The sequence below is a fragment of the Mya arenaria genome, chromosome 6 (assembly GCF_026914265.1).
Source record: "Mya arenaria isolate MELC-2E11 chromosome 6, ASM2691426v1".
NCBI lineage: Eukaryota > Metazoa > Mollusca > Bivalvia > Myida > Myidae > Mya > Mya arenaria.
The window spans coordinates 9,037,658-9,181,836 of record NC_069127.1 but is presented as its reverse complement, the minus strand read 5'-3'; the positions used below and the strand labels follow the sequence as shown (position 1 = coordinate 9,181,836).

Here is a 144,179-nt window from a genome sequence, read left to right as displayed (position 1 = left end):
CATTGGACATTCAAAAGTGAATGTTGTGATGACACGACATTGGACATTCAAAAATGAATGTTGTGCTGACACGACATTGGACATTCAAAAATGAATGCTGTGCTGATACGACATTGGACATTGGCTATTCAAAAATGAATGCTGTGCTGTCACGACATTGGACATTCAAAAATGAACGACTTGCCAACTTAACATTGGACATTGGACGTTCAAAAATAAATGTCGTGCTTGCACGACATTGGACATTCAAAAGTGAATGTTGTGCTGGCACGACATTGGACATTGGATATTCAAAAATGAACGACGTGCCTGCTCAACATTGGACATTGAAAAATGAATGTTGTGCTGGCACGACATTGCACATTGGACATTCAAAAATGACATTGGACATTGGACATTCAAAAATGAATGTTATGCTGGCATAAAATTGGACATTTAAATATGAATGTTATGCTGGCACGACATTGGACATTGGACATTCAAAAATGAATGTCACGCCAGCTCAGCATTGGACATTGGACAGAAATGAATGTACACGTACAACGTCGTGTCAGCGCGACTTTCATTTTTGAATTTCCAATGTCGTTTGATTAGCTAACTTCACACAGCTGTTATAGGTAGTTTAATAAGTTTGTCATTTCATACCAAATTACGTTTGAATTTCGTTGGCGCATGTTGAATAAGTGCATTTTAACTCTGGACAAAACGGAGATTACAAAACGGTCAAATAAGTTACGACCACATTTGTAAGTCTGTAGATGATGTATATTTGAAGAGCGATTTGTTTTTGTTGGTTTTTCTTAAAGAGGCATCCCTCCCACGAAAAGAGTCATTATTTGTCAAGCTTGTCCAATTGTTGGCAAATTCATTGTACATGTATGTATAGCAAGTAGGGGTGTAATTTTCAGAAGGCTTTTCTGTTTATCTATCTATAATATACTTTGTAACAGATGGAAACTTTGTCCGAAGTAGGATATCATATCGTTTTTAACCTTTCGCCTTCCACGAGACATCGATGCTAACCGTTTCCTCATTGTGTATTCATGTGTGTACATATGCATTTTGATACGCAATACCGCGTACCATCCTCGACCTCGACCTCCTACCTGCCCACACTGTGTCTGTGTGTTGTTGTCCACGACGTCAAACGTCCCAACTGGGTCGGTGCTGGTGTTATCAGTTTTTAAGACCTCCATCAGCAATCCCCGGAACTTCACCCCGCTCGGCGAGTAGATCGTCCCTGCATGGCGAGTGAATCAAAAGTTGCTGTTGTTGTTTTTTCGATTTTTTTTTAAATAATATATCTATATTTTGTCATCTTTATTTTCAATGCTGTGGCAAAACATTGCTAAATAGTAAATACCACCTTGTAATGTCGAGATTTGCCCTGTTCCACTTCTTTGTTTACTGCTGCGTTATCAAAGCCGACTGAATTGATTTTATATAATAATAATTGTTACAGTATATCACGGTATAGTTATGTATACACCTACGTTTATTATTGTTCATATCTTCACATAGTAACAGGCAATACATGTTTCTTTAAATACTATTTTCATTTCACTTTTTCACAGTTAAATACGGGGAATTTCTATTTTCAAACTTTTAAACATGATATGAATATATCGAATTTAAGAATTTTAGTGCATCTATTTAAACGCAAATAGAAACAAATCTCCCTTCTCTTACCCGTGATTTCAGCTCCGGGTGTGTAGACTAGGGTGCTGGTTTTGATGGCGAATGGCGCTTGACCGGAAGTGGTGGTGGGTGGATGTAAAGGTTTCATATCCGCGCACGCTTGAAGCGGCGCACCTGTGGGGTACGCCAGACCCCCGGGGCATACTCCAGCCAGTAAAAAGACCGTCTAGAAATATTTTAGAGGGTCAATTGTTAATGTGATATTACTATTTATAATCAATATAACGAACGTAACTTTTAATTGGTTAACATTTTACTGCTTAGGCCACACCAAATTGATATTTCGTTCCTCGGATTTACCGCTCCTATTTTTTTGAAAATGTAAAAAAAATATTTTTATTTTTTTGTGCGCCCGCACCTCCATTTTGATCGCCAAACATTTTTTTTTCAGGTAATAATTTATTAAAAGGCTAAAAATAATCAAGTATAATTTTTTACGCTAGTTTTCGTGTTTTTTTTAAAGGGAAGTTATCGATGCGTAGTGTTTTTATACTATATCTCGATCATTCGGAGCTCCTCGGCCATTATTTTCAAAAACAACCTCGGATGTATGCCGGTACATCTGTTGAAGTAGTCCGTATTTTTTTTAAATAAAAGCATTAATTAAATGAAGTGTTTAAGAGTTGTCTTCATTGCTCTCAGTTTAAATTGATTGCCAGTGAAGTGAATTATTGCAAACATAATTACGATTCCCAAGAGTTAAGTCATAAAATTTAACTACTAAATAAGATTACTACGCGATCTATTTGCAGCGGACTTAAACGTACCACTTTTTAAGTATGTAAACCGTCCATATACATCCGAGGTTGTTTTTGAAAAAATGGCCGAGGAGTTCCGAATGTCTCGATCGGTTTAGCATGGGTTTAAATTCAATCAAAATGGCGGCTTCCGGTATAAACAATGTGGCTCGAAGTTTGGAAATTAAATCTTATTTTTGACAATAAATATGTTTTGAGCATGCTTGAAGTCATTGTTGATCGTCTCATGCACTAAAGGATCATTATTAAGCAATCATTATGCAATAAAGCATGTGTATCTGAGACTGGTAGCGATTATATTGCGTAATTAGTGACTCGTTTTGAATGGAAATCGGAATGATCAACTTAGTACTATTTTATTCAAGTCATAATACAAGGGACCAACATTTTACCTCGTTACGACGATGCTGAACTGGAACATGAGTCATTGTTTGGTCCAAATTGATGTATCAATCTCATTTTTTATCAAATTCTGACGAAACAACAGTTTTGAACATATATCTTTTCACAAATAGCGATATAAACACTGGACCGGATATAACTCAACATAAGTAAGCTTAAGTTTATCACCTTATATTTTGTTTTTATTTGCAGCATAATCTGGGATTGTAATGCACTTGTCAATTGTAACCACTGCCCCGCCCACCCCTCGCCCTTGTTCCAGGGGTATACCGTGGACAGCAGAGGCAATGGGCTGTTTTTACCTTTCAGGTGGCCCAGCAGTGCCTAGTGAATGTGGTTTTGCCTTGATATGTTAAATAGTCGGGAATGGGCCTCACATAGTTATTCGGGGTTGCGGGGCCATTTGGCAGGGATTTTACCAGTAGTGTGTCCCTGCAGGTCGGGTATTTAACCCGGGTTTTGAGAGACCGGAAGTCAAAGTACCCACTATTTCAGACTGGGGGGGGGGGGCATAAACAATTGGCTGGTGCATAAAAACATCTAAATAACCAAAAAAATTACAAAAAGTACTCTGAAAAATACCCTTGTTCTTTTTGTTTTAATAAGCACATGTCATTGCATTTCCTGTGATAATAAAAACAAAATTTAGTCTATGTTATAAGGAGTCTGATGTTTGATGATGCCTGTGTAAGTAATCATTTTTTACAAATCCAAAATCAATCCTAAATTATGTCTAAATACAGTTGCATATGATGTTAAACTGATTCAGGTAGATTTATATAAGTTGTTTCAAACTTTTTACTCAAAGCAGGGTTATTTATTATTATGAATGATCGTCATATTAAAGTACGTTTTAATTATATAAGAAATAAGATTTATCCATATAATGTTTGTACTAAACTGATGAATAAATAGTATGTATTCTGACATTTTCCCAACGTCCATTAGAGGTTCAGTTCAAAATGGCATTAAAATGGTTTTAAGGGCAATTATTTTGAACAATCTTTCTTATTTATATTGAATAAAAGGAAAAATATATTGTTCGCTCTTCGCTCGCTTCGGTTTTTATGAAAACTGACAAATTTTTTTTTTTTTTTTTTTTTCGCTCGCTCGCTCCAATTTTTTTTGGCAAAAATCCGAGGAACTAAACATTAATTTGGTGTGGCCTTACTATATAATGCATGAATGGAAAATAATACTTACTGATAACAAATTGTAACCTTGTATTTGATAAGCTGTGTGAAGTAAGCTAAACATACGACATTGGACATTGGACATTCACAAATAATATTCGTGCTGGAACGACATTTTTAAAAACGAACAAATATTAAATTACTGGTGGGGTCTTAAAGATTTGCTGAGATAAAAGATCATCTCAGATGTTAGAAAAAAGCATGGAGTATGACCTTTAAAAAACAACAACATCTTATTCTTCATTAGAACCATTGTTTTTCGATATTTATTCATCCCTTTCGGTAAATTGAAAAACTAATTTATGGAAAAATAAAGATGAATTCCACGTGTGTTAATTTGTCCTTCATATAGGGATTTACGGGAACATTATATACCAAAGTTTTATTGGAAAAGACCAAGTTTGTTTAAATTTGTAAATCTCTTAAATACGACAAAAACATAAATTAGCTATTTATGTGATAAAAGCAAATAAAGTGAGAAAATCTTTAACCAACATTCCTGTGTGATACATATTGTATAACCACTGGCACCGGATTTTCAAACTCAAACATTTTTTTTAAAAAATCAAAAAAAATCTTATAATTGCTTACTAAAAATTATAATACCGAATATGTAAAAATATATTGAATTTTTTTTTTTCAAATATGCACTTTGTACTGTATAATATACTAACGTTAGTATATCATACAGTACAAAGTGCATATTTGAAAAAAAATATTTTTCAATATTTTTTTACATATTCGGTATTATAATTTTTAGTAAGCAATTATAAGATTTTTTTTTATTTTTTAAAAAAATGTTTGAGTTTGAAAATCCGGTGCCAGTGTGTATAACTATGTATTTACGCACTCCCGCGATAATTTCGGGTTACCCTTTTGTATGCTATGATCGTTATATTGTTATATATTCCATTTTTAAGCATGTTTACAATAATATTTTGTATGCGATAATAAGCTGTATATGCTTAAATCGAAAATAAACCTTATGTTATGTTATGTTACTATTTTTAATAATTGTGGAAATATTATATTTTGAAGTAAGAGTGCGTTAAAAGGGCGAATGCTTAATGTAACAGGTCGTCTTAAGGTAGCACATTTTAACACATAAATATTAGCTTTTGTGAATATCTTATAACTTGCAGTGCCTGCGGCTGAAATAGGTGGTTTGGAATTACAAACTTTATTTTTTTTTTCAAATAAGACGGTCAAACATTTTAATTTTTTACATAATGTTGCCAAAAGATTAAAGATAATTACTAATAAGGAACAGGTCATGAGTATTTCTAGAACTTGTTTTTTCGCTTTTAAACATCGATGTTCTAATTTTACGCGGTCAAAACAGTATGTTAAATTCGAAATACCATTTGGCGATTTCAGTACAGTATAATTATATTTTTGGTGATGTGATCAATAATGTATTATTCCTGAAAGCAAATATATGTCTTGTAACTCTGATACCAAATTATCACCAAAAGTGATGAAAACTAAATAAAATAAAGGAATCCAGGAAATGATACACATTAAGAAATTATCAAGCTGGTCATAGTTTAAAACGGTGCCCATTAGGGATGTACTATCTTAAATATGCTAGGGATATGATTAGATCAGGTTTGGTTAAATAAATTTGTCTGATACTACACTGTAATAAAAGTAATGGTAAGCAAATTATTTTAGTTTGTAAACAGCTAATAAAGAACAATTTCACATTTTCAACAAGAGCATGCTTTGTATACAGTAATGTGCGAACCCGCACGTTTTATTAAACCTATTATTACATCTACTTAGATATACAATACGTTAAAGAAATCACTATGGCAAATGACAATGTTCAATTGAACTATATGGCATACAAACTACTCGCATCATTGGAACGTCGGCAGGACGTTTATAGCTTGGCCAAACTTCCTCATTCCGAGATTTTTTTTCTACAAATTTGATCTTGTTTTTTTACTTTATAAGCACTATCCAGTTTCAACTATTTTATTAAAAAGAAATATTAAAGCAACTTTTAAATCCATGTATCGTTGGAAAAAATAATTGATTGTTGGATAGAAATAACCAGATAATATTATTTATAGGAATGATCTTAACACAACTTCGAGTACATACATACTTTCAAAGCATTCCTAAAGTGTCCTTTTCTTTAGAATTTAAATGCAACTTACAAATAAAACTTTATAGCCCATTTTACAACTGGTGCACGCCAGATCGTCTGAAGTGGTAGTGTTAAGAAATCGGTCATACCAAGTTCATACATTTATGTAATTTAAATTTATCAGATATATGATAAAACTACCCATAACAAAACTATTGTATAAAGATAACAGCGTACAAACTAGAGTAAACCAGACAGCAAATCAATCGGGTTCACAAGGCCACCGTTGGAAACAATGTATTTTTTTTAATACAAAGGAAATATATTTTATAAAGATTCCAAATAGGACACACTAAAAGTCGAAAGTCAAATAAGACCGCGTTTGACCATTTTTGTTTTGTTTCGAAACCTTTAATTGTTATTTCTCCGTTAATACATGGTCGTCTAGGGTTTCACCTGATTCTTAAAAAAGTTTTGAAGCACATATTTATTGTTAGTCATTAACATACATTATGTCAGTGTAGTCTCATTGATTTTTTAACGGCTAAACAGTTATGGAGCTGGTACGAAGAATGATTATCCCGAAGATTACTTTAACCTTGTATCGTGCTTGTGTTCAGCACAAGGTCTACCATCATCAGATACACCGAATACACTACTGTGCCTCGTTGTGAACCGTCGGCGAGTTTACAAGGAACATACCTTGAATAATAATTGCGGCTGTTTCATTGGTTCCGCAAGAAACCCTTTTCGGAAATCTTACTCTCACACATGCACAGAAACGCATACATATGTTTTACCGTAGAAAAAGTATTCTGGTTAAAGTTCAAATTGAACTCGGTCCGCCTCATCACTAATATTTTAAACCATGTACTTGGACCACTCGTTGAGACAATTGAAAGTACAGGTTTATTGAAAAGTATTTAATTGTAATATAACATTTTAATGGAAGATGAGTTGTCCCTCTGCCTCATGAATATTATTACGAGATTTTGTCAGTCAATTTCTCCACGGTATTGAAGTGTAAGGGAAATAGTACCGAGGCTGCAGACGGTAAACAGTCAAACACTTGGCAATGCAGCATGTTCACGGAACAACATTTCTAAACACACGAGGGTAAATATTGAGTACTACTTATAAATCTAGCGTTTCAAAGTTAATGTCAGTACATAAATAATTTCCTTTAAAAATTATTTCATAAAATGGGCGTTTTAGAAAATATTTTCAGTGTGCATGTGATGAACGCGTTATACAACGTGGTAAACTCGGTAATAAGGTCGTATCGCATTACAGTTGTGACACCCAACCGTTTGTTGAGATATAAATACATCCGTACACTAATGTATGCGTGTTGTATGTTCTAATTTTTGTTTCAATTAATTCAATTGATATGAGATATGAAACTAATTATAGCTGAAGCCACGCCACAATAGGTTAGACTAGACTTGTCATTAAGCCAATAACAGTTAAGCTACAGACGCATGAAAGACTAATGCTACAGCGGCTCCAAACCCCAAAATATATCACTGGTTTTCTACAGATACTTGATGAACTTATTTGACAAATGATAATGATATTGATTTTTGAAGACTATTGGAATTATGCATGTAGGCATTCCTCGTGAAATGGTGCTTGACGATGGGATCTTCTAGTCCAGATTGGTGCTACTCAGATACCACTGCGGAGCGGGTTCTGGATGTTGAGTGAAGTCGGCGGAGTTCTGAAGTGATAAAACATCCTCCCCAATGTCAGACTGCCTGCAGTCATATAACACCCTCTCCATTGCCAGTATGCCTGAGGTCATATAAGACCCTCCCTTGTGCATGCAGCCATCATAATCATCATCATCATCATCATCATCATCATCATCATCTTCATCATCATCAGCAGCAGCAGCAGCAGCAGCAGAAGCAGCAGAAGCAGCAGCAGCGTCGTCATCATCATCATTATCCTCATCATCATCATCACCACCACCACCACCACCATCATTATTATCATCATCACCACCACCAACATCACCACCGCCATCATCATCATCATCATCACCACCACCACCACCAAAGAATACTGCTCTGTTGTAGTTGTGTATGAAGCTAAATCTGTAGTGTTTATATGTTTGTCTGAATGAATTGTCAGATAGCAGTTATATAATGATAGCTGCAGGGGACGGTTGTCAAATGGTTAATGATGTATGCAAACGAAGTCATTTTCTTTTTATTGATTTTTTTCAGTTACAAGATATAACCAGTACCAGATATGTACGGCCTTGATAGTGTTGCACATACGATAGTATCTATTTTTGATTTTGTTTTATGTGCGTTTAAAAAATGTGCTGAAATTAAATTCCATATACTAAGAGGGACACAAGGTGTGTCCGTTGAATTGAAATTTATATGCAGAACGATATGCAGTCTAATTGTTGTAAAGTTAAGTAAGGTATTTAGATTTCAAAATATTGTTTTCTCCTTTAAAACATTAATAAAATGGTCAACACACCAGATATATTACTGATCACCAACTCATTTGGCTATGGTTCGTAATACACCATGAACTATTGGTTATTATCAAATTCGTAAAGTCTGAAAAAGACAAACTATATTGATTGATTAAGTAACATGCAACGCTAGTGCTTCGATCAATTCCAACTTTTCGGGAGCCGGACAAAACACTCTCGGACAAAATATCCCCTCTCATTTTGTTCAGGTGGACAACCCCCCCCCCCCCCCCCCCATCATCATGTTTACAAGGCGGACACAATACCAACGGACAATGAACGGAAGGTGTTTTGTCCGGGGGGGGGATGTTTTGTCCTACACTCGAAGTTTTCCAATTAAACGAAATCTGACCAATGCTGTGGTTTGTATCTATTAGACTTTGTATCTATCTCAACACATTTATCTGCCAAATAATGGCCTCCAACAATGACCAGAAATTCACATTACAATGAGAATTATCTCCGAAATACTTTTAGTTCTATTTTTGAATGGAAATGCTGGAAAGTGCACGAATGTATCGGGGAGATGGAAGAATTATTTTCAAGGGTTTTTCACAGGAGATTTGGAGAATGTGTGCCAGTCTGTTTCTCATATTAATGACGTTATGCATCACTAAGAATTGTCATGTTTTGTAGTAAGTTTTAAGTAAAAGGACGCATTTACAAATGTAACTGCTCCTTGAAGCCTTTTGTTACTATCTTTGTTACTATGGCACCAACGCTATTCGAAATCATGGACATCAAAGACACTATCGAGCATAAATCAACAATTGATGAACGTTTCCAACAGTCAGTATCCTTGTTTTATCACTCCTTTAGATTTGTCACACTGTATTTCGTCATACAATACAATAATACAATTCCGTCCTTACTTCAAGGGCAGTAATGTCAGGTGCGTCCATGTTTCTTGGTTTATTGTTTTGGCTGAAAAACGTCCTCGATTCGGTGAGTATTAACACTGGTTTATGTTTCACCGATATATTTTATAAAAAAACTTGTGCACCGAATGAAGTTCAATTGCTTGTTTAAGATGACGCTTGTTATAAATGAAAATTATGTCCGTATTAAAATATCTCGTTTAAACAATGCACGTTCTTACTTCCGACTCTCTCAGTGCACTTTATTCTTCAAAATTACGATTAAGAACCATTTTCTTTTGTGCAAACCTCATCCGATACCTTGTTTTGGACAATGATAGTATTGTTTTTGTTTTCCGAGTGCAGATAGCCAGATTTCGAGATAAATCGGCTCATTTAAGAAAATGCTTACTGGTTCATTCTGTTCATTTCTAGAAGCCAGGTTCATCTCAAATCTGGTTAATCTATGCCACGTTATCTATCATGTTATCGTTCTATATATGTTTAATCGAATGTATTTTATCTATCATGTAATGAGGAGCCCTTTGTGTTCAAGTTACTTAATAAATAAGTTGAATCTTGAATCTTGTTATAAATATCCTAATTACCAGTCTAACGTTCAGAAACAACGACCTCAGAACATATACAGTCGAACCCCGTTGGCTCGTATTCTCAGGGACCGGTGAAAATACCTCGATCACCGGCAAATTCCAGCCAAACATGAATGATTACTCTCAGTAGAAACAAAATCCAGTTCCAGCTAAAAAGGAAATCGAGCCAATCGAGTTCGAGAAAAAGGGGCTCGAACGTACATGTACGTTGCATACGATTTTGACGTACATTAGCGTAATACATGTATGTATTTATCAGTATTTAAAATTGTGCGTACGTGCGTGTTTGCGAGTGTGCGTGCGTGCGTGTGTGTTATGTATATACACATGCACGTTTTTGCGCTTATACGTTTATGCGTTTATACGTTTTTGCGTTTATACGTTTATGCTATTATATATGTATCAGTATTAATAATATCTGTCATGTGTTCCCGTTCTGGATAGAAAAATCCGACCCGAGGGCACCTGCGTTGCCAGGTAACGAGGCTTGCCGAGTTACTGGCAACGCAGCGTGCCCGAGGGTCGGATTTTTCTATCCGGAACGGACACACATGATAGATATTTTTTCTAGCACAAATTAAATTACATGTACATATTTTGTGAAGAAATTACATAAAAAAAGCGCATTTTTGTACATATCACCAAAAAGCGCGTGCGATGATGTTTACTGACGTCATGACGCGCAGTAATTTGTATTCACTGCATACGTCAATAAGTTCCTTTAATATCACGTCTTTTAAGGGTTATTTTGTTTTGTTTTTGAAAGTACATTTTTGTAAAGTTAATTTTAATGGAACTCATCTATTTAAATCTCATAAATATGATTACATAAAGTGTATTATAACAGGAATTGAAAATATTACGTCACAGCGCGTGACTCATCTGGACTGGGGGATGCCAGATGGAGTATTCCAGCACGGCTGAATTCACCGGAAATGCCTATCCGGTGTGCTAGAATTATGTATATGTATACTATCAAACCAACTAAGGATAACCCGTGCTGAACTCCACATGGTGGTTTGTTCCAATAGTCGTCTACACCGATACGTTAGTTAATGAGATGAGCTTTGAGTATCAAATGCTTACAAATTAGATATAATTTAGTGAATTATGAAACATATATTTACAAATTATATGCTCTTTTTCACAAGTTATTGTATTGATTGACAATTGTGTTTTTAATAATCATCATTTCCAAATTCCACAGCCCATTTATTGGTCACTTATTGGCTAGATAATTTCAATGGGGTCATTCGATAATCCGACTGTCGTTCAAGAGAACTAGGAAACATACATGACCTTACGTACAAAAAGGTGCTATGTTGAACAGCCATACGTATTACAATTAAAAATAACTCAGTCCTTGACTGTGAATTAATCACATTTTCAAAAGTAAATAGAATAGTTTCATTGTCAGTAATTGCTTAGATATTTCAAAAATATAAAACAAGTACGATTAGGTCTGTCAATATCCTCAATTTCTGACAGCAGCATTATCAAGAGGTTTTTTGTTATTGTTAAGATTGTATATTATTACGGAGAAGATTTAAAAGAAACTCATTTTTAAATGAGATGTTCGTTATAAAACCATTGGCATCAATGCGTTGTTGATTTTTTTCTGACAGTTCGTGATATTATTATATTTATTAAGCATTTAAAGAAGTGAAAGAGCGAACACTTTTTTAATAAAGCTGTAGCTGAAAATCAAAATATCCTTTATTTCTGAAAACACTTTAGACATCAGAAGGCCATGGTTCAAATATGAAGTGATTCTGATGATGCTTTTGTATCAGACAAAAAATAAATATCTAATGCGTTTAAAAACACTTTATCAATACATAAAATTTCTTATATAAAACTCAATTAGTTTTCATCACTATAATGTTCTATTGACAGTAAACTCAAATAAATGATTTTGATATTGAATCTAAAATAGCTCTAGCAGTTATATGTATGATGGATTGACTCCAAATAAATCAACTGGATTTAAAGGCATCGGTCGAAGGGTTCTCAAATTATGCCGTTGCAGTTGTCGTGGATTATATTATTATCATGAATAGAAGCATTGTGAGGGAGTTCTTCCGAATGTCCTTAAAAAGAATCTGTGGTTGCGTTACATAAACCTGGTTCAAAGACGGACGTTCATAATTATAGACATATTTCAATATCATCTACCCTACCTACATATTTGAAGTACATATTGCATCACAAATACTTGACCTTTCCTACACAATCCCAAACTTATGTCAGTCAAGGTTTAGTAATTCTCACTCACGCTGCACTTATAAGTCTCATTGATGGTTGGCTTACATAATTAATAATTATACTGATGATAGCAACTACAATGGTGCTGTATTTTAGACTTAAAGAAACCATGTCATCTTGTTGACCGCAATCTGCTATTGCATACACTCAAACTTGATCACTTCTATAGATATATACAATACAAATAGAATTTTACTTCCTAAATCGGCATCACCTGGTTAAAATTGGTGATATTAAATCTGATTTACATGAAATGAAGACTGGAGTTCCAAAAAGGATCCATACTCGGTCCTATCTCTTTTAAATAAAAAGTATCTTACTACATACTGATGACACAAACGTTCATAAATCATGATACAATTTTCAAACAATAGAAACACATCTGCAGCAAATCATAGAAAGAATACAACTGTGGTACTGAATGGTATGATATAATAGGGCAAAAAATCCAACCAAGAAGCACTTTGTATGCTTATTAGTACAAACAATCGACTTTTTTACCTCCTAACCTTCACATAAACGAAAGCCTTGCTCACGATGTGATACATCGGACAGTCATGGGAGTTCATATAAAAATGACGCAAACAACTTTATCTATTGAAAAGACTGAAGCCTGTCTTAACGATTGATATGAATATAAATACAACGCATTTGTCTTAACACATTTCGATTACCTCCGTTATGGGGGGGGGGGGAGTAGTAAACCTGGCTAAAATAAAGTGTTTAAAATCCAAGAGAAAGCTACAAAAACCTTATGCAACTCCGTTATGGCAACTTTTGCTTATCTGGGATGGTTAACATTTGAAAACCACTATAAGTATCAAATTGACGCAATGGTATGTAAGCTTTAAATAACCAATCGCCATCATACATTTAGAAACTCTTCATTTCTTCCTCAGTGTGTAAATAACCTCTACAATCATAAATACAAGGTGACAACAGTTACTCAACGATGATCCTAAATACAAGGTGACAACAATTACTCTACGATGATCCAAAATACAAAGTGACAACAGTTACTCTACGATGATCCAAAATACAAGGTGACAACAGTTACTCTACGATGATCCTAAATACAAGGTGACAACAGTTACTCTACGATGATCCAAAATACAAGGTGACAACAGTTACTCAACGATGATCCTAAATACAAGGTGACAACAGTTACTCTACGATGATCCTAAATACAAAAGGTTGACAACAGTTACTCTACGATGATCCAAAATACAAGGTGACAACAGTTACTCTACGATGATCCAAAATGCAAGGTGACAACAGTTACTCTACGATGATCTAAAATGCAAGGTGACAACAGTTACTCTACGATGATCCAAAATGCAAAGTGACAACAGTTACTCTACGATGATCCAAAATACAAGGTGACAACAGTTACTCTACGATGATCCAAAATACAAGGTGACAACAGTTACTCTACGATGATCCAAAATACAAGGTGACAACAGTTACTCAACGATGATCCAAAATACAAGGTGACAACAGTAACTCTACGATGATCCAAAATACAAGGTGACAACAGTTACTCTACGATGATCCTAAATACAAGGTGACAACAGTTACTCTACGAATATCCAAAATACAAGGTGACAACATTTACTCAACGATGATCCTAAAAACAAGGTGACAACAGTAACACTACGATGTTCCAAAATACAAGGTGACAACAGTTACTCTACGATGATCCAAAATACAAGGTGACAACAGTTACTCTACGATGATCCAAAATACAAGGTGACAACAGTTACTCTAAGATGATCCAAAATACAAGGTGACAACAGTTACTCTACGATGATCCAAAATACAAGGTGACAACAGTTACTCTACGATGATCCTAAATACAAGGTGACAACGGTTACTCTACGATGATCCTAAATACAAGGTGACAACAGTTACGCTACGATGATCCTAAATACAAGGTGACAACGGTTACTCTACCATGATCCTAAATACAAGGTGACAACGGTTACTCTACGATGATCCAAAAAACAAGGTGACAACAGTTACTCTACGATGATCCTAAATACAAGGTGACAACGGTTACTCTACGATGATCCTAAATACAAGGTGACAACGGTTACTCTACGATGATCCTAAAAACAAGGTGACAACGGTTACTCTACGATGATCCAAAATACAAGGTGACAACAGTTACTCAACGATGATCCAAAATGCAAGGTGACAACAGTTACTCCACGATGATCCTAAATAATACAAGGTGACAACAGTTACTCTACGATGATCCTAAATACAAGGTGACAACAGTTACTCTACGATGATCCTAAATACAAGGTGACAACAGTTACTCTACGATGATCCAAAATACAAATTGACAACAGTTACTCTACGATGATCCAAAATACAAGGTGACAACAGTTACTCTACGATGATCCTAAATACAAGGTGACAACAGTTACTCAACGATGATCCAAAATACAAGGTGACAACAGTTACTCAACGATGATCCTAAAAACAAGGTGACAACAGTTACTCTACGATGATCCATATACAAGGTGACAACAGTTACTCAACGATGATCCAAAATACAAGGTGACAACAGTTACTCTACGATGATCCTAAATACAAGGTGACAACAGTTACTCTACGATGATCCAAAATACAAGGTGACAATAGTTACTCTACGATGATCCAAAATACAAGGTGACAACAGTTACTTAACGATGATCCAAAATACAAAGTATATGCTAAACATTATTTCAAATACCAGTGAGGATACTTGGAAGTTTACACTACATATAGTTCACATATTTAAAGACATTCTATGTCTTTGAACATTTTAAACAATTGAAAAATCCTCATTGAGTTAAAAAAAAACTTTGGTAATTCAATTGTATTTGGTAATTTAAAACAAACTTATTGGGAAGTTTGTTGGGTTCCAAAACATATTCTTTGATATGTTCTTTTATATGCGTATGGAAATCAAGACAATAACGCAAATGTTATATGTATTTAATAGCCAGCTTCTATCGATGTGGATTTGGTCTACATTTAATACCCAGCTTCCATCGACGTGGATTTGATCTACATTAAATAGCCAGCTTCCATCGATGTGGATTTGGTGTACATTTAATAGCCAGCTGCTATCGATGTAGATTTGGTCTACATTTAATAGCCAGCTTCTATCGATGTAGATTTGGTCTACATTTAATAGCCAGCTTCTATCGATGTAGATTTGGTCTACATTTAATAGCCAGCTTCCATCGATGTGGATTTGGTCTACATTTAATAGCCAGCTTCCATCGATGTGGATTTGGTCTACATTTAAAAGCCAGCTTCCATCGATGTGTTTTTGGTCTGCATTTAATAGCCAGCTTCCACCGATGTGTTTTCGGTCTGCATTTAATAGCCAGCTTCTACCGATGTAGATTTGGTCTACATTTAATAGCCAGCTTCCATCGATGTGGATTTGGTCTACATTTAATGGCCAGCTTCCATCGATGTGGATTTGGTCTGTATTTAATAGCCAGCTTATACCGATGTGTTTTTGGTCTCCATTTAATAGCCAGCTTCCATCGATGTGTTTTCGGTCTGCATTTAATCGCCAGCTTCTACCGATGTAGATTTGGTCTACATTTAATAGCCAGCTTCCATCAATGTGGATTTGGTCTACATTTAATAGCCAGCTTCCATCGATGTGGATTTGGTCTACATTTAATAGCCAGCTTCCATCGATGTGGATTTGGTCTGCATTAAATAGCCAGCTTCCATCGATGTGTTTTTGGTCTGCATTTAATAGCCAGCTTCCACCGATGTGTTTTTGGTCTGCATTTAATAGCCAGCTTATACCGATGTGTTTTTGGTGTACATTTAATAGCCAGCTTCCATCGATGTGGATTTGGTCTACAATTAATAGCCAGCTTCCATCGATGTGGATTTGTTCTACATTTAATAGCCAGCTTCTATCGATGTAGATTTGGTCTACATTTAATAGCCAGCTTCCATCGATGTGGATTTGGTCTACATTTAATAGCCAGCTTCCATCGATGTGGATTTGGTCTACATTTAATAGCCAGCTTCCATCGATGTGTTTTTGGTCTGCATTTAATAGCCAGCTTCCACCGATGTGTTTTTGGTCTCCATTTAATAGCCAGCTTCTACCGATGTGGATTTGGTCTACATTTAATAGCCAGCTTCTACCAATGTGGATTTGGTCTACATTTAATAGCCAGCTTCCATCGATGTGGATTTGGTCTACATTTAATAGCCAGCTTCCATCGATGTGGAGTTGGTCTACATTTAATAGCCAGCTTCCATCGATGTGGATTTGGTGTACATTTAATAGCCAGCTTCCATCGATGTGGATTTGGTCTACATTTAATAGCCAACTTCCATCGATGTGTTTTTGGTCTGCATTTAATAGCCAGCTTCCACCGATGTGTTTTTGGTCTGCATTTAATAGCCAGCTTATACCAATGTGTTTTTGGTCTACATTTAGTAGCCAGCTTCCATCGATGTGAATTTGGTCTACAATTAATAGCCAGCTTCCATCGATGTGGATTTGTTCTACATTTAATAGCCAGCTTCTACCGATGTGGATTTGGTCTACATTTAATAGCCAGCTTCCATCGATGTGTTTTTGGTCTGCATTTAATAGCCAGCTTCTATCGATGTAGATTTGGTCTACATTTAATAGCCAGCTTCCATCGATGTGGATTTGGTCTACATTTAATAGCCAGCTTCCATCGATGTGGATTTGGTCTACATTTAAAAGCCAGCTTCCATCGATGTGTTTTTGGTCTGCATTTAATAGCCAGCTTCCACCGATGTGTTTTCGGTCTGCATTTAATAGCCAGCTTCTACCGATGTAGATTTGGTCTACATTTAATAGCCAGCTTCCATCGATGTGGATTTGGTCTACATTTAATAGCCAGCTTCCATCGATGTGGATTTGGTCTGTATTTAATAGCCAGCTTATACCGATGTGTTTTTGGTCTACATTTAATAGCCAGCTTCCATCGATGTGTTTTCGGTCTGCATTTAATCGCCAGCTTCTACCGATGTAGATTTGGTCTACATTTAATAGCCAGCTTCCATCAATGTGGATTTGGTCTACATTTAATAGCCAGCTTCCATCGATGTGGATTTGGTCTACATTTAATAGCCAGCTTCCATCGATGTGGATTTGGTCTGCATTAAATAGCCAGCTTCCATCGATGTGTTTTTGGTCTGCATTTAATAGCCAGCTTCCACCGATGTGTTTTTGGTCTGCATTTAATAGCCAGCTTATACCGATGTGTTTTTGGTGTACATTTAATAGCCAGCTTCCATCGATGTGGATTTGGTCTACAATTAATAGCCAGCTTCCATCGATGTGGATTTGTTCTACATTTAATAGCCAGCTTCTATCGATGTAGATTTGGTCTACATTTAATAGCCAGCTTCCATCGATGTGGATTTGGTCTACATTTAATAGCCAGCTTCCATCGATGTGGATTTGGTCTACATTTAATAGCCAGCTTCCATCGATGTGTTTTTGGTCTGCATTTAATAGCCAGCTTCCACCGATGTGTTTTTGGTCTCCATTTAATAGCCAGCTTCTACCGATGTGGATTTGGTCTACATTTAATAGCCAGCTTCTACCAATGTGGATTTGGTCTACATTTAATAGCCAGCTTCCATCGATGTGGATTTGGTCTACATTTAATAGCCAGCTTCCATCGATGTGGAGTTGGTCTACATTTAATAGCCAGCTTCCATCGATGTGGATTTGGTGTACATTTAATAGCCAGCTTCCATCGATGTGGATTTGGTCTACATTTAATAGCCAACTTCCATCGATGTGTTTTTGGTCTGCATTTAATAGCCAGCTTCCACCGATGTGTTTTTGGTCTGCATTTAATAGCCAGCTTATACCAATGTGTTTTTGGTCTACATTTAGTAGCCAGCTTCCATCGATGTGAATTTGGTCTACAATTAATAGCCAGCTTCCATCGATGTGGATTTGTTCTACATTTAATAGCCAGCTTCTACCGATGTGGATTTGGTCTACATTTAATAGCCAGCTTCCATCGATGTGTTTTTGGTCTGCATTTAATAGCCAGCTTCCACCGATGTGTTTTTGGTCTCCATTTAATAGCCAGCTTCTACCGATGTGGATTTGGTCTACATTTAATAGCCAGCTTCTACCAATGTGGATTTGGTCTACATTTAATAGCCAGCTTCCATCGATGTGGATTTGGTCTACATTTAATAGCCAGCTTCCATCGATGTGGAGTTGGTCTACATTTAATAGCCAGCTTCTATCGATGTGGAGTTGGTCTACATTTAATAGCCAGCTTCCATCGATGTGGATTTGGTGTACATTTAATAGCCAGCTTCCATCGATGTGGATTTGGTGTACATTTAATAGCCAGCTTCCATCGATGTGGATTTGGTGTACATTTAATAGCCAGCTTCTACCGATGTGGATTTGGCCTACGTTAAATAGCCAGCTTCCATCGATGTGGATTTGGTCTCCATTTAATAGCCAGCTTCTATCAATGCGGATTTGGCCAACATTTAATAGCCAGCTGGTCTACGAATGAACCAACTTTGCTAACAGTACACCTGACAATGACCCATCCATCATCCATCAATGAATTTGCTATGAGGTGCTAAAAGTACAAACAAATAAGTAAATTCATTGATATCATTATGACATTCATTTCAGTTTTGATTTGTAATTGATAAAATTATGTGTGTGGTGATACTTAAAAGGGAAGACTGAAAATGATTCACAAATTAATGAACATTTATATGAATGATTACGTTTATTTTACGTGGACTTTAGAACCAATATGGTGTTTTTGTGGTAGCCTTCGGGTTGATCGTGCAGTGAAAACTAACAACTTCTACAGCTGATTGCTTTGAGAAATAGTCAAAATGTACTCAAATAGGGTTTCACATACTAAGAGAGATATAGGAGGGATTTACAACTACGTCATTGCTTTCTGCTGTGTGTATCACGTGGTACATAGCGTACACAATTTCCAGGAAGGTTGTACAAGAAATGTAAACAATGACTACTTCTGATAAGGTTTTTGCAGTAACATTCACTGGAAATAATCTTCCTGGTGCAAAGTTTCTCTCAGAATTCAGTTGTTGAGATAAGTAATGGACACAGTGCTGCTGAGATTTAACTTCATCTGGGAAAAGACCAGAACAAATTAACAGGTAAGCAAATTATGCAATCTATGTATATATATGTTTACATTTAAGAAAACATATAATATTGTGATGATATGGTATGATGTAGGTTCAAAATATTAGATTTAGACTAACAGCTGCATTGGAATTCTTTAATATAAATTATTGTAATATTGTTTCTAGCCCAGAATTGAGGTAATATGCATATGAAATGGATATATTTCAGTTGGTCAGAAAATGGTACACTTTCTCTGTCTTATCATACAGCTGATATATCTTGTCTGTGTGTCCTAATGTGCATTTGTGAATAGATGACATCTAACCAGATACTAAATGTATAAAATAGGTTTCGATGTTTTATGATTAAGAAATTAATTATATATATTTTTCAGATGCAGTGCCTGTACTAACGCTAGGGAAGATAATGTCATTATAGTGCTAGTTGATGACGGATTATGCTAGTTGATCTTTAAATGAATCAATGAAAAACAGTTTACAATGTCATGATTTATACAGAAAAATGTGTAACATAGCTGGTACACACAGAGTACAAATATATATATATATATATATATATATATACATCGATGTGTTGTCAATACAGATATTAAAATATAATACTAAATACATTCTTGTGTTTTGTTGTAGTGTATGTATTTAATTTCAATATGTCTTTGCATGCCGCTTAAAAATGGTAAAATGTGCAATTGCAATTTGTTTTACTGAAGGATGTCTTAAATACCCCATAAACAATTACTAATTCGCCAGGATTTAAGATGTGCGCAAACTGTGAAGCTATGACCATGTCACTGTCACTCTTGCTCCCTTGATCCACATCCGACAAAAGTGTTATAGCACCAGAATTTGAATGCCCATAATACATTTCAAAGTTGCATTATTTGTGTACAAAGAATACAGATTCCTTTACCGAAAAATGTAAACTCTGTGTAAGGGATTGGTATAAATGACAAATTTGATGAATGGTGCTGTCAGTGTAAGATTTAAATAGATTAACATCATTTAGAAACCGCTCATACGGCATAAATTAGCTTTGTTTTACAGTATTTTCCCCTATCTCTTTTTTGGACTCACTTGAGTGGAATCAGGTTCACAGCTGGTCGCTGCATTTAAATTTAATTTAATTTGGATTAATGAAACACATGAGTAAGAATTTTCACTCGTAATTGTCTTCCTTAATTAATAATTATATAAGTCATCATGTATATGCATACACACATATGGCCCATTTCCTGCAAGACTTGAGCAATCTGAATATTGTGTGTATATGTAGTAAGGTGAGTTGAATGGCTGTTTGTCATACTGCAAGAGGGCCTTTGAAACTTCAATGTATTCTTTGATACATATACCTCTTAGTGTTTAAGGCCTATCTGTTTTGGGAATATTTATCAACCTATCGTAAAATCTTCAATATATTGTAATCACCTTCAATAGTTCTAGTAAAATTGTTTCTTATTTAATACCGCAATAGTATGTTATATCAATACTTCAGTTATAAGGTTTCTATAAATTTAAGCAAAAACAACAAGAAAATATTTTTATTTTGAAAAAAAAATCTATCTGGCTAAATTACATTTAGTTTTCAAATTTCTAATGTATGAGTATATGTTGCAAGTGTAGGGTCTGTATCTAGACCACGCGCACATATTAACCCTTTATACTTAAATTTCATTTGTTTTAGGTTAAGGGAAAGGTACGAACAAATATTTATTTTGTGTTATAACAGAGTTTTGTTTTTTAAGAGATAAAGGCTCCAAGTCCATACCCAATCCAGTGCAAATCTATGTTAAACAGAGGCCAGGTCGTACAAAGTTTGTACTACCTGTTACAGTTGCTATGGACTGTGCTTATCAGTAAATCTGTTTTTAGCATATTGGCTGATAAGAAATCCCTCCTTAATTTGACACACTTGTGCCATGACCATTTGAATTTTTCCGATCAAAAGAACATCTCAGCAATGTTGTGGTTTTTACAGCTTGGTTATTAAAATATGGCCAATTTATTGTCTCCAAGAATGAGTAGAATTTATATTACCCTGAGAATAATCTCTGAAAAAGGTTTAGATTAATTGTAGGTCAAACATGCTTAGAACGAAGTAACTATGGTCGACTGTATTGGGGAGATGGGATGTTTTCCCCAGTCTTTTTCAAGTCTTTTGGACCAATCAGGATAACTATTTGTTCAAAGTCAGTGCCTAAATTTGATGGCGTTATGCATCGCCAAGAATAAGATAAGCATTCTAGTTAAAACAGCCATTGGCCGAGCTAATTCACATAAGGCTACAGACGATTAGAAATTTTGGTTGTCCCGTTACCGAAGTGGTTAGCGCATTCGCTTCTCACCAAGGCCACCCGGGATCGTTTCCCGGCCTTGGCGCAAGTGAGTTTGGTCACAAAGCGAACAAGTGTGTTTTCTCTGGCTACTCCGGTTGCCCGCACTATACAGGACCACACTCTTGCGCATTGCGTAACATCGTGCCAATGAGAGTGACTTACTTTAGTTTCATCACAATCATTGTTAAACATCTTTTTTCAACGACTTGTACATTGAATAGTATGGTATAAATGCAAATAGACATAATATTTTTCTTTGCCTGGATCTAAGTAGCCATTTACATGTTGGTTATGTGTGTGAAATTACAAGTATTCATAAAAATACTATTATCTAGGTTTTTTTCTTATTGAATATTGAGATTTTAGTATATCTGCAAACGCTGACGCACATTGCTAGAAGAGCCCATGGTTTGCTTATTGATAGTTCGCTTCTGTTTTGGTATTGGCCAAAAATATACTCTATCTGTCGTATTGGCCCGTATATTTAGTTGACAATCACCTCTTATAAAAATAGAAATAAATGTTTTATGTGGAACAGCTATGGTAAATGAAACTAAATAGCGTCAATTTTCCAAATTTGCAGTGGACTGCTGGTATTGTGGGGGTCAATTGCAAAAACTACATTTATAATTTAGACACTTTTCTCCAGTAACTATTTTTCAGTATTTTAAGCAAATGTAATATAACTTTACTTTGTTTATGCATTATAATTTTGAAAGTTGTTCTATCGGAAATGTTTATATACTGTACATGTTTATATTATATGTAACTCATGGGCTGTAAGCTTATAATTATCATGAAACCTTATCTAAAGGTGGTGAGGTAAACAGTAATTAGTTTCGTGGATTAGTAAATTACTGGAACGATACCGTGTCAAGGTCGAATGTTACAGGAGTTAGTGGTAGAAACAAACTGAGAATCTAGTGTCGGTATTAAAATGAATACTATACAGAGGAGTATGGAAACATATTTTACCGCACCGATATCGAGCTGCTTTTTCAAATTATAGATGTGGAGTTGTAGTATAGATAGCAACTCGAATGAAACATAATTTATTTTCACGGATTCGTGTCTAAACATATCAAAAATTTATAATATGGTATCACAATCAATATTTGGGTGTAAACATGTAAACAATGAATAAAAATATATTTAATTTTCTGTTTATTTTCAATGTTGATGGTTGTAACTATAATCCAACGCCTGACTACAAGAGTGTATTTAAAAAAGATGATAAATTACATTTTAATGATGTTATATATCATCTTTTTTAAATACACACTTTTTATAAAATCTATGTACAATCAGGCAAAATCGTGCAAATTGCAAAAGTTCATACTTCTTTTCATGTTCCATTGGTGTTCGTCAAGGCGAAAATATATCGTCATTATTGTTTTCGTACTATTTCAATGATCGGCAACTTTTTTTTCCAAAATGGCACAAAATTGCGTGGCGTTAGTTTTAATAGTCACCCATACGATAACAATTTGGTCGCTTATCTATAATTATTTATACTTTTGTATGCTGGTGACACTGTCATTGTATCTGAAACAGCCGATGATCTACAAAACGATTTTAATCTTTATGAACAATAGTGTGACCAATAGAAACTCACTGTCAAAACTCTCATTCAAACTGACAGAAGACAATCATTTAGGACGACGTATTGCTTTCTAAGCAAATACAAGCATTTAGCTCTTCGAATTGATATGGAAATTGATCTTTTCAATAAAAAATATTAAACTTCTATGGTTATATGATTGCGAATGTCGGGGGTGCGAAAATAATAACAATTTGAAAAGAGTACAAACACATTTTATGTGTTAAATCAAGCGCAGTTTCTTGTATAGTTTACGGTGAAACAGTCATTCATTCATTCATTCATTCATTTATTTCAATATATCCTCCGCATTGGAGATTATAACACAATGTATTATATATAAGCATGTTTAAATATGTAAGAAGAAAAAGTTATTTCATGCATGAAGTAGCATGAGAGTAATACATACATGTATACAACTGGTTCAAGTCAAAGACAATATTTATGACAAACTAACAGCAATTGTATGATCATACAATATAGACATAATCATCTTACGCAATATATGCACAAATGCCACTGTTTCAGTATTATTTAAACACTATCGAAAGTATTGTATACATTCAACGCATCTTGTACATAACGAAAACTGAGCTTGCATAACAGCAATTGATTATAGTCTTCATTTTGTATGATTGTACTTGCTCCCTAAAACAAGATCTCTGAAAATTGTCGAATCTTTTTTAGCTTAGTCGGATCCGACATGTTGACCAAATACCATGTTTATATCACAATAAAAACTATCGCGTACAGCTGCTGTACACGGACAAGCAAACACGATATGCTCGGTTTTGTTAAAGAACACGCGTTTGCAAATTAAGCAGACGGAGTGCAGTAAAGAGGGCTTGTCTAGCCACAAGTTAGCAATAAAATGCGCAAGTTTTAAGTCCGAGCGATTATTTGCGGACTGCCACACAACACATGGCTCAATTTGTTTATGGAGATTTTTGAATAGTAAAAAATCCCTGTCGCTAATAAGTCTTTCGCGCCATAAAGTAAGTTCTGTCTGTTTCACGGTTTTATGAATAGAGCTTTTCCAGCTCGACTTCGAACGCGCTATATTATGCAATATGAAATCGTTAAGGCTATCTTGTAAGCGGTATTTGTTTACCAAAGCGCATATGTCAGGTATAAAGCCAAGCACTGGATTACTTGTTCGGCGATTAAGAAATGTTATATATTTCCTTATAAAAAGTTGTCGCGTTAAGCTATCGTCTGCTAACATTATTATCATTAATTTAAAACTGCATGCTCATGTGTATATTGATATTCTAACGTGTATAAAGTGATTTATATTTCATGACATCAATCCCATCATAATTAATTCCCAACTGAAATTTCCAGTTTCGTTTAATGTTTCCACATTTCATAATAATTCATTATTTGCTCCATGTCACCTAATGGGTGATAATGAGGATATGGCATGTCAATATGTTTCCATTCTAAAATTCATTTCGAATAAAATTTATTTTGATTTAAAAAACGTATTACAAAAAAGTTTCGATGATTTTGTCTTTAAATAGACAAAAAAATAAATACTAATTTTTGCTGGCATGACTTGAGATTTTAACTACTGGCGATGACATTTTTTTGTCAATACGTTTGGAAAAACTTTACTCCAAAATGCCCATGGCTTTTTGTACGACAAACGAATATTAGAAGTCGTGTATCAGTTTTACACCAACCTCCAGAATAAGCATCGTCTCTTGATATCCGTAATAAAACAGTGAGGATATGTTATGTTATATTTTTTCATTCAGATTATTTTGATAATTTTGCTTAAAATTAAGAATAAGAATTTCTACATTTTGTTGGCATAATTGGACATTTGGCAAGTAGCAAATGTGGCTCTAGGCAAGTTTTTGCTGATATTGCCAACACTGGATTATATAAATAGGGTTTAAAACCTTCATGTTCACATTTTTATACCTTTGCAGTTTTATGTTTATACTAGAAAAATGGAATAATTAGCTACTTGTTTTTTACCTGTTAATTATACATTATAAAAATAGCGATTTTTTTCTAGTCTTACCCGATTTTTTTATTATTTCCTTTTTACATGGATACTTATTTATATCAACGTCTTCATTATTCCACTTATTTACTATTGTTTTAGAGTTTTGCATATCTTAAAGGTTAGATACCAACTAATCTGATTGACAATCCAAAGTGGTTCTTAATGTTCTGGCAGAGCGTTTATTTAACTTAAGCATATATAGCTCATCGTTATAAACACACAAAAAAAATGTTACTGGAATCGACAATATACTAAATGAATATGTCATATACGGAAGGACAATGCTACAAAGCGCCCTATTGAAGCTGTTTAACTCAGCCCTACTTAAAAAAACAATACCTGAGACGTGGAATGCAAGTATTATAATACCTCTTTATAAGAAAAAAGGAAAAGCAAAGAATGACCCCAACAGCTTCCGGCCAGTGTCGCTATTGCCTTGTTTTTGTCGATTATTTGAACGAATATTTTTGAATAGAATAAATAACCACGTCAAAATGCATCGCCTACAATTCCCGTCGCCACAGAAACAGGGTTTTCAGACAGGACTCAGCTGTCTCACAACCGCCTTCGACTTCCCGGAAACAGTGTACACACTGATAGAAACCGGAAGTAACGTGTACACGGCGTGATTGGACCAGAAGGCCGCGTTTGATTCTGTATGGCACACCGGTTTGATTTACAAACTCGGTCAGTTAGGATTTACTGGAAAACTTCTACGTATCATTATGAGCACGTATGCCAATCTGAAATGTGTGGTACGCACACACGGACTAAACTCAGATATCATTAACGTTCGCAGATAAGTACGCCAAGGAGGAGTACTTTCGGCATTTCTCTATCTAGTTTACGTCGATCAGTTGTTATTGGGCTTAGAGAATAGCAATTGCGGTTGCACGATGATGTCCGTAAAGGCGAGAAACCCATCCTTCGCAGATGACATCGCGCTAGTCGCTGTAGCCCCCCTCTCTCTTCAGATTATGATTGACATTGTTTACAAGTATTGTAAAACTTGGAAGATGCACATTAGCGTTGCCATATCGGATATCATTGTATTTTCAAAGCGCAGGACAATACCTGTCGCTGGGATCATATATGGAGAAATATTATTACAACACGTGAACCACTTGGGTATAAGGCATGACTCGAATTTGAACTATACCATGCGAATACAAGATAGGATACAAAATGGCAGAAACGCCTTCTGGAATGACCATTACGTCATATGTACTTCCGTTGTGTGGAAAATTCTCAATAAAAAAAAATGTTCTTATGATTGATAGACATGTTTTCACATGCTCAATACACTGTAAATCAAAACTATCATTATTCCTGAAACTTTTATACCTTAAGTATCTATTCTTGCTTGATTTATCATTTAGAGTAGAGATTAAAGTATAAACCGCTGCCCTATAGTTGAAAGGTCATTTTGGAAGATCTGTCATGGCGGACGGTGCAATTTTTAGAGTTTGTTTTTCAAGTGGAGTGATTTTTCTTAGGAATAACTTGACACACCTTTTTTATTGGCTTAAAAGGTAATTTAGAGCTTGTACTTTAAGAATATATGTGGTTATCATAGCCTGCATTCGCTCAAACTGCCTTTAAATGTTGTCTAAAAATTATAATTTTACATTGAATTATATAGGGAATAACAATGGTGGTGTGTAACCTTCTTCTCTATGACAGCTCAAGGTGTCAACCCGTATGGTACAAACCCCTTAGTTTGTGTCAATTTGTTTTGTTTACAAATATAGTAAAACCAATAGTATTATATGGATCTGGGCTATGGTGTAATTTAACTAAACACAACGTGTACTTGATTGACAAATTCCAACATTTCATTGTTAAGAAAATACAGTTCGCACTAGGTCAGATATGTGCGAATCAAAAGTTGGGTTGCACAAACTTAGTTGTGATGTTACTTTAAGGAAGCTTATGTTTTTACACAAAATTCTTAGCCTAGATTGTAAATGCACCTGTCGTAACATCATTATTCGACGATACTTGTTATTGTATCATGTAATACAAACGTACGATACGGCTTCGGTCCCGATATCTGTAACATTCTTTGCCAACTTGGTATCCATACTTTTATTAATAATGTTCTCATCAATCCTTCTTCGTTACCTACCAAGCTGTTGTGGAAAAGGTTTGTCAAACAGCTTGTGTACTCGGTGGAAGCTCACAGTTGGAAACATAGGGTAATGACGGACTCCGACTTTGCCTACTGTAGGGAACTACAGCCAACCATCACTCCATCTGTTGTATTCCAAGTGTGCAACAGAACTGATCATAGGAACATGATGCATGCGGTTGCTAAAATATGGTGCCGTGGAAATCAATGGATGGACTTGCTCGTCTGTGAACGCTGCAACCTCCATATATCGGACACAATTGTGCATGTTTTAGCGAATGCGAATCGACAGCTTTACCGAGGTCTCAACTACTGAGCGACAGTTTGTTTTGTGGCAGTGACTTTGTATCAGGGTTATTGAACTTGAGCTAAACTATGTTTGCGTTAAGGCTCATGTGGGCTCCGATACAGCCATTACTTGAAGATGACGTGAACATGACATTCTTACTGATATCATTTCAGTACATCCAAATGTGTTCATTGTGTTTAAGTTGAATGTGACACATATGTGACTCAATGAAAAGTACAGATGGTAGACTAATTATCCTAATTGAACACATGTTGTATATATGTGTAATGCTCCATTAGAATTTTGAATATTGACTTTCCTATTTGTATATAAAATGCATATCTCCTACAATTAGGAAATAAACATATTGAATTGAATAGAATTGAAAGCGACATGCGTACTTTTGCTGTAGTCGTTTGTGACATTGAAGTATTTTAAAATGTTATAGTTATGCATAGGCTCCGGTAACTCAAATTTGAGGCAATGCACTCATTATGTATCTGTTTACAATTATCATGTAAATTGTATATTTTATGTACATTCATAAGATTGAAATAAACTATACACACTTTTATCTATAAAGAAATAAATTGAACTCGTAATTTGTATTTTTCACGTTTTTTTCTGACTTGTTTTATTCATGATCGTATGAGAACAGATAAATGTTACAACAAGGTTGAATAGGGCATATAGTGATATCGTATGTTCCTGAACTGCATTCAAACATATCACCTATCTTACATACAGACTAAAAAGTTAACGTAGTACAAAGAATTACCGATTCTTCATGTTGACACGGTATCCAGTTTTCATCTACAGCATACTTAGAACAATTTGTATGCGTCCACTACTACTACTACTACGTATAATAGTAACATCACGGTCCATCGAGAATTTCGAGAGCTGTTGTGAACATGTAAGTTAAGTGATGAAGCCTTTAATCACTTTAGCAAGTTAACAAATTTTGATTTCATATGATTCTGTATAACGTTGATAGAAAGTTTAAACCCTTTAATTTTCACAATCACCATGTCTACCATCATTTGGTTATGCAAAATGACCAGTGTCAATGACATTTGTTTTTTTTTAGAAAACTGGATAAAATAGCACTCCTTCCATCGGAACTTCTTATGTAGCATTGACAATATTAGAATGTTATGTCAGTGTTTGGGTGTGATGGCGCAGTCGCAGCTTGAATCCACCTGGATGTAGCCCCAGTCGTAAGAGGCCATTTCCGGTCGCCATATCAGCGCCATCACGTATGACTGCCGGGGGACGCACCTAGACAGGTACCTGAAATCAAATGTAAGCGCCGAATATTCGAACAAATATACAATGTATTATCCTTGTGGAAACGCGTCCGCCTAATCAGCACCATCAAGAACGATTAGCGTGAAAAGCATTCAGACAGGCAAGTGCAACCACAGAATATAACAACAAAAGCCTTGCGAAACAACTCCTACGCTCGGCTATTAAGGCAAGAGGTATTGGTCTTGCTGCATTGTCTTTGGCAACATGTTCTATTTGAAATGAATTTTAGTTACTGCCAATGTTAAAGTTTTTGCACGCTGACGACGCCGATGCTTACAACAACCAAAGCTATCTCATACTTCCTTTCGAAAAACATACCACCTTACTAGTTTACGGGTGATACTACGTTATTGATATAGCCTGCATAAGCTGAAGTGACGTACACGTAGGTAAGTACAGCTGAATGCGAAGTGAAGCCATGCTGTTGTTTATTAATATAGCTATATCATGGATGGCAGTTTGGATAATTAATGGTGAAACTATATATTATTACGTATGTAAGGTTATATACCATGTTACATAAAGATCACGATCACTGACCGATTCAGCCAATTACAAGTTGAATAGTCCCGACGGAGTGACTTAAACTTCCGTGTTCGGGAAATACTAACATTTGCGTGTTGATTGCGTAGCAGCATTGTGGGCAATTCTCTCGTTCCTGAAGACGGCGCTGGTCGCACGTGACCGTGTAGAACCACTGGAAGCGGTCGCTGGAGTCCAGGGGCTGGAACACCTCCACTTCCGTCCCGTTCATGTCCCGGGCTCGCGAGATCAACTCCCAGCTTATCTTAACTGGGCACACTGACTGTGCCATGCCCATGTCAAACCGCTTCTGCGTCAAAAAATGTATTTCAAACATATTAGTAACAATTGTCTTCCCTATTTTACTCTGTTCTTATCCAACTTGGTCGTATAAGTTAAGTGAGAGAGACAGACAGACAACACGCCCACCAGATTATACTTAATCTTACTATTTTTAAGGTTATTTGCAATAAGTATTCACATGAATTAAATGATTTTTTATTATAGAGAGTGACGTAAGAACATGTAGGAATTCCATTAAAATTCAGTCCAATTCGAAAGTTTGTGAACGTTTATTTACTACATCAGGGTGTGGAATCACGTGACTTCAACGGGGTTCTCACATGTGTTACCACGGTTCAAAACCGATGTAAACAAGCAAGAAAGTGACACTAATTTCTAAATAACTTTTTTGAGAGAAAAGATAAGAAAATATTTCTTAGCATATTAAAGACTTTGCTATTTTCTGCTTCTACAAGTGTGAAATATTTTGGATTTGCTTGTATTTTAACGATGGAATCCTTGGCCAAAATTTCAATTCGACGGAATTTTGTAGAACGATGCAACGCTGTGTGTGCCGTGATTCTTTGTTTTGTACATATTTCTTAGTTATTATTAATAGTTAAATAGAGATTCCACCTGCGATGTCTGGTTGGTAATATACTATTCTATGGCGTCAAAGCCATCACCCCCCCACCCAGATCAAAGATAAAAAACCGTAATGAACTACTCTGCTATTGTCATCAAAAATTGCCTCCCTTGTTGAAGACTGTCATCTCTAGCACAATAGAAACATTGTCATATGGTATTATTTGAAATTTTAAATCTTTTGTAAACCTTGTTTTCGCATAACAAACTAGGCTCGGGTTGGGATGAACCTTTCTCCCACATCAGATAAGTAGATCCAACAATATAACCATGCTAGAAATTCTTATCTTGCCCACGGGCGAAGATAAAATGCCCGTATGGAACACCTTTTGAATGGTCACCACATTATAATTACCTCCCTTGTTGAAGACTGTCGTCTGTAGCATCATGAAAATCTTGTCTTGTGGTAATATTTAGAACGCTAATTAATTATATCTCGCTTCAAATGTCACCATAAAACAGTTTACACGCACCTTTCAAGAAAAAATGCTTCACTCTCCTTAGAACTATTTAAAGACCGATTTGACTATTAACATAATCTATATCACTGCGTACATATCCATGACAATCATGATTTATCGCATATCCATACGCAATTATTTTCACTAAGTACAAAAGAGTTCCGGCAAAAAAACATTTTTACTTAAATTTGTTTAACTGAGATGGGAGAAAAAGCATCTACCATAGCCGCTCGTGTAAGATAGGTTCATCCCGACCCTCGCGCCGGTAAACCTCGTTTCCGCAAAACACCCTACGCTCGGGTCGGAAGGAACCTATCTTACACTCTCGGCCATGGTAGATACTTATATTCTTACACGAAAGTCCATGCAAGATACAAATGATCATCTTACGAGAGAAGTTCATTTTCATGGTAGTCAATTTCTTTGTCAGTGCTTCTTATTCTTTCCTGTTTTCTTCTGGATAAAGATATTTTGACCATTTTCGAAGCAGGTTTAACTGGAGTGTTAGCATTTTTATGATTAACCTTAGGAATGGCGATTTTGTTATTGAATGTAATCAGTTCTTGGCTGTTGATTTTCTTTCACTTTGGAACGTACTAAGGACGGGTTTGGCTGTTCAAAGTGTATTTTGCTGTCCATTTTATTGTATTTATTACTGTATCCATTTATCTTTGTAAACATTTGGTGAAACTACAGAGGCACAATGAGTATTTGGAAGTCTCCCTTTGATGGCCTTCAACATAAATTGAACATTTTCAAATCGATCAAATTGATATAAATTCATACCATTAATAAGAGTTTTGTGTTGTATACATTCTCGTCACAATTAAGAGAGCAAAACAAAGTATACAATAGAATAAAATAAGTATGTTATGATACGTTTGTTAAGCATACCGATTTAAACATAGTCGGCTTTATTTATATGAGAAGAAGATTTAAGTTCACGTTAACTGCAGCACATATAACATTCACATTTACAACAGCATTTCTTGAAAACTCGATATTAATTGAAAAAAAAAAACTATAAAAAAAACATTTAACGAACAATATGTTTATGAAACTATTGAGCAAAACTAACTTTTTAACGCATATCTGATTTATAAACTATTACTAATAACTAAGAAATATGTACAAAACAAAGAATCACGGCGCACACAGCGTTGCATCGTTCTACAAAATTCCTTCGAGTTGAAATTTTGGCCAAGGATTGAATCATTAAAATGCAAGCATATCTAAAATATTTTATACGTGTAAAAGCAGAAAATATCATAGATTTGTATAGGCTAAAACATATTTTCTTATCTTTTTTCTAAAAGAAAGTTATTTAGAAATTACTGTCACTTTCTTGCTTGTTTACATAGGTTTTGATCCGTGGTGACACATGTGAGAATCCCGTTGATGTCACGTGATTCCTCATCCTGATGTTGTAAATAAACGTTCACAAACTTTTGAATTGGGCTGAATTTTAATGGAATTCCTACATGTTCTTACGTCATCCACTATAATAAAAAATCATTTAATTCATGTGAAATACTTATTGTAAATAATTGTATATATTCTTTCAAAATCACTCCTATTCTAGATTGTTTTCCATACAGTACTTACTACAGGTGAAACCAATACAAACCAATCAGACTATTCACAATACATGTGGTATAGACTACGATATATTCACCACTTCACAGACATACCATTATAGAACAAACACACAATGTCTAAACAGCTAGCTAGCAAGGAGGCCCGGCCCGAGTTAAAAACTGCATTGTTTAACTGTTTGGTATCTATGTTAGATGTACATCTTTAAGAACTTAAATTTACATGTAATAATGTGTAACGAATGGTATTAGTATGTTATTCATAACATGTGATTAATTGGCATTTGCCTATTAAGTAATAGTTATTACTAATGTTTGATTTTCTAAAACTTCAGTTCGGCTGGCGGGCGCGGAAGGTCTCTTTAATGGTCAGCACAGAAGCGCTAACTTTATAATAACCCAATTCATAAAACCAATTAATGACTTAGTGGAATTTTGGAGGTTGTTTTCTTCAGGTGCTTTCTAAATTATTAAAAGGGGAACACACTTATACACTAAAATCGTTAAGGCATAGGTGGCATAGGTGGCACTATCACTCAGAAATAGTGGAACAACCTTTTTTGGATATAATTATATTGTACTTAGTTTACACGGCAAAAAGTCACGCGACAATATCGATATTCGAAAATAACTAATCATCAGTCACGATGTTTTTGACGAAATGTAAACCATTATCTCTTCTACCATGTTGGTGAAATACTTTTTATTATTCATTTACAGGGTCAAAAACATATTTGATATTGGTTGCATTTTGGCTTCAAAAGTTACAACATTTTTGTTATTTCCATATGAAAACAGCAAAGCCAATTTTCAAGACTTTCTTTTTTTCTTGTTCATACATGATTGTGATGTTATTTGTCGAATACAATTTACTTGACATAGATTGTGTCATATACATTCTTAACCAAAATGCCAAATCTGAAATACGACGTCATTCATTTTCGTGACGCACGTATGATGTATGCAATTTTGATTCTGTGGGTATGACTTGCAAGCAACATAATGAAACTACTCAATCTATCCCTAATTGACGTTGTAAAATAAAATACCGTGGACAGCGTTGTTAAAAATGGGCCTATATATTGTTCAAGGTCCAGTTCCAATTAAGAAGACCACTTCCTGTCAGTATCAGTGTCGCTAAGAACATACAATACCGCCCTTACATTATGTACATCCAGCCATTGTCAGACGGCTCTTTGTCGTTAAATCAAGGATGCTAACTGAAAGTCACGTGATCTAGCGTAGAAACCATTACTATTCACACTCATTCTGCATGAACATTGCTATTTACTAAGAGGCAGAGTATGTTTTGACCGTCGATAAAATACCTCTATTTTTGTGAATAACAATATTTTTTATAGGCTACGTGTCTCAACGTACGAACTATTTACTGACTTTACGCAAATTTACGTAATCTTACGTCGATGTAATGAGTGCAATGCATGGTACCATGTCATTCTTAACATTGTGTTATAATATTGTCAATTCATTAGACATTGTTCTTGACATTTATGAAATGTGTACTTTTAATGGACAGTTATATACCATGTTCAGGTCGAATGTACCTTACACTAATTGTTCAGTTGTATGCCACGTTGAGGGTCATTGTACCTTACATTGATTTTTCAGTTGTATGCCACGTTGAGGGTCATTGTACCTTATATTGATTGTTCAGTTGTATGCCACGTTGAGGGTCATTGTACCTTACATTGATTGTTCAGTTGTATGCCACGTTGAGGGTCATTGTACTTTACATCGATTATTCAGGTGTATGCCACGTTGAAGGACAAAGTACTTTACAGCGATTGTTCAGGTGTATGCCACGTTAAAGGACAGTGTACTTTTCAGCGATTGTTCAGGTGTATGCCACGTTAAAGGACAGTGTACTTTTCAGCGATTATTCAGGTATATGCCACGTTGAAGGTCAATGTACTTTACATCGATTGTTCAGGTGTATGCCACGTTGAAGGACAGTGTACTTTACGGCGATTGTTCAGGTGTATGCCACGTTAAAGGACGGTGTACTTTTCAGCGATTGTTCAGGTGTATGCCACGATGAAGGTCAATGTACTTTACAGCGATTGTTCAGGTGTATGCCACGTTAAAGGACTATGTACTTTACACCGATTGTTCAGGTATATGCCACGTTGAAGGTCAGTGTACTTTACATCGATTGTTCAGGTGTATGCCACGTTGAAGGACAGTGTACTTTACATCGATTGTTCAGGTGTATGCCACGTTGAAGGCTAATGTACTTTACATCGATTGTTCATGTGTATGCCAAGTTGAAGGACAGTGTACTTTACATCGATTGTTCAGGTGTATGCCAAGTTGAAGGTCAATGTACTTTACAGCGATTGTTAAGGTGTATGCCACGTTGAAGGTCAATATACTTTACACAGATTGTTCAGGTGTATGCGACGTTGAAGGACAGTGTGCTTTACACTGATTGTTCAGGTGTATGCCACGTTAAATGTCAATGTACTTTACAACGATTGTTCAGGTGTATGCCACGTTGAAGGTCAATGTACTTTACATCGATTATTCAGGTGTATGCCACGTTGAATGACAGTGTACTTTACAGCGATTGTTCAGGTGTATGCCACGTTAAAGGACAGTGTACTTTTCAGCGATTGTTCAGGTGTATGCCACGTTGAAGGTCAATGTACTTTACAGCGATTATTCAGGTGTATGCCAGGTTGAAGGTCAATGTACTTTACACCGATTGTTCAGGCGTATGCCACGTTGAAGGACAATGTACTTTACATCGATTGTTCAGGTGTATGCCACGTTGAAGGCTAATGTACTTTACATCGATTGTTCATGTGTTTGCCACGTTGAAGGACAGTGTACTTTACATCGATTGTTCAGGTGTATGCCAAGTTGAAGATCAATGTACTTTACAGCGATTGTTCAGGTGTATGCGACGTTGAAGGTCAATGTACTTTACACCGATTGTTCAGGTGTATGCCACGTTGAAGGACAGTGTGCTTTACACCGATTGTTCCGGTGTATGCCACGTTGAAGGTTAATGTACTTTACATCGATTGTTCAGGTGTATGCCACGTTGAAGGTCAGTGTACTTTACATCGATTGTTCAGGTGTATGCCACGTTGAAGGACAGTGTACTTTACAGCGATTGTTCAGGTGTATGCCACGTTAAATATCAATGTACTTTACAACGATTGTTCAGGTGTATGCCACGTTGAAGGTCAATGTACATCGATTATTCAGGTGTATGCCACGTTGAAGGACAAAGTACTTTACAGCGATTGTTCAGGTGTATGCCACGTTAAAGAACAGTGTACTTTTCAGCGATTGTTCAGGTGTATGCCACGTTAAAGGACAGTGTACTTTTCAGCGATTGTTCAGGTATATGCCACGTTGAAGGTCAATGTACTTTACATCGATTATTCAGGTGTATGCCACGTTGAAGGACAGTGTACTTTACAGCGATTGTTCAGGTGTATACCACGTTAAAGGACAGTGTACTTTTCAGCGATTGTTCAGGTGTATGCCACGTTGAAGGTCAATGTACTTTACAGCGATTGTTCAGGTGTATGCCACGTTAAAGGACTATGTACTTTACACCGATTGTTCAGGTATATGCCACGTTGAAGGTCAATGTACTTTACATCGATTGTTCAGGTGTATGCCACGTTGAAGGACAGTGTACTTTACACCGATTGTTCAGGTGTATGCCACGTTGAAGGACAATAAACTTTACATCGATTGTTCAGGTGTATGCCACGTTGAAGGCTAATGTACTTTACATCGATTGTTCATGTGTATGCCACGTTGAAGGACAGTGTACTTTACATCGATTGTTCAGGTGTATGCCAAGTTGAAGGTCAATGTACTTTACAGCGATTGTTCAGGTGTATGCCACGTTGAAGGTCAATATACTTTACACCGATTGTTCAGGTGTATGCGACGTTGAAGGACAGTGTGCTTTACACCGATTGTTCCGGTGTATGCCACGTTGAAGGTTAATGTACTTTACATCGATTGTTCAGGTGTATGCCACATTGAAGGTCAGTGTACTTTACACCGATTGTTCAGGTGTATGCCACGTTGAAGGACAGTGTACTTTTCAGCGATTGTTCAGGTGTATGCCACGTTAAATGTCAATGTACTTTACAACGATTGTTCAGGTGTATGCCACGTTGAAGGTCAATGTACTTTACATCGATTATTCAGGTGTATGCCACGTTGAAGGACAGTGTACTTTACAGTTATTGTTCAGGTGTATGCCACGTTAAAGGACAGTGTACTTTTCAGCGATTGTTCAGGTGTATGCCACGTTGAAGGTCAATGTACTTTACAGCGATTATTCAGGTGTATGCCACGTTGAAGGTCAATGTACTTTACACCGATTGTTCAGGTGTATGCCACGTTGAAGGACAATGTACTTTACATCGATTGTTCAGGTGTATGCCACGTTGAAGGACAATGTACTTTACATCGATTGTTCATGTGTATGCCACGTTGAAGGACAATGTACTTTACATCGATTGTTCAGGTGTATGCCAAGTTGAAGGTCAATGTACTTTACAGCGATTGTTCAGGTGTATGCCACGTTGAAGGTCAATATACTTTACACCGATTGTCCAGGTGTATGCGACGTTGAAGGACAGTGTGCTTTACAGCGATTGTTCAGGTGTATGCCACGTTGAAGGTTAATGTACTTTACATCGATTGTTCAGGTGTATGCCACGTTGAAGGTCAGTGTACTTTACACCGATTGTTCAGGTGTATGCCACGTTGAAGGACAGTGTACTTTACAGCGATTGTTCAGGTGTATGCGACGTTGAAGGACAGTGTGCTTTACAACGATTGTTCAGGTGTATGCCACGTTAAATGTCAATGTACTTTACACCGATTGTTCAGGTGTATGCCACGTTGAAGGTCAATGTACTTTACATCGATTATTCAGGTGTATGCCACGTTGAAGGTCAATGTACTTAACATCGATTGTTCAGGTGTATGCCACGTTGAAGGTGAGTGTACTTTACACCGATTGTTCAGGTGTATGCGACGTTGAAGGACAGTGTGCTTTACAACGATTGTTCAGGTGTATGCCACGTTAAATGGCAATGTACTTTACACCGATTGTTCAGGTGTATGCCACGTTGAAGGACTGTGTACTTTACAGCGATTGTTCAGGTGTATGCCACGTAAAAGGACAGTGTACTTTACACCGATTGTTCAGGTGTATGCCAAGTTGAAGGTCAATGTACTTTACAGCGATTATTCAGGTGTATGCCACGTTGAAGGTCAATGTACTTTACACCGATTGTTCAGGTATATGCCACGTTGAAGGTCAATGTACTTTACATCGATTGTTCAGGTGTATGCCACGTTGAAGGACAGTGTACTTTATACCGATTGTTCAGGTGTATGCCACGTTGAAGGACAATGTACTTTACATCGATTGTTCAGGTGTATGCCACGTTGAAGGCTAATGTACTTTACATCGATTGTTCATGTGTATGCCACGTTGAAGGACAGTGTACTTTACATCGATTGTTCAGGTGTATGCCAAGTTGAAGATCAATGTACTTTACAGCGATTGTTCAGGTGTATGCGACGTTGAAGGTCAATATACTTTACACCGATTGTTCAGGTGTATGCGACGTTGAAGGACAGTGTGCTTTACACCGATTGTTCCGGTGTATGCCACGTTGAAGGTTAATGTACTTTACATCGATTGTTCAGGTGTATGCCACGTTGAAGGTCAGTGTTCTTTACATCGATTGTTCAGGTGTATGCCACGTTGAAGGACAGTGTACTTTACAGCGATTGTTCAGGTGTATGCCACGTTAAATGTCAATGTACCTTACAACGATTGTTCAGGTGTATGCCACGTTGAAGGTCAATGTACTTTACATCGATTATTCAGGTGTATGCCACGTTGAAGGACAGTGTTATTTACATCGATTGTTCAGGTGTATGCCACGTTAAAGGACAGTGTACTTTTCAGCGATTGTTCAGGTGTATGCCACGTTAAAGGACAGTGTACTTTTCAGCGGTTGTTCAGGTATATGCCACGTTGAAGATCAATGTACTTTACATCGATTATTCAGGTGTATGCCACGTTGAAGGACAGTGTACTTTACAGCGATTGTTCAGGTGTATGCCACGTTAAAGGACAGTGTACTTTTCAGCGATTGTTCAGTTGTATGCCACGTTGAAGGTCAATGTACTTTACAGCGATTGTTCAGGTGTATGCCACGTTAAAGGACAATGTACTTTACACCGATTGTTCAGGTATATGCCACGTTGAAGGTCAATGTATTTTACATCGATTGTTCAGGTGTATGCCACGTTGAAGGACAGTGTACTTTACACCGATTGTTCAGGTGTATGCCACGTTGAAGGACAATGTACTTTACATCGATTGTTCAGGTGTATGCCACGTTGAAGGCTAATGTACTTTACATCGATTGTTCATGTGTATGCCACGTTGAAGGACAGTGTACTTTACATCGATTGTTCAGGTGTATGCCAAGTTCAAGGTCAATGTACTCTACAGCGATTGTTCAGGTGTATGCCACGTTGAAGGTCAATATTCTTTACACCGATTGCTCAGGTGTATGCGACGTTGAAGGACAGTGTGCTTTACACCGATTGTTCCGGTGTATGCCACGTTGAAGGTTAATGTACTTTACATCGATTGTTCTGGTGTATGCCACGTTGAAGGTCAATGTACTTTACACCGATTGTTCAGGTGTATGCCACGTTGAAGGACAGTGTTCTTTTCAGCGATTGTTCAGGTGTATGCCACGTTAAATGTCAATGTACTTTACAACGATTGTTCAGGTGTATGCCACGTTGAAGGTCAATGTACTTTACATCGATTATTCAGGTGTATGCCACGTTGAAGGACAGTGTACTTTACAACGATTGTTCAGGTGTATGCCACGTTGAAGGTCAATGTACTTTACATCGAATATTCAGGTGTATGCCACGTTGAAGGACAGTGTACTTTACATCGATTGTTCAGGTGTATGCCACGTTAAAGGACAGTGTACTTTTCAGCGATTGTTCAGGTGTATGCCACGTTGAAGGTCAATGTACTTTACAGCGATTATTCAGGTGTATGCCACGTTGAAGGTCAATGTACTTTACACCGATTGTTCAGGTGTATGCCACGTTGAAGGACAATGTACTTTACATCGATTGTTCAGGTGTATGGCACGTTGAAGGCTAATGTACTTTACATCGATTGTTCATGTGTATGCCACGTTGAAGGTCAATGTACTTTACATCGATTGTTCAGGTGTATGCCAAGTTGAAGGTCAATGTACTTTACAGCGATTGTTCATGTGCATGCCACGTTGAAGGTCAATATACTTTACACCGATTGTCCAGGTGTATGCGACGTTGAAGGACAGTGTGCTTTACATCGATTGTTCAGGTGTATGCCACGTTGAAGGTTAATGTACTTTACATCGATTGTTCAGGTGTATGCCACGTTGAAGGTCAGTGTACTTTACACCGATTGTTCAGGTGTATGCCACGTTGAAGGACAGTGTACTTTACAGCGATTGTTCAGGTGTATGCCACGTTAAATGTCAATGTACTTTACAACGATTGTTCAGGTGTATGCCACGTTGAAGGTCAATGTACTTTACATCGATTATTCAGGTGTATGCCACGTTGAAGGACAGTGTACTTTACAGCGATTGTTCAGGTGTATGCCACGTTAAAGGACAGTGTACTTTACAGCGATTGTTCAGGTGTATGCGACGTTGAAGGTCAATGTTCTTTACAGCGAGTATTCAGGTGTATGCCACGTTGAAGGTCAATGTACTTTACAGCGATTATTCAGGTGTATGCCACGTTGAAGGTCAATGTACTTTACAACGATTGTTCAGGTGTATGCCACGTTGAAGGTCAATGTACTTTACACCGATTGTTCAGGTGTATGCCACGTTGAAGGTCAATGTACTTTACACCGATTGTTCAGGTGTATGCCACGTTGAAGGTCAATGTGCTTTACACCGATTGTTCAGGTGTATGCCACGTTGAAGGTCAATGTACTTTACACCGATTGTTCAAGTGTATGCCACGTTGAAGGTCAATGTACTTTACACCGATTGTTCAGGTGTATGCCACGTTGAAGGTCAATGTACTTTACATCGAGTGTTCAGGTGTATGTCACGTTGAAGGTCAATGTACTTTACAGCGATTGTTCAGGTGTATGCCACGTTGAAGGACAGTGTACTTTACATCGATTGTTCAGGTGTATGCCACGTTGAAGGACCGTGTACTTTGCATCGAGTGTTTAGGTGTATGCCACGTTCAATGTCAATGTACTTTACATTGATTGTTCAGGTGTATGCCACGTTCAAGTTCAATGTACTTTACAGCGATTGTTCAGGAGTATGCCACGTTCAAGGTCAATGTACTTTACATCGAGTGTTCATGTGTATGTCACGTTGATGTCAATGTACTTTACATTGATTGAGTTACACTCAAAAGAAACCAATTGGTATTTGTGACATTGATACAATGCATGATATGCTGTGCAAGGACATGTCATTACACATAGTTCTTATGAAGATAAATACTTAGGCCTACCTCATTTGAGTATTTTCTGTCTATTGCTTGCTTATATTTGAACAAACCTTGCATAAATCATGGCAGACGTCATATTTCTCATTTGTATTTTCAGTTTAAGTTTTAAATTATCAAAGTTTTGGCAAACAAAATGCATCACCAAATTATCTCACGGCCACAGTAGTTTATCAAAGTGGACGTTCCTGTTCTTATATGGATGTATCGTAGATTTGGTGACATTGAACTTTTGAACTTGGTACTAACGATTTTTTATTTAAATATTCGAGTAGGAAAGATTTTATATGTTCAAGATATAATATATATATAATATATATTTTATAAACTAGCGCTATCGCAGGACTTTGTTGACAATTACAACAAAATAATTACCGGCGTAAATGGAGCAAATATTGAAGTGCGTTTCTGTAAGAATGAACATATGTTACTATAAAGCAAAAACTGCATGTGCAATTAAAAAAGATCAGAAACCACTCATTTGATCTGCGTTAATTTCTCAACAAATTGTGAAAATAAACAAGAGGACCATGTTGTCCTTATATCGCTTACCTGGGCATTTAATGTGAACAATAGACGATCAAGAAACATTACAATTTATTACGAAAACGACAAATATCGGACTGAATGTACATGACTTCGTTAAAGTTAAAAACGTTGTTAATAGTAACGTTATAGGTTTTAAAGTTAAAATAGTTTACGATATGTTCATATTTCTTTTATTTAAATGCATACAGCAGCAGCAGTTATCTCGAACCTTGTTAAAAATGTGCCCTAGCAACTAAGATTTGAAACTTAACAATGATGACGTTAACAAATTTCTGGCCCAAATTTTTCGAAACTTCTTAATAAGCTTAACAGGCTTAAGTAGCTTATTTCACTAAGGCAATGTGCATACTTAAATTGGATTTTGATGAAAGAAAAATAATTTACTGTGACTACCATAATGATTATTCCTATCAAAAGCATAAAAACTCTTAAATAAATAAATATTACGCAAGTTATTTGAATACAAAAAATGTCAGCTTAGCTTAATCCTGTTATAAGGGACTTAAGAAATTTCGAGAAATTGGTGCCTGGCGTGTATATGGCACAGACAGGTATCATACAGCTATAGTCACATATTTTGGCACGATATGATAAATATTACATTCAACATTTTAAGTGATAATTAACAGTAAACAACATTCATATTTTACCGAAACAGACAGCTCCCCTGCTGCTTCATCCCAATCTACCGGAAGAGGCGGCGGGTTGTGACCGTTTACCATCATGCGCCTGTTCATGAGTGCCGGATGTGCCTTAAATGTGGAGTAAAGACCGCGAAGATCCATTTGGTTCCGTTTGAAATCTTCGTAGTTGTTGTGGGTGCTTCCCGAGTGTCTACCTTGCATTTTTTCTAAGAAAAGAAGATACAATTAGAATGAAATCGAGTCAAAACGGCCGAATAAGACCAGCACTAATTGGCATTATTGTCGATATACCAGATATTATAATTGTTGTGTTTTTGTTTTATTCATTCATACTTGTGTTCATTATTTATGGTATTAAAATATACTGTTGCGTCTCACAGAGGGTTGAAAATGAATGGTGATGATGGGTTAACAATTCCTAGGACAGTAAATGATGTTTTATCTAAATTTATTGATTAATCAAAGTTAAAAATAATTAAAATATTTATATTATAAACTTCAAGTGTTTCTTTCATCTATTTGGTTGAGACACAATTTACGTATATTAGATTTAGAAATAGAAATAGGACAAATACAATTTAATTTGCATTTAGCGTTGAGCTAAGGCAATTTTGTGGTAAGGGTCTCCAAGTCTTAAAATGCAGGACGGGTAATCGACCTGCACCGTACCATTCAAATTGTAAACAAAAAAGCCACCATCTTGGATGTAGAAAGGAAATGTGTTGTGATTTCTCCGTTTAAAGAATTAACTTAAGCAGAATGTGTGCCACTGTATTATTACGTTCATTACGAATATTCCTAGTCTATGGTGGCATATAGCTGCTGTAATTAAGGATACCGACTGGTCAAAGTCTAGTGGACGTTTGATTGTGAGAATAAAGCCTGACTATTATTGTGTCTCATACCTTTGCAGAGCTGCATGTGGAAATGTTATCAGGTACTGAGAAAGGATATGTAAAAACTGGTAAGAACCCGTGAACGGCGTTAGGCTAATAGACCAGCTTATATAGTTTTACATATCCTTGAATGTATTGTTTCCCATTTAGTTCGATTGTGAAGACAGCTGATACAAAATACTCACAAACACACTTACTTTTACTAATGACACTCATTTATTTGAATGTTTATATGCTACTTAAATGAGTTACCAAGTTAAAACAATGGTGTCATTGGCTTACTCATTCCAGTATAAAAAATTCACCGACAAAAATGTCATTCGTCATTTACAAGGGGGGGGGGGGACTTTTACTGAAAACTAGTGCTTACCTTGTCATGGAACACTATAACTATGGTTAGCCAACAAAATTACTTTCTAGGACAAATACAGTGAGAAACAGCAAAACGCACTGCATTTTACCCTGTAAACTCATTTCGACATTACACGTTGATCCAAACCATACCAACGTAACTTTTGTCCTAAAATTGAGTTTGAACTCGATGTAGGTAGCAACCAATTTGATGTGAGGAGCAGGTTCACAACTACATTACTGCTTCGAGTCTATTCTTTAAACAGAAGAAATAACCAGAAACTTACATTTGTTCATCCATTGAGCTGGCGCCTTTTTTGTTTACAATTTGAATAGTATTAAACCCCCGCCCCCTACCCCCCAAAATGGTTAATGTTTGTTTAATGGTCCCCATTATTCACAAGCATCATGCATTACAGTGAATACATTGTTAGTTATAAAGGAAGAAACTGCCATGAAACGGTCAAAGCAGAAATTACATTACAACTGTCACACAATTGGTCAGGTAATTTTAATGTGAAGTTAAATTTACAACTTAAGCATTTATGCCATTCAATTCAGTGATGATTTGCAATTGAAAGTGTTTATTTAAAGTGTTGTCGAGATGTGTGTGGTGATAGTTAAAAGGGAACGGCTGACAATAGTTGACAAATTAGTGAACAATTATATGAATGATTATGTTTACTGAACGTCAATTATCTTCAATCTGCACGATACTGAATTATTTAAAAACAAGGATGCCATGATGGTCCTACAGGCATATTAGTCCCCGTAGTACAATAGCAAGAGTATTGAACAATTATGATAGAAGGAAATCAATGAAAGTTCAAATGATTGATTTGAAGGAACACGAATGCATGTGATGAAAAGAGTTAGATATTATGTCTCGATAAAAAAGATTCTATGTTCCAGACGTCCATACAATGAATCCGTGTTAGTATGGATGACCAGAAACAAGATGTGAAAACACTTTGTAGAGGATCACCAGTCAGCGATCCATGCACCTATGTACGGTTGGAGGCCTCTGGAATCAGACAGAGTTTAGACTGTATCAGTTTTTTGAATGAGGCCATATGTAATGCTCAAATGATAATGCCTGTTTCATGAATGATTTTAGCCGTAATCTCAAAAATCATAAATCTGTATAAACGTAGCAACATGTTGATTATTTTCTACAACTGTGAGTTCATTTTTGAACACTGACTGAAGTTTAGTGAACATATGTAGCAAATAACGATCATATGGCACTAAGATAAATTCTTTTTACTAGAATCTATATTGAAATACAAGTCCCCACACAAACTTTGTTATTGCGAGATAGTCAATGAACAACTATTTCCTGTTTTGTATGGCAAAGCTATTTAAAATGCTCAGAACTATTGTTAGCTATGGCAGCTGTGGACAGAGGGCAGGTGTTACCGACAAAGGTGCTCTGAATAAAAAAAACCCATATAATTTCTCACATGTTGTATATCATGCGCAGTTTTCTGAAGAATTAAATTTGTATTCATCATAGTTTATTTGTTATTTAATTCCTGGTTCTCACCTTTCTCATCAGTTAGAAATATGTGATAAGTGTGAATACCTTGAAAAAATGACAAATGAGCATTACTACAATGATATATATGGTTTCGTACTTAAATAAATTCATTTATATGACCTCCTTACGGTAACATGAACATGTTCACTTAAAGTGAATTGTCGGTTTTATTTACAAACGCGTACTTTTGAACCAATATTTTTTTCTAGTGTTGACGTTTTTGTACCCTTGATGATTAATTTCATCTTACGTGTGAGCTTTGTAACGTCGATGTTTGATTATGGTGCTTAAGATCGTAGCTGAAATGTTTTAAATGACGGGGCGACAAGGCAACAATTGGCGGGACATATATGGCGCATTGCCGCCGCGTCACATGGCGCATTGCCGCCCCGTCACATGGCGCATTTTCGCTTATCTACGTGAAAACATGAAAACACAAAATCTCAGATATCCGCCTTCCTAGAATGCCAGGGGCAAGCCCAGGATTTGACGTTTGAGGGGACGTAACTTAGGGCCGTAACCTTTTGACTTGCGCCCCTTCCTCAGAACAGAAATTTATTTGATTTAAAGCTGCACTCTAACAGATTTACCATTGTTACAACTTTTTAATTTTTGTCTTGGAAAGGGCAAATGTTTGCGTAAATATCTGCAAACCAATGATATAAAACTGCTGACAAAACCTCAGATCATAGATTTTCATATTTTTGTTTGAAAATTAATGTTTTATGGCTTAAACCGTTATATTGGTTAGTTACCGTTACTAACCGTTACTAACGGTTTAAGAAGAATGCATAAAACATCATTTTTTGAACTTAAATATAAAAATCTGCGATCTAATTTGTTTTCAGCAGTCTTATATAACTGGTTTCCATGGATTTTCGCACAAATTGGCTCTTTCCAAGACAAAAAAATAAAAAAGTTGTCCAAACGTTCAATCTGTGAGAGTGCAGCTTTAAAGTGTTGGCAGAGGGGTTCGGGGGTACTCCCACAATAAATTTCTAATATTTTCTAGTGCGAAATGGTTACATTTTGAGCGTATCTAATTGTTTTCTTCTTTATTGAGTTTGATGACATTATAAAACACATGTAAAGTGCGTCTGCGGTGGTTTAAGCATGGTTTTCGTGTCTGATTACGAAAATGTAGTAAAACACAGTATTTTAACATAGTATTATACACTATATATTTTACATAAATAATGAAAAGGGTACCGGAATCCCCCCCCCCCCCAAAAAAAAAAAATGTATTGTTTGCAATATTTTCTATTCTAATGTTGGTTATATGCGGCGGTTTTAATTTCCTAACTCTGTCTTGGCTGTAGACACTTTTTGGTAAAAGATATTTGTTTACCTGATGCTAGTTCATGCAACATTTTAGAAATGATTATTCGAACTCACAGGTTGTTATTGATTTACTCAGGCAAATGTTAAAATAAAAATCTTATTGGATTTTCAAAATAATAGAAACGTAATTAATTCTTATTTTCCACCAGATCAAATCGAGTACAATACATTTAAAAAAGAGTTGGCCGGAGTCATTAGCCATAGATCGAGAATAATAGGTTAAGTACTACTATCCACCATTATAATATGATGTAGGATTAATATAAAGTATTAGAGTCACATATCTAAAACTGTGGAAGTACTTCGTTCCGCAAACTCCAAAATCGCCCAAAGTGTAAAATCGTTTTTCAAGGGCAAATATTAAATGGGCGTAGGTCACAAAACATGTTTATTCCATGCATAACTTCACATCATGGTGGTAATATGTACCATCCATGAGAATCATACCTCTTTAACTGTGGGAGAAGTTTTCTCTAAAAACTGTAGCCAAAAGTGTAAAAGCCATATTCAAGGGCACATTACTCTAAGACGAAATGACCGTTGGTAACGGAAATACCACCAACACTTCAACCTGTCATGGTGGTAATGTGTACCAAGTATCAGAGTGATAACTCTTAAACTATCGCTGAAGTTCGCGCCACAAATGATTCCCATATTAATAAATCGGAACCTATTCATTAAACATGCGTTAAAAGCAACCACAAATCACAAGATCAATGACAAAAGTACACCCTTATCTTAGAGCGGTCTATCAATCAAGCCATCTATCAATCAATTCACTTCGAAAATAAAGTGAGCAATCCCTTTGTTTATATTTATTGAATGAAGCATTAAGTTGAATATGGTCAATGCCACTTTCTTCTAAATAGTACAAAACTATGACATATTTTTCATGAAGACAGTGCATAGAAATCAACAAGTATCAAGTCTCGAAAATGTGTATAAACTAGCTTGAGTAAACATTAAGGTGGTTAAGCCGACATGTTTATGCTATTATGAAGGCTCTGCTTCAACCACGGCAGCAAAAAGGATCTAAAAATCAACATTTAAAAAGATTAGATGAGACAATATATTGTAAAATAGTATGTTTTAGCGGAAATGCTAATCAGACTCAAAAGTCTCGCTTCTCAAATTTGTAAACATCATATTCTTCGAAGGTTTCCTTGTTTGCTTTGGAATCTACAAACTAAAATTTAACAAAAAATAACGCGAGAAGCCAAACGACAACAAAGCCGAAAAAGATGTGAATGTGACCTTAAACAAGGTGTTTTATACATTACCATCATTATCAAAAACCTCACTTAACCCGTTGCAGGCTCACTTTATGTATACCCCTGATACTAGTATATAAGTAAGATCTTAAAGTAATGTATAAGCTGATTTTTTTAATCGGAACAGTTAAATTAACTCAAATCTATATCATAAATATCCTGAGTAATTGTTCTTTTTTTCAGGTATGAAAAATTAATATAAACATATCAGTAAGAAACAATATCAGTATGTCATCTGTTAATTTGTTGAAGTATTGTTATGCACAGTCGCAACAAGGGAATGAACTCCTGCTGTTTCCTTTAGTTTCATTACGGAGTAGGATTATTATTTGTCCCAGGTTTCATATGACCTGTACAGTTTAGTGATTTGTAACCTAAAAATGTGCATTTTTACTTTAGATTTAGTCAGGTAATCACGCCCAGCAACGACCTACCATGAAGTAGCATATTCAGAAATTCACTCGAAAGAAAGACATTATTATGACTGGCCCAGTTCTTAACAAAATAAGTGCGGCCGTCGCTAAACGCTTCTTTGTGATTTTTTTCGTTTGATAAGCTACGTTCGCATTGGTATAGAATATTTGTATGTATGTATTAAGAAAAATGCATTGTCTTCGATAAGATTTGTTTCCGATAGTTGGATATATATTATTGATAAATTGCTTAAAATTTGCAAAATACAAGTTATATAATATATTCCATCCATCATTATCGTACATACAATCTGTAGTATTTAAATCATTTCACGTAAAGAGATATAGAATGTATAAAATGTTCTACTAACCGATATAACAAGTAACACCACCTTGCTCAGTTAATTTGCATACTATTTAAAAGAGCATAAATCTACTGAGGGAAAACATACTAATCATAATGGATTTTCACTTAATTGGGTCATTCAACCAAACTCATTTCAAACGGTATATTACTTGGTCACCATTTTACATGACAGTGAATTCGACTAAGAATAACATACTTTATCGCTTAAAGTCCGATTTATCAGTTTGGCCAGTTTGTTTACATTTTAGAACAAAGAAGTAAACAAAAGATTGAATTATACCTCTTGAACGTGTATTTCCTTATGATGTAATAATCAAAAGGTCGACAAAATTATATGAAGCATTTCTCTATTAAAAGAATGCTTAAATTACTTACAAAAAAATAATATGTTGACAACTTCGTCTGCAACGTCTACCAATTTGGTATGTGTGTACTTTATAATATTAAGCGGGTTGCGCACGTTTTCGTGTGTTCATGCAGACTGTATGAATTAATACAGGAATGATCCAGAGAAATATCCACGAAACGCGCAAGACTAAAAGTCCGTTTGCCGACTTATTAAAATAAATTGCTTATTGAAAATATGTTATTGAATTGAATTTATTTCTAACCTGCGTAAATTCATAAATGTTTTCTTTTTCATACTCCAAAAATGCAAATAATGGGGCTTTAAAGATATGTATCGATCATTTAAATACCTTGAATGTGTTTAACATAGATATGAAAAGGTAAAATTGTACCTACCTTTCGGTTTGAATTCTTCAAAATTGTCCGGAGATTCAAAAAAATCAGTGCCTTTGCTTTCAATAAAGAAAGAAAATACTAGCCGAACAGAGAGAAGACACACGTAAAGGGTCCTCCAAAAGACACAGCAGTTGATGTAATGCATACTTGTAGAGATCTCCCGGAGGAACTGGCCATCTTCAAAGCAACGTGCAGTTATATACTGGTTTGTGCCAACAATTATTATCAATAATCGTGACATGTGTCATGAATCAGGGGCGGCTCCAATAAGGAGCGCAACCTTTTGACAAGCGTCAGTCCTTCAGAACAAAAAAAGAATGGTTTTAAATGTTTGCAGAAAGGCTTTGGGGTACTCCTGCAATGAAATTCTGATCATTTCTAGCCCGAAATGGTGCTTTTTGGTTGTATTTTAGTATTGTTTTTTTTTTTATCCGATATCGACAACAAAAGTAAAGCTAGACGATTTGTTTGTGTTAATAGCGAAATGTTGACGTGTTCTTTATTAACTATAGATCAAATGTTCATTCGTCCGTCTGTCAGTCTGTACTTTGATTGGTTTGACTGTTCCTTGGCCAAATGTCAGATTGCCTGACTATTACACATTGGTATTATATTGCTGAATGTTGGCATGCAATCGTATACAAGGGAATTTAATTTCAATCTTAAACACTAATATAAAATATACCATTATTTGTTTGTAATCCAAAACCACTGTCGGTCCGAGTGTTTCTGTCTCCCTTCTTCCTGTTTGTTTCATATCCGTATGTCTCCCTCCTTTAGTCTATCAATAGTCTACATTTAGGGGAGCACCGAGAAAAGTGAGCCCCATTTCTCATGATCTGTAAACTGGTTGCTCCCTAAAGATGTAGTTATTTATTGAGGTTTTTAAGGGGAAGGTGCATAGTGGCATTAACAGCTCATTCGAAAAAGTCGTTGCGAAAGTGTTCTATCAAACTTGTGAAAAGTGTGCTTAGACACCAAAGGGACCAGATGATGCAATAGCAAGAAAACAGACAAATGTCAAAACAACTTGCATAACAATGACATAAGGACAAATGCATCTTTCGCAGTGTCTGCGCATTTTCCAATTCGAAATTTACTTGGTTGTAACCATGTAAATCGCAGTAAATTTAAAATAAAGCGTCGGTATATTTATGCACTCATAAACAGATATTATTTAAACTGGGAAACAATTATGCGCTATTTTAAACGGGGAAACTCAGATGAGACAGCAACATGATTCTTGCGTTTATTCTTTTTATCTTGTAAAATGATGTGTTATCGGCCTCCTACTAGCTCGCAATGACAATCTTAGGCTTGTTTTGAGGAAGTACTGTAAATGCCGATTATTGGACCATCTGGTGTCTAGTCCATTTAACAAAAAAAGACTTACAAAATTGTGAATAATTTGATAGTTGACAAGTTTGATATTTTCTACATGGGTAAATTGTCCAACAAGAACAAACATTTCACAATCGTATTTTTTGTTTGTTTATTCTATGGTCTAATAGAGCTAATAGCAACATATACATGGCGTAAACAGTACAAATATACAAGTTTACCGGTACATATAGTATAATCTCTCTTTCGCAGAGGAAGTGCTGTAAATCGGTAGTATTTAACTCGTGTGTAATGTTTAAGTAATCTAAATATGTTGGCTCAAATGGACTCGTTGACAATGTATAGGCTGTATGCTCTCTTGCTGTTATTTGTTTGTGATCAAGTTAATTTATCTGAGCGGTTGTGCATGCTATGATGATTGTTTCGATGACCATAAGCTGTATATGCTTGTATCTAAATAAATGTTCTATTCTGTTCTGTTAAGCTGTATAGGATCAGATAGCGAAGATTCGTTTGAAATGTGAACAAAATGTTTAGTACAATGATACAATATCATCAAAAGATCAATTAGAGCTTTACTGTTTACACTTTTCTGCCAATGTAACAGAACATTTTCGGTTTTGCCGGACAAGCTTAATAGAGTTATTCGATTTGTTTTACTTGAATATACAAAGTTCTACTGAAATGAGTATCTGCCAGAATTGTTTAGTGTTTTTCATAACAGGAAGTAATCTAACAAAATTCCAGCAAAGTTCAAAAAAGATAAATCTTTGCAAACATAAATTCCGTGAGTTAGACTACAAAAGAACTGTTATTAAATGTTTTATGGCAATACTTTATACGTCATATTTATGTTTTCCCACTAACATTCCGAGATGGCATTGCTTGCGTGATTATTGATATTAGAAATGTACAATACAATTTTTTATATGCAGAAATAATATTTATAAAAAGGTTAAGAATAAAAAATTGTTCGTATATCACTTCAATTGTATTGTGCACTCTTGACAATGGGGTAATAACCGCCGTTCTATCTTTCTGTCCTCATCGAGAAGTACACTGAACCTTTCATTTTACAGAGCGATCGCATGAAAGTTTTATTTTTCAGAAGGAGTTCGCTGAAAGTTTTATTTTTCATAATGGTCGACCTTTTTTCAGAGTTGTCGACTGAAAGTAGAGGGGTCGAGCATATAATTCGAGGATACAATCGGATCCTGTGTATATGACAGTTATTAGTCGTCATTAGTAACATACGTGCAGAAATGTGTGCCATCGGTGTTCTGCTCGTTGCAATAATGTAAAAAATAACCTCGGACACTATCTGCTTTAATTTACCAACAATGTAATGCAAACTGAACATAAATAAATCATATACTCTTCAGCTCGATATCCTAAAATGTCTGTATGTAATATCTTTTTTAAGTTATTAAAATTTTGGAATAATTTATTGATTTTTACATTTAAAATATAATCTCCACCACGTTAAACATGACGTTTCCCCACACTCCCACACAGCACACACTCTCCTACATCAAGATATTAGTTTATGAATTCACATGAACGTGAGTTGTATCAGTAATTCCGAATACATCACTGCACAATACTATTAATATAATGATTATGTAAATAACTTCTTAGTTGCATAAACCTATTTAAAATTACTACTAAATGTCAAGTGAAGCTTTACACTGTTTTGTACAGTGTACAATTGTAGATTCAATAGTTAAAGTAATATTTCTTTACATTTAAACGCTGGATGACACAAACGATTCTGACAATCAATTAATGTAGATTTGTGTTTATTTCATAAACCGATGTATATTTTTGAAAGTTTTAATGAATGAATGAATGATGAGGTCATATATAATAATTAATACCATAGTCCTTTACAAATGTATGGAATATGCAACAGTGAACTTTAAATGAATACAAATCAAATAAAGGTAAATGATTTCTTTATTTATATAGAAAGTGTCCGATGTCCATTGACTGTTGATTCTCATATTCATATATAGGACAAGTGGGGCATTGGGCAGCTACTGAAACCTAGACTGGTACCCTTTTTCTCTTTTCTACAATTTTTTATCAAAAAGTAACGAAGGGTACCAGTCTACTGAAACCCGTTTTTCAATCCCGTTTTAATTGTCGACGTTTTGTTTTACATATTTGCATTTTCCACAACTTTATAACATATCCCGGGAAATTCTAATCATCAAGTTGGCTATGTAATAATATTATAAGCTTATTTCCAGGCCTAAAGTCTAGGTAAGGTAAAGGTTTCGAAAGTAATTGTAAGTACATTTGTTTTCACTTTGTTAAATTTATTTAGACAAATCGAGATTTTCTGACTTTGTAAAAGTGGCGTAATTCATAGGTATTTATGCTAGATAGTTGGTATGAGTGACCCCTTTGATGAATCTGAAGAAAAAATATTTATTTTAGGTATAATGGCACTAAATTTTGTAGAGGTCAGCACATTCCCTCCAAATCACTGTGTAAACAACACATAGTTGGGCCGAATTATTTCTGTCACATAGCCCACAGAAGCAGGGCGTGTCGTTATACCACACCCATATGACCACGCCCCTCCCCCAAAAATACATTAACTAAAAATACTGTATGGCTAAGAACCAGCCACCTGGTTTGCTCAGTTGGTTAGATATGTTACAAACAACTACAACAAAGCTCTGAGAATTGTAACAGACATCATGCAGCAGTCAATTGTAACCACGGCTCCCCCAGGTCCGGGGAATACCGGGGACTTTGACTTTCGGTCCAGGCAACCCCGGCTAAAATCTCTGCCCTGAGGGGATGAACTAATGGTAAAATCCCCGCCAAATGCCACCACACCCACGGGACCTTAGGTTAGGCCCATTTCCCGCTCTTCAAAACCACCGCATTCAACCGGCACTGTGGGGCCACCTGAAAGGTAAAAACATTACCCATTTCCCCGGCTATCCCCCCGTTTACCCCCGGACCTGGGGGGGGGGGGGGCGTAGTTACAATTGACTGGTGCATTATGAACCAACTGAACTGGGAATCACTTGAAAGAAGAAGACAGACCAGCCATTTTAGACTCTTTTATAACATTCATTATGGATTAGTCGATATTACAGACTCTGAATACATGACGCCATATCAACGAAATTCTAAACTTTTTTATCATTTGACGTATCAGATACCACACTCATCAACAGACTCCATCAAATACTCAATTTTTTCCTCGCACTATTGTCGAGTGGAATTCACTCGGTACATGTAGTCAGTGTTGACACTGCTATTGTGTTTGGGCAGCACTGGCTACATTGCCACACATCCCTTACACAGTACAGATATTTTTTTTGATCTTTTTAACAGCACAAACATTCTTGTTCTTTTCACTATCTACATACTAGGTCTGCATATGTAGTTGTTGCATTTTAGACTAATTTAGGTTTTGCACTATTTTTTATCACATGTCAAGCCCACCTGGGTGGATTGAGAAGCTTGGGTGACCTGATATTCTTATGCAATTTCAAAACCAAGATGCAAAAACATACTACTCAACAAACCAATTACCAGCTAATTTTACCGAAGTTTTCCAGGTAAAAAGTGCATTATCCTGCTTTGGTATCATCAATTCAAACCGCATAACTTAAAGATATCATAAATCTATCACTATTACTGCAAAACGGAACTCAAATTTCGTCATGATTCATGCTCAAAACATTTCGTCCCAATGTTTTATACTTGAAGCATTTGATGCACTGTTTTAGTGTTTATGATTTTATGATTATTTTATTTCATGTCTTTAAAGACATCCTTTTAAAATATAAAGAACGTAAAAGCCCTTGATACCATACTGTTACAGTGTGTCAGTTTTTGGAAGAACAAGCAAATACTGCTCAGCTTTATATTAAGCCCTCACAAGCACCAAAAAGAAAGAAAAGACAAGTTGGAAAGAACAACTAATTTCAAGAAGGGACTTCCTTCATTTCAACGGTTGATGTTACTTCTAAAATGTCTGTAGTGTTAAATCCTGGGAGGTCTTTAATGTTTTGTTTTTATTCTGCAGGGATGACCATGTAATACTTAATAGAGATGTCCTGTCTATTGGATTTGTTTGATAATGGTCAGTTTGCTGCTGCTAGTGACCAGCTGACCAACATAACTGGGCACACAACAGATCTTACCACACAACTGGCCACTGAGAACAATGCTGCTGTCCTTGCTTACATACAACTGAAAGCACAGGTTAATACACAATTGGGGTAAAAGATGTATATGCTCATGATCCTCTCTAATGTTTCACACAAATGGAATCAAGTCCCATTTCGGGCATTCCTTATTGGTTTTTTTGTTGGGAAACTTTTATGTGTTGTCTGAAAATCTGGAATAAATGGCTCGGAAACCGTCAGCTGAAATTTAGACTTTATTTTGTTATCTGTCAAGGTTTTTTTGTTTTGTTTTAGAGAACATCTTCTGACGCTGATCTGTTCAAGTGGAAGTTTGAAAACTGTCTACAGAACTGTGCTGGTATATACTGGATCATTGAGTCACCTGGAATGATGATAGATACTGACATGTAGCCTTAAATGTCCTTGACAACACAGAAGTGTTTTTAGCTCACCTGAGCACAAAGTGCTCAAGGTGAGCTATTGTGATTGGTCTATATCCGGCGTCTGTCGTCCATCGTCTGTCGTCCGTCATTCGGCGTCAACAATTGGTTATAATCATCTTCTTCTCCTATTCCAATTTTGATGAAACTTCATAGGAATGATCCTTGGTTGGTGCTTTTTCAAAATTGTTCAAAGAAATGAATTCCATGCAGAACTCTGGTTGCCATGGCAACCTTAAGGAAAACGTCAACAATTGGTTATAATCATCATCTTCTCCTAAGCCCCTTGGACAATTTTAATGAAACTTCATAGGAGTGATCCTTAGTTGGTGCTTTTTCAAAATTGTTCAAAGAAATAAGTTCCATGCAGATCTCTTGTTGCCATGGCAGCCTAAACGAAAAATTCCAAAACTTTTTTTGGCAAATACTATGAGGCCTAGTGCTGAAATCTTTGATGTGTAACATTGTGTATTGGTTATCTACCATGTTTATTCAAATTATGCCCCTGGAGAAAAATTGGCCTCACCCCGTGGGTTACAAGTTCATTATAAATACATTTTGTTATAATCTTGATAGTTATGTAAAGTTGACTCTTGAAGCAAGGGCAGCAAGTCTTGCTATATGGTCTCCCTTTATTTAGGAAATTCCACTACTTTCTATTTTTAGTAACAAGGGAATAGATTTTAAATTTTATTAAGTCTTCAACATAGTCACTTCTAAGGTAATTATTGTTTTTTTTTAGGTTCATAGATTCAAATAATTATTATACACTTTATTCTTTAGAAGAAATTTCATTTTTACTTAATGATAAATTTAATAATCAGACTTTTCCATTGAACTTCATGTAGATTATTGTAAACTTCATGTAGATTATTCTAAGCTGCAGTCTTATCTTCTGTGTGGATAGCGAATAAGCCTTACATTGATTCTTAACATTTGAAGGAAGAAGATTTTGTCCTAGATGGAAGAAATGATAATATTAGTTGAAGGTGCTGAATGTGTTCTGATTGTTGATTTTTAGAGTTTAAGGCAGTTTATTAATTTTATTGGATGGTACACTGTTTGTTGTTTGTGTATTTGTACTAAAAGTTCTTTCAGTGTGCAAGCAATTTAACAAAGTTTTGTCAGTGTGCAGGCAATTGAACGAAGTCCTGTCAGTGTGCAAGCATTTGAACAAAGTCCTGTCAGTGTGCAGGCAATTGAAAAAGTCCTGTCAATATGCAGGTTTCTGTACCAAGTGCTGTCAGTGTGCAGTCAATGATCAAGTCCTGTCACTGTGCGGGCAACTGAACAAAGTCCTGTCAGTGTGCAGGTATGACACTCAAATTTTGTCAGTGTGCAGTCAATCATTAAGTCCTGTCAGTGTGCAGACAACTGAACAAAATCCTGTCAGTGTGCAGTCAATCACCGAGTCCTGTCAGTGTGCAGGAAACTGTGACAAGTCCTGTCAGTGTGCAAGCAACAGTTACAAGTCCTGTCAGTGAATATCCAGGCAACATGTTTGACCAGTATGTTTTTCAATATTCTTTGAGAATAAATATCAAGCTATATTGATAACAAAGGTTAAACTCTTTTACTCAGGTGAGCGATTTAGGGCCATCATGGCCCTCTTGTTTAAAGTGTTATAATTTCTAAGTAGAGAATGACTGGACCTTTTCAGCTCAGTTTACCTGTTAAGGCATGTCATCAAGCATTTAAGTTGAGAGACATTTGGAGTTATACTTACCTTTAATGTTTAACACTCAGGGGCCAGCTGTCTAATGATCTGTTTCCATCTTTTGCCTCATGAAACTTTGATATTTGTAATAATGATGCTTTTGTTTATATTTTGTAATATACAAAAGAAGCTTTGCTTTAAAAATGACTGTTGGAAACTGTTTTCAAAAATTGTTCAAATTGAGTTATTCTACTCATTTGAAAAATCATCCACCAGCAGACATCTATTTGATTTTTTTAAATCATAGCATTGCTGATCGTGCTGGTGGTGAAGTGGTGTCCGCCTCTCGATATGAACTGTTTCTCTCTTGCATTATGACGTCATTGGAATTTCCAAATTTTATTTTTAGACAGCATATCATTAACGTTTTTTTGAATGTTTTTAACATTGTTTAAATAAAGGTTTGTAAACCTTATAAATCAGTTGTTTACTATTTGTATAGAAAAGCACTGTTGTTCCTTGGTGTGGAGGTGACATCTAAATCTAAATCTTGCCCCGAGGCCGATAGGTCTACACCTTGGCACCTTGGGACAACAGTATTGACTGTTACCTAAATAACAATGAAATAAATGTAAAGTGATGGCTGACACTTAGAGAGAGGTAGGCAAGATACAATAACACATAAGCTGGTAAAGCTTTTTGAAATGACTATTGTTTGACTGCTTGTTTTAGGCGTCCCTGCCAGAGTGGGTGTGCTGACCGTGGAGCTGGCCTCCTTGTATAATCACACATACCTCTCCTTGGTACATGCCATCCCAGCCTGCCGTCACCTTAAACTGTGGCATAGGAGCCTAATCAGAGGTAGATACATGTAGATAAGGGGCACATTCACATGTAGTCTTCATTGGGTCTTATACCAATAATAAAGAAGTTATTTATGTTTATACAGCACAAGGATCATATACAGTCTGATGGCTTATCAGTTATTGGAAAATGCCCAGGTAATCAAGTTAAACCGTATCATATCTAACTGGGTCTCAGAATGAAATGGGTTAAAGCTGGGCTCTCACAAATTGACTGTTACGAGAAATTTGACAGCGCAGTTTTGATATTTATGTTCGAAAATTATGTTTTATGGCTAAAAGCATTAGTAATGCTTAAGATAAATGAGGTTTTCAGCTTAAAACATTTTTTATTGTAAATTTGAAAACTGTGGTCTGATCTTTTGTAAGCAGTCCTTTATCGCTGGTTTCCAGACATTTATTCATCTGTGAGAGGTTCAGCTTTAAGTAAAAAATATGCATAGAGCATTGTGACAATGAAAACTTTTTAGTGACATATTTGCAATTTTACATGAACTTAAGAACATTTTTGTTGTTTTAACCATGTGGGATATGTCTGAGTGAGCTTATTGATGGGTTTGTCAGTCATGTGGTTGCTGTTGTCTGGAGGTAACTCATAAAAGGGTTGACAGATTTAAATGATTTTTGTTAAACACAACAAGCCTCTTCTGTCTCATTTTTTTCAATATTTAATAACAAATAGATCTCTTGTTTGCACTTTTGATATTTTATCATTGTTTTAAGCAGTTTGGTCACTTAATATATGAAATAAAACTGACTGCTGAAATATGAAGGAGAGAAAGGCCATTTAATCTCTCAGCTCATGTTCAACTTTGGTAACAAACCAATTTTGAGTTATGGTCCCTTTTCAACTTAGAAATTGTCAAAATTACAGTGCCCTGACAATAACTCATGATAAGGCAACTGGATTTTAAGGATTTTTGGTACACCCTGAATACAGGTCAAGATCCACCAAACTAACAATTTTATACATTTTTGAAGCTGTTTTGGATAGAATTTGCCAAAATGTGTCTGGAGGATAATTTATGACAGGTACAATTGATTATAAAAAATGGTACACATGTTTATCAGTTTAAAAAAACAGTTTACTCAGCTTTTGAATTAAGCAAAAAAATTCAAAAAAAAATAATTCTGATAGATTAGGCTAACAAAGTGTTAAAACTTTTTGTTATCCCAAACAAAAGTTTTCAGCAGAGGTAATAGATTTGTCATTGTCTTTCCCCATCTTTTGGTTCTTCCATCTTTCCTGAGCCATTACTACATGTACGTAACTGATAGACAGAAGTTAATGAATCTTATTTGAAGTGTGTTTCATGCCATTCACATTCACTTGTTGGTCTGGTCTAGCTATTTTCGAGGCTAGCTGGCCGGATTGGTCATGTTCGTGTTCGGTCAAAGTTTGTTTTGTATTCTTGTTGCTGCACAGGGCATAAACTGCAAGCGGGGAAAAACATTTACTTAACGCATGGCAGACGAAAGCAAAATATTGAACAATTATTAATAAGCGATTTTTGTTTTCATTGTATTGTTTGAAATTATAGAATTGATTGTCCTTCAGGTTAAAATCTAGACATTTAGGTATCATAGCTACTTAATTGTATTGGCAAAATGCTTTTGAAATCCTTGTTAAATTTATGCTAAGCGCATGCAAATGCTTACAGGAATTTGTGAATTAGAAATAATGGTACTGTTAATCTAAGTATAAGTTTGAATGTTAATTTATTTTTTTAACACCTTTTTGTATAATATACAATTATTATGCCATTATTATAATGTGTTTTATATAATGTGTTTTATGCTTTGGTCTAGTTCAGTATAGTTCAGGTCTAGTTTGTTTTCAAAGTTAGTGGACCACAGGTCCATCTCTCAAAAAAGTTTAAGCAGGTGTTTAAAGGTTTTTTAGCTCACCTGAGCAAAAGTGTACAGCATTTGTGCTCAATGCGATCTATTGTCCATCATGGTCCATCATTAATGTTTTCATTCCAACACCTTCTTTTAAACCACTGGGACAGTTTTAACCAAACTTCACAGGAATATTCCTTGGGCTGGCCTCTTCCAGATTCCTTTAATAAAAATGGTTCCATGCAGAACTCCATGCTCCGTTTTTACAAATGTAGATGTAAAAAAACCCAGGACATATTATAGTTTCAGCTGAAGTAGGCCAGCCTTTTGGTGGGTGGCGCGGAGTATGTTGTCTGATCAATAACTTTGTCCAATCATCACTTTATTTGATCAGAATGTGTATCGGCATAATACCTTTGAAAAGTTTGATAACTAGTCATTGGCTTAAGTCAACCAAGAGTTATTGCCCTTTTATTATAGAGATGTCTGGAGTACCATGAAAATTATACTATAAGGCCAAGATGGCCCCTTTATTCGAAAAAAAGCGTTGGACTATATCTTGATAATTTATAAGCATATAAATGGTAATTTTTTGGAAAGATTCATTCATTTTTCTCTTTATTATTTAAAAAAATAAATATAATTGTTTGTTTCACTCTGAGATTGCAATGTATTTCACCTTGTTTACACCAACAAATTTAAATATTTCTCTTGAACATCTAGCAAAGCCACTTTTGAAAAGTAGCTTTTGGTGCACATTCTTACTGTGAAACTAACAAATATCCTCTAAGTATTACAGTATAACCATAGCCACTACTTTTGTGTGGTAATATGCAAGTCTCTTCTGGATCAAGTTACTGGCTTTTTATACCAGTAAATAAAAAAAGTTTGAAATTTGTTGGTCAGCAGTAAGTGATATGAAACTTAAAAACAGAAGTTATTGTAAGTTACATGATGTTGTTTTTGTGTGCTCAGCCATAACAACCCTGGTTTGGTGGTGCATGCCCATGCTCCATCTGGCTCTGATCAGTCATTATTTTCCTGTAATCAAACCATTCAAGATCTAGTGAATTTAACAAAATGTAAAAGAAATGATCAATTTGTTTGTAAACCATTTGTATATTTTGTTTCAGTGTGCAGAGTATTCCACCCCAGAAAAACAAAGCTCAATTACGACTGTGATGAGAAATCTGCTTGTGTGAGTCTGATCCGACAATGTCTAAAGGCAATAGGGGTAGCATCAGGTATGTTTGGGTCTGATTCTACAATGTCTTATGGCAATAGAGGTCGCGTCAGGTATGTTTGGGTCTGATTCTACAATGTCTTATGGCAATAGAGGTCGCGTCAGGTATGTTTGGGTCTGATTCTACAATGTATTATGGGAATGGAGGTTGCATCAGGTATGTTCGGGTCTCTTTCTACAATGTATTATGGCAATAGAGGTCGCATCAGGTATGTTCGGGTCTGATTCTACAATGTATTATGGCAATAGAGGTTGCATCAGGTATGTTTGGGTCTCTTTTTACAATGTCTTATGGCAATAGAGGTTGCATCAGGTATGTTCGGGTCTGATTCTACAATGTATTATGGCAATAGAGGTTGCATCAGGTATGTTTGGGTCTGATTCTACAATGTCTTATGGCAATAGAGGTTGCATCAGGTATGTTTGGGTCTGATTCTACAATGTCTTATGGCAATAGAGGTTGCATCAGCTATGTTTGGGTCTGATTCTACAATGTATTATGGCAATAGAGGTCGCATCAGGTATGTTTGGGTCTGATTCTACAATGTCTTATGGCAATAGAGGTTGCATCAGGTATGTTTGGGTCTGATTCTACAATGTATTATGGCAAAAGAGGTCGCATCAGGTATGTTTGGGTCTCTTTCTACAATGTCTTATGGCAATAGAGGTTGCATCAGGTATGTTTGGGTCTGATTCTACAGTGTATTATGGCAAAAGAGGTCGCATCAGGTATGTTTGGGTCTCTTTCTACAATGTATTATGGCAATAGGGGTCGCATCAGGTATGTTTGGGTCTGATTCTACAATGTATTATAGGAATAGAGGTTGCATCAGGTATGTTTGGGTCTCTTTCTACAATGTCTTATGGGAATAGGGGTCACGGTCTGATCATCCAATGTCTTCTGGCAATAGGGGTCACATCAGCCATCAGGTATGTTTGGGTCTCTTTCTACAATGTCTTATGGGAATAGGGGTCACGGTCTGTTCATCCAATGTCTTCTGGCAATAGGGGTCACATCAGCCATCAAGTATGTTTGGGTCTCTTTCTACAATGTCTTATGGGAATAGGGGTCGCGGTCTGATCCTACGATGTCTTATGGGAATAGGGGTCGCATAAGGTGTGTTTGGGTCTCTTTCTACAGGTGTGGTTTGGGCTGATCTGACAATATCTGATGGCAATAGGGGTTGCATCAGATATATTTGGGTGATTTTACTGCTTGAGGATTAGGAGGGAAGCATATGATGTGATCTATTTATATTCAGCTAGTCATAAGTTAAGATCGAGGTATTGTTATAGCCTTGGTGTTGTTGTCTTCCTTTTAAAGTCGAGGTTACACATCACAAAAATCATTGCCATTATACAAAAACCATTATAGATTCTCATATGAAACTTGGAAGTTGTGTTGCAAAAGCCAATACACATATGATAGTACTGGTAGTACAAAAAGGCCCATACTTCTAGCTTGAATAATTGGTTAGTTATGCTATCTTTTTTACTGAAAAACAGCAACAGAAAATATGTTGGCTCCGCCATGCTTTTGTTTCAACTGGCATGTTATCCCTTCTCAAATGGAGAATTTCAAAAAGGTGAGGTAGTCTCATAGTTGTAGTTTGATTTGTCAGATATGAATCCAATCATTTACCGGTTGGTACACCGACTTACCGGAGTTTCTTCCCCCAGTTATCAAGTCATATTAAATGGTCTTAATGCATGTATTATAAGGTTTTAGATGTACAATGATGATTATTTGGTATCATTTTGAAGGGTTTTGTGAGTAATGAAAACATTGGTAAAGATTATACCAACAATTAATTTACAGTCAATATTGTTTGGCTTTGAAAGATTTCGTTATATTTTTGCTCATGTCTGATTTTTGTTTGAATAAAAAAAAAACACTACAAACTGCAATTTCTTTATCTGTGATGTATTTTCAAGTATTCATTTAACATATTTGTAATCAGAAAGCAGTACCTTTTCAAATGATACAAACATTATAATTAAATGGTCACCAGGCATTAACATTAAACACTATTGTCATTGTCTACTGTACATTAATTTGAACAATAGATACTATTGTACCCGTATGCTTGTCTTTCTCTTATTGAACTTTTTTAACTAGGGCTTTACCTGTTGAAGTTAGAGCCTTTGCAGAACCATGGCCACAGGATGTTATTCTGTTAATGCTATTTCTTTCTTCAAATATTCAACCATGCGTATATGGTATTTTTATAGTTATTGCCTAAAAATGTCTTCATCATGAAAGCCACACATATTACAGCACTGGTTGTTGGATTTAACTATCATTGATGTATGCCCTATCTGTGTATTCCAGCATGTGGATACATGCCAGTGTGTTGTTTGTTGGCTCGGTGTGTATGGCTGTGGTGTATACAGGAGACACGGATCAACAATCATACAGAGGCTGAACAACTTCTACATACCCTAGCTGATGCCATAAACAAGACAGATTTTCTGGTATAGTAGTAATCTCATTGCGTAAATAGTTTTATAGATCATCCAGGAACATGCATGTGCTGATAATTATCCAAACAGTTATAATTTGTGTAATGATAATGTTCTTATTCATGCCCCAAACAAAAATCGGAGGGGGAGACATATTGATTTTCGCTTGTCTGTCCATGCGTTCATCTGTCAGTAAGTATTACAGTTTATTATACCTCACGTGACCTGCCCATGTTAATTTCTCACATACCCATCATGGGCAATTTCGTACTGTCACACACTGACAGTACCGTTTTGACCGGTTGACATGATGCTGTCACATAGCATGCTAAAAATAGCCACTTTTTGGTTTCCCAAGTCTGAGGTGGTAAGCGTTTATTAAAATGTGTTGTAAGTCTGGTAACTTCTGGTGTTTGCATTATTTCTTAATGACATTTGCAGCAAAATGACAACTAATGAAAACAAACAATAATTACAGAATAAATTGATTAAACTTGAGAGTTGTGTAATTGTGAAACATCTTTATATATGTATATAAATGTAACTGTGTTCAGTATAATAAAATAACTATTGCATGGCTTCCAGTGTGACAGTACATATTGTCAACATTCAGGTAAATACTGTAACCCTTGGCTTCGCCTCAGGTAAGTTAACAGTATATCCCTCATGTTGACAATATGTACTCTCACACTGGAAGCCATGCAATATTTAAATAATGTGAACTTGTGTCGCTTAAAACTCCAAAACCATTTCCCCTTCATGGTGGCACTATGTTGCAATGTATCGGACTATCAACATAATCAGCTTGCCCTAGAATTTGTATAAGATATTGATGATACTTATTTTCTGAGCCATGTTTTATTTCTTTTCTTTTTTATCTCTTTTTTTCTCATGTTTTATTAATTTCATTCATTTATTCCTGTTTGTACAGCCGATCAACATCCAGGGTATTTGCAAAACCAATCAATTGGATGTTTAGATCATTTTGAACTTTTTTATGTTCATTCATAGTTTCAGAATGTTCATAGGGCTGAGGTATAACAATCAAATGTACAATGCGTGTTAGACAAGATTTGTCCACAAAAAGTCAGAACTACATACCAATGCAACAAAACTAAATCATATCTGCAAGCCACAGACAGAGAATACATTCTGACATTATTTTCACCCATGCAGTACATCGATTATGTTACTGAGGAACAATGTTATGGAGAAATAATTTGAATCACCAAGTCCATGTTTATTGACATCTTGTGGCTAATGCCATATTTGTGATTGTTAAAATTGATACACCATGATTTAAACATGGCAATCTCAAAGTGACCTGAATGATTTACGACAAATACTTAATCCTCCCTGAATATACGGGTAAGCATCCTACAGTATTAAAATTACGATAAAACAATAAACTAACTACCTGGCCATTAACACACCTAGTATCGGTGACCCTAAGAAACTATCTACCAACTACTTGACATTTTAACCACATCCAGCTATTTGTGATCCTGTGATTAGAATCACTAACTACTTGACCATAACCACACCTAGTTGTCTGTGACTCTTGGGTTACACGTACCACTTACCACTTTGCCATCACCACCCTTAACCATGATATGACTGTTCTGTTTTCAGGTGACAGGTGACTATCCAGTGCTGACCTTCCCATTGTATGCAGACCATATCCAGCTGCCAGTGACCCCGGGCCTGGAGGGACCCCTTTCCAGTGTCCTGTGGGTGGTCAGTCTGTCAGGCAATACTAGGTATGACCAGGTGGTCAGTGTACTGGACACAGTCAAGGATCAACATCTCGCCCCATCTGTCAAGTTCTTATCAGGTTCTGATGTTTTTTGTTAATCTAGTTGTTGACTGTTTAAAACTCAATTTAATGCAGTTAAAACTTTCAAACGTATTTGCGGCAGAAAACATCTAAATATCTTTTATTATTAAAAACAAAATTTTCAGGCATTTAAAAAATAGAGCATCTTTGTGTATGTGATTGGAGTAAATAGTTTTAATACTAATTGATAAGCATTGTGTGTCAGGTGCATTTTCTTTACCTAGTTAGACAAATGTACCTAAAACACTTAAGTCATATATTAAATGTGAGGTGACAAGCTGACAACATCCATAGACATAAAGGCTCTATCATCCCTTTAAGAAGTAATTCAATGATGAATGGTGACTTTTTCAGTGTATTCATTTACCACAATGGTTTGTACAAGTTAGGACAATATACAGGGTATATTTCCACCCTGATGATCGAACATGTGTACGGTATACACTTTCTTAATGTACCATATGTTTATTTCAGAGTTTTTCATTTTAGTGCATAACACAGAGGATTTCTCAACTCTTATAAAGAGTGTTTGTTCCCAGCCCCCTGCCATCCCTTGGTGCAGGACTTCTGTACCTTTCCAGTGTACATATTACAGGGTTTGCTAGCAGTAAACAGAGGATATCTCTATGCTTGTGGTGATTGTCTCCTCCCAGCCCCTGCCAGCCCACAAACCTTTCCTAATTGTGCAGTGTAAATATTACAGGTTTTGCTAGCTACAAGTTTGGACAGTACACAGAGTATATTTTGATGGATTTATACATTGATAGAGATGGAGATTTCCGCTCCCAGCCCCTGCTTCTGTACACTTCCTGATTGTTCAGTGTGCATATTACAGGGTTTGCTAGCTACAAGCTGGGACAGTACACAGAGGGTATTTCGACGCTGATGGAGATTGTCCGCTCCCAGCCCCCTGCCACCCCCAGACTCAGGGCTCGTGTACATTTCCTTATTGGACTCTGCTTCACTAAACTTGTAAGAAATGGTAGCTTTTCTAACATAAAATACAATACATAACAATTTAATGTGGGGTTGGCATTTTGCTGCTCACAAAGATGTAGAGGTTCAATCCCCAACCTTGGGCACATTTGGTTGGTGGCTAGATAAGTGAGCTTTAAGCAGGTACTGTTTCTTGTACATCACAAGACCACTTTGGCACATTAAACTTTATGAACAAGTATGATAAGGATAATGCGTTATTTCATGATCATTGCATTGTAACCCAACATTGCTTCCGTATCTTGTAGGAATTTGTAAGCTTGCACTTGAATACACAATCAGATAAATTGAGTTTTATACATATATAAATAAAACCTAGCTATATAGATATATATTTGTGAGCCTGAATGCAGTGAACATGACAAAGCTGTCACAATGGCAGTTCCTTGTATGTGCATGTTTGCAGTAAGTGCATCCGTCCTTGTCCTGAATGTATCTTGACTATAATTTTAGGATTTATATTTTTTTAAACTTGCAATCAAGGTTCTCCATGATGAGGTGGTGTGTCATGCACAAGTCCCAGGTATGTACCTCAATGGTCAAGTTCACACTTAAGAGGTTAAATGTATGAGTACTGTTGATAGGACTAGTCTTGTCTAAACCTTGTCCAGGCTGTATCTTTTACAAATGATTAAAACAAAAACTTGCCATGATGAGGCGATGTGTTATGCACAAGACCTCAGATGTCAAGGTCATTCTTAAAGGACAAAAGATGAAATGAGTACTCTTGATACATTGGTGAATTGAGTAGATGATAAATTAAAAGGCGCACCTATACTAATTTACAGTTCCTAGAAGAACGTAACCAAATGCTATGTCATCAAAATACATAATAATTATCTCCTTTTCCTTCAACTCCATGTTATTCTGTGTTGCAATTGCATGGAAGAGCATTATGCCTGTGTCACAGCTCTTTTAACATATTTTTCAAAATGTTTCCATTGGCATTTAGTTATATGTAGTTGTTTAACAAGCCATGTTCTTGAAAAGCCTTCAGCCACTACTTGCTGACCCTAGAGGGACCCGTTTAGAGTGTTTTATTCTAGTGAATAACTGTTGTTTAGACTTGTCCTGTTGCTGTGTTCCAGGACAAGAGGCCACTAGGTCTAGCAATGTTCCGTGAGGCCCTGTGTGCTGATTTCAGCTTCCTACGGCCACTGTACACAACTGCCCTACAGTACCGCAGTTTTGGAGATAACGATATGGAACTAGAGTGCCTTAACCTTCTCACAATGGTCAGCATAGTTAGAAATTACATCTTTTAACTCACGTATAGAAGGAAGTACTTGCATATTTCCTTTGTATATATTTCAAGTAAATGTACTTCCATCCTTCTATTCAAATGCAAAATACCTTTTTGTCAAAAAAAAAGTTGTAGGAAAATATCTTTGGCCAAGCGTGGTATTCATATATAGGTCTTAATTGGATCTAAGAACAGTGAAGCTAATTGGATTATTTGGTATAGATAGCAAACCTATCTTGATTCTGTTATTGCCAAAGTTAAAGTTGTGGCTTTCTTGACTCTGTTATCACCTAAGTTAAAGTTGTGGCTTTCTTGACCCTGTATGCTATCGCCTAAGGTATTGTGGTATTCATGACTCAGTTATAGCTAATGTTAAGTTGTGGCTTTCATGACTATGTTATAGCCTGATTTTAAGATGTGGCATATGGAGCCCCGCCTTTGGTCTTTAGCAAGAGTTTGATTGAGAGTTTAGTTTCTTAAAACACTTCGACAAACCTTTAAAACATTATTTTGGAAATAGGTTTGTTGAAGGGCTTCATGAAACTAATCACCTTATCAAACTTCGGTAATAAAACAATGGCGTGGCTCTTAAAGCAGCATAGACTGCCCTTTGTTTTATTGAAAATGGTGTTGTAAAAGAAAAGTTATCTTTGATTCAAGTCTTTATTTTAAGCAAAAGGTTGCCTTCCAATGTAGCATACATGATGTAATTTATCACCTGGTATACACACACTGTTATAGCTTAAGTTAAAGTTATGGCTTTCATGACTCTGTTAAAGTGTGTCTGAAATTAAGAGGCTTTTGAATTTTGCTATGGACTTTTCTTAGACTCCCAACTGGGAGCATAATAAACCAAGGGGATTCTAAGAAGCATGGATTAGCAGTACATACTCTAAAACAATAATACTGGCACATGTTATAACTTTAACTGCTTTATCATGTTAGGCCTTGGAGATGCGGGACAGCCCAGGATTGCCAGTGACAAGTGGTGTGGACGTCCTGTCTCTGGTAGACTTTGAGGATGAAGATATCACCTACCCCACAGCCTTGTACACTCTGGCCAGCAGGGCACTCAAGCTGCACAAGTAGGCAGTGATCAAGCTAGACTTTAAAAAGAAGGAAAAGATTTCCAGAGACAATTTAGAAAATTGCGTCAAGTAGTGTTTTCCTCAATGATTTTGATTTGTAGACAAACTGCTCTTCTATACAGCTCAAAAAGTTTGACACATTTAGTGTCTCAGCTAGATCAAAATCAGTCAGTGCATACATATATTTGTATTTTATGTGGGTAGGGAGGTGGGGGTGTAGAGCTTGATCAAAGCATTCTTTATATTTAGACAACATTTTATATTTCACCTGTGCTTATAGTAATTAGAAAGTAAAGTGTACTGTATTTGCTTAGATGTGTAATGTAAATAGACAGGGATTATAATAAAAGACCCGAGGGAGGGTTTAATGTTTAATACTGAAATCAAAGAAGGAAGAGCCTTATCATGAATGAGATAGGTGGAGTAAAAAGGCTGGCTAGCATTTTACAAGATCAGCCAGTGATCATGTTATTTAATTTTAAACTGTTCCATGTCAGGTAAAGTTTTATTTTGTGTGTCTATGTAGGTTTGATGTAGCTGCAGAAAAATACACAATACTTCTACAACATCTGAGGACAGGAACTGTTCAAGTTAGTATGCTTGCATTGTACAGAAGAAATACATATTAGTATAAGTAATGTACAAAGTAAATGTAGGGAAAAGACACCTCCATTGCCACAGTATATACCTGAACATAGCATAAGAAATGACAGCATTGCAACAAGAGTAATTTTTGATACTTTGCCCTTTGTGAAACATATTTTTCACTGATTGCTTCCCTTGGAATGTGAGTTCAGTATATAACCAAAAAAGGTCATGCCAGGAGAGCATACGCTCTTATGGACCTCTTGTTATTTTCTTCACATAAAACCATTTCAAATAATGCCAAAATAATATATGGTCACCGGGCAACTAAAGTTCACTTACTTCTGCACAGGATATCTTAAACTGATGCATCATTTTCCAGAGCGAAGATTTGCCGCCAGTTTTACAACTGTATCATGAGACTATGGAAGCTACACTAGGATCTGGTAAATACAAAGACTGCCTGAAGCTATGTGACCACGTTCTTGCTTGTTACCATGGAAACGCAGTCTCCATGGATACCACCTATGATCCGAGTCAAGGGTCAAGCCATAGTGGAGAATTCACAGATGAGTTGCCTCGTGCTGGAGATGTGATAGATTTTGTTTATAATAAAAGAGTTGTGAACAAAAATTTTAGTCAAAATAGTAAAAATAATGAAGATTTGTCTAACAATGGTGAGGAGATGGAGACCAGTTGCTCTGGTCAGTCTTTGAAGAGGAAGTATTCAGAAGATCGTGCCTCTGAATGTCACCATGGCGATACTGATGTTGTGGCCTTGAAGTTTAAGGCTTTGGCCTTGCACAAGATTGGGAAAATAGAAGATGCATTGATCTGTTTGAAAAGGTAGGCTTCACAAGATAAGTGATAGAATAATAGAATAACGAAATGATGTTTTATCAATTAACCTTAGATAAAAAGCTCTTATTATTATGATATAGGATTATGTACCTGTACTGAAGATCCAAGCATTACCAGATAGAAGAGCTTTTTTACATAAATATGAACATGGTATATTCAAAAATGATGTATATATATATATATATATACACATCAAGGTCTAAATAGTTTGAAATTTTAGATAGTTGTTAGGAGACTTTATAGTAGTAAATTAGTTATTCTAATAATTTTGTAAATTTTAAAGCTTTTTATAAAGATGTCGGGTTTAAAATAAAATGTTTATAATTATCTAGTGACAACAATTAAGTGAGTCAGTTACACAGTTTTCTCCCTTTGACCTCAAGTGTGATTCAACTCTTATTCAATACATGTTCCCTGGTCTATGAATAAAGTAAAGTACTATTCCCATAAAACAGGAAGTTTCAAGTGTTTTACTCAAGGCCTAGTCACAGACTCCATACACTAAGTTTAAAAATTATAATCTACATTTGTGGCATGTGCTTGTAGGGTTTTTTTTTTTTTAATTTTAATAAACAAGAGTGTTCTTTCCTTTTTCTTTCTTGATGGCAAGAGGGTTTTAAGTCTTATTTTATGAGTAAGTTTTCATTGCTCTATACAGTTGATGTCAGGGATATGTTTTTAAGTATCACTTCCTCTATTACTTTTAATGTGATTTTTCACCAAATCTTTAAGTTACCTCCTGAAATTCATTTTTCACATGATTTCACTTGACAGTTTTCACCAAAATGACCTCCAAGTTTCACCTAAGCTCTATTTGAATTCAGGCCCTAATTTCTCAAAACTTCTTAAGTCCCTTATAACAGGACTACATGTAATCTTAGCTCACTGTTTTTATTTATCTATTATATGCCTATCATCTATATTTATTTAAATTGTTGACTTTAAATAGAAATTGTCTGTATGAAAATAGCTATCAACCATTTTTCATTTATCAAAATCAAATTTAAGTATTTATTTTGGCTAACAGAAATATAGGCTTAAGAAGTTGCAAGAAATTGTATCCAGGTTGATGCATAGTGTAACTGCTGAGAAATTTCGGTGGACTCTTATGGAGTTGGTGCTTTAACTTTCCCCTCTTTTTATTGGTTAACATTCTATTTTTGACCAATCACACTTTTTATGCCCCCGAAGGTGGGCATATTAAAATCGCACCGTCCATCCGTCCGTCCGACTCAAAAACTCAGAAAATTATGGACAGATTTTAAAATAACTTGCCACATGTGTTCGGCATACCAAGACGACATGTCGCGTGCAAGAACCGTGTCCCTACCTCTAAGGTCAAGGTCACACTTAGGTGTTTATTCCCAATGGCATGCTGCATATAAGGAAATAGAGTATAGGTTGTCGTGTCCGGGCTGTAACTTTCCCTTGTATGGACAGATTTTAAAATAACTTGCCACATGTGTTCGGCATATCAAGAAGACGTGTCGTGTGTAAAACTTGTGTCCCTACCTCTAAGGTCAAGGTCACACTTAGGTGTTTATTCACAATGGAATGCTGCATATAAGGACATAGAGTATAGGTTGTCGTGTCCGGGTTGTAACTTTCCCTTGTATGGACAGATTTTAAAATAACTTGCTACATGTGTTCGGCATACCAAGACGACGTGTCGCGTGCAAGAACCGTGTCCTTACCTCTAAGGTCAAGGCCACATTTGGGTGTTTATTCCCAATGGAATGCTGCATATAAGGACATAGAGTATAGGTTGTCGTGTCCGGGTTGTAACTTTCCCTTGTATGGACAGATTTTAAAATAACTTGCTACATGTGTTCGGCATACCAAGACGACGTGTCGCGTGCAAGAACCGTGTCCTTACCTCTAAGGTCAAGGCCACATTTGGGTGTTTATTCCCAATGGAATGCTGCATATAAGGACATAGAGTATAGATTGTCGTGTCCGGGTTGTAACTTTCCCTTGTATGGACAGATTTTAAAATAACTTGCCACATGTGTTCGGTATACCAAGATGACATGTCGGGTGCAAGAACCGTGTCCTACCTCTAAGTTCAAGGTCACACTTAGGTGTTTATTCACAATGGAATGCTGCATATAAGGACATAGAGTATAGGTTGTCGTGTCCGGGCTGTAACTTTCCCTTGTATGGACAGATTTTAAAATAACTTGCCACATGTGTTCTGCATACCAAGACGACGTGTCCCGTGCAAGACCCGTGTCCCTACCTCTTAGGTCAAGGTCACATTTGGTGTTTATTCACAATGGAATGCTGCATATAACGACATAGAGTATAGGTTGTCGTGTCCGGGTTGTAACTTTCCCTTGTATGGACAGATTTTAAAATAACTTGCCACATGTGTTCGGCATATCAAGAAGACGTGTCGTGTGTAAAACTTGTGTCCCTACCTCTAAGGTCAAGGTCACACTTAGGTGTTTATTCACAATGGAATGCTGCATATAAGGACATAGAGTATAGGTTGTCGTGTCCGGGTTGTAACTTTCCCTTGTATGGACAGACTTTAAAATAACTTGCCACATGTGTTCGGCATATCAAGAAGACGTGTTGTGTGTAAAACTTGTGTCCCTACCTCTAAGGTCAAGGTCACACTTAGGTGTTTTTTCACAATTGAATGCTGCATATAAGGACATAGAGTATAGGTTGTCGTGTCCGGGTTGTAACTTTCCCCTGTATGGACAGATTTTAAAATAACTTGCCACATGTGTTCGGCATATCAAGAAAACGTGTTGTGTGTAAAACTTGTGTCCCTACCTCTAAGGTCAAGGTCACACTTAGGTGTTTATTCTCAGTGGAATGCTGCATATAAGGACATAGAGTATAGATTGTCGTGTCCGGGCTGTGACTTTTCCTTGTATGGACAGATTTTAAAATAACTTGCCACATGTGTTCTGCATACCAAGACGACGTGTCGCGTGCAAGATCTGTGTCCCTATTTCTTATGTCAAGGTCACACTTAGTATTTATTCACAATGGAATGCTGCATATAATGACATAGAGCATACTGACCTTGTTCATAGGTCAATGTCACATTCGGGGGCATTCGTCACATACTGTGACAGCTCTTGTTTAATTCAGGTTGTTGCTTAGATAAAGAGGGCTTTCATGTGGTACTGACATAGCGCTGTGCCTACACATCTTGCCCTGATTGTGTGTCAGAATCATTAACAACCATTCACGTTCACTATAACAGGGCCATACAGAGTATATCGGACATGCGCAGACAGAAGATGCGGGCAGTGATGGGTTCATCCTCAGAGCCTCAGTCTAAACGAAGGAAAATCCAGGAGCCTGGAGCAAACGGAAAAAAGATGTCTGACAAGGATTCTACTCTTAGGGATGACAATAGTATTGAAAAACTGAATGTCACTAAAGGGAGTAGTGCTAAGTTGAATTCTGGTGAAAATAAATTTGCTGGCCTTCATGGAACATCACTCGAACTAGAGTGTGAACTGTATGAAATGACTTCTAATATTCTGGACTCTTTAAAGAAAAGTAAGGATGCTGCTCATTTTAGAAGACTTTCAACTGAGTTGAAATCATGCTTCAAAGTCTAATACTAAATTTAATTAATGCTTGAACAATGCTTTATTATGTCAAATTTGTTTAAATACTGCTTAATAGGACCAATTTTTCTCTCTTCCTAAAAAGTTGCTGAATTTTGTCTAAAAAGACTACATTTTTATTTTGAAGCAAAGTAGGAACAAAGTTCATAAATCTGAAAAACTATCCGATTTTGTATTCATTTCCCCCATTGTGATGTTATTTTCTTTCTTATGTTTAATGTTAGCAAAGAAGTTATAAAAAGATTTAAGTCCCATTGTTAGCACTTTTTTTAATAATCCTTTTTTGAAAACCTGACTCTTTAACAGTTCTGTGCGTCTATTTAAAGTATTTTCACTATTCAGAACCTTTTTGAATACTCACTTTATGAATGGATGAGAAAGACCAGGTTTTGGGTTTCCTTCCTGATGGTGAAACTTCAACCTGGCATGTCACAGGACGTTTATCGCCACTGATCAGTATAAATACCTGCATTGTCTGTAGGATCCAATCACTTTGAATGAGTCTTGCAAGCTCTATCAGTATTGAATGTTTTACATGTGTATTATTGTATACAGTTATGTGTTTTCCAAATGTTTCTTTGCGCAAACTATAGCTGTTATAATAGTGTCCACTAAGCTGTTTAAGTGGTAGATAAGATTACAATAAGCAGTAGGAAGCACTTGAATGTTCTTGAACTTTTTTAATGGTTTATTGTTAAGAATTGTTAAAGTGACACTCTTATCCAATATCAATATATACGAATGCATAACAAACATAAATTTTGAGTGATAACCTTTAACTACTAACTTCATAATACATTAATGGAAAATTTTAATTTTAATAATGATAACAAGATTGTAACTGAGTATTTAATAGCTAAAAACGCCAAAATATTAAATGATTGGTGAATGCTAAAAGATTTAATGCTATCTTCTATTGTCTCATAAGGTAGAAATATGGTGTTTGGAGAACCTTCCTTTCAAATTAAACAGGATATGCTTCATAAGAACTATTTTTTTCAACATGTATTCTTCCATTGTGGTGTATTAAAACAATTGTATTAATTGCGGTAAATCTTATTTGGAAGTGCAGCTTTAAAAACTTGTGTTTTGATTTATTTTTAATAGCACATACCATGCATTACGTTGTTAGTTTTGGTGCAAATTAATCAATGGCATTGCCTTGTACTGGTTTGAATTGGCATTGATACAAAATATAGAACATGCGTCATTTAGTGTTACTTCATATTTAAAATTCTTAAAATACATTTGAGAAACTCCCATGAAATTTTCACAAAGGAAAATACATGAGGTGAATAGACAACTAAACGGATTACATTTTTTTACTCAACGCAAGTGTAACGTTGACATTTTTTGAAGTTAATTATCTGTTTGATCATAAACTTTGTCTAAATGGGTGACAGTGAAACAATAAGCATTATTCGCACTCGAGCGCTGTACAAACTGAGCTATTACGTACATCTATAAATAGAGTTGGGTTTTGCGCTGCAAACACCATTGATGACCAAGTACATGATTATACTGTGACAGTGTTTGGATTTGCTTCAGAAGTTGTGCTTTTATTAATCGACGGATTCGACCATATTAAACAAACGGATAGTGATTCGCCTGATCTTATGTCATATCAATGATATATTTTATAAATGATTTAACTTTATACACGTGCAGTCTCTAAGTTAGGATCCCACGCTTTTGGCTATTTTGACATATTTGTATTCGTACTAATATGGGAATGATTAATTTTTCCATTTAATGGTGAATTTAATTCAATTCCTGGTTGCTCGAGTGCATATGCATGTAAACATCACCCAGGTATGTAAGGTGAGAATATCGTTATCATATTCTATGTTAAACTACCAGGAGTAACTAGGAGTTACATTTCAGTGATATTTTTCAAAGGATCAATGGATGTGAACATGTCCTGGCAAGCGATGTTAAATGACACCTTCATTCTGATTCAATAAGAAGCATTGATAAACCTTGTTTGGGGCAACCCTGCAAAAGAGTAGCTGAGCTATTTGTATGGATGATTCAGACTCGGGAATACAAGGAAGCACAAATCGGTCTTGTGACTTGGGCTTGGCCCTCTAGACAAAATCAGGATTTGCTCGACATGCCATGGGACAAATGGTAGCGCTGTATATGTTGTTTTATTGTGTAAATGATACTTAATATGAAGTGAGTTTAAAGTGTTTTAGGCAGTGAAATAGCCATGTGAGGGTGGCAAGTTATTTTTTAATCACATGATAATGTGACAAAGAAAGATGGCCTTGTATATAAAAGAGGAGGATCATGATTTACGAACGTTTTATTCGTTTACTGATTGCCATTCATATTCGAACAATACAGTTTATTAAAGTGCCGGGTAGAACGGAAATTTAATTTCAGTGAATGCAGAGGTCCGGAATTTGCTATGCGATAAAGTATTCGTTTTGCAATGCTTCTGAATTGCCATGGTAACTACTTCGTTTAACCTGTCGACAAGTTACAGTCGTGATAAGCTATAAAGATGGGGAATGTGACGCCTTCATCTTGTACGCTTGAAGGTCGTGAGGATGATTTAAAGAGTTTAGTAAGCTATACCAAGCTGAAGGCAGGGTATAGATTAATCCAGATATACGGACACGAAAAGGTTGGAAAGTCCAGGGTTCTTAAAGAACTGTTACGACAGATACCGACTGACGATGGGTGCAAGAGAAAGCTTTTGTATCAAGATTTTAAACTTGACGTTAACAGTAAAATTTTTCAAAGGTCATGGGTAAAACAAATGTGCAATTCATTTGAAATAGACTTTAAAGCCCTTGAAAACACTCTAAAACAACATGTGTGTGAGTTATTTAAAGAATGGTTCATAGATGTTGTGGACGAGCAAGATGAGAACGTGCTGTTATTTCTCGATAAGGTGGACCCCTTTATGAAATCACCTCTAAAAGACAACTTTCTCGACTTTTTGAATATGTCTCTCAGCAAGTGTTCTAGATTGCAAATCGTGCTGACAACATCCATTAAGTTAAAAATCACACAGCTGACTGTAAAAGATCATGAGGTACGCCCGCTAGGGGATGACGCCGTCATGTGCCTGCTCCACGAAGTGACAAACAACTACTACAAGGACTGCAAACTAGAGGATCGCGAGATGCACAACGACTATCTAGAGGGGGTTGCGAGACTGTGCGAAGGTCGGCCGCAAATCGCCATTACAGCTGGTACGTTCATATTTTTGTTCGTTATCTGTGCAAACTGTTCATTTAGTTTTTACAGCATCAATCTGATAAACGAGCTAAAAACAATTGCATTACATTGTATGCCCAATAAACTAAGTAACTTAATCGCTTTCGAACACTATAATACTTGGTCTCATCGATTCCATATCGGTGCAATAATATGACGAGGTTGGTCATTTTGTACAGGTCTATTGTTTTCCGGCCATTGTTGGTCTTTCATGACCAGGAATGCCAGGCAGGATCAGACAGAGATTCCAGTGAAACTCGATTTCGCAATGTTCACAACACTGAATTTCACGACGATGAAAGATCGGACTGAATAAAACAAATATTCTAGGGAAAAATAAAAACTTAAATGCATACATCTCAAACATTCCAATGCATGAAAAGCAAATGTGAGATTAAGACTTAACATTTGGTGTGACAAATATAGATGTATATTGATGCTTGGAATACAAGGGGTATTACCCTTGCTTTCCACATGACGCAAAATTGTGAAAAGATTTGTCGAAGTGATTTAAGAAACTAAACTCTTAATCAATCTCTGGTAAAAGGCTGGGCTTCGTAAGCGGCGTAGACAGTGTTATTTTTATTAAAAATGGTGAAGAAATAGTGTTATGTTTGTTTTTAGTTAAGTGTTTATTCGAAGCAAAATGTTGCCTTCCGACGTAGCATTTATGACGCAATTTATCACGTGGTATAGATACGCAACACTGATGAATGCGGACGGCTATAAGAAAGAACTGCTGGAGCTCATGATTTTCTGTCGGGGGCAGCATGACCCTAGAACTCGGTTGTAAGATATATTGCATTTGCTTTCGCTGTGTTCTATATAAATGTTACAGGTGTGCTACTCGTAGAAGACAACTATTTTTTTAAGCCGCGGGAACTGCTCGAACTCATGATTTCCTGTCGCCGGGATGTCCTCAGTCCCTTTAACTGTCCACCTGGCGAGCGAATGGGTAATCATATTCTTAACTGATTTTATGCGCATTCATTGTATTTGTTTCGTGTGATTAAACGAACAGGTTGAAAATACAAAAACGACATTCATTTACTGTGTATGAATGGCAATGTACACTATAGTTTATATCTTATTCTCGCCACAGAGGTTTTTCTCGAAAAATACAGATATATAGCCCCTGTGATTATGCTGTGCCAATAAAGATTTGTTTTGTCTCGTTATTGTACCTCGATCAACATGATATCTAAACCATTTAAAACAAATAGGCAGGTATTTCAAAATATCGTTTTCAACTGACAATAGCCATGCTTACAATTCAACAATCATCTACTAATAAAAATTCTTTATATGATAATAGACATTTTTAAAAACAACATTTAACTAAGCTATCCAAAAACATTTTCTAAATATATTTTATTTCAGTTTATTTTCTTCAGAACACTTCACTGAGAATTTTAAGCAGCTGGATGAAGAGAAACAGACGAGATTTAAGCGGTTGTCCCGTTTTGGGCCGGAAGCAACCACCGCCGAAGATTCAACCTTTGCCATTCTCAACAGAGAAAACGGTAACACTGTTCGCTTTTACCAACAGGAGTCCCTTGCACATCATCGAAATCACCCATCCGGAACTCCACGGCCATTTTTATCGAAAACAACATAGGATGTGGGTCAGTATGTATGAAGAAGTAGTTCGTATTTTTTTTTAATTATACCATTAAAATGTAGTGATTTAGCTTTTTTTTTTATCTTACTTTAAATTCATTGTGAGTGAAGTATATTATTGCAAACATAATTACGATTCCAAAGAGTTAAGTCATTAACTTGATGACTTTACTTTTGGGAATCTTAATTATGTTGGCAATAATACACTTCACTGGCAATCAATTTAAACTTAGATCAATAAATGCAACACTAAACACTACATTTAATTAATTATATAATTTAAAAAACGAACTTCTTCAACTGATGTACCGGCATAGTACATCCGAGGTTGTTTTCGATTTAAATGGTCGAGGAGTTCCGAATGCGTCACTACCTTTATATCTATGTCGTAAAAAGTAATGTTGTGTCGATTACACAGGGAGGGTTATTTGAATAGGTATTTGTTTTCATGGTTTTAATTCAAATCTTTCCAAGTCAAAAAATAAAAAAGTCAAAACGTTCAATCTGTGAGAGTGCAGCTTTAATATCGAAACTGGTAGACTGTTCGACTCAATGCCTTATAAAAAGGAGATCGTATTATATCCAAACGTATCTAATGACGGCTGGTATACGCTCACTGACAATTTACAGATAAACAGTCATGTATGTGTGTACTTCGTAATGCACATTGCAACTTAATATACCCTTGTGGTGTTGTAAATAAAGGTAACACAAAACATGCATTTCATTTCATGATACAGAATAAGTTCATAATACCAATACGTCTTCTAATCTCTTTATGAAACCTACTTTTCTTTTAGATTCGAATGCAAGGGTGAAACTTTTTGTAAAGAAACTTTTTGACTATAACTTGATGAAGAGACATCCCGAGGACCAGACGTTCGAGCTCCATGGTGTTGTGAGGGAAAATGTGCTCGCTCCAACAGGTGAAGCAATATGTTATAAGTTAAAATATGGCCACTGTTAGCTACAACTATTGACATTATTGTTTATACAGTCTCGGTCATCACCGACCCCGTGTGATCCCCACCACCACCATATCCGCCAGTTGCATCCTCCTTATCGATAAACATCTGCGTCATTTTCGTTAACTTTATGTAACTGATAATCGCAATCATCCTTTATCGCAATCGTCGTCGTCCCCCTTCCTCATCGTTAACCGTTCTTTTCACCGGCTTAATCAAATTTAAAAAAAATATATAGTAATAAATACTGTATGTTTTTCAAATGTCATCCTCTTCTACATTCATTATGTAATTGTAAGTTGTACATGATTCTCCTTTCAGAATCGGACTCAGATGAGGGCGTCCTGATAGCACGGACAAATGCCATGACGCTCGGAATGAAGTTAACCGATGCCCAGCTGAGAGACCCACGCCTCCTCGAGGCTGCATTGAAGCGTAAGAAATTGTATTGGCCGGGGCTACAGCTTTCTCAATCCCGTTGTGTTATATTATACCCTTTAGAACGGGGGTGTGGGTGATCATTTTCATCTTGTATATATATCTATATGGTAACTATATTACACATGTGACACTGCAGATTTGACGATGAGCGTTAATGAGGTAACATGTTATATAATACACATGATTGTCTCTACTGTAGCAGGACGCATAAAAGAAACACGTATAAATTGTTACATTTGTTTAATGTTCTGGTATCGAATGGGTGTTGCATTCTACGATTAAAATGTGATTTCATTTCTGTTTGTAGCTACAGGAAACTATAACGATTCTACACTCAAAAAAACAAAGGCCAGCCTCCCTGTAGACTTGAACAAAAAGGTATATAATATACATTTTCACGTAAGCTAGTTACGTATCAGGCGTTTTATATACATTTGTTGTACTAATTAATAATATACTGATACCTTTTAAACACACACATAGCTGTTCAATGGAAAGCTCAATCCCGACTATGATAACCCAAATATTCAAGGTCATATCTTTAACTTGAATATCTGTACTGACAGGACGTTGAGGTGGTTGGCGGAGAGAGGGACGACTGCTCGACTATTTATGCGCGCGAGGCCAAGGAGCATGAGGAAAAGGCGCAACAACGATACGCGGACAACGGCTGGGGGAAACTCGCTCTCGTGGAGACCACATGCAGAAGGGCAACTTCGGAGGGGCGAGAGGAAGTTGTTTCCCAAAGGCAGGAAAAATCCTCTGTTCTAGATGAGCATGATCAATCACTTGATACGAACACTCTTGAAGATTTAGAATACGATAGTAGACGAACAATTTCTGCTGACGACAAAGTTGCTCCTTTTTTTAATTCATCTAGTTCTAATCAGGCGGGAGCTGGGTCACTCGCCGACTGCTCTTTGCAGCCACCTTCCTACCAGACCATGGATCCCATGCGACCTGTGCATGCGCTTCACCTTGGAAAGCCGGCTGACGTAGCGACGGGGCTATATCCTCCCCCTCCTTACGAGTGTTATGCACGCGCTCCACCTCTGAGCCAAGTGTGTCCCTTACCCACAACATCATGTGTCGCCGTAGTGCGGCCGGAAATTACCTCTATTGACTCCCGAATCGGGCCGACCGCTCTTTCCCCGGACAAGGACGTTGATCGAATTCCCCGCCAAAAGTTATGGATCAAAGACCGTCATTGAGACACAATTGGATGGGATAACTGATTAATCATACCTGCAAGACGTTCATTTCCAGCACTGCCTGTGCTCGGGGTGTTTGCATCTAGCAGCGATGTTAACTACCACCTGAATATAATCTAAAACGTGTTTAAATTGTATTTCTTAATTACTATTCATTTGTGAAAAAAATTGTTAATCAAATATATTTCTGTGTTAATGATTTGTCATTATGTCATTTTATGAAGATTTTTTTGTAAATATATGTAATATGTATGGTGATCTCCAATCGGATTCAGGGCAGTCCATTCTTTCTTGCTGATTTTGGCGTTTATTTTTCAATCATAACTTGGCGGTGGGATGTTTTATGAAGAAACGGGAAACCACGTCGTTATCTATACGACTTGAAGCTAATTTTCATATCAATTTTAGTATGAGGTGGAACAATTCCATTGCATCCTTTCCCCTTATACTATATTTACTTGATGAGGTCTCAATGTTGAACGAACTTTTAAATGTCGAAATAATGTGTATTGTACATTTAATACTCAATTGGCCGATTGTCGTTTATAACGCTGTTAACTTAAAAAAGGTTCCTAATAATCGACCCATTGTCATTCATGTACGATTATACTCTTATCATTTATTATCAGTGAGTGTTGCTCAAATGCTGATTTCATGACGTGATGTTTTTTGACATGTTTTGTTTTTGTGTTCTATGTCCTTGGCGTTTACCCAGTGCCATTAAACCGGTTTATGTTTAAACTTTTTGCCTTTAAGCTTGTTTCTGTAGTTTTTCACATAAGTATGTATGTTATTTATGATATATTTGTAGTGTGATGAGTTCATATCATTAAAAAATAAAACAAAAAGGACAAACATTGTCATCCCTAGTTAAGAGAGTTCTATTGCAGTAGAACAGTGTTACATGCACGTATTGGATATGGCAGCTTCTCATCATTTTCATACTATACATATGTGTTTTTGCAATCATGTACATATGCCATTAAATGTTAATTATATAATAAATGACAGATAACAGATGAACGCTGGTTTTATCTAGATTTGTGTGATTTACACAGCAGTATTCGAACAGTAAACTGTTAAAATTGCCAATATCACAGTTGTATAAACATTTAATGCAATTCGTATGATTGTTGTGGCATTGCGAAGTTTGAAGGCAAATCGCTTGCGGGACATGCCGCTTCCACGTTAGTGTTTAACATATTTAAAATATCACAAAAATCACCTTTAAGACAAGTCCATAGCTAAACTCAACAGCCTTTAGTGTGTGAATTTCAGCCAATATTGTTTTTGGGAAGTGTTGGTATCACTTTTTCAAGTTCATTTAGCGTAAGACAAATACTTTAACTTCGGCAGAAGGATGCAGGCTGTGATGAGTGTGTCCATTAGAGTCTCATTCTGAACGAAGGTAAAAGCGGACGCAAAGAAAATATGTCCGACTGGAAGGTTTCCATGCTTAGGGATGACAATAGGATTGACTACCTTAATTTCACTTTCGGAAGTAGTGCTAAGAAATAGGCTTAGTGGCCTTCACTATATATCGCCTGAATTAGAGTGTGAACTACATAAAAAATATCATGGACATTTAAAAGAGAAATGAGGCTGCTGCTCATTTTAGAAGACTCAATTAAGCCGCGTGCAAGTCGAATACTAATAAAATCAATGCTTGGGAATTGTTTTAAATTTGTTTAAATATTGATCTATAGGTCCTGCATTTTCTTTTCTGTATCAAAAGAGGAGGTGAAAATCTGGCCAGTTCACACTTTAAGGAACAAATTCATAAATCAGATTTAATCCCCCATTGTTTTGTTCATGGACTGTTGAAAGTACCTTTCTTTATTTGTATTTTAGCACAGGCGTCACAAAAAGATTTAAGTCTCATTGCTAGAACTGTTGTGTTTTTTTAGAATCTGCCTTTTTGTGTTGCTTTTTTCACAAAATTAATATTTCAAAGGTTGTGTCTTTTCTTCCTAGTTAAACTACAACCTGACATGTTATCTGTATTGTCTGTAGAAGCCAATCACTTTAAATGAATCTTGCAAGCGCTATATGTAGTTGTAATACAATGTTCATGTATATTATTTAAAGAACTATTTGGACGGATACAGAGTGACGATGGCTGCAAAAGAAAGCTTCTGTATCATGACTTTAAATTTGACTTTCTCCAAATGTCATGGGTCAGAAATATATGCAAATCTTAATGATCAACGCGTCTGTGAGTTCTTTAAATATTGACGAACAACTACTACAAGGAATGCAAACTAGAGAATCGCGAGATGCATAACGACTTTCTAGAGGGGATTGCGAGACTGTGCAAGGGTCGGCCGCAAATCGCCATTACAGCTGGTACGTTGATATATGTGTTCGTTATTTGTGCAAACTATTCATTTAACTTTTACAGAATAAATCTGATAAACAAACTAAAAACAATGCCATAATGCCCAATTAACTAAGTAACTTAATCGCTTTCGAACCCTATGATACTTGCTCTCATCGATACCATGCCGGTGCAATTATATGGCGAGGTTGGTCATTTTGTACAGGTCTATTGCTTTCCGGCCATTGTTGGTCTTTCATGACCAGGAATGCCAGACAGGATCAGATGGAGTTTCCAGTGGAACTCGATTTTGCAATTTTCACAACACTGAATTTCACGACGATGAAAGATCGGACTGAATAAAACAAATATTCTGGGGGGAAATATAAACATTAAATGCATACAAACATTCCAATACATGAAAAGCAAATGTGAGATTAAGAGTCAACATTTGATGCGACAAAATATAGATGCTTAGAATAACATGGGTATTTCCTTGCTTTCCAACAGACGCAAAATCGAAGTTTTTAGATACATCTAGGGCTAATAAATAAAAAGCAAGGTTCATTATCCAATTTTAACGATGCACCGCATCTGTTGCATTTAGTGAATAAAGAGTTATGGTACTCTACATGTATTTTAGAACACAAGCGCAAGATAAATTGATTGATGGATATGCGGGGATTTATAGATTTATACAGTTTGAAACAGTGAAATAATATATTCATATATTCCTAAAAAGAGCTTAAAATGACCGTGTATTTGTAATAATAATCAGAAAAGCAAGCACAATCGTATGCAAACGTATCGTCATTTCGGAAATGACTTGAAATTGTGTCCCGACCATCTGGGCGCTAAAATTTCAACACAGTGGATAATATCAATTTGTTATTTTACTGTCCGAAGTTTTAATGTCCCTGCTGTAAAAAAAGTTTAATCGTTTCCGTATATCCAGAACGTTCTAAACGATCTTAATCGAATACGTGAAATGTCTCATTTTACTTTAAAACAAACAGCTTAACAAAAAATAAATTAGGATTTTAAATCCATCTTACAACTGCGCTACTCCTGGTTAGAATCCCGGGAACTGATCGAGATCAGTCGGCGGAGGTGCTTCAGTTTCGATAACTGACCGCCAGCCGAGTTATTGTAAATTCCTGTTTTGCCATTAATGCGGACGGCTGTAAGAAGGAACTGCTAGAGCTCATGAGTTTCTGTCGGGGCGGCATAATCCTACGACTCGGTTGTAAGATATGCAATTACATTTGCATTCGATGTGAATTATATGAATGTTACGGGTGTGTTTCTCTTAGAAGACGATTATTTATTGGAGCCGCGGGAAATGGTCGAACTCATGATTTTCTGTCGCCTGCAGTGCCTCAGTCCAGAGCGAATGGGTAACTTTACTCTTAACTGCTTTTATACGCATCCATTGTATTTGTATCGTGTGATTTAATAAACGAACAGGGTGAAATTACATAAATCGACATACATTTACTGTGACTGAATGGCAATATTCACAAATGTTCATATTGTTTCTCGTCAAAGACGTTTCTCTCAAAACATACACCTATAGCCCCAGTGATTTTGTAATGCCAATAAAGATTTTTTTTTCACGTTATTGTACCTCGATCAACACTGACATCCAGACTAATTATGATATCTTAACCATTTAAAAATGGGTAAGTTTTTCAAAATGTATTTTACAACCGACAACAGCCATGCATACAATTGAACAATAATCTATTAATAAGAGTTCTTTATGTGATGACAGACATTTTTAAATATAACATTTAACTTAAATATTCAAAAACATTTTCTAAATATATCATTATTTCAGTCTTTTATTTTCTTCAGAATAGTTCAGTGTAAAATTCAAGCAGCTGGTAAAAAGAGAAACAGACGAGTTTCATTTTTTTTAACTATACCATTAAGTAAATATAATGATTTAGCTTGATTTTTTTATCTAACTTTTAATTGATTGTCAGTGAAGTATATCATTGCAAACATAATTAAGATTCCAAAGACTTAAGTCATTAAGTTTAACTGCTAAATAAAATTACAACGCGATCTTTTAGTTTATCAATAACATTGTGCATAATATATATATATATATATATATATATATATATATATATATATATATATATATATATATATATATATATATATATATATATATATGTAATGTAATGGGAGATTATCAGTAGTGATATATTAATGATTGTAAATTGTTGAGTGAATTCCTTCTGTTTTCTCCTGATAAAAGTTTTATAAATACTTAATATTTTGTGGTTGATTATAAACATGATTCCCATTTGTAAGTTATAATCAGACTTAAACATCAACTCTGGATATTTAAGTAGTAGTTTAGTTTGTGCTTTTTTTATTATTGCCACCTATCACAACAATTGAACACACAATTTAGTAAGTCATAAAAAGGAAATGGGAAACATGTTCATTATATTTCCATATGAGCTTATGTTATTTGTGTTAAAAAATCAAAATGAAGCCTTATTTACATTTACTAAATACGTTACCTTATCGTTTCAATTTATGTTCTGCATTATGTAAACTGTATATATATTTACAGCATCAATACATGAATACAGCTCCTTGGGTAATAAAACTACCAAAAGGATGAATATAATCTATCATGTTTGACAGCCTACATTCCTTATTTAATATCGAAACTGGTGGATTGTTCGATTCAATGCCTCATAAAAGGAGATTATATTATATATCATAAAGCAGAAATGACGGCGGGTATACGCTCACTGACAATTTACAGATAAACAGTCATGTATGTGTGTACTTCGTAATGCACATTGCAACTTAATATACCCTTGTTGTTTTGTAAATAAAGGTCACGCAATACATGCATATTAATTTCATGATACAGGCTTCATAATACCAATACGTCTTCTGATCTCTTTATGAAACCTATTTTTTTTTAGATTCGAATGCAAGCCGGGTGAAACTTTTTGTGAAGAAACTTCTTGGCCTTAACTTGATGATGAGAAATCACGAGGACCGGACGTTCGAGCTCCATGGTGTCGTGAGGGAAAGTGTGCTCGCTCCAACAGGTAAAGCTGTTGTTATAAGTTTAAATTATGGCCAGTATTGACTACATGTATTGGCTACGACTATGGATACTATTGTTTGTACAGCCTCGGTCGTCCTCACCACCGTCTGATGAACTGCACTATCACATCCGCAAATTCCCTCATCCTCATCGATTAGCATCTTCGTCATCTTCGTTATCTTTATGTAACTGATCATTGCAATCATCCTTTATCGCAATCGTCGTCGCCCCCCTCTCCCTCATCGTTAACAATCCTTTTCACCAGCATAATCAAATTCAAAAAAGCTTCTGGTAATAAATACTGTATGGTTTTCAAATGTCATCCTCTTCTACATTAATTATGTAATTGGAAGTTGTACATTATACGTACAGATTCTCTTTTCAGACTCGGACTCAGAGGAAGGCGTCCTGATAGCACGGACAAATGCCCTGAAGCACGGAATGACGTTAACCGAGGCCCAACTGAGAGAGCCACGCCTCCTCGAGGCTGCATTGAATGGTAAGCTACTGAATAAGCCGGGTTAACAGCTTTCTTTAACTCGTTCTGTTATATTATACCCTTTAGAACGGGGGTTTGGGTGCTCATTTTCATCTTGTATATCTATATCGTAACTATATTACACATGTGACATTGCAGATTGACGATGAGCGTTAATTAGGTAACATGTCATATAATACACATGATTGTCTCTACTGTAGCAGGACGCATAAAAGAAACACGTATAAATTGTTACATTTGAATAATGTACTGGTATCGAATGGGTGTTGCATTCTACGATTAAAATGCGATTTCATTTCTGTTTGTAGCAGGAAACCTTAAAATACGATAGTAGACGAACAATTTCTGCTGACGACAAAGTTGTTCCTTTTTTTAATTGATCTAGTTCCAATCAGCCGGGAGCTGGGTCACTCGCCGACTGCTCTTTGCAGCCACCTTCCTACCAGACCATGGATCCCATGCGACCTGTGCATGCGCTTCACCATGTACAGCCGACTGGCGTACCGACGGTACTATGTCCTTCCCCTCCTAACGAGTGTCATGCACGCGATCCACCTCTGAGCCAAGTGTCTCCCTTACCCACACCATCATGTGTCGCCGTAGTGCGGCCGGAAATTATCTCTATTGACTCCCAAATCGGGCCGACCGCTCTTTCCCCGGACTAGGACGTTGATCGAAATCCCCACCAAAACGTTTATCCTGGATCAAAGACCGTCCTTGAGACACAATTGGATGGGTTTACTGCTGAATCATACCTGCTGTTAACTTAAAAAAAGGTTCCTAACAATCGACCCATTGTCATTACATGTACGTTTTTACTTTAATCATTTATTATCAGTAAGTGTTGCTCAAATGCTGATTTGATGGTGTGATGTTTTTTTACATGTATATCACTTATGATTTTGCATGCGCTATATTTGTAGTGTGATGAGTTCATATTATTAAAATTAAACAAAAAGGACAAACAATGTCATCCCTAGTTTAGAGAGTTCTATCGTAGGAGAACATTATTACATGCACGTTTTGGATATAGCAGCCTGTCATCATTTTCATACTTTACAAATGTTTTTTTTTTAATGCAATCATGTTCATATGACATTAAATGTTAATTATATAATAAATGACTGATAACAGATGAACGTTGGTTATGTCTAGATTTGTGTTATTTACACAGCAGTATTCGAACAGTAAACTGTTGAAATTGCCAATATCACAGTTGTATAAACATTTAATGCAAATCGTAAGATTGTTGGGCGGTGCTGCCGTTCAGTTGGTCAGACTTTCAGTTGTGGCATTGCGAAGTCTGAAAGCAAATCACTTGTGGGACATGCCGCTGCCACGTAAGTGAAGTAACAGATTTAAAAAATATCGCATTGATCACCCTTAAAACAAGTCCATAGCTAAACTCAACAGCCTGTAGTGTATGAATTTCAGACAATCTTGCTTTTGGGAAGTGTTGGTATCAAGTTCATTTAGCGTAAGACAAATACTTTGACTTAGACAAAAAGATGCATGCAGTGATGATGTCCATTAGAGACCCAATCTAAACGAAGAACAAAAGTGGACACAAAGAAAATCTGTCCGACTTGAAGGATCCCACGCTAAGGTAAAATAGGATTGACTACCTTAATGTCACTATCGGAAGTAGTGCTAAGAAATAGGCTTACTGGCCTTCATTGAGCATCGCTTATACTAGAATGTGAACTATTTTAAAGTATCAAGGACATTTAAAAGAGAAATGAGGATGGTGCTCATTTTAGAAGTCTTTCAAGTAAGCTGAGATCATACTTTTAAGTTGAATACTAATAAAATCAATGCTTGGAAATTGTTTTATTATATTAAATTTGTTAAATACTGATCTATAGGACGGATTTCTGTTCCGAAAAGGGAGCTGAAATTTTGGACAGTTAACACTTTCAAAAAGACTACATTTTAAAGCAGAGTAGGAACAAAATTCACAAGTCTGAAAAAAATCTTATTTTACATTCATTTTCTCCATTGTTCTGTTCATGGACTGTTGTAAGTTTGTTTCTTCATTTGTATTTTAGCACAGTCGTCACTTAGAGATTCAAGTCCCATTTGCTAGAACTTTTTTTAAAAAATCTGCCTTTTTGTGTTGCTATTTTCACAAATATTTTAAAGGTTTTGGGGTTTCGTCCTGATGGTGAAACTACAACCTGGCATGTTACAGGACGTTTATCCTCACTGATCAGTATAAATATCTGCATTGTCTGTAGGAACCAATCACTTTGAATGAATACTGCAATCGCTATTTGTAGTTAAGTGTAATACATGTATATTTACATGTATATTATTTATACATTAATGTGTTTGCAAATGTATTCTTTGTGCATACTTCTATTATTGTTATAAAACTGTACCCAGGCCAAGGCTGTTTAAGTTTTGTAAATTTGATAACAGTTAGCAATAGGAAGTACTTGAATGTTAAGTTTTAAAAGGTTTATTGCTAGAAATATGTGTTTTTATTATTTCTGAGCACAAACCATCTATTACATTACCTATTACATTTTTTTTGGTGCAATTTAGTTGACATTGCCTTGTACAGGTTGGTATGAATACGCGACTACATAGAACAATGCCATTTAGTTTTTAAAATATTTAATATGCTTTTGGGAAACTCCATGGACTTCGACCAAGGCCTAAAACATATGTATGTTTCGGGTAACCCGACCCTACCTATTAAAATGCGCTGACCCTAACTATTTTTTTCCGTTTCTGAGCAAAAAAAAAATATTCGTTAGCGAATAGAGAGTTACGAAGGGCGGATAAATGCAGATTTTAATCAGAATTATTGTTTATATGATAAAAAAAGTCAGGCAATGACAGTAATGTAGGAAAGACTGCTATGTACAAGAAAACATTCTGAACTTACGACATATTTTGAAAAAAAAAATCCCTACCTAACCTACCTAGAAATTTTGGGAAGGTTACCCTGAACAAACAAATTCTTTTTTTGGCCCAATGGAAAATACATAAGGTAAAAAGATAACCAAATGCATTACATTGAATTAGAAACATTTGCGACAGGTTTGACCTGGGTTTTCTTGACAACCTAAATTTTTACTCAACAAAGTTGAACATTAAGATTGTTTTCAGTAGTATCTGTTGATGATTACCTTGATCAAAATGAGTGACAATATAGCATCTATCATTATCTGTACTCCATGAACAATACCAATGAACAGGAAGGAAATACGTGACATCGTTCTTCTATAAATAGAGTGGCTTTTTACCACTAAGGATGCATGCACAATTGATGTTCATGCACTTGTAGGGTGTATACTATTAAACGTCTACTGTGATTGTGGTTGGATTTATTTAAGAACTTGTGCTATATTTTCAACTATTTAAAACAGATAGATTGTGAATCAAGTGGTTTTATGTCACATGGAATGATAGTTTGAAAACGTTATACAAAAGGAGTCCCATGCTTTGGACTATATTCACGGATTTTTATTGAAGGATTATGTCGTAACTTTTCTTTCGATGGTGAATTTAATACAGTTCGTCGTTGCTTGATACAACTTAACTTTAATAAATGTGGACATTAATACTTCCTTGTATGTGTCAGAATATAGTACACATTTAAAATTCACTCCGGTCGGTATTAATCGAGAGAATGTACGCTACCATATATTCTGTTAAACTACGCACTAGGAGCTGCGTTTAAAACATTTATGATTTTTGAAGATACAATGGAAGTGAAAATGTAATAATACGCAATGTTAAACGAGGATTAGAAGCGTTTTGAGAATATCGTTACGGATGACCTCTGCCATGAAAATGGTAATAGAGTGGGTGAGTTTTTTGTATGGATGATTCTGACGGGGAAATACGTTTGCTCGCCATCCCGGAGTACTTACTATTTATGGTAGCGCTGTACAAGTGTTTTAACTATTTATGGTAGCGCTGTACAAGTGTTTTAAAGTTGATACGGTAACTTATTTGAATTGAGTTTGAAGTGTTTTAGGCAGTGAAAGGGCCATACCTGGGTGTCATATTAAGTTTTAACCAATTGATAATGCCAAATAAAACATTGTTGCCATGTATCTAAAGGAGGAGGATCATGATTTTCGTACGTTTAAATAATTTCCTTGCCATTCATATTCGAACAATACAGTTCATTTTAAGTGTCAGGTAGAACGGGAATTTAATTTAATGCAAAGGTCAGGAATTTGCTACGTTTTTAAGTATTCATTTTGCAATGATTCTGTATCGCCATGGTAGATACCTCGTTTAAGTCATCGACAAGTTAATGTCGTGATAAGTTATAAAGATGGGGAATGTGCACCATTGTTCGCCGTGTTCGCTTGTAGGTCGCGACACTGATTTAAAGGCTCTTTTACGTTACACCAAGTTGAAGGCAGGGTATAGATTAATCCAGATAAACGGATCCGAAAAGGTTGGAAAGTCCAGGGTTATTAAAGAACTTATTAGAAGGATACAGAGTGACGATGACGGCGAGAGAAAGCTTTTGTATCAAGACGTTAAACTTGACGTTCAATGCAACTTTTCCCAAAAGTCGTGGGTCAAAAATATGTGCAAGTCATTTGGAAAAGACTTTCAAGCCGTTGAACAAAAACTCAGCGACCAACGCGTGTGTGAGTTCTTTAAAGAATGGTTCATAGATGTTGTGGCCGAGCAAGACGAGAACGTGCTGTTATTTCTCGATAACGTGGACTCCTTTATGAAATCACCTCTAAAAGACAACTTCCTTGACTTTCTGAACATGTCTCTCAGCGATTGTTCTAGATTGCAAATCGTGCTTACAACGTCCATTAAATTAAAACTCACACAAAAGACTGTAATAGATCACGAGGTACGCCCGCTAGGGGACGACGCCGTCATGTGCCTGCTCCACGAAGTGACAAACAACTACTACAAGGACTGCGAACTAGAGGATCGCGAGATGCACAACGTCCATCTACAGAGAGTTGCGAAACTGTGCGAAGGTCGGCCGCAAATCGCCATTACAGCTGGTGCGTTGATATATGTGTTCGTTATTTGTTCAAGCTGATTCAAATTTGATAAACTTAATCAAATGACATTCTGCCATAATTAACAAACTGCATTTTGAAATGCCGCTTTCGATCCATGTTAAAGTAGCTATACGGACTCCTGTATTTCGACCATTGGTGGTCCTGGTGGCTATAAATGCCAGGAGATGTAATAGTGTAACCCGATTTTTTCAACTTTTACAAACAATTTCAGGACAAACAAAAATAGATCTGACCGAAACATAAATATCTCATTCGAAAAGCAATGTGAGCTTACGACTGAATAGTTTCTTGATTGGAATACCATGGGTATTTCCCCACAAGCAATGCTATAGATGGGAAATCGAAATTTCACTTTGCATATGGTACTCTACATGTTTTATAGAAGACAAGTGTGTGAGATAGATCAATTCATTGATGTACATGCCTGGATTAGTTAACGTGTATCCTGTCAAAAACAAAATTTTATTGACAAATAAATGTCATCAAATCTTGACCAGTTTTATTTATCCAGAAAGTTTTAACATAATTGGTCAGATCGTTCTCTAATTTTAAGACAACAAACGTGCTTACAGCAAGCAATGTTACATTGTAAGACCATGTTAAAGGTGCGGTAATATGGTCAGAATTCAGAGCTATTTAATCTCCTGCCTCAGTCCCGATAACTATCAGCCCGATAATTCGTGAAGATGATATAAGATTTTGGAAGGAACTGCCATAGTCCATGATTTCCTGTCAGCGGCATGTAAGTGAAGTTGGCGGCCTAGCGGCGTGAAGTTAGCGGCCTAGCGGCGTGAAGTTTGCGGTCTAACGGCCTGGCGGCCTAGCAGCGTGAAGTTGGCGGCCTAGCGGCCAAATTTTTCCCTATTTCTATTGTTCATGCATTTTTTGGAAAACAATGATTAATCATTGTTTTTATCATATTAACATAGCGGCCATAGATTGCTTTCTATTCAGGGCATTTTTATATCCGTTTTCTTCTCAAACAATGATAAATTAACTGTTTGAATGCACAAATTATCAATCTGAAATAGGAAAAAATAAGGCCGCTAGGCCGCACACTTCACGCCGCTAGGCCGCCAGGCCGCTAGGCCGCCAGGCCGCTAGGCCGCATACTTCATGTACATGTCAGCGGCAGTGCTTTGGACACTACAACCGCCCGTTTGACGAGAGGATGGGTTGTAGGGTCTTGCATTTGCTTTCATTATAATAATACGACTGTTACAGGTGCGCTACTCTTAGAAGACGATTATTTATTGGAGCCGCGGGAACTGCTCGAACTCATGATTTCCTGTCGCCGGCGTTGCCTTAGTCCCTTTAACTGTCCATCTGACGAGCGAATGGGTAAAATTTTATAGTAGCTTTATTTGTATTTTTATCGTATGGGCAAACACGTTCAAGTCATTAAAAACTGACACCGTGTTATCGCAAGTGAATGTCAATGTGCAAGTCAGTTTAGTCTTATTATCCCTACACAATTTCGTTTTATACTGACAGTAGTGTTACATAAAAATCAACAACAATTTCCATCATTCAGTTTATTCCGTTGTTTACATAACAATATACTTTTTTTTTGTAAAAACAAACAAACAAAAAACAACATATTATTAAACGTACACCGAAAACCTTTTCTACATATCTCTAAATGTCAATTTGCTTTTGTTCACATCAGAAAAGCTGGGTGAAAATTTTAAGCAGCTGGATGAAGAGATACAGACGTGTTTCAAGCAGTTGTTCCGTTCTGGACCGGACGCGACCATAGCTGAAGATTCAACCTTTGCCATTCTCAACAGAGGAAACGGTAACACTTCGCTTTTACTCATAAGAGTCCCCTGCACATCAAAAAAGTATTTTCTCTGTGAATATGTTGCCAAAATAAGGAATATTTTTTATATCATTGGTTGTTCAACGTTAACGTTTTTCAGATTATACCTAACCTTAATTATTTAAAGATCAAAGTGAAATAATAATTGTATGATCAACTCTAGAAATATACTGAAGCAATGTTTATGATCCTTCAAAATGTTTTCACGATAGAATTTATTAAATTGAACGGAGAATTATCTACTATACAATTATTTACCGAAAAACTTGGGTATTGCTCTTTTAAAAATTTAGATGCTTCAGTTTATGGTATTGGAAGACAAATAGATTGTGTACACTATGTAATAGACAAGACATAGGCACCGAGTCTCATTCTCTTTTCAAAGCTGCACTCTCACAGATTGACCGTTCTGACAACTCTTTCATTTTTTGCCAGTTTTTGACTCAATGTCTGAAAACCGGTAATATATAAGAGTGCGGGTAAAAGATCAGATCTCAGTTTTAAATATTTACGCTCGAAATTTGATGTTCTATGGCTAAAAGCGTCACTAACGCTTGAAGAAGAATGAAAGTTTCGGCATTTTTCCAACCAATTATGAATTATCCGACTGTGAATAATCTTATATGTGTAAATTGAAAGCATGGAAGCCAATATGAGGTGATTCTGAGACAACAATGAAAAAAGTTGTCAAATTGGTCAATCTTTGAGAGTGCAGCTTTAATTGTAAGCATTTTAAAAAATTAAAGACGTAATATATTCATCATAATCTTTATCGCTATCCAAACATTTTGAACTTCATAAATTATAATTGTAATTGTAGTACTAATAAACATACAATGATTTGAGTGCACAAATAATAACGTTGCATGTTAATTGGGTCATCTTCCTTTATATACATTCTAAATACGATTGCGTGTGTCGTATATATTTATATCTATGTGTTTGTTTTGCTGTTAAACGGCTGACTTAATATAATTGTTTGATGTTTCATGCGGTGTAGTTATATTTATGTTTGTTATCTCTCATGCGCGTGTGGCCTTCAAGTAAAGATAAAACTTAAAAAAATGACATACCGCAAGAGATTTATATCTTATAAAGTAATTTTGTTGACAAAAACATGGTCGAAAAATAGGGTAGTTGAGGTATTTGAACAGAAATCTTTATTTTTTATTATATGGTTTCAATTGTTTATTCAAAATTGTATATAATATTATTTTATACAGTACTTGTGAAATAAAACTGCCAAAGGGATGAAAGAGGTCCATTATTTTGGTCAGCATTCTCTTCGTCTTCAATTGAATAGAAACTGTGGGATTTTGCAAGGCCTCACAAAAAAAAAAATATCTAAAAATAAAAATGACGAAGAGTATACACCCACATTTTGCAGACATAGAGTCATACATGTGTGCACTTCAAGATCTGTGCAAAACATGTACATTGAATATTAATGTTCTTGTAGTTTATTTTAACGGATTGTCATAATGTATACGCATCTTTTATGATCATTTCATGACATCGACTTGAAATACCTTCACTATACCAATACGTCTACTGATCTATTTATGAAAACGATTATTTCAGATTCGATTTCGAGAGTGAAGCAATTTGTTGTAAAGAAACTTCTTGACCATAACTTGATGAAGAGACAGCACGAGGACCGGACGTTCGAGCTCCATGGTGTTGTGAGGGAAAATGTGCTCGCTCCAACAGGTGAAGCAATAATTATGTTGTTATTATTTAAAATTTAGCCACTATTGATTATTGGCTACAACTATGGATACCATTGTTTGTACAGCCTTGTCCGTCCTCGCCCCCCGTGTGATCTTCCCTCTACCTCATCGATTTATATCGTCGTTATTATCGTCAACTTTATCTTACTGATCATTGTCATTATCACCGCAGCTAGTACCACCACTGCCACCACCTTTATCACAGTCGTCGTAGCCCCCCTCTCATCCTAATAGTCGTCTTCATGTGCAGAATCATCTTGAAATCATACTGTATGATTTTCAAAAATAACTATCTTAAGACGTATATGATTCCCCTTTCAGACTCGGATTCAGAAGATGGCGTCCTGGTCGCACGGACGAATGCCCTGAAGCTCGGACTGACGTTAACCGAGGACGAACTGAGAGAGCCACGCCTCCTCGAGGCTGCATTGAAGGGTAAGTTTTTGTATTGACCGGGGTTACAGCTTTGTTTAAGTTGTTATATTATAGCGCTTTTAAGATTGGTTTGTATGATCAATCATAAAAGTTGTTTTCATTTTTGATACCAAAATAGTAACTATAAGGGATGTGGCATTGCAATAGGAAGATGAGCGTTGATGGTATTGACATGTAGGACAGTACATACGACTGTCTCTGCTAAGGTAAGACGCAAAAACACGTATAAATTGATCATATAAAAGTACCGCTTAGTTTTCGCATTTTGTGATCCTTTCTGTTTGCAGATGTAGGCAGACTCAACGAAACTGCACTCAAGGAAATGAATGTGAGTTTTACTTCAGACGTGTACAACTCATTCTCGTCGAAAAACGTCTAGCGACATGCTATATAACTGAAAAATATGTGTATTTATTTTCAAGTCCGATTTTGTTGTCGTACTGCATCATAAACAAGGTGATGCTGATAGCCATTTGCTGTGCTAACAAATTTGAAATAATTTATTTTAATAAACATAATTGTATTACATCAAATACTTAAAAACATGAGTTTCATGCATGCAATATTGTTACATAACAACCATAATGCTCAACTTGTAATATTTGCACTGACAGATGGCTGGCGGTAAGAGGTACAGCCGGTCGCCTCTTTCTCCGCGCGTGGCTGAGGAACATGAGGAGAAGGCGGCGTGGCAGTACGCAGCCGACGGCCGAGGGAATCTCACGCTCGTGGAGACAACGTGTACGAGAGACATTCCTGGTAAACAGGAGGAAGTGGGTTCCTCCACGACGCTGGAGGATTCCTTGCTACCAGAAGAGCATGAAAAATCTCATGTTATGAACACTCTTGAGGATTTAAGATACGATAGTAGACGAACTATTTCTGTTGACGACAAAGCTGCTCCTTTCTCAAATACATCTAGTTCGATCCAGCCGGTAGCTGTGTCGATCGCCGTCTGCGCTAAGCAGCCTCCCTCCTACCACACTATAGATCCCACACTGCCTGCGTATGAGTCCCGTCGTTTATGCCTCGATGTACATCCGGCCGGTGAACTGATGGGCCGCGGCACATCCCCACCCCCTTATGTTCGACCTTTTCCGCAGGGACAAGCGCCTCCAATTCAAACGCAGTCAAGTATTGCACTTGTGCGGCCGGAAATTAACTCTCTTGCACTCCAAACCGGGCCACTCGCCCTCACCTCGGACAGGTGCTTTGGGTGTGTGCGTCTAGCATCGACGTAAAAGACAAATATGCAAAACCTAAATTTACGCTAAAACGTGTTTACATTGTATTTCTTAAATGCTATTTAATGTAAATAATTTGTTCTTTTGTCATCATATGAGGTGTTTTGTAAATATATGTCATACTTATGTCGATATTTGATCTCTAGTCGTGTTTAGAGCAGCCCATTAGTTGTTGCTATTTTTAGCGGTTTATGATACATGTACTGCCATAACTTGTTGTAAACCACGTCGTTGGCTTGAATATTTACATACACGCATTGAAGCTCGTACAGGCATGTCAATTTAAGTATAACGTGAAATTGATTCTTTAATTATAAAGATAGACCTATCCCTTTACTTGCGTTTTTATGTTTCAACATCACATGCGACTTAAAGGGGCTGTACTCCGTATGATAAAATAGCGATTTTTTTGTTTGTCTAAAACTGACATAAACTTGGCATCGATGTGTAAAATGCATCGAAACTTACTAACTGAAGTATTTGACCATTAAAAAAGATTACCGGGTATGTCTACCAGGTAGAATTTATTCTTTATGCATGGTTGGCTAGTCGGTGTTATCACGTGATATTACCGAGGTAGGTGTTTAGCTTAATTATATCACCCAATTAGAGTAAGCCGTCGTAGTTCAATGGATACGACGCTGGACTGCAATTTTGGCGACACGGGTTCGAACCCGGTCTCCGACACAATTTTTTTTTTACATTTTGGTACTTTTTTTTACAATTATGATAACAAAGCGTAACACATTCTATTAGATATTTGTCCTGAGATTCGTTACAGAAAAAAACTTTTTTGGGTGCAAATCTGGTTTACAGTCCCTTTAAGTTACAATATTTCCCTTATTTTACCATACATTTCTATCGGTGTTTGGTGAATTGTTGTTTTAAATAACATTAACTTTAAAAAGCCACGACTGTTTTATCAACATTTACTATAAGAAGCCACTACTGTTTATCAACATTTACTATAAGAAGCCACTACTGATTATCAACATTTACTATAAGAAGCCACTACTGTTTATCAACATTTACTATAAGAAGCCACTACTGTTTTTATCAACATTTACTATAAGAAGCCACTACTGTTTATCAACATTTACTATAAGAAGCCACTAATGTTTATCAACATTAACTATAAGAAGCCACTACTGTTTTTATCAACATTTACTATAAGAAGCCACTACTGTTTATCAACATTTACTATAAGAAGCCACTACTGTTTATCAACATTTACTATAAGAAGCCACTACTGTTTATCAACATTTACTATAAGAAGCCACTACTGTTTATCAACATTTACTATAAGAAGCCACTACTGTTTTTATCAACATTTACTTTTAGAAGCCACTACTGTTTTTATCAACATTTACTTTACGAAGCCACGACTGTTTTATCAACATTTACTATAAGAAGCCACTACTATTTATCAACATTTACTATGAGAAGCCACTACTGTTTATCAACATTTACTATAAGAAGCCACTAATGTTTATCAACATTTACTATAAGAAGCCACTACTGTTTATCAACATTTACTATAAGAAGCCACTACTGTTTATCAACATTTACTATAAGAAGCCACTAATGTTTATCAACATTTACTATAAGAAGCCACAACTGTTTTAATCAACATTTACTTTAAGAAGCCACGACTGCTTTTATCAACATTTACTTTAAGAAGCCACGACTGCTTTTATCAACATTTACTTTAAGAAGCCACGACTGCTTTTATCAACATTTACTTTAAGAAGCCACGACTGTTTTAATCAACATCTACTTTAAGAAGCCATTACTTCTTTTATCAACATTTACTTTAAGAAGCCACGACTGCTTTTATCAACATTTACTTTAAGAAGCCACGACTATTTTTATTAACATTTACTTTAAGAAGCCACGACTGTTTTTATTAACATTTACTTTAAGAAGCCACGACTGTTTTAATCAACATCTACTTTAAGAAGCCATTACTTCTTTTATCAACATTTACTTTAAGAAGCCACGACTGCTTTTATCAACATTTACTTTAAGAACCCACGACTGCTTTTATCAACATTTACTTTAAGAAGCCACGACTGCTTTTATCAACATTTACTTTAAGAAGCCACGACTATTTTTATTAACATTTACTTTAAGAAGCCACGACTGTTTTTATGAACATCTACTTTAAGAAGTCACGACTATTTTTATCAACATTTACTTTAAGAAGCCACTACTGCTTTTATCAACATTTACTTTAAGAAGCCACGACTGTTTTTATCAACATTTACTCCATGAAGCCACGACTTTTTCATTAAACATTTTTGTTTATAAAAAGAAGTATTAAGATATAGGATGATCAAATGTCATTTTGATTTGTGAACATCTACATACACCCTCAGTATGGCCAATAAATTACACCAGCAGTAGCGTTCACATTGACGACGATTGCAATGGCCGATTGCTTGAAAACAGATGGTTAAACGATAAGAACTGTCTATCATTCGATTTCGAACCCAAAGGCAAGTATTACCCTTAAACAAAGTGTTCAATTGCACGGCCTATACATACACGCTAAATAAAACGAATTATACAAGAAAGGCCATTGGTGCAAAGCATCAAAGGGCGTCTTGAAGTAGTTTGTTTTAACAAATTTCGTCTGGAAATGAATGACAAACGATAATTAATAAAAATAAATAAATTACGACTTGAATCGTGTTTTACAATACCATAAGAGAAGTGAGATAGAATTGAATGCAATACCAAGTCAAATCCCGATATAAGCTGACTTGGAGAAACAGAATGAGGTACAAGATTCCTGGGTGCGAACCCTAGCTCTTTGCAAAGAGACCTCTTATTCATTAAAGTCCTCGGTGTAAAGCACCTATATACAAGGTACATAACTTCCCTGGGTTTAACTAGCAGTGAGTACTGAGTACACCCAAAGGTGCTCGTCACATTGCCTGGATACAGTAATACATTTTTTTTCGTATTTTTTATTTTTATTATTATTATTATTTATTTTGTTCAAAATAGTGAATACTGATGTCATTTAAAAAATTATTCCACTATTTTTCTTGAAAAAAAATTAGTATTAAATATAAATAAATATAATTATATTTATTTATATATAATACTAATTTTCTTTATGAAAAATTCTAAAATATTTTTTAAATGACATGTATTCACTATCTTGACCGAAAAAAAAAATAATAAAAAAAATAAAGATAAGAAATATTAAAAATAAAAAAATGAAAAAAAAATGTATTACTGTATTCAAGCAATGTGACGAACACCTGTGTGTACACCATTTTCAGAATACAATCATTTTAATGCTGAGCGCTAGGCAAAGGAGGTACTGTTACCATATTACGGTTTTACGCGGCCAGGGTTTGACCCCACGACCGTTCGCACCCGAAGCACCACTGAGCTATCGGGGCGGTCATATTGAAAAGCACTTGGTCCCATTTGTATCCTATAATAAATACGTTTAATTAACATGCTATTCTAATTTACTTATTTATCTGTAATCATATTTGAGAAAATTGTAGTACAGTGTTAGCTTAATTTAACAGTCGTATATCATTTATTAGATGGCAGCGGTGAGACAATTCTGATACTTGAAGTGTTTATATGCTAATTTATTGTTGACTATGGCATTTGGTTGATAATTGCAAACTTTGTTTTATAAAAAGGACAGCGAAAGGCAAAATTTTGATGTAAGAAAAATTCACAATTTAAAACTTAGACCCAGATATGATGAACTCCGCCTTAGTCAACATTATTCGCGAGGGTGAGAAATATCTCCCTTTGACCAACATCAACAAAGGAGTAAAATCATACTGGTCCCCGGAAATTTAGGCCGCACATGCGCAATCGCGTCGGTATAGATACATATGGTTTCTACATGGTGAACCAAGGGGACAGGCACACGTGCCGTACGTTAATTATAAACATGCAAAAGCTACCTGTAGAACGTTGTAGCGACAGTGCTGTGAAAATAAAGCTTTTTGGGAGCTTTTAAAAAAAAGAATAGCTGTCAAATTTTGATATTTGCAACGAAACAATACAATTATGATACATATTATGATTACATTGATGAAAATGTAGTCAATGGTTTAGAAATAAATTTCAATAATGTCCCCGGAGACCCGTCAAAACAGAACGATATTGATGACACAACCCACATGACAATTTTTTACCACTTGCAAAATAATTCTATAAATCAGAAATAGAAAAGGTTATACGCTCATTAAAATCAGGTGAGAGCCCGGGTTTCGATGTTTTACTCAATAAACACGTCACTTCCGGTGGTGTTGTAATGGTATCAATGTTAAACCCTATAACTCCATACTAAGAACTGAAATATGAGTTTGTAACAAACTGCGTAGTCACTATTTTTTGACGAGAGAATTGCTCTATAGAATTGAGTTGAGACAGAGGTTGTACATTCAACAAATCACTATAGAGTTTTACATGTCTGCTGAAATACTTGTATTTCAAATCATGTTAAACCAATATATATGGTAATGTTTACATATTGGTGCCATTTAACTTGTCTGGTCGTGTGTCTGTCGATGTGTGTAGTCCCTATCAAATTATACTAGCTCACAAGCGAGTTTTAAGTCCGCTACTCGTAATCGTGCACTTACGTCGATGCTGTAGTCTATAATTACTTTGTATGAGTAGTGCACGAGCGCGTGGCTATCCGGAAAACAAGCAGCACGGCGGCAAGGAGGGCGAAGGCGGCGTTCACCATTCGAAAGATGGCGGGGGCGCCCTGCTGGTCATACACGCGGCCGGCGGACCACAGGAACATCATATCACCAAGGCCGCCCATCAGCGCAATCAACATCAGACAAAAGCCTGATAAGTTGATCAAACTGTTCGAATAGGCGACACCAAGCGGATACATCGGCGCTATAAGGAAGCCCTCCAGGACAGTGAAAACCCACAACACTTGAGCGTCCGTAAGTCCGTACATGTTGCACAGCGTGGAAGATATTGCGTTCAGTAACACCATGACGGTAATCATGGCCCGAGTACTCACAAAATGCGAAACGAACGATCCGACAAACCTACCGCCGGTCAGACTCATCCAGAATACGGAGTTCAAGTAAGAGGCCTCGTTCTTTCCCAGCTTGAACACGTCCACTGATATTGTTCTCACAAAACTTACGTACGTCTTTTCACCGCCTACGAGAACGAAGAAGTAAAACGAAATAAACAAAAAAACACATGCACCGAACGTGAAATTGCCGTCTGCATAGGATGCGGGATTTATATGATCTTTCCAAGTTTTACTAGTAGATGTCACTCTTATCATTGGTTCTGTTTTTGAATCATTCTTATTTTTACTATGATTGTGATTTGTGAACTGGAATGAATAAAACGGCACAGCGACCAGTAAAGTAATTATTCCAATGAGGAGGAATGCCACGTGCACACGTGACTTTGTGACGACCCTAACGGGTTGCGTTCCGTTCTGTTCCATCACGGCGAGGAACGGGGTACACATGAGCGGACCGAGCAGGGCACCAACCCCGAACCCCATATGTAGCAACTGCAGAATGATGGAACTTTTTTCTTTCCACATGCTAAGAGCAAGCTTCGTTCCCGCTGAAATACAACGACATGAAGTTGAAACACTAGCACCACAAGCGGCTGTCAATGCACGCCCGCTTTTCTCAGCTGACAATTATCGGTTCAAGAGTTACTGGCATCGCAATACGTACGCACAGTGTCATTTATCAGATGTTTCTTAGTTTCGTGTGAATTTGGCCAAGGTTTGTGACAAGGCCGGAGCCGGCGGAACCGATGGTATAACACAAATCAAGCCTCCGAAAAAAAAGTGAATATACAATCTTATAATGCAATAAGATTTAATAAAAAATTGACTTTAAAAATATTTAAGACTATGATAGTAAGTAAGGATATGCACCAATGTTGACGATGCTGCTGGCGGCACCGAGAAGAAGATAGAGGAGCCACACGTGATCGATTGACGGCAGGTAAGTTACCATAGAGACGCCAAGGCCCGCCACCGTGGTGAAGACGGCGCACCAGAGCTCTAGGAGGCTCGGCCACCTATCAATCAATACGCCCCCTACCGCCGCACCAATAAAGCAGCCCGCACCACGGCCAGCTACAGCGCGCGTCACGGACGCATAGTTTGTGGCGTATATGAGACGGAGATCTATCATAGCAGGTCCTAGCGCTTCCAGGTACAAACCCTTTGAAACATAAATAACTTTGATCTAAAGTTGAAAGGACTTGTTTTGATTATTCATGTAACATGCTTCGAGTAATGATTAAAAAGGTTATGACCATGTACTGAAATAATTTATATCAAGTTAATCTGTATTTGACAAATTTGTAACAAATACACATGTACCAAAACTTTACGACCAAATAAACGCATGATCGTCGTTGGAAACTGAACATGTGCTATTTTTTTTATGTCATGCATGTCTGTTATTAATGTCGGAAAATAGCTCATTGAGCTAATTTTTCTTGTTAACACATACCCGACTTTAAATAAAGATTCTTGTATCTTGTAAAATATATTTTGAATTACATTTTTTAAGTTTTTTTTGAAGCTCTTGGAGCATTGCCATCGTCACTGAGCATCAAAACTTAACACTACCATCTCTAAATATACAATTGTGATAACGGTACGATTTGTTCAGATAATGATTGTAGACAAGACTGTATGTGTTACCTTCGTTATCCATAGTAGGAAGACAGCAAAGGTTTTGGCCTTGTTTCGTCGTGACACCATCGTTTATGGTTCATTTAAGCAATAGCTAGTCTCTTCTACATAGCGTTCCTAAAACATGTAAATATTATGGTTACGTCAGGGTGTAGAATGTACATGGATAATTGTACAACGGCATATTTTTTATAGTGGAAATTGATGAGGCCGTTCATTTGTCAGGTTCAGTTTAAGTAATAATCTTATACCGTGACGCAGGTACATTTGCATATAAATGCAGTATACGCCATGTACAATTAAAACATGTGCTTTTCAATAGAAATATGTAACTATCACTCCAAAAGGAACACCGGCGTCGCGCTCATTTGTATCTCCAACTCGGACGCACCGACACTACCAAAGATCAAATATAGCCCGGATTTACTTTAAGTGAGAACGCACAAACCTTTAACACACCTTATTTGAACAATAATTTGTGTGGTTCTTGCACCCTAATTTTCATTACATGTAGACTATAACAATGCATATGTAATTATTAGTGAATATATTTAAGTTGTTCACGGAGCCAGCGGCAAGAAGTAAGCTGAGTAATGAATATTCATGAGAAGATAAAATAATTTGTCCCAATGCACGTGCGTTTGGACTCGGTTTCGAAGAGGCGGCCGTGTTCAAAGATCTAGTGATAATATAATGAGTTATTGATACTTGTCATGTAACACACGTGAAAGCACCTTTTTTTATATAAAATCATTCCAATGTATACGGTTTTGTACATGTTTACCTTTAATGCTTTTAATCCTACTACTGATACAACATTCACAGGTAGTCCGAGCCGTTGGGACAGGGGCGGGTTGGCGGTGCGATAGGGGTGTGGCATGGTAGCAGAGCAATCGTCCCCATGTCAACCCGTACTACTGGTACCAATTTTGGTAATCATAGCTAGGTTACTCTACTAAGTATTGATCTATCTTACGATAACTCGGCCTAATATTAAATATTGTTAAAAGTCGGTAAGCTTCTTTCTGAGTGAAATTGGTTGATACTATATTAAATCATCGAGCACGCCCGTACATGTTACACTTGTAAGAGCATATTACTTTAAAAACAAACGATACTGGTACTGTAGTCTGTACTGTATCGACTTTTTTATGGAAGTATGGTCATGAATACGTACACTACCAATAATGAAGTACATATACACGAGTAATTATCATTATACATACGGTCATATCTATTTAACACGATCGAATACTGTCCAGACAAATATGTGTTATGTATTTATTGAAAACAAACAATGAATTCCAAAACTTACCGAACTCATCAGTACTTACGGCCACGACACAGATACGTAATCACACGATGCAATGTTTACGTTGACACCGCCGGCAACAATAGGTCAAGGACAAGTTTGTTGTGATTTACTTGAAGGTGATGTTGTATTATGTAAATTTGTTCATTTGAGTTTTCAGCTACATGCCAGCATCATTAAACTAGTTTTTTTTTTCAAGTAATGCATCAAATGTAGTTATATGTAGTCTTCTATATCAGATAATAATTCAGTTTATCGTTTGAATGAACTCCTGCTTTCAATGAAAACGTCAGGCCTAAATTAATTATTAAATCTGGACATGTGACCTGTAAAATTCGACATCAATTCTAAAGTTATTGATAATTTTATCCAGATTTATCTATTAATTTACGCCTGACATTTTTAAACTGCAGTAATTCATTGTTATTTTATGCTATACATAATGATAGATGTAACTCTGAGTGACCCCTCTGATAAATATGAAGAAAACCTATATACCTTTACTGGCTTTAGCGTAAACACTGTTATGCACCAGTCATTTTTAGCCACAGCCCCCCTCCCTCCCAGGTCCAGGGGTATACCGAGATAGCAGGGGAAATAGGCTTTGTTTTTACCTTCCAGGTGGCCCTGCAGTGCCGAGTGAAGGTTGTGGTTTTGAAAAAAGAGGGGAATGGGCCTTACGAGATGCCCCCGGGAAGTAGGGGCATTTAGCGGGGATTTTACTAGCAGTTTGTCCCTGCAGTGCGGGGATTTTACCGGAGATTAGCTGGTTCGAAAGTCAAAGTCCCTGCTATTCCCCGGACCTGGGGGTGCTGTGGTTACAATTGACTGGTGCATTAAATGCCACTAAATTTTGTTTAGAACATATGACACCAATTTAGGATTTAATTCCCATTAAACGACAGTGGTTCATCTCTGAAATAGTGATATCAACTGAATTACAGATCAATAATCAGAATGTCTCAATTTGTCAGTACTACAGTACATTAGGTGTTTTAGGTGTTAGTATAAATTTATATGTCACATGTTTGACTTTTGAACCAATCCTATTGTGACATCTGGCGCCCAATGTGGTATCATGTTACAACTTACACGGTCAGCTGAAATGTGCTGGCAGTGTTAAATAAGTAAATCCACACCTGTGATATGTGTCCTGTTTTCAGGTGCTAATTCAGCTCTACCAGTAATCATTTTCAGGCGTCAACTAGTCTTTATTATGTATGTGTCATGGTTGTAACTTGCAAAGCCGAGAGTATGGGGAATTGCTCGGCATGTTAGCTCATTTAATTCATTAATAGGTACTCTAGCATTTGACTTGATAGTAGGAGGTTCTAGATGAAATCCTTGTATTGGCTGCCTACAAGTGACATATTTAATAAATATTTATATAAGAAGATGCGTGCAATGTTTCCTTGTTTCTAATAATAAGCAACTTTAATTACAGATTGAAAAATTAAAAGCATGATTCTCAGTCCTCTGCAATGTGTGAGGTGTGTTTTTATGAGAAGGCTGCCACAGGGCCTTGAAGAAAACATCCACCATGTCCATGAAAGGCTATACTCAACAGGGACTATCAATGTACAGAGAAAGTCCAGACGACGAATGAAAGCCTGGCAAATACACCAATATGGAGGTAAATCTAAATTGTAATATAGAGGATGACTCACTTAACTGCACATCTACATGTATAATACTCATTTATAACCCTAACCATGTTGTACTTCAAGTATGCCTTAGTGTTAATCACCATTGTGATTTTGGTATAAGTTGTATATGTTTTCCAACTAGTCATTCCAGGGAAATATTTAGAGGATTTTTCAACTAAAGAAAGTTTTTAGATAATTAAAAATAAATGAACCAAGGGATTATTTTCAACAGTAAAGAAAGCATTAATGTGTTGTTTTTTTAATCTATCAAAATATCTCATTGAAGGCAATGAAGAGCTTGTCCTTTCCACTGAAGCCAGGGTTCCTGAAATAAAGAAACCCAAGGAAATTCTCATAGAGATTCATGCTGCTAGTGTCAACCCCATTGATGTGGTTATGAGAGGTTAGTAAAAAGTGAAAAAATATGTGTTGATATCCTTCTTATCCTTAATGAAACAGTGAATAAAGATACTCTGACCCTAGGATTAAGATCAGAAGTTGAAAATTTACCATATCTTTAATTATTGCACAACTTTTTTTATTGACTTTGTTCAACTCGCCCACATGATTTTCTTTTTATACAAAGAACATTCTTACCATAATTTTGCTCTAACATTTAATGTAACCATTTATCTGCAGGAGGTTATGGTCGTACTATTATAAATCAGATGCGTACTTGGCTTGGCGGGGGACCTGGGTCAGAATTTCCCCTCACCCTGGGGCGAGATTTTTCCGGGGTTGTCACCCAGACTGGACATGGGGTCACTAGGTTCAAGCCTGGTGATGAGGTAAATGATGTTTGTAATACAAATTCTCCTTTAAGGTTTTTGATAAATTTTATATTTTGTCATAAATGGCTGACCATGACTAAACTTAATTACAAAGCATTTACCCCTGACCTGTTGAATATTATTCGTCATTATTGCAATTGCATTTTTACTCAATACTAATGCAAATTATATTGACCATTGCAGTGGAGTATGATGAAGATGAGAAAATGAATTGTAATTAATAATTCTTATTATATGCAGGTATGGGGAGCCCTGGCAGCCCAGAGACAGGGAACACACTCACAGTTTTGTGTCACTTCCGAGGATGAGGTAGGAATGAAGTAATTACTGAAATTGGGTATCTGCATTTAGGTTTGCTTCTTTAAAAGTTACATTTTGAGTGAATGTTTGTGTAATTTGCTTGATACTGACAGAATCCTGATACACTTAACATCAATGTTCTTATTTGCAATAGAAAGGATCAGCTTTACACATAAAAACTGCACATTGCAAACATAACTGAGAAATTACAGTATGATTTTGATTATTGTGAAGATCTCAAAGAAGCCGACAAGTTTATCACACATTGAGGCGGCTTCAATCCCATATGTAGCAACAACAAGTTGGGCTGCCCTCGTAACCTGTGGCGAAATGAGCGAACAGAAGGCCAGAGATAAAAGGTGTGATATTATTTTGGCATATTGCATGAGAGGAAGTACTGTTTGTATTAGGGAATATAATTATATTTAATAATATGGATAAAGTTTGGGATTAATAAGTGTTTTTTTATGGTATGATAGACATCGTTTGGCTAGTATCATAAGTTGTTTCATTATTAAAAATCTGATTTGTGTATACTTTTAGATTTTATTTTTTGGCATTGAATAAATTTGGCCAATAAAGTAGTGCGAATATAATTGAAAAAATGTATGTGTTATTTTCAAGTCTGATTTGTATTATATCACATAAAAGGAGCTTCTTAGCCAGTTACATAATAGCTCTCTGTGTTAATGTTTAACCAAAGACTGAACTGATATACACATTAAGCAAACTAATAACATGAATAAAGTCAAGGCTTAATGATTTCACAACAATAAAACAAATGTAAAGAATGATGATGGGGCACAATATTTTGCTTGTATGACGTCATCGTTACCTGAAAGTCAGTTAGTATTCTGTTGGTTCTTCAGTTGACTTTTAATGTGAATCATGAATGAAACAACAAAGTGCCAACCATTTGTCGCATCCTATAAGGGTTGATTGTTGTACATAGTGTAAGGGCGGTATTGCATGATCTTAGTGACACTGATGCTGACAGGAAGTTGTCTCCTTGAAGTGCTTGGTTGGAAGTGGATCTTGAACAATTCATAAGCCCATTTTCAACAAAGCTTTTCACTTTGTTTTATTTTTACAGCACTTATAGGGGCTTGAATGAATACTTGTTTCACTATGTTTGCATCCAATTCATTACATTTTTACCACTGAACTAACATATCAAACATCATACATATATCACAGAAAAGACAGAACTCTTTCAGATTTGGTGGGAAAATTTGATATTTACATTATCCAAATAACAACCATGGTGAAGTTATGAATTTTTACTTTTATTATGTGGAAATGATGTAAATTAGTCACTTTTGAGCCCAGACTCCTACTCATATCAATTATGATTGTTGAATAGTAAGATTAAAAATAATGTACAACATTCATCTTTTAAATGTGTTTTGCATGATTTTTTTTGCAGAGTATATTTAACTATTATAAACTCAGGAAAGGCATTGTTTATCCTTCAGATGTGAAAAGTAAGGAGATAAGGTGATTTCACATTCCAGGGTGCTGATCCATGGAGGGGCTGGGGGCATTGGGACCTTTGCAATACAGGTAACTCCCATTGAAAGATCTTGCTTCACTCTTGAGCAATGCTTTTTGTTTTTTTGTGAATTGTATAAGAAAGTTCTTGTATAAACAAACTTAATTCTAAACTTGAACTTTGAAATATTGCTTGAAACATTGTGACACTTTTTATAATCTTGTGTAAATATACTTAACCATAGATGTAATATGTATTCTTAACCATAAGTGTAACCTATGTGGTTGTCATCTTTTACTTCTACCCACTAATACACTGTCTATTTCACAGTTGATGAAGGCATGGGGTGCAGAGGTGGTGACAACAGTGGCTTCAGATGCCATGCCCCTTGTGAAGCACCTTGGAGCCGACCATGTGATAGATTATCGCACACAGGACATCATGGAGGAGCTGAAAGGCATTGGCAAGTATGGCTGAGTATATTCATTTACAAGTAGTTGTTCTCTACTGAGAACCATTTGTCTTTAAAGTTGTTTGAATAAGAAAACCAAATAAAACCGATAAGAGAAAATGGGCATCGACATGGACAAAAAAAACAACCCTTCCCCCTTCTTGTCTTACGACTACAAGCTGGACCTGGTGCTTGATCCAGGAGGAGGAGAAAATGAGGACCCTGGCATGTCTACCACCACTATATGACCCAGTTATGGTATGACCAAGGTCATGGCCTACTTGTATTGTTTTTCATCCATGATCTGCAGGTTGGACCTGGTGCTTGACCCGGTTGGAGGGGAGGAGACAGAGCGAACCCTTGCACGTCTGAGGCCCTACCATCACTATGTGACACTTGTCATGCCCCTTCTACCTGATGCTGACAAACATGGTCTCATACCGGGCCTCGCCAGATCAGCACTCAATCTGAACTACAACCTGGCCAAGGTGAGGGCCTGAATTTATATAGCATTGTATTTGCTAATCTGTATGTTTAGAAAACATAATGTTGAGAAATCTTAATGGGCTTGGTCTGTTGGGTGGTGGATAGAAAAATCCGACCCTAGGGCATGTGCGGAAGCCAGTAATGAGGCTTGATGAGATACCAGCCTGGTGGTCCGATTTCTTCATCCGCCCCCCATACATGTTATACTTTTTCTTGCATACCAAAAATTTAGATTGAAGTTCAATTTTGACAGTGTAATTGTTGTTATTACCACGCCAGGTAAAAACTTAGAAGTGCATGTCTGTTATACAGGAATTTCGTTTCTTTATTTCCACCACTGACAGTTGGGACAAATGTTGTATACTGGACAACAAGACTTAGTTCTGTAAACTGATTTTGTATGAAATTTATGTTGTTTTTCAAACTGAACATAAAACTATATTAAATGTGTGTTTTGTTTGTTTGTAGGGAATAACAAAAGGACTGGCAAGCTATCGATGGGCTTTTTTCATGCCAAATGGAAATGCTCTTAAAAAAATTGCAATACTTGTGGATGCTGGAAAGGTAACATGATGTCATGATTTTGGGGTACATGCAATAAGTATGCAGGAATTGTGTAGATTTCTAGAAAGTTTATGAACTTCATTTTTGAAATTTGTTTGAATGTGCAGACATACAGTTGTTCTGATTAAAACTGAGATGTTGGATGTTTATTGGCTTGAGCAGGATATAAATCATTTCTTGGCAAGCTGATCAAGATGAAGGGCGTTTCTCTTGGCAAGTTGATCAAATGTAAGGCGTCTCTTGGCAAGCTGGATAGGTTTGGTGCAATCTAATAACCTGATACACTTATTCCTTTTTGGCCCTGAGTAACTTGTTTAAAAACTCCTTAGACTTCTTGTGTATATTTTCAAAATGGAAATTGAAAGTGACAAATGTCATATTTTTTTACTAGATTATAAGGGGTGAAAATTGAAAGTGGAAATGCCAACTTGCTTCTAGCAACTAGTTTCAGTTATGCTAGAAGTGGCTGTAGGAATCTTCATGATGAAATGCCAGCTCCACTGATAATAGTTTCTGAAGTCACAACTGGATTTATTGAAATTGCAGAACAATTATAAGAGTAGAATAGTGGGTGAATAACTATTTTGTACAAATTTGTCAATGTTGAATAATAATGTTCATATTGTTGTAATTTATCACGAGCTCTGCCTTGTTGCATAGTATTTCAAGATTATAATATTAGTTCAGGCAAGATCGCTACACCATGAGCATCCCACAAATGTAGGTGGGTCACTCAGGGGCAACCTGTGCCTTCTCAGAAATACTTCAGAGATGAAACTCTGAGGCCTGTACTCCTACAAGCCCATTATTTTCCTTACTCATTAGTTTAAGGCATAAACTTACCTGTTAAAAAGTGGAATAAGTAGTTAAAATGTTGAAAGTAAAAATGGAGTGATATATTACCATATAAATAAGACATTTTGGAATCATTGATTTATAATATGTCTTTATTTATCTCTTAATTCCCTTTCATACAATGGCTAAATGTACATTTATCTTTTGATTGGAAAAATGTTGATTTTTTCTGGCATGAATAAATAGCTGAAATGATTATTTATTTCTATATTATAGAAATTTCAAGGGAGTGAATATATGAAATGATGCAAGGGGAAAAACTGCCAAAATTCATGACTAGACATCATTAAAGTTGTCTCCCTTGAGGACATTTGTAGTCTGTTAACATGTGATATTTTTAGCTTGTCTGTTTCATGAAGAAAAAAAAGATCAAACTATTGTGTCGTCAATGTCAGCAACATCATACAAAAATTTTAACCTCGGCCATATATGAAAATAAACACTCAGGAAATGTACATGAAATTTAGAACACATGTTGCTGGAGACAATGCATACATGCATCTAAGCCGATAACCCTGGCTTAAATAAATTCATTTATGCTGCATTTGTAAAAAAAAAGAAGAAGAGCATTAGCATCTTCTTGTAGTCTTCTTGTTTTAATATCTGAATATAACTAGATGGCATTGTTATTGTATGTGTTTCCAGATCCAGCCAGTTCTCGACAAGGTGTTCAAGCTGGAGGACTTGCCAGAAGCGTATGAGAAAGTCGGCCAGAAACACGGCAGAGGAAAAACAGTGATTGACATAACTCCCTAGGTGTACCCTACTGGACTCTTGACAATGAAAACATACAAGATCAATTGATGGCTTGACACACTTGTGTCACATTATACTTTATCCCACAGTGATTATTGAAGATAATGGATACTGATGTATTTTTCCAGCTCAATTCATTTTGAGTGCAAGTATGTTTGTTTTTTCTCTCCAAATTGAGACTTCTGACAACTTTGGGCAAAAAAAAAGAAATGTAACAATGCTGTTTTTGTTTTGTTTCTACAGGAAAAGGTGGTTAGAATTACATTGGTACACATTTACAAGTCTGTCATGTCTATCAGTTCTTTTTCTTTTTTTGTAATCAGTAAATCACTGAATATCTTTGTTGTTGAAAATAGCATTCATAATGTTGGATGTCCTTTGTTGTTAAATAAAATTTAAAGTTTATTTCGAAGGTTGTTTATTTTTCAAAGAAAGAAATCATGGCCTGGTCATAATTTAGGCATTTTGTCATCCCTATGCATTTATGTGTAATTTCGTTCATCCAAGAACTCTTCATGATATAAACATTCAACTTGTGTCACATGTTAAGCAAGGTCCGGGGCATAGCAGGGACTTTGACTTGGTCAAGCCAATCCTAGGTGAAATCCCCACCCTGCAGTGACTAACTGCTGGTAAAATCTGCATCAAATGTCCCACCACCCCGAGGAGATCCTAGGTAAGGCCTATTCCTCGCAATTTTCAGCATAGAAACAAAACCACCGCTTTCACTTGGCACTGTGGGGCCACCTGGATGGTAAATCATGGCCCATTTATCCCGCTATACCCCTGGACTGGGGGGGGGGGACAATTGACTGGTGCATTACTAGTAATGATGCATAAATGTGAAGCACGACCCATAACTCTGGCTTTAATGATAGACGAGCTAGGCCCCTTCATTTACCAAAACAATGTTTTCTGAGAACAACCTCAGTCTTCTGAAATGCATTCTGTCTTTGTAAGGGACTATTATATTGCTCATACATTTCCAGAATGGATATAAATCTGCATTGAACCACAATATCACTGTGTGAAGTCCTTAGTAAATATAAGCCTGTCAGAAAATTACACCCAGTAATCTCATTCTCTTTCATCAGATTTTTTATAATTATAATGATAAATCTATTACAGTGGAACCTCACTAAACCGGATCTCCACAAAACCGGAATCCTCGGGATACCGGACTTTTTTCAGAGTCCCGATTTCCCCTTCTATTTTCAATGTAAAATAATCCCCACAATACCGGAACCTCGGAATTCCGGATACCGGACAAAAAATCTAGAAAATTTGTTAGTTGTCGAAGTAATTTTACCTCGCAAAACCAGACATATATTTGTTCAAACATATCAAAATGATTTTGTGTATTAGGAATTCGCGAATTGCGTGTCACTTTGTTATGACAGCCGGTGCGTCGTTAAATATTGCACCTTTGATGTTGTGATAACTCGATAATCGATAATGATGATTGCGCGGTGGATTGACTGCCACGCGATAATCAAACGGTAATCAAACTTGTGAAAAGAAAATTGATTGAAACATTAATTTGTTTGTTGCAGAAAATAAAGAACTAGAAACGGTTATTAAGTGATCATTTTGGAGCGTTGTTTTATCTAAAGACATCTATGAGTGAATCAAATTAGAGCGGTACGTTAATTAAACTATCACACATACTTAACAAGCATTAAATTACGCAAGTTGTTTTATTTTTTTAGACTCGGAAAAAAGATACTCGGAAAAAAGATAATAAAAACGCAGAATTATGTTTATCACTTTTGCATGTGCTTTAATCATGTCTCAACCTCCGTCTAAAACTGTATCTGTAATGTACATTGATATATAAATGAATATACATGTATACCCTATGCATTATTTCAAGTTACTTGAACCATCGTTGATGTAAAATAAATGTTATCTTTGTGTTTTTATTTTATTCCAATTTCCAACTTCCCTTTAAAGGTTAACTCAGTTAATATTTTGAGTAAACTTACTCCGTACATCAAATCCTCACTAAACCGGAATCCTCACTAAACCGGAAATTTTGCCCAGTCTGGACCTTGTCCGGTTTAGTGAGTTTTCACTGTATATGCATAGCATCATCACTCTGGTGTACGAAAATGAAAAATCTATTCTGGGAAATGACTGAAAAGAAAAACCAAAAATTGAAAATATTTTTTTATTCACAAATTGAAAAATAACATGTGGAAGAGTCAAACACAATAAAATACCAATGATATAAATTGTTCTTTAAAATATTTCACAGACAAAGCATTCAACCTAGTTATAATCATAAAAATTTGAGATGAATAAAACTTTAAAGGAACGTAAAACAATGAAATGTTTGCACCTATAATTAAGTATACTCTTGTCTACCTGATGAAAAGCAGAGTATAGTAGAAATTTAAATGTTTTGAGCACCATATGAATGCTATTACATGTATTCACTAATAGAAGGTGTAAACTACCTTTAAAGTATGATGGACTTTAAAATCATATTACACCATCCTTGTTTTTGTCCCTATTACATCATATTCCCAGCTTTCTTCATACCTACAGTAAGACCTAGCCCTGCTGGTCGTGACTCAAATGAAATATGACTCAAAAAAGAGAAGTAAATTGCAATTGAATAATTTGGTGATTCTACTGCCATAAAGATTATGTTCACATAACAGTATTGATACAGTTTTGGCACAATAATTTGATATTTCTTTATGAAACTGATGACCGTGTAAGATGTTGAAATGCTTCTTGTACAATGTGTTCAATATTTCATACATATGGTCCACAGGTGTGAATAATATTTCGATTGTTTTGTGCTTGATCCTATTTTTGGTCAGTAATAACATGCAGTTTTGGCCACTGTCAGAAAGTTCAAAGATTGAAATGGTACTTGCCATATGACCTCTTCTATATGTGTACATGTGCAATTTGTATATTATGCTATAAAAGATGGAGCAGCATATATGTATGTGTGTTAGTACAATAAATGCTTTAATTCAATCTTGTTGGATTAAATTATTAACACAGTCATAAAAACTGCTGCTACTCAAGCAAAACTGTTTAATATACGAGATTAAATCGAGTCATTTTAAACAAGAGCACCTACTTATAGGACAACAATTTTGATTTTTGAAGTAGCTCAAATGCAAAAGTTAACTAAGCTGATGAAAATCAATAAATGGTTAAAACTTAAACATTAAAGACAATTTAACAACCATCAAAACATTAAACATTGAATTTGTATTATAAAGCATAATGCCAAAATTGTAATTTCAAACATGTTCTCTCTCTCTTAATTGCAAAGCACTTACACTTATCTATGTTGTATAAATAACTACATTCTTACATCAGGTTAACGCAATATGTTGCAGGATGTACATTACAAAACAATGAATGGAAATAAAGCCCAAGTGATTCAACTTGTTCTGCGTCCCAGTTCTCAGTGTTTTCCTGAACATACATTATCTTAACATACAAGGGAATTTGCATTTGCAAGCATTGTTTATAAAGGGGCTTCTTGGCTTTTTAGAGTTCAATTTGTAAAGACTATGTTCTATAGAATGTATATTCGATTTAACATAAAACAATAATGAAATGTTGGCAAACAAGCAGCAATTATAAAAAGAATTTGTCTTGATATATTGACGGACCAAGTTTTATTTGCACCTGACTTACCTTTAAATGTTCCTTAAATAGTTCAGAATATATATTACATTTGATCACAGCAAAAATGTAGCCCAAGTTATATGTACACTAAACTATACATGGGACTCTCCTTCCATTAGTATTGAGTTCTGTGAGTTCAATGAACACATTCAAATCTGCTTTCAAAATGACTCACTTAATTGTTTTACAACCTACAATGCTTCAACCAAAGGTGCCAGAACAAGTCAATGTAAAAGTGGTGTATATTTGTTCAACCATAACACCAGTACATATTTAACTCAAAAACCTCTTATAATTGTCAATAAAAGTGATTTTTTTCAGTTAAATATGCTCTGGTGTCATTATTTCACCAAAATATACCATCTACACCTTGGCCGGACACCTTTCGTTTTAACTGAGTCAAATAAATAAATTTTCTTCTTCAAAACAATCCATTCCAATCCAAAAACTTCTAAATATTTTAACAAATTGCAATGCTTGAGATAAATATTTTAACAAATTGCAATGCTTGAGATTTACAATAACTGTAGTTGGAACTTTATTCAACCTTTCTTTCCTATTAGGTATAACCCTAAATAATTGAATGTATTGAACAAGACATAAATCAAAATAAAATCACATAAATAAGTATCTACATTATAAATTCACTTTTTAAAAAAACCCATAAAACCCTCTCCTAGCTTGGTGAGAGCTTACATGATGAAAAAATAAAAATACATTTTTGGACATAAAACATGTCTGCGATGCTTTACAGGCGTCACATTTTTTCCCCCTAAAAATAAAGAATGTTTTTACATACATTTCAAATAGGAGACACCACTTTACAAAGTTTAACAAGAATTGTTGCTAAAAATGTAAAACATACTTCATACTTTTAAACATTTACAAAAAAAGCTTTCTTAAAATGTATATTTAAAATATAGAATACATCTTACTGAATATATATTAAAAACAAATGTTTTTTTTAAATTCACCCGCATAAAAATATATTTTAAAAAATTGGCTCAGCCTGGTGTCCATTACATGTATTTTATAACAAAGACATGACACAAAAAAGACTAACCCTAAAATCCTATAATATATGTTCGGAACAAGATTATCATACATCAGATGCGTCGCCTGCTATGAGCAGTCATCATTTTTCGAGTCAAGGTCACTATAATCCCAAAATCAATAGGGGTCAACTACTGACCAATGACCATTGTGAGTATATCATTTGAAAACTTTGCACCAAAAAGTTCAAAACGTGTCAACAAGATATCAAAGTGTGAACATGAGGATGACAATAACACATGACAAAGTAATCCCTACATGTCTTACATGCTTGGCAGGCGACTCAAAATTTAACAAATTTATACAATTTTGAACACATCACTTAAACACTATCCTAATCAATAAAATATGATTATATATGCAGTCTACTGGACAGATTTTTTATGAAATGAGATAAATTATAATTACATGTATTATAACATGGTTAAGTGCAATTTCTTCAACAAATCAAATGCCATTGTTAAAAGATATAAAGCTAGCATATTAACTTAAATTGTCTTTCCAATATTTGCATGCCAAACTTTGCCATGCATGAACAATAAAATATCAATTACATATATTCTTCGATCTAGTAGAATAATTTCCATGTAAACCCACGGACGAAAATCAAAGTGTTATAATTATGACCATACAGCGAAATGAAGATGGCAATGACATACAATATCTGAACGTACAAGAGCTTTATAACAATAGAAGCACAAAAAGAGACGCACACTTTCTACTGCCTGACTTTTATACTTATAATGGACACATATAAACAGTCCTTTATTGCCACAAAACTCCACTAACACTGTGTCAGCGACCAATTTTCTACACAATTTTAGTTGTGACTTGGAATTGTTAGGGTTGTATTCTCGTTAGTTTGCTTCATGAAATTCTCAAAATAAGTACTGTCTAGTTATCTTTTATGTAAGTTCACAACAATTGAAATGGTGAACAAATTGAGGAAAGGTTCCAAGACAAATTGAATAAATCTTACCATCTAAAAGAAAATATTTAACCTTTTGTTTTAGTTTTTTTTTTTAAAGTTTGAGATGTTTCAAGAGAAGCAACTGAAATTGTTCCACGTGGCTCATATGTATAAGGGTTTACCAATGCATGGCAATTACAACAGTTACTGCTACTTTTGCCTTGTGGGCTGAAATATACCACCTACTGAACAGGCCCTATCATCATGGGCTGTGAGCTTTTATGGCAGCTATTGTTCCTATTGTCAAAGTATTTCAAACGGTCATAATTAATAGGATTAAACCAAATAGGTCCCATAGGGACTTTTCATTAAGATGTAAGATTTCCAAGTTGCAACTAAAATCGTTAAATGAAACTGGCTTAACAGAAGGTCTAAATAACTATGAGCTTATATTTGGGCTGTTGTTCTGTGAGTTATTTGCAGAGGAGAGAAGCGCAGCTTTCTTCCCCTTGGACAGTTGCTGAACCTGCTTGCTCAAGTCTCGATTCTTCTTCTCGAGTTCACGATTTTTTCCCTGTAACAAACAAATACGGTCCATTTTCTTCTCTAGATCATCAATCTTTCATGTAATACATGAGAGGGAATCGTACGAAGAATTACACTTATCATACTTGAAAGTTTATTCAAGATTATTCCTTTATAATTCTAACTTAACCTATCACAGGTATCACACCTGCACCCTGCACACCCTTCAATAAACACAATGATTTTATAGTTTGTGACAGAATACATAGTTTTACACTAAATTAAACAGATAAAACCATGGATGGACGAACAGTGAGTTCTATGTGCCTCCCTTTGATGACTTAAAAACATGAATGAAAGGTTTCACTCAATTAACTCATGATCAGGGTACTTTAATAAATCTGGAAATAATTGTGAATTCATGTCAATAAGATGTAAACACTAAATTCCAGCTTGGTTTCACACACACCTGTAATATCTCCAAAGACTCCAAATTCTTCCTCGTCACATCTGTCAGCTTGGTGCGTAAACTTTTTTCATTCTCCCACTGAGAGGCCTTGATCTCTGTCATCTAAAACATTGACAATCACAGTTCATGAAACCCGTCTAATTCAACAGCTTAATCTGGACAATGTCCAGTGGTACTAGTAAAAAAAATTGATTGTTTTTATAGACAAAGAACACATATCATTTCGAATAAAAGTATTTTGCGATGTCGGGCATTGAAACACTGATGCTTAAATAAATACTAGAAATGTGCTTACTCAGAAACAAGCACAGTACAACCTTCTTTGTCTGACTAAAACCAGTTGGTGGATGCAAGATGATTTTCTTCATTAGTAAAACAATAAATTAGCTTTTCAGTGTAAGGATTGAAAAGTTTTGGCGAAACATCACTGTTAGATTAGATTTCAATGCAATTCATGATGTGCTGAGCTAGTAACATAAATGTGGTTACATGGAAAATTTCAACCAGATTTTTTAAGTCTAATAATAAAGGGCAATTATTTGCAAAATACAGTTATATATCTTAGTTATTCAATTACGTTGAGTGGTTGAATACCATTCTATAAAGTCTCAATGCAATACAACGAGTAGTTGCTGAGAAATTAACATATGTGTGCTCACACGCAAAACCTTAACCAGAATTTCTATTTCAAATAATAAAGGGCAATTATTTGCATTAAATGAAACTAGAGTTTTCTTACATGGTTAATTAAGTAGGTTGGATGGTTGAGTACCATTGTATCGAGTCTCAATGCAATACATCAAGTAGTTGCTTTGATATTAAAATAATGTGTGCTTGCACACAAAACCTTAACCAGAATTTCTAAGTCGAATAATAAAGGGCAATTATTTGCATTGAATGCAAGCTAGAGTTATCTAACTTGGTTAATTAAGTAGGTTGGATGGTTGAGTACCATTGTATCAAGTCTGAATGAAATACTTCAAGTAGTTACTAAGATATTAACCTATGTGTGCTTGCACGCAAAACCTTAACCAAAATATCTAAGTCGAATAATAAAGGCCTATTATTTGCATTAAAGCAGATTAGCTAGAATTTTAAATCAGGAAGAAGTTTTTTTTACAAATTAGGGAGCCATCAAGTTATGTTTTCTCCAGTTTGAAAGAAAACTCTCTCAGATCAAAACAGAGATAATGTTTGACAGTTCAGAGAGAAACCTTGTGCATCCAATCAATTATGTACAAATATTACTCAATTATGGGTAGATATTCATGAGTTGCTCACTTTTTTCTCCTTCTCTAAGAGCTGCTGGTCCTTCATTGAGAGCTGTTTCTTCAAGTTGTTGAGTTGTTCTTGCAGCCGGTTGATTGCGATGATATGCTCCGAGCTGTTTGGGTCCACTGGAGACTTCTCAGTTGCCAGCATTGACGTCTTGTTCGGGGTCAGAGAGCCTGGCAAGCCATTTGAATCAGTGTTCTCTAACCTTGGTCGCTTGCTAGGGGACCTTGGACTATGAGATCTGAAAAAGTGCAAGATATTACTAAATATGTATTTATTTCATTTTTTTCATCCATCTGTAAAACGATATATGTTTAAATAAGTATTATAAACTACAACAAAGGTACCAGACTTAGGGGACGTGCTCATGTTTTTAGAGCAAAAAAGTTATGCATCTGAAAACACTATAATAATATAATCATTCTTTTGTACCGCAATTGCAGAAAAAATACATATAAAGTACAAAAAAGCAACAACCTGGTTTTAGTGGGGAGCGAACCAAGTCAGTTGAGTACAGCCAAGAAAAAAACAGAATACATTAAAACCGCTTGCCCACAAAAACTCTTACATAAATGGAGGAATAATTTAACCTTTAAGCCTTTTGTTGAAAAGTGTACCTTCAAAACTGTGGACTTCAAAGACAATATTTGTGCATATATCAACATTTGTTGAAGGATTCCAGGTGTCCGTATCTTAGTTTTAACATCCTAATGGTTTTAAAAAAGTGCATTAACAAAACATCAGCGAGCCTTTAAGGTTTTTCCCATTGGATACCTTGAAGAGGTATTTTAAACAAATCAAAACCTTTGAAAGGTATGGGTCATCTTCCCAAAATGGCCACAAATACTAGCCCTGAGATGCATGATGATCACTTCAGTTAAAATGATCATATGTCAGTTCACCAAGGACTTCTAACATATTTGCTGGTCTTAATCTAATCTGAATTTTACTTGGTAAGGCTAACTAAAAAGTTAAGTCAAGAAATATGTAGGAAGAATTCTGACATACTACCTTAATGTCTATCAACATTGAACATTTTATTTATAAAATATGTATTTAGATATAAGTAAATACCTGAATCCAACAAACCTTTTATGATGTTTCTTATGGTGATGGTGATGATGATGATGATGCCTATGTTTGTGAGACTCTTCTTTATTTTCCTGCTTCATCTTCACATCAGAAGAGTCATTGCTCTTCTCTTCCTTGTGTTCACGGAGAAAGTCAAATGATGACGCAAATGACGGAGGAGTTGACTTCTCTCCAACAGAGAGATTTAACATTGTCAAGGAGTCTTTCTGAGGTTGTGCGTTTATAGATGACTGAGAATTGCTCTCAAACGGTGATATTTTATCTCGGCTGGCAGGTGTTCCATTACTGTCCTCTTTTGATATTTTTTCTAACTTATCGTAGCTGCTTGGATTGGGGCGCAGACCTTGTTTCTTCTCCTCTTGTCGCTGCCGGGCCTTGGTAATCACACGCTTGTATGCAAGAGTGCATAACCAGCACAGGAGTCGCCCATCAACCTGCAATAATATTGCTATGTTTACACAAGGTGTTATTTGTCTTGCATGGTGGCACAATAAACAAGAGCTGTCACAGAGACAGCGCGCTCGACTATTCCCCCCTTTTCGGTGTATGGATTGAAAAGTTTTGGTAAAACATGCATGGATCACTGTTAGATTAGATTTCAATGCAATACATGATTTGTTGAGATATTAGCATAAATTGAATTGGAAAATATTTGACGTGGTACGCAAACTTTAATGTAAATTCTAAGTCGAAAAAGGGGCATAATTCTGTCAAAATGCTTGATACAGTGACCTCCTCCTGAGTTCAGGTTGGGGGCATGATGGTGAACAAGCGTGCAAAGTTTCAAAACAAGATGTCAATGGACTTTGAAAATATTTGAGGTGGTACACAAACTTTAATGTAAATTCTAAGTCGAAAAAGGGGCATAATTTTGTCAAAATGCTTGATACAGTGACCTCCTCCTGTGTACAGGTTGGGGGCATGATGGTGAACAAGTGTGCAAAGTTTCAAAGCCAGATGTCAATGGACTTTGAAAATATTTGAGGTGGTACGCAAACTTAAACGTAAATTCAAAGTAGAAAAAGGGGCATAATTTTGTCAAAATGCTTGATAGAGTTACCTCCTCAAGTGTATAGGTTGGGGGCATGATGGTGAACAAGTGTGCGAAGTTTCAAAGCTATATGTCAATGGACTTTGAAAATATTTGAGGTGGTACGCAAACTTTTACATAAGTGGTTACGCCACCCTAACCTTTAATGCAAGAACTGAATAAATGGCTAGGATTTCTATATGTTCCTTATTATGTGAAACCACTAGTGGGACTTTACATGCCTTCCATATCAGCAAAGGTCCTTTCACTTAAATTAGAAAAGGGTAAGCACCAAAGGCAAGTTTAAGAAAAAAGGTCTCTGTTCATCCCTCCTTGTTTATACAACAGCATTGCAATAAGATGCCATTGATAATTTATTTTCCAGATAATAAAAGGGGACATCTAGACTATAAAGCCATAGTTATGGCCCTTCATAAACATGCATACCAAATTTCATGTGAATACATTTAAGTTAACAGTTTTCTGAGTTAAGGCTAACGTTTAAGTTCTTGCACAAGGATGCCACCAAGACTATGGCAATACCTGGACAATTCTTCTTCATAAAACCAGAAACCTACAATTCGGAAAAGCAAAAGAATGAGTCGACTGAAAGACAAGTAAGTGAGAACCTTGATCCAGGTCAGATCAGTCTAAATATTTCCTGACATATTGACTTGCCTTTGCTCTGTTCTTGTCTGTCCTGTCAAATGCACACTTCATCTTGCACTGTTCGCACGGTGCAGGTGTCCCATACTTCTTCTCATATGCTGTGCACCTCTGGCACTTATGGTCAACAAAAGCTGCTGTCAAATTGCAGAATCTACACACTGCTGGCTGAAATATTTAAATGTATATATTTTTATCATATTTTATCAAAATCATTCTTAGTTGAGCAAAGTTATTAATTATGTTCACATTCTAAAAGTAATTTTCTTTAATAATTTTAGTTTGTAGTTAATTAAGTAAACATCAAAGTTCTGTTATTGTATGCTGTGAACAAAAAGGAGTACGGTACTATACCTGCACATTTAGTATACCTCAACATCTTTCTTCAAAACAAGGAACAAGCAAACACAAACATTCATTGTAAGCCTCTACAATTGCAAGTATATGTTTGAACAATCAGTCTAGAAACTGCCTACAATTCTTGTATATGAAATGCTAGATTCTTACCTCACCATAAACTTTGAGGTTTTTGGTACAGTAGCGACAGTTGTTGTTGGTGGATCCTTTCCTGTAATACAATATGGTCACATCAATAGTTAAATAGGCTTTACAGAATTCTAAAATAAATTGAAAATAAACTCATGTAGGACAGGTTCTGTACAGGTTATGTATCTTATGATATATCTGATTTTACCACGGAAAAATTCTGTTTATTGTGCTAGAAATTAGAACGAAAAGTTACTTAACTTCATGATATGACTTCTTTCTTATTTTTTTTAATAATTAACCACGGTATCTTTTTTAATTAACCACGGTATCTTTTTATGTTTTTAAATGTACAAGCAAAAACCTCGATTAGTATTTTAACTAATTTTAATCCTGCCTGCTTATGTATAAACTCCATGTGGAGTGAGGCAATCAAGTGATGATGATGAAGTTTCTTACTCTCCTGGTGTGAATTCATCTCTGCACAATGAACACTTTACAACTGGCTGGTAGTTTCGGCATTTCTGAAAAGAAAAACATTCCCCAAAATTAGCCAAGGTCCACCATGAGTAAAACATGATCAGCCTAGCTTGAAATTTGACACATACAGTAACTGTTTTTCTCTTGAAAACTGCTTGAATGCGTCCTTTGATCTAACATATTTCAAAACCCTGGTTCACAAGCATAAATTGAGAGTCCCAAGCATATAGATATTATTTAAAAATATGCACGCGGTGGAAGAGTGTTTTAGAATAATGATTCCTTCAAAAAACATTGAAAATAGGGTTCTTGATGTATATGGAAATGCAACACTGCATATATAACCTGACTGCACATGAAAATGATAAGGAAAAATTATACTGACAGTCAAACTCTCCACTAAAAGTTGAGCCATATACAATGAATTTGTCCCACATATAGATTATATAGTTATTACCATAAAACTTTAGTGTAAGAACACATCATATATACGATAAAAGCATTGTCTTTCTATATTTTATTGATTAAGAATTACCAAAATAAATGAATATATAAGGTCTTTATGACAAGCTACTTTTATGAATCTAAAACACTCAGTGAATGTTGCTCTTGTTGCTCTTGACCATTGGAAATAAATGTACATTGAACTGTTTAATATTTACCAGCAAGCAACCTACAAGACTGCCCAAGTTGTGAAGATGGCGACCCAGAAATGACAACCAGCAAGCTTCTAAGAGAAGTCAGTTTTATTTCTGGGTTTGCATCTACCCCGGAACAACTAAGTGTCCATTGGATACTTTATTAATACTTTACCGTACTTTACATGTCTTATTCTTATTTGGCGATCTAATAAGGTGTCAATGTGTATTGTATTTTAGTGCTCCATGCAGTATACTTAATATATTTTAGACATGTATAAATTGGAATGTTTACATTTACACATCTCTTCACCAGTGCTATTCCATGATAATACTTATATTTGCTTCTAAACAAAAGATGCCTGTTTTACTTTATTAAATCAATTAGTTTTAACAAATTTACAAGTTTTTTAAAGTTTAATATTCTTTGAAATTATTTTGTAAAACTTTGAACAGCAGTGCTGTTTTTACTTGTACAATTGCATGCCTATTTTACATCATTTTACCACTCTTTATCCACCGTTTCAATTACGAAACAATGCCAAAACCTTTCTATTCTGTTTCCTTCGATAACCATCTCACACCTTACCTTGACTATTGACTAAATAATTGATATATGGGACAACTTCTCTGTATTTGGCGTTACTTTGAAGTGGAACGAGTTTGTGTTGGTACAACTCCTTCTGTTACCAAATGAATCACTTGTCTACCCATACACTACCAACCACATGTTTTATGCAAAACAAAGCATGGCCTTCACAGGAGAAATTGCATTCAAACTTTACAAGCGTATGGTTGAAGGCCTTCTTGCCTCGTTATCATGTGGAAAATTCCCCTAAATTAAACAAATAATTAATATTGTGTAATTATATGCTACATTGTATTCAATACACTATCTATTCACACAAGTTTAAAGAGGGCATACGAAAATTGGGAATAAAGTGACCATAGCTTTTGAAATCTTTTACAGTTCATGTCAGTAACACTCGGAAGAGGAGTTGACATTAAACAGATAGATAGTTGTAAAGCATAATTTTCATGACCCAACTTAGATGTGATTACGGATCAAGTGATTTGTAGATAATTGGCCAAGTTTATACTGAATATTAATAGGATGGGAACAAATGAACAGCCTTCTGAAAAATAACTGCTACCTTTATTACTTTTAATTAAAACTTTGCAATGCTGCGCATAGCCATGGAGTAACGCAGGGGAAAATATTAATATAAACGCGAGTTGAAGTGAAAATTAGATTAAAATGATAACATCAGTGGTAAGAAAAAAAATTGTGACAATAAACAAATTCTGCAAAACTGTGTGGTTGGTAGTGTTTACAGTTGTGACACTTATTCATTCATAGCTAAGAAAGGACAAACAAATTGGACTACTAATTTTGTCCAAAACGACGAAAATGTGGCAAATGAAACACCTTACACAATGCTCTTACAATCATGCTCAACAGCACCTAGTCGTTTCACTTATAGTTTTGCTCACTGACATGCATAATTAAAAAACAACATGTAATAAATTCAAGAAAATTATTTAACGTTTTTGATACTTTGATACTATCATTTTTGCGGACTTACTCTACACAGTTGTTCACTGGATGATAGCTGATCAAAGGGATGCCTGCTGTGGCATTTTGTGCAGGCAAAAAGAGCTGCCATTTTTATAAAGCAAATGTCTAAAATAATGTCAAACAACAAAGTCTCTCTTAAACTTCAACAAAAATCTGTGACTTTCACACCGGAAGTTTTCTATCCAAATGAACAATGCGCAAGTGCTAAAATAGAGACAACGAAAGACCAAAGAAATGCGAACGAATATTTAGCGTTTTGACGTTCATTCAGTAATATTTTTTTGTGTTGTAAAAATCAGAAACATAAATACACATGTTAGTTTATTTGTGACTTTTCAAACACGTTTTCAAACGATGTCATCTCAAATAGATCAGGACAATACAACGATTTCAGAGTCAAGCTTTGAAGAATTCCTTTTAATTCATCAGTTACAATTAAAAAATTCATGTGTCCCTCAAATCTACTGGCAAACACTGTTCAACAAGTTGAAAGATGAAGTAAGCTTCACAAATTGACTGTGAATACAACTGTATATAAACAGCGTAGTCTAAAGTAATAGACGTTTTATAGGGGATTCTTCCAATCCCTAACGTCTAAACGGGTTTGTGCAAAAAACGGGGGTTTGGAAAAAATACTGAAATTGTATATAGTATATTTTATGGGTCGGGTATAAAAGACTGGCCGGACCGGACCAGACCAAATCTGACCAACGGAAATCTCCAAACTGTACAGAATTCATTCGGAATTTTCCTAATTTTGTGTTGGTGTAAAAGACTGGCCGGACAGGACAAAATTAAAATATGCATTGCTATGTTGTATAGATATTTTATTTATTAAAATTATATTTTATTATGTCTTTCTGTGCGCCTGTACGTGCATCTGTATGTGCGGCTGTATGTATGTCTGCCTGTGCGGCTGTATGAATGTCTGTATGTATGTATGTACGTCTGTCTGTTTGTGCGTCTGTATGTATGTCTGTCTGTGTGTTTGTATGTACGGCTGTATGTGTGTTTGTATGTATGTATGTGAGTATATTGTTCACACAGAATCATTTTCTATGTATTTCTTTAGACCTTGCGGTCAAGGATAACCTGTGAAAGTGCAAGCACTTATTTCCAACGGGGTCCTTTGTTTTTGCTGAAGGGGCAGCACGCTGAAGAGACAGTGGTGGGATACAAGGAAGTCCGGGTGCGATACCCTAGCTCTTTTTGGAAGAGACCCCTTGGTTCTTTTACTTGCTCGGTGTAAAGCACCGATACACGGGGTACAACTTTCCTGGGTTAAATAAGTACTGAGTACACCACTTTTCCAAGCACTACCCTTTAAATGCCGAGCGCCAGGCAAGGAAGCTACTTGTACCAATTTTTAACGTCTTTTGATATGACGTGGCCAGGGATTGAACCCACGACCTCCCGCTCCGTAGGCAGACGCCTAACCACTAGGCCACGGAGACGATTATGATTAAATTAACTTATGTATGCATTTAAAAATACTATGTAATAAGCTGTTAATTTTTGTTTTTATTATAATTATTAATAATGTAATTATTATTATTATTGTAACCTGACATAATAAAATATATTAATTAATAAATAAAATATCTATGAAACACAGGGTGTCCACCAGGAAATTCATAAGGCATGTCGAGAGCAGAGGGATCTGGAGGGGTGTCCCCTCCCGACGTCGATTTTTTTATATTTTCATAATCAAAATGGTGCAATTTCCTGCATTTTAAACAAGTTTACAGTTATGTTCCTATGATTTAGAATAACCAACTAAAGTCCGGTTTACATTAAAAATATTTGCGAAAAGGTTTAATTGTTTCTCTTCATTTATTATTGGTATTTCTCAAGTATTCCGACAATACAATGTCGACGATATATCGACTCATGTTTCGTTTAGTGCGGGTATTATTTATATTGACACCGTTGAGGTCATAGCAAAATGTGTAAAACACGTCTGCATGATGGAACACAAAAGAGCCCGGAGCAAAGCGACTACTCGTGAGTGTATTTAAAGCTGCAACAGCTAATAAATTTAAGCCAGGTCGGCTAAATAATAACTAAAAGGGAATGTAATGTGTATTTTCAGATTTATTTATCTTTTTTTCTAAATAAATTAAAAAAGGTAAACAAAAGGACAATTAACAAGCGGACGCGGGATCAATATACAAAATAAAACGACACATAATTTATGTTACCGAAATCAATTAACACTTATTGTTTACTTTGCAATCATAAGGATTATAGGGATGAAGGTCGCGATTACAACAGTGGTGTTTTTCACACATTCCCATTTTGATAAAGAATAGGAGAAGTTTGGTTAATTGCACCGTCGATCCTCACCAACACGCCTTCATGCTGTGGTTGATCCTGAATGGCTGATACAAATGCCGTAATGGTCCCGACACGCCTTCTGGCTGTCGGTCAACCGTTGCGATCGCAGCTAAACGGTGTATTGTCAAAACTGATGATTGTTTTGATAAGGCTTGTCGCTGCGCGGATTAAAGCATGTCAGCATAATTAATGCGTGTCAGTAATTAGCCTTGCCAGCGGAAGGCACGTTGGGCCCGAAAAGCCATAAAGGCCTGGCGGAAACCCTGAAACATAGCAATGCGTATTTTAATTTGGTCCAGAAATTAGGTAAACTTCCGAACGATTTCAGTAACAGTTCTGAGATTTCAGTTGGTCCGGATTTGGTCCGGTCCGGCCAGTCACTTATACCCAACCTATTTTATGTTTTGAATGGCTAATAAAGGTTTATATATTTACCATGTATGTGCAAAGCTATTTTGCACAAAACAAGCATTAAATCCATTAAAACACATTTCCAATCAAACAAAACTTGACTGACATAGACAACCATTATGCAAAGCAGAACAACTTGACCCAATCATAATAAAATTGGCCACCTCCGACAAGCTATGAGATATACCTCGTAAATACAATCGTAACAACTCGGCCACGGCCCAAGGGTTCTGATTGTTGTAAAATTGAGAACTGCAGCCTTGCAGGTGCGTTCATGTAAATATTGTTATGTCGTGATATCGTTATGTTGTGACAGAACAAAATAAAGAAAAACCCATCAAACCCAATAATTATTCATTGGATATTTATTTTTTTGTACGGAACTATTAAATATAAAATAACATTCTCTGGTAACATTTCTTAATTGTATCATATTTTATAAACGAAATGGGCTTAAACCCGGAATCCCGATCGGAATAACTACCCACTTTTGTTACAAAACAATTTGTATGTGAAGGATTTGCCATATCAAATATCGTAAAAAAAATCCGTCAACATACAGTTATTTGGACTATATAACAGGGTAGCGTTGCTTAAGCTGTTAACTCTCCAGGGCTCTATAGACATGTCATATGAAATGATACATTACAAAAGAGCTCTTTGTGGTGCTCTTTTGCTTAGCAAATTTTCAGACTAAGATTCCAATATTGGAATGTGCGACGTCAAACAAGCCCAACAGATCCCTTCAGAGAAAAGCATGCTTATATACAGTAAATTCTCAATCCACACAGAGCCCAGGGGCTTTGCTAATTTGCATATACCAACCAAGTAAACATACATACTATGAACATACTTCCATCTATAACGGAATGTTATACTATGAATGCACATCCGCCGCCTATAGTGGACTGTAATATATTTTTTAATTCCAGCAGGTATAAATGTTTTGATTGCATACCTCATGATTATATTTGGATGTGAATGAGATGTGAAATCCAAATCTTTAGTCCTGTTTGGCACCATATAACCTGAATTGGTATGCAGTAAAGCCCATATAACCAATTCACCATCTTACTTTAACTTATATGATCTAAAGTAGCTGAAATGAAGATGATCCTTTAAAATTGTGGTCTAAGGCTGATAGAGAAGAGTTTTGTCACAATTGCCCTTGCCCTGAAATCACTTATTTCACACTTGAATTGGATAAAGTGAGCAATACAGGGCCTTGAGGGCCCTCTTGATTTTAATTAATGTCTCCTTGGTTCAAATCTGAAATACATTTACTTATTCAATTTTTGTTATTACAGGTGTTTGATGCAGGTGGAGTGTTTCAAGTCCAGATAGTGGAACATGTTGAAGAAACATATGGAAATGAAGGGGATGAAGACAGGGAAGACGGGGACGAAACAAGCGGTTCTCACACATACAGGGTGGTTGTCAGCAGACAGGAGGGAATCAGTTGCATTGATGAGGAGCAGTGAGTAAAAACGACTGAACACAATTTCAATTTCGTATTGTTGAACACAAAGTGCTCAGTAACAGGATCTAAACTTAAAAAAAAAATCACTTAAGATTATTGTTTGAAAATTGGAATCCATTTGCTATTGATAATCGAATCAAATCGGACCATGCATTTTGAAAGTTCATAATATCATTTTGAAATACATGCTTTATACACAGTATCATCATGATCATTTAAATGATTTAACTGTAACACTCAAGTCATGCTTTTTGAAACAGTTAGTAAATATTTACTGTCTTTGTTAACTTTCCAAAACTGATACAAAATTATTGCACATCAGTTGCAAAATGATGCACACCGCATCAGGGAGTAGGATGTTATTAGCCCAATACCGGATCAAGTTAGTTATGCACCAGTCAATTGTAACCTCGCCTATAAAAAAGGGTTTCTCAAACACGTTACAGAATGCATCGAGCCGGGATTTACTGGTGAAACCGGACTCACTACACCATGGTGATAGATTATTGCAAAAGGTTTACAATCAAACACACTTTGTAGTTGATGGATAATTTGAAATGATTTGAGAAAAAGGGTTTACATTCATCGCATTTGTGTATGAGAGTGAGAGTGTTAAAAATGAACTCAACGATAATTTACCAGAAAGAAAATTTAATATTTACTAGGCTTTAATCGTATAACAAAATAATATGCAATTACCGGAAGTAACATTAGCAACATCGATTTTGGATAAGCACTATCGATTGTTGCCGTCATGACACTGTCAGCGACGATTTATCGATTGAACTCGATAATCATTTCATATCACTATTTCAGATCAACCAAACCTTCTTTTGACTGACATATATATTGATATTGATTTTATTCTGTGATTAGAATTCTTACAAATGTATCAATCATTAGGGTCGCGAACCTATATATGGTTAGTTTGTCTGTGTTAGTGTCAAACTTAAAATAACGAAATTATGTTTTATAGAAACTTTTCCCCTTAATTGAAAAGGTATTGTTGCATAACTTCTGAATAGTGATAATTACTAAAACCATGTCATGTTTTTTTTTGGACAAAATTTATCTATTAAGTGAAACATTTAAGTTTTTTAGGTCTTTTAAGGATTCTTTGCTAGGATAAGGCCTGTTGAAAAATAATCCTGATTAGTTTAATTAAGTGTTCTTTTCACAGTGACATCATGTTCACGTATGTGACCTCATAATTAGCAGTCATAATTTGCATCATATGGTCAAGATTGAAGACACTTAATCTTTCACAAGTTTTACGTCATCAAATGAATATTTTTTGGTCAACTATGCAAGGTAAGGATATTCAATCATTTCCTTCCTGAATTTTTTGTTTTAAATAGTCTCATCTTTTCCTACAGTATATACCTGGTTGACCATGCATGGACATATCGCCAGCATGAGGCACGTGCTTACTTGGAGCAGGTTGCGGGACTAAAGGAACGAATGGCTGACCTCATGGACATTAAAAAAGATGAAAGGCCAGACAAGGACATCATTGATGAGGTGCTAAGAGAAATGTGGAGGTGAGTATTTAAATGCCTATAAATAGATTTTCTAGAGTTAAATGTTAACATTAATTAATGATTTGAAGGCATAAATAGTAAGTTGTGAAAAAGCTCTTCCTTGTAAATGGGCATCAATTAAACAAAGGCAGTTACATGCACATTATCATTATTATCTCCCGCTGAATCGAATATTTCGGGAGAGGGATATTGTTTTGGCGTTGTCCGTCCTTCCGTCCGTCCATCCGTCCGTCCGTCCATCCAGTACCATATCTTGTTAGGCATTGATCAGAAAATGTTTAAACTTGGTCAGAATGTTCACCTTGATCACATCTTGACCGCTTGTTAAAGTGGGTCACATGGGGTCAAAAACTAGGTCACTCGGTCAAATCTTAGAAAAAATCTTTGGAACATACTAGAGGCATTATACATGGTTAAATATTCATGAAACTTAATCAGAATGTTTTCCTTGATGAACTCTTGGTTGTAAATAAAACTGGGTCACATATGATCAAAAATTAGGTCACTAGGTCAAATCTTAGAAAAATCTCGTCTGGAACCATAACATGGTAATGATTGGTCAACTTATGTTCAAAATTGGTCATGATGTACCCCTTGACAAAATATGGACCACTGAAAAAAGTGGGTCACATGGGGTCAGAAACTAGATCACTTGGTCAAATCTTAGAAAAATCTTTGGAACATACTAGAGGCCATAATACATGGTTAAATATTCATAAAACTTATTTAGAATGTTTTCCTTGATGAAATCTTGGATTTATTTAAAACTGGGTCACACATGATCAAAAATTAGGTAACTAGGTCAAATCTTAGAATTTTTTGTCCGGAATGGAAATGATTGGCCGGATTATGTTTCAACTTGGTCTTGATGTACCCCTTGATGAAATATGGACCGCTTGTAAAAGTGGGGCACATGGGGTCAAAAACTAGGTCACTAGGTCAAACCTTAGAAAAAAAATTGAGACACATTAGGCATTATGTATGGTCTAATATTTATGAAACTTAATCAGAATGTTTTCCTTAATGAACTCTTGGACATGTTTTAAACTGGGTCACATGTGATAAAAATTAGTTCACTAGGTCAAATCTTTCAAAAATCTTGTCCAAAACTATTTTATGGTGGTGATTGGTCAGATTATGTTCAAACATGGTCAGAATGTTCTCTTGGGTTAAATTTTGGCTGCGTTTTTAAAGTGGGTCATATTGGTTAAAAACAAGGTCAATAGGTCAAATCCAAGAAAAAAGATTGGGAACACACAAGAGGCAATCTAATATTCATGAAACTTAATAAAACTTTTTTCCTTGATTGTTGTTGAATAGTTCGAAACTGGGTCACATGGGGTCAGAAACCAGGTCAGTAGGTGAAATCTTTGAAAAATTGTGAGCCAACCAAACATTGGTTTTAAATAGTCAGTTATGCACAAATTTGGTCAGAATGTTTGCCTTAATGAAATCTTACAAGAATTTTAAAATTGGTCACATGGGGTCAAGAACACTCTAGAGACAGTACATCGGCTCTAATTTCCATGAAACTTAATAAGAATGTGTGCTTCGATGAAATTTTGGAATAGTTTGAAACTAGTAGGTCATGTGGGGTCAAAAATAAGGTCACTGGGTCAAATCTTAAAAAAAGAATGTTTGCCTTGATGAAATCTTAGATTAGTTTGGAACTGAGTATCATGGAGTCATAAACTAGGTTTCTTGGTCAATACTATGTTATATACAATATTTTTTTATTTCAAACAGTTGCAATCAAACTCAAACCCATATATAATTATTTCACCAACAATTGATTTCCATTCCTTGACTTAGCCCAATCAGGCGGGGGATATCAATTCAACGAATTTGCTTTTAGAACATGTATTGCCTTTGTCAATTAGGATAATTCATTATTTGCTTTCCAGTGGTTAATCAAGAAATAAAAGTGAAATAAAATTAAACAAGTATTTGTTTTACAGGTTTAATGGAACCTACAGTATAGGAAATTATGATCTGGTAAGTTTATGCCTTTTTTTTTAAGAAGTTATTAAGTAAGTTTATTTTATGTGTAGCACTACATGATTTTTTCTTTGAAATAAATATTTAACCCAAAATATGAGTGGATTTTGAATTTGTTATAGGCTTCCATCATTATCAGAAGATAATTTTCATTTTAAGTCAGAAAATTTGGAGCATAATAAGCTTTTGAACTAACTAGTTGCTATGACACAATTTACTGACGCGACTTACAGGGCACCAATGAGCGACTGCCTGTGTGGTATGTAATGGATGAGTTTGGTTCCCGTATCCAGCACTCGGACATGCCCACGTTCAAGATGGCACCATTCATGTACGGACCCAGGCAGATTGCATACTCAATCATCTGGCCCATTAAAGATCTTAACAAAGGAGGTATTTTTGGCCAAACACTTAGTACACTTGTTTCCTGATTTTTCTCTTTCTGATTTTATGTCATGTACAGTTGTACACTAAAAAAAATGAATTGATTAAAAAATAATGGATTTACCATATTTACAAGCCTCAGTCATGAATCTTCTCTTTTCCTCGTAAGGAGTGGTTGGTTGAAATGTAAGATGTCATGTTGAAAATGACATATTAGATCTTTATAAATTATTATTTAACCAAATGTGTAGTAAAAAGAAAAGATTATGGAGATTGCAGACATGTTTATTTCTCTCTGTTGTCTTCAGAGGAGGTGACACGAGATTATGTCCCCAACATCCATCATCCTGAGAGAAGGGCAGCCACAATGTTGCCATGGATACCACATGATTTCCGAGAAACCTCCTTCCAGCAGCAAGAGCCCAGTTCAGACTTCTTCTCTGTACGTTTTTGCCATGAGTTAGGGGAAGTATTATCACATTTAAAAGTGCAAATATTTATTTAAATGCAATGTTCATGTTCAAAGATGATATTCAAAAGTAATACATGTATAAAGTCTATGATGATTATTTTATGGAGATCTGTCATCATGTTACCATTGCAAGTTTCATTACGTCTGATTTTTTTTTCTGGCCTATGGCTATCGGTCTGCGAATTTACTAAATGATTCATTAAATCAATCCATTTCTGCAATAGGTTTTAGCTTTTAAAACATGGCATTAATTTATCCTAAGCTTAAGGAATCAACTTCATAACTCACTGTTTTCCAGGCATTTTCAATAAAATCATTTACCTGGCATGATCAAGTAATAGCTTTTGGTCTTAAATTTTCATGATGAGAGGTCTTTTTGTAGTTTGCTCTCAACAAGTTACTAAATGGTTCAAACTCAAATAAATTCTTTATTGTGAAATCAAAATTTTATAGGAATTGTTTTCATTATCACATCAACAAAATAGCATAAACCATGATGCTATAAACTGTTAACATAAATGACCATATTTGGAGAGCTAAGCGCAAGAAGATTGTAACATCATGTAGAAATAGAAGCATTGTAAATATTTGAATTTAGCTTTCCAAAGTGTGACTGCAAAGTTCGGACTTCGACATTCCTTTTTAAAACCTAGCTAAAACCCTAGATCTATGTTGATACAAATACAGCCTGTAAATTTACCATTACTTTGTCTATATAGAACTTTGAAACATTCAGTAAATTGTGATAATAGTATATTTATATGAAGGTACATGTATAAGATAAATATACATTAAATAGTTAAGACTGATCAATTTATCATATGTTAATTTTAAGGCCCACAGAATTGCTGAGAAAATGCCGGAGGAAGTTGGCCCTGTTTCCCCACTCCCTAGCGACCGGCGTATCCGTGTATGTCTTGACTACCCTGAAGCTCCGGAAATCACGCACCCAAGGTTTGAAATGGTGGACACCGGGGAAGAGGCAGACATCATCTGGACACTGCAGAACTTTAAAGATTTCACGTAAAACATGTTTACATCAGATAACAATCCATTAAAATATTTATCACTCATTATGAATTGAAGAAAACTTCTTGAAATATGCCTCTTTATTGTGTTGCCTGGAAAGACTTCATTGTTGTCTGTGTAATTATCACCATTTCGTTTCATTTCTGATCATGAACAACTTGATGTAGAGTCTTTAAACTTAGTATACACATCAGTCATGGTATGTAGATGACCTCTACATGACCTTTTGTCAGTAGATTAACTAGATTAAAGGTCATGGTGACCTTTACTGGACAATTATTGGCGCTCCAGACAGGTGACAGATCTGATGATCTGCTCTTGTTGGATGAGAAAATACCAGTTAATGTGGTTCTGGTTTGTTTTTTGGGTCAGGTGCATTACTATGTAACCTGATAGATCATTGAGTTGATTTTGTTTTCAGATCTTTGTGTTCTGAAGGAAAATACCGCTACATCAACCAGTTTCCCAACGAGCAGTGTATCACAGTGAAGGACCTACTTCCCATTGTGTGTCGCAGAGCAGGAACTGGTGGTATTGACCCAGACACACTTGAGGGGTCACCAAAATGGCTGCCCCTAACCTTTAATCTGAACACAGAGCTAGACAAGTTTGTCTCATACTTTCAACACCGACAAGACAAGTAAGTGTTCATTTAGATTTCTTTATAAATAAGTTTCAACGGGATCATGTTAATTTTGCTACATATGCAACACAGAAATTAGGTACATTAAATATTCAGTATCTACTTATGAGTATACATGCAGTAATTATCAGATTGCAAATTTACGTATTTTTCAGTTTTGGGTCTGACATGCTCCAATATCTGTTACTTTATGCCCTTTGATCAATCGAGAGGGTTGTGCACCTTCTTTCAATGCTCTGGTTTTATACTTATATTTTACTATTTTTGCATTGTTAACATACAGGTATTCATTTACAGAGGTCTGGACAATGTATGGATCTTGAAGCCGTGGAACCTGTCCAACTCTGCTGACATCACGGTCTCAGACAATCTCAACCAGATTGTGCGCCTTACAGAGACTGGCCCTAAGGTATGGTCAAACATTTATACATATTACTACTTTTTACACTAAGGGCTAGTAAGTAACACATATAACCCCTGGGAAGGCAATTATTTTCTTAGTTTATAGGTGGGTGTCTTTTTTCGCTAATTTTAACCCCAGACTGGTCAAAGACATAGTTAGGTAATGTCTGGCATTTTAATCCTAAGCTCAGATATTAAATGACAATAAAGTATAGACGTTTTTTGTAAACATTTATTCTGGTATAACCAAGCATGTTCATGTTTACAGATAGCGTGTAAGTACATATCGGACTGTGTGACTATTCACCGTGCAGACTTAAAGGCTGATGTGAAGGTAGATTTCCGTTTCCTCATCTTCCTGGCGAGCGTGAAGCCTCTCCAAGTCTTTTTATACAGACCTTTCAGTGTACGCAGAGGACACAAGTATGTACAGTGCTTTTACACTAAGTCCATATGGCAGATGTATAGCTATGGGAAACTCCAACCAAGTGATTTTTGTTTTGATATTTGAGGTTTTATGTGTAAGAGTTATAATTAATGTACTTTCCATCAACATTTACTGATAGGAAACTAGTGTGACACACAAGATACAATAAACAAGGATCTTTATTTAAAGTCGGGGATATGATAACAAGAAACATTAGCTCAATGAAGCCAATCAGCTATTTTCGGACATGAATAACAAACATACATATCATATCATTATTTTAAATGGGTACAATATTGGAATAAGTATTTACAAAAGCCGTTTCGTATTACATGCATGCATATGTTTATATACATACATGTTTAAGTACCGGTATACAGTATATTCTTGTGATTAACTAACTTTAATCATGTTGTGTATTTTGTTCACAGAGAGTACTCCCTGACTGACTTTGATGACTTGTTGCGACACCTGACCTACGTCGGTCTATATAAGTACAATGTTTACCGTCCTGGAGTAAGTAAATACCGTACAAATACATCTGTGTCTCAATCTAGATGCTTAGCTTTTAACTGGCCAAAGGTCAAGGTCACATTGACCTTGAATGATAAAAGGTTGTCCGAGTGATAACTCGACAATGCCTGCACCCATGGCCTTCAAACTTGACTTGTAGGTAGGGCCTGATCTGTTGATGACCCTTATTTATTTTGGGGATCATCAGGTCAAAGGTCAAGGTCACAATGACCTTGAAGGCAAACTTGAAAATTCCTGAAACTTGACCAGTTGGCCTGACCAGTAGAAGACTCCTCTTGATTTTGGGTTTCATCGGGTGAAAGGTCAAGGTCACAGGGACCTTTAACATGAAAAAGGTAACAAAGCTTCTCCATGTGATATCTCAACAAAGCCTGGACCTATGATCATCAAACTTGACTAGGAGGTTGAGCTTGACCTGTAGATGACCCCTTTTAATATAAGGGATCATCGGGTCAAAGGTCAAGGTCACAGTGACCTTGAACGCAAAAAGCTTGTCTGTGTGAGAACTTGACACTACCTGCACCCATGGCCCTAAAACTTGACTTGGAGGTCCATGCACATTTTATTTAATTGTCCAAATCCTGACAACATGGCACTCAGGGTGGGCATGATAATAATAAATAACAAACATCTCTTGTTTATTTTTGCTATAGTAATCCTAGCTTTTAATGTACACATGTATCTATTCTGTAAATAGTCATCTCCATAGAAGTATTACATGCATCTTCTGAAACCCATGGCCATTACATTTTAATATGCTTCATTGTTTGCACATGCATGTACTTAATATTTTAGAGAGCAATAAATATTTAATGTTGATTGTGAACATGTCTATTTTCCTACTTTTTTGGCATTTTTTAGTACAACTTCTAACATTGTATGTATTTTCTTATTGCGAGAATCACCATTGTGTTCACAGATGTACACAGAAGAGTTCATTGAGCCATTTGAAGCTGAAAATCCTGGAGTCAAATGGAACACAATAGAGGCAAGTTTATAAACATGATTGTATTTATTTCATATCCAACTTTCAACGCAAGCTTTCATACTTAATAAATGTCACAATACTCTTGCTGAAATGTGTGTTCAGTAAAGCCCATTGTATGAATAAAGAAAACTTTTGACTGTTGGCATCCTGTTGTGCTACTATTGTTATATTTGGAGGAAATGTAACTTGAGGTAAAAAAAGTCCTAACACCATAGATAAAACCAGTTTGTACATGTACTGTACATAACTCCATTTGTTACATGTATGTTTCCACTCTATCTATATGTAACTCGAGCTGTGTTTTGAGATGAACAGATATTTTTTTTTAAACATGCAAGCTACCTGCACATACATGTATACATTTCAGGTGTCATTCCACTCCGCCCAATTCAAACTTTTCAAGGCAGTGACCAGTCCAGATCTGTGACAAGGCAGAGACCAGTCTAGATTCACAGCTGGCCTTATCAGTTTTTCTGCAAGCACTAGCTAACCATATTCAATGTTTTTCAGGTGTCTTTTTACACCGCCGTTCTGGAGCTTTTCAAGGTGGAAACCAGTCCAGATCTGCCACTGGCTTCATCTTTGTTCAGTAAGACCAAGCTAACCATATTCTATGTATTTCAGAAGTCATTCCACTTTGCTTAACTCAACCTTTTCAAGGTAGCAACCAGTCCAGATCTGCCGCTGGCTTCATCTTTGTTTTGTAAGCCCAAGCTAATGACATTCAATGTATTTCAGGATTCAATCCACACCGCCCTACTGGAGCTTTTCCAGGCAGCAACCAGTCGTGATCCACCAGCTGGCCTTGTTAACTTTCCACTCTCCCGGGCGATATATGGCATCGACTTGCTCTTGCAGTGGCAGACAAATGAAAAGGGTACATGACTGTACTATACAAACAATAATCCTTAAAAAAAAAAAAATTCTTTAAATGGATACTGTCACATGTGAAGTTTTTTTGTAGTAAAAACAAATGCTTTAAGTCCTTAGATTTAAAATTAGACATCAAGATTTTACAGTCTTTGGTTATTTTACCTTGAAAATATGTAATTTACTACATGTATTCAATAAAGTATGCTGTTAATTTTCACTGTACTTTTGTATGTGCAGTAATCTTTGCAGTTTATGAAACTGTATTTGCAGGTGAGCGTTATGTCCAGCCGATGGTATCGGAGGTGAACTTTGGTTGTGACTATAAGAGCTGGATGGAAGAATACCCGGAGATGCTCAATGATGCGTTTAGCGCTCTCTTCTTTAATGACATCGAGGGTCGTGAAGACAGAGTGAAGGTCCTTGCTTCTTGATTTCTTCCCAAGAAATCTGTCATATACACTGTTATTAATGACTGTGCTGAGTTGGATGCTTAAAACTGCATAATGGACAAGTGTTACTTTTGGAAATGACATGTATCACACACTAATGTTTATTGGTATCATATATCAAACAATAAATTATGCTTATTGGATCTTATTTTTGTTTATTCAACTACTGCTTTATATGAATATGCATAAGTTTTGAGAGAGCATCAGATACACAGTGCTGTTAAATGTATTTGCAATTGATTGTGCTTGTAAGAATAGGTATACATTTGTAGGTGCTGGAAAAGTTCACACAATACTCCTGCAGCACTAGATATGCAGTGTTTGCATCTGATGGATGTGAGTTAATGTGTAAAGTCTATGCATTATTGTTTAAGACTTATAGACCATTTATGTTCTATTATATTACATTTTAGCTGCTTACATATATATTCTTATTCCCGTGACAAAATAAAAAATATATAAAAAGGTTAATGTTTTATTTGTTTGTCTGATTCTAAGTGTTTCAGAGTATTAAGCTGTAGTTAACTTTATGAATTTGATATTGGAAAGAAAGAACTTCCTAGTCAAAGATTTTTTTCTCTGAAATATTGAAGTCTGTCAAACACTAGGAATTTCTCAATAATCCCTTTTTCTCGAACAATCTTCCAAGTCCCTTATAATGGATATAAGCTAAGTCCACTATTTTGTTTGGGCATAATTATTGAAATATTCTTTCAAAAGTTCATATTAGACAAATTGATTTTGAGTGTAGATTGCCTATTGTCTTAGATCAGTAGGTCAAGTCAACAGTCATATGTTTTTTTCTGCACACTCAGTAATGATTTGACCACCATGAAACATCAGTGGTAGGTGGCCCTGCACCTGAAGATGATGCCCACCAAACCAGCTTTTGAGGTCAAAGGTCAAGATTCTGTCAGTTTGGTCAAAAAATAATTATGTAAATAATTGATGGGACATGATAGCAAAGGCTAAGTATTGGCATTATTGATGAATCTGCCTTGGGAGTGAGTTTCACAATATTTAGTCATTTAATTGTGACGCCTTAATTGGAGACATGAGCAGTTTTGCACAACAATGTAGCTAATATATGTCAAAGGCTCACCTTTTTCTTCGAAAAACAGACCAGCTGAAAATGGATTCCACTTGCTATACCAGAACATTTTATCCTACGATGCCGAAACTTGGTAACAATATAGGTCATGACAAATAGATAACCCATATTAAAGTCCTCAAACTAAATAGTACTGGTGATTATGACCAGTAAATGAAACCTATTGATTATGAGGTTCAATATCAACAATTGCAAAAACCTCCAGTGCTCAAACTTAGTACTAGGATCATTTACCAGTACTGGTTGTGAAGTCAGTAGGTGTACACATTTCTGCACATGTGGGCACATGGGAGGGAAACAAGCATTGCCTTTTTATTTCACAGTCCAAGTTTCTAGTGCACCAAACATTAGTTTGACATCAAATCAGTTTAGAATACAATTTTGTTGTTTACAGACGCACTGACACCCAGACATCATACAACGTGCCAACTGCATAAGCCTTTGGCCAGTAGAGCTTTAACAAAAGGGGTGGGACCATTTGTTTTCAGAACTGTATAAATGGTCCAAATATCATTGATTAGCTTCAAAAATAAGAAAAAAGGTCAAAGGTTATAGTGAAGGTTATCCAAGCACAAAATTGATATTTGTTTTCAAGACTGTACACATGGTCCAAATTTTAATGCTGTAGCTTTAAAACTGAAAGGAGGTCAAAAGGTCACAGTGAAGGTCATCTAAGCCTAACATTGATATTTACCATCACATGGTCCAAATACCATTGCTGTAACTAACTAAGAAAAGTAGCCAAAATGTCTGTCAAGGTCATCCAAGCACAACATTCATATTTGATTTCAAAACTATGTGATAAATATCAATGGTTTGAGTCAAGATTTTTTTCTTATACATGTATACCGGTAATTCTTTAGAAAACTTGTCACCCCTGGAGCAGGGCCAGTTTTGACCCCAGGGACATAATTTGAACAATCTTGGGAGAGGACCTCTAAATAATACAAAATGTCAAGGGTCTGGGCTTAATAGCAGTTTTAAACAAGAAGGTAATCAAAAGATTTCCTTTTCCCTATGTACAATGCAAGTCTATAGGAAACTTGTAAACCCCAAGACAGGACAAGTTTTGACCCCACAGCACAATTTGAACAAAATTAATGTTCACAAACAATTGTGTACAGACAGACGCACAAACGATGGATACTGCTTCTTTTGCCAGTACAGCTAAAATCAACAAACCCTATGTAATTGTAATCAATGGCAAGGGAATGTAAAACAAAAACTGCAAACTCTAAAAACAAGTTGTCTCTATTTTTTGACTTGGCTATGCATGGGTGGATCTGGCCGATTTTGGAAACGTACCCAGCTGTCATGAAATATTTAACTAGTATAATAATACTACTGTATAAATTTGATTAAGATACAACAAAAACTGAAGACTGCATCATGTTCACAAGCAAGTGTTTATGCACGGACATACACCGCGCCATCACATTTATTTAGTTTGCTAAAAGAGCTAAAAATAGAATAACAAGCACTCACAGACTGCCATATCTCCCACTGAATTAAGAACAGTATCGTCTTCGCATTACAACAATGGATATTGGCCAAAAAAATAATGCACTCAGACTTCTCCTACAGGGTAAATGAGATCTATCTGTATATTAAGGTTTCAGTAAATACCTGAAAATAATAAAACTTTTCAAGTTGTGCTCTGGACAAGAAATAAATATGAAAGTAAACAAAGGCAATAACTAAAACATACTTCAATCAGAGTTATGGTTCACATGAACTGCACTTCTTTAAATAAGATCTATCGGTATATGAAGTTATGCCTTGGACAAACTAGAACTCCGTGAGTCAGATGTGTCACCCGACGAATTATTTACTGTCGACATTATAGCTGTTAGATTGGCATTTTATTCATTTATAGACAATGATGTTGCCATTTAACTTTCAAGTGTAGGTGGCATTTGAACCCTCAATCAGATATACCTACGGAATAAGTTTCAGGTTGAAACCTCATATAGTTTACGAGATATGCCACGGACAAAACCTAAGCATGAAAATTAAGGGCAATAACTTTAAAACTAAGAAAGCAAGAGTTACTGTTATTGTGCACTTGCCCTCAATGAGATATATCTAGCTATGAAGTTTCAAGTTGATACCTCTTATATTCTTCAAGATATGCCCCGGACAAAACTTTAAGCATGAAAATTAACAAAGGGCAATAACTTTAAAACTAAGAAAGCAAGAGTTACTGTTATTGTGCACTGCACTTGCCCTCATTGAGATATATCTAGCTATGAAGTTTCAAGTTGATACCTCTTATATTCTTCAAGATATGCCCCGGACAAAACTTTAAGCATGAAAATTAACAAAGGGCAATAATTTTAAAACTAAGAAAGCAAGAGTTACTGTTATTGTGCACTGCACTTGCCCTCCATGAGATCTATCTACATATGAAGTTTCAAGTTGATAACTCTTATATTCTTCAAGATATGCCCCGGACAAAACTTTAGGCATGACAAATAACAAAGGGCAATAACTCTAAAAATATGGAAGCAAGAGTAACAGTTCTTGTGCACTGCACTTGCCCTCAATTAGATCTATCTACATATGAAGTTTCAAGTTGATACCACTAATAGTTTAGGAGATATACCCCGGACAAGCGAAAATGGGACGC

The 144,179-nt window shown here is 35.9% G+C and overlaps 9 protein-coding genes and 1 non-coding gene across 12 annotated transcripts in view; 5 read left to right on the top strand and 5 right to left on the bottom strand.

Moving 5' to 3' along the window:
• Positions 1–6,250, bottom strand: part of LOC128236409 (putative ferric-chelate reductase 1) — a 20,166-nt gene extending 13,916 nt beyond the window's left edge. The window contains exons 1-3 of the mRNA XM_052951258.1: positions 6,217–6,250; positions 1,690–1,864; positions 1,107–1,240 (exon numbers count right to left, since the gene is read on the bottom strand). Of these exons, the coding sequence (XP_052807218.1) occupies positions 1,107–1,240; positions 1,690–1,864; positions 6,217–6,237 (330 nt within the window). The 5' untranslated portion in view covers positions 6,238–6,250. The remainder of the gene's footprint in view (positions 1–1,106; positions 1,241–1,689; positions 1,865–6,216) is intronic.
• A 22,679-nt stretch (positions 6,251–28,929) lies between these two features.
• Positions 28,930–49,578, bottom strand: LOC128236532 (venom nerve growth factor 1-like). The gene is made up of 4 exons (XM_052951441.1): positions 49,435–49,578; positions 42,518–42,717; positions 29,845–30,065; positions 28,930–29,215 (listed from the first exon to the last, which is right to left on the bottom strand). The coding sequence occupies exons 2-4, from the start codon at positions 42,710–42,712 to the stop codon at positions 29,083–29,085; spliced, it is 549 nt and encodes a 182-aa protein (XP_052807401.1). The 5' UTR covers positions 42,713–42,717; positions 49,435–49,578; the 3' UTR covers positions 28,930–29,082.
• Positions 49,579–52,964: 3,386 nt separating this feature from the next.
• Positions 52,965–73,809, top strand: LOC128239301 (uncharacterized). 2 transcript variants are annotated; one of them, XM_052955892.1, is made up of 13 exons: positions 52,965–53,040; positions 54,830–55,008; positions 55,227–55,290; positions 57,762–57,890; positions 60,868–60,978; positions 63,310–63,452; positions 65,073–65,274; positions 66,113–66,249; positions 67,362–67,508; positions 68,462–68,601; positions 69,131–69,194; positions 69,572–70,035; positions 73,274–73,809. In XM_052955892.1, the coding sequence occupies exons 2-13, from the start codon at positions 54,856–54,858 to the stop codon at positions 73,635–73,637; spliced, it is 2,118 nt and encodes a 705-aa protein (XP_052811852.1). In that variant the 5' UTR covers positions 52,965–53,040; positions 54,830–54,855; the 3' UTR covers positions 73,638–73,809. The 2 variants fall into 2 exon arrangements, with proteins under 2 accessions (XP_052811852.1, XP_052811853.1); XM_052955893.1 differs by having other exon boundaries at positions 52,973–53,066.
• Positions 73,810–74,625: 816 nt separating this feature from the next.
• On the top strand, positions 74,626–82,133 carry LOC128239302 (uncharacterized). Its single transcript, XM_052955894.1, has 7 exons — positions 74,626–76,852; positions 77,716–77,832; positions 78,272–78,400; positions 79,298–79,423; positions 79,784–79,897; positions 80,211–80,281; positions 80,470–82,133. The coding sequence occupies exons 1-7, from the start codon at positions 76,156–76,158 to the stop codon at positions 81,112–81,114; spliced, it is 1,899 nt and encodes a 632-aa protein (XP_052811854.1). The 5' UTR covers positions 74,626–76,155; the 3' UTR covers positions 81,115–82,133.
• A 7,971-nt stretch (positions 82,134–90,104) lies between these two features.
• Positions 90,105–97,596, top strand: LOC128239299 (uncharacterized). The gene is made up of 7 exons (XM_052955888.1): positions 90,105–92,015; positions 93,261–93,377; positions 93,706–93,834; positions 95,440–95,568; positions 95,910–96,023; positions 96,311–96,351; positions 96,638–97,596. The coding sequence occupies exons 1-7, from the start codon at positions 91,313–91,315 to the stop codon at positions 97,262–97,264; spliced, it is 1,860 nt and encodes a 619-aa protein (XP_052811848.1). The 5' UTR covers positions 90,105–91,312; the 3' UTR covers positions 97,265–97,596.
• Positions 97,597–101,276: 3,680 nt separating this feature from the next.
• Positions 101,277–105,330, bottom strand: LOC128239300 (sodium-dependent glucose transporter 1-like). Of its 2 annotated transcripts, none has more exons than XM_052955889.1 (4): positions 105,271–105,330; positions 103,965–104,072; positions 103,185–103,476; positions 101,277–102,862 (listed from the first exon to the last, which is right to left on the bottom strand). In XM_052955889.1, the coding sequence occupies exons 2-4, from the start codon at positions 104,022–104,024 to the stop codon at positions 101,916–101,918; spliced, it is 1,299 nt and encodes a 432-aa protein (XP_052811849.1). In that variant the 5' UTR covers positions 104,025–104,072; positions 105,271–105,330; the 3' UTR covers positions 101,277–101,915. The 2 variants fall into 2 exon arrangements, with proteins under 2 accessions (XP_052811849.1, XP_052811851.1); XM_052955891.1 differs by lacking the exon at positions 105,271–105,330 and adding an exon at positions 104,740–104,869.
• Positions 105,331–105,342: 12 nt separating this feature from the next.
• On the top strand, positions 105,343–113,013 carry LOC128239298 (reticulon-4-interacting protein 1 homolog, mitochondrial-like). The gene is made up of 11 exons (XM_052955887.1): positions 105,343–105,386; positions 106,712–106,900; positions 107,200–107,316; positions 107,553–107,701; positions 107,945–108,013; positions 108,239–108,363; positions 109,519–109,567; positions 109,827–109,963; positions 110,258–110,435; positions 110,902–110,997; positions 112,498–113,013. The coding sequence occupies exons 2-11, from the start codon at positions 106,729–106,731 to the stop codon at positions 112,606–112,608; spliced, it is 1,203 nt and encodes a 400-aa protein (XP_052811847.1). The 5' UTR covers positions 105,343–105,386; positions 106,712–106,728; the 3' UTR covers positions 112,609–113,013.
• Positions 111,682–111,832, bottom strand: LOC128239495 (U12 minor spliceosomal RNA). Its single transcript, XR_008261902.1, has one exon. It is a non-coding gene; the product is annotated as a U12 minor spliceosomal RNA (small nuclear RNA).
• A 1,747-nt stretch (positions 113,014–114,760) lies between the features above and the next one.
• Positions 114,761–126,639, bottom strand: LOC128239297 (protein FAM76B-like). The gene is made up of 8 exons (XM_052955886.1): positions 126,479–126,639; positions 124,234–124,298; positions 123,796–123,856; positions 123,301–123,456; positions 121,590–122,026; positions 120,507–120,741; positions 119,226–119,327; positions 114,761–118,805 (listed from the first exon to the last, which is right to left on the bottom strand). Exons 1-8 carry the CDS (start codon positions 126,557–126,559, stop codon positions 118,671–118,673), a joined length of 1,272 nt encoding a protein of 423 aa, XP_052811846.1. The 5' UTR covers positions 126,560–126,639; the 3' UTR covers positions 114,761–118,670.
• An 89-nt stretch (positions 126,640–126,728) lies between these two features.
• On the top strand, positions 126,729–140,582 carry LOC128236693 (tubulin--tyrosine ligase-like protein 12). The gene is made up of 14 exons (XM_052951758.1): positions 126,729–126,969; positions 130,527–130,696; positions 132,076–132,240; positions 134,199–134,235; positions 134,472–134,631; positions 134,931–135,064; positions 135,930–136,117; positions 136,545–136,763; positions 137,064–137,175; positions 137,437–137,591; positions 138,027–138,111; positions 139,049–139,117; positions 139,856–139,994; positions 140,261–140,582. The coding sequence occupies exons 1-14, from the start codon at positions 126,826–126,828 to the stop codon at positions 140,419–140,421; spliced, it is 1,938 nt and encodes a 645-aa protein (XP_052807718.1). The 5' UTR covers positions 126,729–126,825; the 3' UTR covers positions 140,422–140,582.
• The last annotated feature ends 3,597 nt before the right edge of the window (positions 140,583–144,179 follow it).

What these genes read in the sequence shown, in the direction of transcription:
- LOC128239302 (XM_052955894.1), top strand. Translation starts at nt 76,156, where the DNA reads ATGGGGAATGTGACGCCTTCATCTTGTACGCTTGAAGGTCGTGAGGAT. An exon ending in CCTCGAGGCTGCATTGAAGC is followed by an intron (nt 79,898 to 80,210) that starts GTAAGAAATTGT and finishes TTCTGTTTGTAG; the next exon opens with CTACAGGAAACTATAACGAT. An exon ending in CTGTAGACTTGAACAAAAAG is followed by an intron (nt 80,282 to 80,469) that starts GTATATAATATA and finishes CTGTACTGACAG; the next exon opens with GACGTTGAGGTGGTTGGCGG.
- LOC128239301 (XM_052955892.1), top strand. Translation starts at nt 54,856, where the DNA reads ATGTCCTGTCTATTGGATTTGTTTGATAATGGTCAGTTTGCTGCTGCT. An exon ending in GCATAGGAGCCTAATCAGAG is followed by an intron (nt 57,891 to 60,867) that starts GTAGATACATGT and finishes ATTTTGTTTCAG; the next exon opens with TGTGCAGAGTATTCCACCCC. An exon ending in ATCTGTCAAGTTCTTATCAG is followed by an intron (nt 65,275 to 66,112) that starts GTTCTGATGTTT and finishes TGCATATTACAG; the next exon opens with GGTTTGCTAGCTACAAGCTG.
- LOC128236693 (XM_052951758.1), top strand. Translation starts at nt 126,826, where the DNA reads ATGTCATCTCAAATAGATCAGGACAATACAACGATTTCAGAGTCAAGC. An exon ending in CCAGTTCAGACTTCTTCTCT is followed by an intron (nt 135,065 to 135,929) that starts GTACGTTTTTGC and finishes GTTAATTTTAAG; the next exon opens with GCCCACAGAATTGCTGAGAA. An exon ending in CAGAACTTTAAAGATTTCAC is followed by an intron (nt 136,118 to 136,544) that starts GTAAAACATGTT and finishes TTTTGTTTTCAG; the next exon opens with ATCTTTGTGTTCTGAAGGAA.
- LOC128239300 (XM_052955889.1), bottom strand. Translation starts at nt 104,024, where the DNA reads ATGGTGTCACGACGAAACAAGGCCAAAACCTTTGCTGTCTTCCTACTA. An exon ending in TCCTACTATGGATAACGAAG is followed by an intron (nt 103,477 to 103,964) that starts GTAACACATACA and finishes TATGTTTCAAAG; the next exon opens with GGTTTGTACCTGGAAGCGCT. An exon ending in CAGCAGCATCGTCAACATTG is followed by an intron (nt 102,863 to 103,184) that starts GTGCATATCCTT and finishes GTTGTATTTCAG; the next exon opens with CGGGAACGAAGCTTGCTCTT.
- LOC128236532 (XM_052951441.1), bottom strand. Translation starts at nt 42,712, where the DNA reads ATGCAAGGTAGACACTCGGGAAGCACCCACAACAACTACGAAGATTTC. An exon ending in CAGGGGAGCTGTCTGTTTCG is followed by an intron (nt 30,066 to 42,517) that starts GTAAAATATGAA and finishes TTTTTGACGCAG; the next exon opens with AAGCGGTTTGACATGGGCAT. An exon ending in TACGCAATCAACACGCAAAT is followed by an intron (nt 29,216 to 29,844) that starts GTTAGTATTTCC and finishes ATTTGATTTCAG; the next exon opens with GTACCTGTCTAGGTGCGTCC.
- LOC128239297 (XM_052955886.1), bottom strand. Translation starts at nt 126,559, where the DNA reads ATGGCAGCTCTTTTTGCCTGCACAAAATGCCACAGCAGGCATCCCTTT. An exon ending in CATAAGAAACATCATAAAAG is followed by an intron (nt 120,742 to 121,589) that starts GTTTGTTGGATT and finishes GCACTTTTTCAG; the next exon opens with ATCTCATAGTCCAAGGTCCC. An exon ending in TCTTAGAGAAGGAGAAAAAA is followed by an intron (nt 119,328 to 120,506) that starts GTGAGCAACTCA and finishes TCAATGTTTTAG; the next exon opens with ATGACAGAGATCAAGGCCTC.
- LOC128239298 (XM_052955887.1), top strand. Translation starts at nt 106,729, where the DNA reads ATGATTCTCAGTCCTCTGCAATGTGTGAGGTGTGTTTTTATGAGAAGG. An exon ending in TTGGGACCTTTGCAATACAG is followed by an intron (nt 109,568 to 109,826) that starts GTAACTCCCATT and finishes TCTATTTCACAG; the next exon opens with TTGATGAAGGCATGGGGTGC. An exon ending in TACTTGTGGATGCTGGAAAG is followed by an intron (nt 110,998 to 112,497) that starts GTAACATGATGT and finishes ATGTGTTTCCAG; the next exon opens with ATCCAGCCAGTTCTCGACAA.
- LOC128239299 (XM_052955888.1), top strand. Translation starts at nt 91,313, where the DNA reads ATGGGGAATGTGCACCATTGTTCGCCGTGTTCGCTTGTAGGTCGCGAC. An exon ending in TCCATCTGACGAGCGAATGG is followed by an intron (nt 93,378 to 93,705) that starts GTAAAATTTTAT and finishes TGTTCACATCAG; the next exon opens with AAAAGCTGGGTGAAAATTTT. An exon ending in CTGCACTCAAGGAAATGAAT is followed by an intron (nt 96,352 to 96,637) that starts GTGAGTTTTACT and finishes TTGCACTGACAG; the next exon opens with ATGGCTGGCGGTAAGAGGTA.